This window comes from Lytechinus variegatus, chromosome 10 (assembly GCF_018143015.1).
Source record: "Lytechinus variegatus isolate NC3 chromosome 10, Lvar_3.0, whole genome shotgun sequence".
Classification (NCBI taxonomy): domain Eukaryota; kingdom Metazoa; phylum Echinodermata; class Echinoidea; order Temnopleuroida; family Toxopneustidae; genus Lytechinus; species Lytechinus variegatus.
In genome coordinates, this window is record NC_054749.1 from 13,273,917 (window position 1) to 13,418,095 (window position 144,179).

The 144,179-nt window shown below is 36.4% G+C and overlaps 3 protein-coding genes across 6 annotated transcripts in view; 2 read left to right on the forward strand and 1 right to left on the reverse strand.

Annotated features, from left to right (window-relative positions):
- LOC121422538 (Golgi apparatus membrane protein TVP23 homolog B-like) overlaps window positions 1–315 on the reverse strand; it is a 10,747-nt gene extending 10,432 nt beyond the window's left edge. For both annotated transcript variants that reach the window (XM_041617677.1, XM_041617676.1), the window contains exon 1: window positions 201–315. In XM_041617677.1, coding sequence (XP_041473611.1) covers window positions 201–203 — 3 coding nt within the window. In that variant the 5' untranslated portion in view covers window positions 204–315. The remainder of the gene's footprint in view (window positions 1–200) is intronic.
- Window positions 316–7,474: 7,159 nt separating this feature from the next.
- LOC121422419 (RNA polymerase I-specific transcription initiation factor RRN3-like) lies at window positions 7,475–37,979 on the forward strand. 3 transcript variants are annotated; one of them, XM_041617451.1, is made up of 18 exons: window positions 7,475–7,665; window positions 7,776–7,777; window positions 11,497–11,586; window positions 13,053–13,109; window positions 13,920–14,009; window positions 15,452–15,602; window positions 16,268–16,367; window positions 17,626–17,695; window positions 18,616–18,714; window positions 20,144–20,215; window positions 21,114–21,252; window positions 22,166–22,296; window positions 23,847–23,977; window positions 24,950–25,073; window positions 27,519–27,682; window positions 28,358–28,513; window positions 30,049–30,124; window positions 36,747–37,979. In XM_041617451.1, the coding sequence occupies exons 1-18, from the start codon at window positions 7,590–7,592 to the stop codon at window positions 36,879–36,881; spliced, it is 1,863 nt and encodes a 620-aa protein (XP_041473385.1). In that variant the 5' UTR covers window positions 7,475–7,589; the 3' UTR covers window positions 36,882–37,979. The 3 variants fall into 3 exon arrangements, with proteins under 3 accessions (XP_041473385.1, XP_041473386.1, XP_041473387.1); XM_041617452.1 differs by lacking the exon at window positions 7,776–7,777 and having other exon boundaries at window positions 7,475–7,661; XM_041617453.1 differs by lacking the exons at window positions 7,475–7,665; window positions 7,776–7,777; window positions 11,497–11,586 and adding an exon at window positions 12,608–12,629.
- Window positions 37,980–58,586: 20,607 nt separating this feature from the next.
- On the forward strand, window positions 58,587–120,767 carry LOC121423357 (WD repeat-containing protein 90-like). Its single transcript, XM_041618712.1, has 39 exons — window positions 58,587–58,735; window positions 68,007–68,104; window positions 69,016–69,159; window positions 70,028–70,199; window positions 71,979–72,273; window positions 74,404–74,533; window positions 75,504–75,563; window positions 77,170–77,328; window positions 79,130–79,213; window positions 81,304–81,483; window positions 83,136–83,281; window positions 84,092–84,149; window positions 84,596–84,714; window positions 87,728–87,889; window positions 88,736–88,857; window positions 90,044–90,160; window positions 90,489–90,724; window positions 91,606–91,745; window positions 92,390–92,651; window positions 93,183–93,350; window positions 94,377–94,505; window positions 95,142–95,272; window positions 96,817–96,848; window positions 97,801–97,926; window positions 99,371–99,447; window positions 103,041–103,262; window positions 105,225–105,402; window positions 106,567–106,770; window positions 107,434–107,675; window positions 108,373–108,517; window positions 109,202–109,322; window positions 111,463–111,640; window positions 112,754–112,873; window positions 113,735–113,927; window positions 115,147–115,277; window positions 116,287–116,463; window positions 117,192–117,314; window positions 118,461–118,545; window positions 119,411–120,767. The coding sequence occupies exons 1-39, from the start codon at window positions 58,726–58,728 to the stop codon at window positions 119,563–119,565; spliced, it is 5,631 nt and encodes a 1,876-aa protein (XP_041474646.1). The 5' UTR covers window positions 58,587–58,725; the 3' UTR covers window positions 119,566–120,767.
- Window positions 120,768–144,179: the final 23,412 nt, after the last annotated feature.

Genomic DNA, 144,179 nt, shown 5'->3' on the forward strand with positions numbered 1-144,179 from the left:
TTGAGTTTTGCCTTTTGGGCGTATAAAAACGTGAAATACGGTAGGGCCTAGGCTACGGTACATCACCAATATCAACATATGGGACTACACAAATTTACCCACACAGCAGTTTACAATAAATTAGGAATTATCTTGTAACATGCTAATTTTATTAACATATGGGTCCATATATCACATTGTTATTGGACTTCATAACTCACCATTTCGAAATATATGTTGCAAGCCTCGATGTAAGTAAGTTAGAACTTAAAAGTCTAAACATCAATCACCTCCGAGATTCCCGACACGTCGGCATAAACTACGCGTTATATTATTAGTCACCGATATACCACCGGCGCGCACCGGTGCGCAGTATACTACGAGGCTAGTGCAGTGCTGATGAGCGAAAAAAACACACGATTTATTATTAAAAATTTGGCATCCACTTGTACTTTTGTTGGCATATGTGCAGTATTAAAGCTTCCTTCAGTAATAATCTTGATTTTTAGGAGTAAGTTAAAGTCCCCGTACCGCTAATCAGGGGGGGGGGCACAGCGCTGGCCCGTGCCCCCTTAATTTTCTAACAGCCATAAATTGTAATGTGAACATATCGTACCGTTTATACCAAAAGGGTACCCCCCCCCCCCCCCCCCAATTTTTAATGTGAAGCCTTTTTTTTGGCTTGTCAAATTTCATCAGGGAAATGTGCCATGCATGGATCCGCCCCGGTCACCAATGTTTGTGAGTACCCACACCCCTAGCTCCCCCCTCCCCGGCCGCGGCCGGAGTAAAGTTGATAATGTTGGAAGTATGCCAACAGGAAGATAAAATCAAGGCCTGGAATAAGTGATCTAGTAGACTCTGAGGGAAAAGTCATAAGTTCAGACTTAGAGAAGGCAAAACTTCTTAATGACTTCTTTTCAAGCGTTTTTGTTAATGAAAATTTGTACTGTATGCCGGATGTAAATTGGCTTTACTCTGGTCCACCACTATCAGATGTAATTATTACTAGAGAAAAGATAGAAAAGAAAGTTCTCAAACTGAATGGAAGCAAATCTCCAGGTCCAGACGAAATGCATCCAAGACTGTTGAAGGAAACTGCACGTTCTATTTCTGTTCCACTACAAATTATCTTTGAGAAGTCATTTGATGATTGGAAAGTCGGAAACATAACTCCGCTTCACAAAAAGGGAAGCAAGAAGAACATTGAAAACTATAGACCAATAAGTTTAACTTCAGTGGTTGGAAAACTGATGGAAAGTCTAATTCGGGATATAGTGATGCAACATCTGATGGATCATTGTTTACTTTCAAACTGTCAACATGGATTTACTCCCAATCGGTCCTGTATGACACAACTTTTATGTGCAATGGAAGAAATAACAGGCAAACTTGATGCTGGAATTCCTATTGATGTCATTTATTTAGACTTTTGTAAAGCATTTGACTCTGTTCCTCATGAGAGACTTCTCAAGAAATTAATGTCATATGGTATAGTTGGAAAATTACATGCTTGGATAAGAGCCTTTGTAACAGGAAGGGAACAGAGAGTGACTATTAATGGTGAGAGTTCTGATTGGAGTCAAGTAAGCAGCGGAATTCCGCAAGGGAGCGTGTTAGGACCCATTCTCTTTGTCATCTTTATAAATGATCTACCTAATATTTTGGACAATTCTGTGTATATTTTTGCCGACGATACCAAAATCATCGGCGATGTTAGCTCTGATGTTAAACAAAAGACTCTTCAAGCAGATCTTACTCATGCTGTCGAATGGAGTGAAACCTGGCAACTTAAATTTAATACTAAGAAATGCAAGGTTCTACATATTGGGAAGAACAATTCAAAAAGTGTTTATACTATGAATGGAGACGAATTAGAACCATGTAAGCAGGAAAAAGATCTTGGTGTTATCATGGATGAAGAGCTCAATTTTCACCAACATGTCTCAGCAGCTGTTTTGAAAGCTAACCAAATACTTGGAATAATACACAGGACTTTTTCTCAAATAACCCCTGAAATATTACCAATTTTGTTTGTATCTCTGGTTCGACCTCATCTGGAATATGGGAACAATTTATGGCACGTGAGATTCAAAATGGATGCCCGGGGGGGGGGGCACTCGACCAGAAAAGTGGTAGGGGTGTGCCGCGGGAGAGACAAAAAACGGGGGCCTTGGAGCGGGCTTATTGTAAAAAGGAGGGTCCTCGGAACGGGCTTCGGAACTACAATTTTGTGAAAACGGGGGTCCCTGGAACGGATCGTCAGCGTGTGAGTACGTGCATATATATGCACCCCTATGGAACGGGCAAGCGTGCATGATGCAGATAGCGCGGCCTCCGCCGGGTGCGCTCTCGCAGAGACGATGGTTGGACAGCGCTCTGCGGCCGCTTTTCACCAAACTTGCAGAAGATCAATGCGACCGGAACGGCGTAACGAAAAATATGCGAAGCCTTGGAGCGGATTTCTTTCTTCTTTTTTTCTCGTTAAGAACAAAATGCTATGCCTTGGAGCGGCTTTCTTTGTTTTTTTTTCTCAATAATACAAAAATGCTATGCCTTGGAACGGAAATTTGGGTGTGAAAATGGGGGTCCCCTCCGCGGCACATACCCACTATGCATTATATACTGAGTGCCCCCCCCCCCCCCCGGGAATGGATGCAGACAAAGTAGAGAAGGTGCAAAGGAGAGCTACTCGCATGATTCCTGGTCTCCAGAGCTTACCGTATGAACTACGTCTAGAGAGACTAAACCTTCACTCACTGTTTTACAGAAGACGAAGAGGAGATATGATTACTGTGTATAAACTGTTAAATGGAAAGTTTGGGATCTCGAGTGACACATTTTTCACACCAGCAATCCATTCAGCAACTAGAGGTCACAAGTTCAAGCTCTTCACAGGACGATCTCGGTTGGAACTAAGGAGCAAATTTTTTAGTCAAAGAGTAATTTCTGACTGGAACAAACTGCCTACAGAAGTAGTGGAGGCAAAATCAGTGGAAATGTTTAAACATCTGTTGGATAAATTTTGGTGGGGGGAAAGATTTAAAACCTCCATTTCTCAACGCACGTAAAGTTTCACAAGTTTAAACTGTTTAGACCGTCAATTACTAGAAGTAAAGATCGGAAAATCTACAGGAGAAGTCCTTCATTTCCGTACCTGATGTGATGTGATGTGATGATATTTATTTATTTATGTATTCATATTCCACAATCACCAAAGTACATTTTGTAATAAATCATTTTTACAATGAAAAAAATGCATAACACATGCAGGATTGCAACGTATATACGTAGCAATGAAATGAAAAAAGTGGAGGGGCCTATTAAAAAGCAAAGCTTGTTAAATGTAGACCCCTATCAAAATTTTAGACAACGGGGTAATATGATCTAAAATTATATAGATATAAACACTGTAACACAAATGTATACAAACTATATATACAAAATTAAATATTGAATTTAAAATAATCAATACTACCGTGGACTAAAAAAGTATGAAGTTCACAAAATATTTGATTGAATCAATAACTCAGACGAAATTTTTTGATGAGTAATTTAAATCGGTTCAGATTGGCTAATAGGCCTAAACATTTTCTTTTAACTCATTGAATTTCTCTTAATTGCTCCCCGCCCCCACCCCCTTAAGAAAGTGGGGAGAAAGCAAAACCCACCGCGGAAACTCTTAAAAATTGGGATTAATCAGTGTGCCCCCATGCATGCATGGCCATGGGAAGTGGTGGTGCTGCGTGTATTATTTTCCATAGGCAGCACCCCCTGGAAATCTAGTAGCTAGGTATATGACGGATAACAGTTCAAAATGAAAGAAAATTATTTAACGCTTTGAAGAACCCCCCCCCCCTTACAGAGCTTGAAATAGTGTTTAAATTCACCCCTTTTCAGATCGGAATATCAAATATTTTCTGCTCGCGCCTCGCATTATTGATTTCCATTTTAAAAAATGTATTTAGAATGCCCAGATTCTAGATCTAAATCTAAACACGCGCACAAATGTTTATTCACATACGCAACCTTTTTTTATTATTTAAAGGGGTACTCCGGGCTGAAAATATTTATATCAAAATAAATTTTATCAAAATCTGATTACAAATAGTTATTTAATTTCGAATTTTGGCAAAGTTGTGAAAACAGTGGTGATGTGCACGTCGTCCTGAATATTTAATTGGTGGGTTGAAAATGTCACATCCCCACTATCCTTTTTCTTATGTTATTAGACCTATAAGGAATCACAATTATTATATTTCTTTCATACAAGGGTGAATAATGTGTCTCCCTTGTACGATAAAATAAGTTGCAGCAAATAAAATGCACTAAATTAGTTGTCAATTTGATTGGTTCTTGAAGGGAAAATATTGAATATACCTAATTTATAAAAATACAAAAGAACAAGTTGGGATATGACATAATCAATTTGCTCATTGAATATTCATGAAGAAATGCCTAAAACTGTTTCACCGGATAATGCAAATCTTTAAATCAATAACTGTGATATTCCTTTTCCGATTTTGATTAAATCTTCATTATTTTTCGTCTGATTTTTCTCTTTCTGTTCAAACCATATATTACATTTAGACACTGGAGTATATACGGCTTTAAACGTGCTTAAATTAGTATTGTTAAAAATATGTTTTTGTGTTTCGCGCTCACATTATTAATGTAGGAAGATATCCAATTACCATTTTCTTGATTTACAAAACAAGCAATGTCCGTTTTTCAGTCTGAAATCTCAATTGTTTTTGTTTTCGCTCGCGTTTCGATCTCGCTCGCATCAATAAATTGTAGTTATATATCCATCCAGTTCATAGAAAAGTACATGCTTAAAATGTCCCGTTTTTAGGTCTGAAATCTCAATTTTGTTTGCGCTCACATCATAGGCGGATCCAGGGGGCCCGAGCCCCCCTTCCCCTATTGACATAGCAAAAAAAGGGGAAAAGGGAAAGAAAAAGAAGAGAAAAGGAGGGAAAGGAGAGGAGAAAGAAGAAGAGGAGATAGGAAGACGAGTCATAAGAAGACTTGTATAATAAAAAGAATCTTTCTTGTCAATATATGAAATGTTCGCTCGCGCTTCGCGCACACATTGCCTGTTAGGTGCTTTTCATATCTTGTTCAATGTGCATGCAGTTTAAATTTCATATAACATATTTCACCTCGGAAACTGAAATTTCATTATTTTATGTGATTTACAAATTGATTCTTACATAGTGCTCTGTAAAAATGTCAGTTTTATGGTCTGAATGTTAACATTTTCTGCTCTCGCTGCACGCTCGCATTTTGATTGACGATTTATGTATGTCTCCAAAGTTCCCTTTTCATTATTTAGTTTTGTTTTTCTTTTAATCTTTATTGATCAAAATTTAAATTACATTACATAGTTTATAAAAAAAATTGGCTCACAATTTATGCTCGCATTAATGGTTAAAAATATATTAACTGATGCATCCTATTTATAATACAAAAAAATGGCCAGTTCAAGCAATAATTATCATCAGATTTCGCGCCCTCATAATTAAGCATTATAAAATAAGATATTAATTTAGTTATAAAATTGTCCTTTTTGTTTCATCTCGCGCTTAGCAAGAGGAATAGGAAATATAGAGCTGAAGGTGACTCTTTTATCAGATCGAAATATCTATAGTTTAAGCTCGCGCTCGCTTTGATTTTCATGATAAAATATTATTTAGAATGGCTGGATTCTAGGTCTAAATATGAAACACACGCGCATGTTTATTCAGATTCTCAAGGTTGTTCTCTATTTAAATCATTATCCAGTTTCAGATTAAAAAAAATATCAAAAATTGTCTGCTCGCACTTTGTGCTCGCATTATCACTTTGTGCTCGCATTATTCATGTAGGAAGATCCCCAGCCTATTACTGATTCTTTTCAGGATTTACAAATCATGAATAGAGTGTCCCTTTTTAGGTCTAAATCTAGATTTTTTCCGCTCGCACTTCCATCAATTGTTTAGTTATTTAGCTATCCGGTTCACGATTACAAAAAATGATTAAAATTGTCCATTCCTTATGTAGAAATGTCAGAAATTTTCAGGTCGCGCTTCGCGCTCGCATTATTTGATTGTTGAAATATGTAACGTCTTCATGGCTAAGTGCAAGCAGTCCTTAAAGGGGAAGTTCACCCTAAAGAAAACTTTGTTGTAAAAATAGCAGAAAAAATAGTAAAAAATATTGGTGAAGGTTTGAGGAAAATCCGTTAAAGAGTAAGAAAGTTATTAGAGTTCAAAGTTTTGGATTCGTGACGTCATAAACGAGCAGCTGCCCCATGTGTTACGTAATATAAAATGCATGAATTTCAAATTTTGTATGGTTCCTGATGACTTAATTTTGTTTTCTATTCATGATCGGGTGTGAAATGATTTGTCTATTGATATACAAAAGGTACAATGAAAACCATTTTCAATTTTCTGAGAAAATGACATTTCATTGATTTTTTACCATTCGCTCCGTAGGAATGCTGCTCGCATATGACGTCACAAATCAAATAATTGAAATTCTAATAACTTTTTAATTACTTGATGAATTTTTCTCAAACCTTCGGCAATATTTTTTATTATTTTTTCTGCTATTTTTACAATATTTTTTTGTCAGGGTGAACTTCCCCTTTAACAGGTATATATATATATAAAAGGATATATGATATTGAATATTTATGTTGATTTCCGGGGGGGGGGCACTTACATTGACGAGTGGATACCATGCGTGACCCAAAAAACACGTAGAAAGGATGTCCTTTTCACGATAGGGCACGTTACGTACGGGTATCAAAAACACAAAAATTATGAAAAAAGGGTATCTATTTCGCTAGGAAAATTACGTGTTTAGGGTAGAATTTGCGGGGATGATAAAACAAAATTATTTTTTTGTAAAGGATGTCTTTTTGCCACAACACTTCGTGTTTAGAGTCCGTTTTGCGCGAGGTGAGAGAAGGTGGGATCGTACTAAACCAAATAAGGTAAAGCCGACGACCGAAGGACCCATAACAATAAAAAAAAATCCTGTACTTGTTTACGGGTTCATTTCGGGGAATATTTGCCAAGAGTATCGTTTTGTTTCCAATACTTGTTAAGGGTAGGGTTTCACGCGCCAATACTTGTTAAGGGGTGCATTTTCAGAATATGGAAATTACTTGTTTAGGGTGCTTTTCGAGACCCCATGGTCGCGCATGGTATCCACTCGTGAATGGAAGTGCCCCCCCCCCCCCCCGGTATAACGCTAAGGAGTGACTATTATTTAGGACTACCCCCCCCCCCCCCCGCTGAATGTAGTCTGTTGGGATCTCAGCGCGAAGCCTGAAAGGGCGAGCAAAGCGAGCCATTTTAGAAATCTGCAGCCACAGTCGACCTAGTCTGCTATGGAGACTCGTTGAATCAGCTGTGGTACACACACTGCACCGCACAAGCATGTAGGTCTATATTTGTAGACTACGCGTATACGCCGAATGTAACTAGTGCTGCTATTAATTTTAATTTTGCGCAACATGAATTCCGTGACGATGTTTCAACACGTGTGGAAAGCGAAATAAATGAGGACTTGTGTGATGATGACATTACCGTCGACATTGATTCAGTCAGCTTTGAATGAGAGTATTCTTTGGATTTCAAGTTGATTGGAAAGTCTCAATAACGCAGGTCGCAGTTGAAGTAGTTTATGTGAGTATCGAACCTTTTAACCTGGCATATCATCAGTGAATTAGATCGAAAGTCATGAAAGTACAGTCCCATCTGTGCACTTTTGTGTTGTCATGGTTGTCATCATGGTTGTAGTTGTATTGTACTTATTATTAATAATGACATTAAAAAATAATAAATTAATGTAACCTGGGTATCGATATACTGAGGGGGCATGCGCTAATTTGGCTGAGCCCATTTATTTTGCGTGAAAATCTGTTTTCTTTGCCCATGCCATGCAGGGTGTCCAGAATCCAGATTTCACAAAATGAAATGTGCGAGACGATCAACAAACATGACAAAGTAAAAAAAACCAAAGATCAACGAAGAAGGCCACAAAAATGTTACTAGACTTGTGAAAAATATAAAGAATTGGAAGGGAGGGTAAAAGAATGAAGGAGAGAAAGAAAAGACAAAAGAAAATAGATGAATTGAGAAGAAAGAAACAAAACAAAAGAAGGGGAAAATGAAGGAAAAATAAAAAAATTAGAATAAAAGGATGAAAGAAAGATTAAAAGAGAGAAAAAAGGTTTCCGTCATTCTTTGAATTAAATCTACGAAGAAAAAGAAAGGAATTGAAAATGAATAAATGTGTGAAAGACAAAATAAAGGAAAGAAAAAAAAGTAATAAAAAGGAGGAGGACAGAAGAATGAATGAAGGAAACATTTTCATTCATTCTTTGAAAGAAAGAGAAAGAAGAAAAACAGGAAGGAGGGAAGAATAGGGGAAAAGAATTAGAAAAATTAAATAAAAAATGAAAGGAGGAAAGAATGAAGGGAGGGGAAAATGAAAAAAAAAATAATGGAAGGAGAGAAAGAAAAGAAAAAGGAAAGGAAGGGAGAAGGAACAGAAAAGTTTCAGGAAAGAAAGAATGAAGGAAAGAGAAAGAAGGAAAGAAAGAAAAATGAACACGGAGAGAAAGGATGAGGAAAGAAAAATAGGAAATAAATATAGAACAAAAAAGGGCAAGTGGAAGGATAGAAGGATGAAAAAAGAAAGGAAAAGGAAAAAAGTTCAAACTTCAAGCAAACAAAAACAATCCAATCATCTTGTTCATCTAACAAAATCATAATATTTGGTGTTTTTCAAATATATCATTAAAATTTTAAAAAACTAAAATGTTTTAGAAATGAATAAAATTTCAAAGTGAAACATTGTCAACATAAAAATGAGATGAAACATCGCAAACATATACAAAACAAGAGTCAAATCGAAAGCTGAAATAACTAGATCTAGTTATGAAAACTCAATAACTTGTTCCTCCGATTACATCTCCAAATCAGTAATCTGAGAATCCATTATATAGTTATACAAATTTCCCGCCGATTTTGTGATTATTTTGGTGGAAAAACTGTTTTTCATGTAATTGTTTGCACCATTGAGAATCTGCTTCAATCCTACTTGCCTAGCTAGTAGCCTGCCTCACACAGGCAGGAGGCCAGTTCCTTTGCAATGTTAGCAAGAAAATCACTGCAGAACTTACAAAAGTTTACAGTTATCGATTTTATTGTCTCTGCTTCGTCATCTGTTGGTTATTTAATGAAACTTTATCACTTTTAAATGTATTAACTACATTTTGTTCAATATTCTAATATACGGGACAAAGAAGTGTCCCGGGAAGGGTTTGTCGGGACGCTGGGACAAATTAGCAAAATACGGGCCGATCCCGGGAAATACGGGACGTCTGGTCACCCTGATGCCATGCCATTGGTACATGATAATTGATACATCAGCCAGTTTTGTTTGTTTGCAATTTTGAAAGCGAGCGCGAGTGAACGAACGCTGCCTTTTGTTTTAGTAGGGATGCCAACCCCAAAATTGAAATGTTATAAATCTAGTTTTAAATAGTTTAACTAGAATAAGCTTTGAAGCACAAGTAAAATGACACCAAGATCATGAAAATTGGACCAGGGTTTGCCGAGATACGGCCAATTCAAATTTTGAAAAAAAGGCAGATTTCCTACCAAAAAGTGGCCAAAATGGCAAAAATGTGTTTTTGGCCATTTGTTAAGCTACGTATTCTAAAACTGGATGGAGTATAGAGGTTGCTTTTTCTTGGGGCACCTAACATGTTAACCACCAACAAGTACCTGGAAAGTTTGGTCTGAACTACTCTTCGTTTTCATATTAACGGAGTTCAAAATATGGGGAAAACACAAATTTTTACCTATGCCACCAGAGGAAATTGGCAAAAAATGACTAGCTAATTAATATGCGAAAATGGCTTAATTTGAAAGTGGGTGGGCAATTAATCACGAAATTTCACAGAGATGTAGTGTTTGTAATTTTGATTCATATACTGGTATGTTGTTCTTGTGGTATACAATAATATGCAAATGAAGTAGTAATTAAATATTCATTTGTATATAACAAATGGGAAAATTGCCTAATTAATATGCAAAAATGATATAACTTGAACAGGGATAGGCAAATAGCCTTGGAAGTTGGAAGGTTGAGTACTTTTCCTCAAATAAAATAAAATCGATAAATTAACTCAAGAAAAGACAGCTCAACACTCGTAATTGTATACTGATTCATTCATTTTTATTTTTATTTATTTCATTCTTGTTTATTTTTTATTCATTGTATATATGTATTGTTATTTCTTTATTTTATCTTATTTTTATTCATAAACGTATTTATGAAAGGGGGCCTTCACCCTACAAGCTCTGCTTTTTAGTTGGTCTCCTTCTCTTTCGGTTTCATAGTATTATTGTATTATAGAAATGATTTATATATTATATTTTGTAAATATGTATATTGAACTATCATTGTAAATGTAAAAAGATTGAAAGAGAAAATAAATGAATTGAATTGAAATTGAATTGAATTGAAATTGTATACAAAATAAAACGTTCAGCATACTTTGCAAAATACCACTGAACACAGCCACAAACTCAATACAATACATGCACCATATGCATTCACCAGCTCCCTATCACACAACAAAATCATCCAAAGACATGGGCAAAATCTCGTACAAAAGTGAAATTTTCTCATCTAAATGACCGCAACTCGCACTAAAAATGTCACAATCGCATTTCCTTAACATAATTAAGAAATAATGGGTCTAAAAAAGTGGATTTTTTTGGCGATTTGCAATGTTAATGGATTTTTGGAACATGTTGTCACATAAAATTGACACTTCCGTGAGCCATTTTTTTGCGGAAGTCATTCACTATAACACACAGGCTCATCTAGGAGAGAATGTGCCGACTCGGTTACTGAGAAAGTGAAATCGGCATACCTGGGTCTATTTCATAAAGAGTTGGGGTGGACTTGTCCTTTAATTTGGGGTGTTTTTGGTACCCCAAGCTCCATGAGGCATGACCTCGTAGTTTGTTACTAGTACTGAGAGGTGCCAATCAGCAAATTGGGATTGTCCCAGTATCAGTTTTCAAAGATTTCTCCACACAGGAAATCTAGGATAGTTCATTCACCTATCAAGAGCCGACATCAAGTTTGATAACCACAACAAGATTATTGGAAGATGGCAAGTCTTGAAAAATAGACAGTGAACTGGCAGGAATTAAAGACCTTTTTTTTTGCTTATCAAATTTTTTTGTGGTACGAAATTCTTTATTTGTGGTTTAAGACCTTTTTTTTTAGCTTTTCAAATGTTTGGCGAACGAATTTGCCCCCCCCCCCTTTGGAAAATCCTAGGTACGCCACTGGGTCTAACACACTACTGTCAATGAATGGGGATGTAATAAAATGTCAGAAATTGTTAAATAAATCCTTAGAAACAATGGTTATTCCTGATCCTGTCTACTTCAATAGATCTAAGTTCTTAACTTCTGAACTTTTTATTTTCAGATAATGACGTCTAAGAAAACTCCTCGGAAAAGCAAGCGGGACAGTTGGACATCCATGACTGCGGAGCATGTCTTTGCAGAATATGAAAAGGTGCAGTGAAAAGGAATCATGATGAATATTTCTTAAAAGCAGATACAAACCAATAGCGCCATCTTGAGTCCTCAACTACTCATACCTGGCCAGTTTCCTGACCCATAATGCTAGTGTAATCAAGTAATATACACCCACTTGAATGATGACATGTTAATAAACTACGGTACTCAATACATTTATACCGCAATAATTATGTTACCAATTCGCAAACAAATACTTTACCTCTCAAAACATTTTAGTTTCTCTATAGGCCTACAAATATGATTATAGGTCAATTTATTCTCTGTAGTATCTGAAAACGTATATTTTAAGACTACACTGTATATTTATAACATTTATAAAATAGCTCTGTATTTTTAAGCATCGTAATTGGCCAATACGCGTCACATGACATCCAACTTTTTTGGTGCACTGCATGGCAGTGCAAAAGGTGCGCAACGAAAATTGATATTGCACGCTCGAGCAAACCAGTGCGGTAGAAGTCCCGGGAGAAGTCCAACAAAACTGTACCGTAACTTTTTTAAAATTTGTTTCTGTGTTGCTATTTTATAAAACAAGTAATGCACTCGCTCTGTCATGCAGAGAAAGCTTGGTTTCTTCAGATGATGCACACTGGGCACTCCATGCAAGCGGCTCGTGCACAGTGCGGCATCTATCTAAAGAAACCTCGCGTGCTCTGCATTTCCACTAACGCACTCGGCTGCATGCATTATTTATATAACATTCAATGAGAGACCACGCACAGTTCACTCCCCCTTTAATGAGTGTCTCACTTACATTATGTAATATCATCAGCATATTTCATAAAACCATTGACTTTCATACCTTTGTTTTTGTTGTTCAAGAAATTTGCAAGTTGGGAAACCAATGATATCAATCATTAAAGAAAAGATTTTCCAGTCAATTTTTCTTTAGTATATTTCAAATAAATGAATTGATCAAATTAAAGGTATGATGTGATGAGGTTCACGCTTCACTAGATATGATGTCCAACATTTGACGAGCTACCAAGACTACCAAGCATTGGCATATTACAAGAGGTAGATCTATTTGCTTGCATCCCTCATCAAAGAATCACCCATTTAGTTGGACAACCAGTGCCACTAGTCATCACAATTACTTTGGTTTGGATAATGCAACTGTCACCATATCAAAGACTTGGCCATTTCAACGCTGCATTTAGAAATTTTACCCTTACCTTAGAAATACAATTATAAGATACATTAAAAACCATAGATGTGTCTAATAGAAACATGTCAGTCGCAAAAATAAATGTCTTTCTAAAGGTTTCATGATTATGGAATTCACAAAGTTAGTCAACTCTGGGTGATCTATGATGATATTGTGACAATTATTTTTTAGTTTGAAGAGTTTCTCATGAAGTCATTGTTTGCTCCAATGTAGCTTAGCTTGAATATAGTTTGAAGTTAAATCTTGACTTCTGTTTTGCCTTTCTATTTCAGGGGAATACTGTGCCGTACAAAAATGTGTTGGACAAGCTTCCTGACCCAAATACAGGTGTAAGTTTATTTGAGAATACTACTGTTATTTAAGTCAAATTTCTCGGTGTCATCCCACGAAGCTAGGTTTTCTTATATTTATGGTTTTTCATTTGTATTTGTATCTTTAGACACACTTTTTTCCATGGCTGCTTTTGTTGTAAGAATATGGTTCATCATGAACCATTCAAAAATTTGAATTTACCAAATATATATTACTATACCTGCCAGCAAGTAAGATTTTGTCACAGATATTGTTCAGAAGAGGGATGGGGATTCTTCAACAGAAATATGATAACTCTCTTATTTTTCATGGATTCTTTACAAACTTTCACAAATTGATATTTCTCTATGTTTGGTTTTTTTTGGGGGGGGGGGGGGAGTTGTTGTTTTTTGTTTTTGTTTGTTTTTTGCTTTTGATAAAACTTATTTGTTATCAGGGTAAACTTTCAGTAGAGCACAAAGTCTTGCACACTATGGCCCACATTCTGAAGTCGGATTTAACTTAAACTCAGGTTTAAAGTTGTGGTTTGAATATGGTCAGCCAATTGTTACATAATTACAGTAAAGATATCATACTTCAGCTCATTCTGCTGTCAAATCATTCATAATTGTGTAGGAAGTATAAATAAATAATAGTCTTCACCATCGATGAATCCGGAAAGGGTACAGTAAACATAAGAAACATACAACTTAATAAGAATTTTGATACTTTTGGCTTCCCATACTTAAACTACAACTTTAAACCTGAGTTAAAGTTAAACCCAACTTCAGAATACGGGCCTATGGGGACAAATGATATTGAAATTTCATTTAAATGTTCCTTTACAGGTTGATGAGCTAACTCACTTATTGTGCCAGCTACAAGGATGTGTGTCCAAACTAGCAAGTGAACATGAGGCTTTGGTGAGGGCAATACTGGTGAGTTGATATTTCTTCTTTTTTTAGAGTTTTCCTTAAGAATACATGTATGAAAGGTCAAGTCCAACCCAACAAAATGTTTATTTGTATTAAAAAAAATTCATCCAAGCTTAGTGCTGAAAATGTCAAAGTCAGATCTGATTTTGTTGTAGTGTAAATTTGGAGAGCTGTATGTGTAAAGCACATAGAGTACTAGTTATTTTTACAATGTAAAACAAGAAAAAATATGACACCTTAAAATTTTGCTGAACATGATGACCACCTCAACGAGGTAAACTTCAACTGAAATGAAATTATAAAAGTAACTTGTTACCTTTCAAGAATTATGTAGGATTACCTTTCAAGAATTATGTAGGATTACCATAGAACACTGCATCAAATTGATTTTCTAAATATTTAAAAGTCAGGATTAACTACTCTTGGCTCTGTAGCAAGCAAGAATATGATGTTCTCTCTGTAAGATCTCTGAATAAAGAAAAACCTACTCAAAGGAAGATCATCGTGTGTTTTCATCAGGAATTTGACACCATTCAGATATAAATCACCCAGATTAGAGGGAGATTTATGACCAGTCATCTTTACATAATGGAATGGGGAAGTTTCATATGGTAAAGTCATTGTCTCACTTTTTCCTGGCCCGACAGTTGCCCGAAGCTCAGCAGGTGTGGCCGAAGAATTTCTCTCAGCTACACCAAGTTTGCTGACCGCTGAAGATGTCCCTGTTACAGATACTTTCAATCCTTTTCACAAAGTATGGGGTTAGCAATTAATGGGCCTTAACCCATGAAAGTCGATTCCCGTCTGACTGAGGTCAAGTTCACGCAAGAAAAATATTGATTTTAATAAATAGAGAAAAATCAAACAAGCACTGAAAATAACACTGAAAATTTCATCAGAATCAGATGTAAAATAAGAAAGTTATGACATATTAAAGTTTCGCTTATTTTTTACAAAACAGTTATATGCACATCTCAGTGACATGCAATTGAGACTGTCGATGTCCATCACTCACTATTTCTTTTATTTTTTATTGTTTGAATTGTACAATATTTCATTTTTCCAGATTTGACAATAAGGACCAACTGGACTTAACCATATAGTATTAAAACAATGCTAATTCCACATGTTCAGGAGGAATTAATCTTTGTTTCACTTGACAATGAGGAGAAAATTAGAATATTTCATATAATGAAATACAAAAGAAATAGTGAGTGGATGATGTCATCAGTCTCCCCGTTTGCGTAACGACCAGAATGTGCATATAACTGTTTTGTGAAATTAAGCCAAACTTTGAAATATCATAACTTTCTTACTTTACATCTGATTTTGATGAAATTTTCAGTGTTCTGCTTGTTGGATTTTTCTCCTTTTATTCAAATCAACTAATGGTTGGGGTGGACTTGTTCTTTAATAATCTGAACGCATTCTCTTGTTTTATCAAGCGTGTTGATTGGGTGCAGCGTGATGCTGGTGTCAAAGGTCATTACCAAGCCTTGTTGATCAACCTGGTGTCCGCTCAGCCCATCTACCTGACTAGGGTTCTGACCACCCTCGTACGTCACTTCAGTCCCCAGAATCCTGTGCCGCCGTCGGGTAAGATGAACTTATACACTCTTGTCATGAATTCACCCTCAAATAGTCGGAACCGAGTCTGGATCAGAGTCCCATTTCATAGAGACTAGTTATGATAACAAATGCAAATGCACAGTCGATATAAAAAGATTTTTTTAATGAAATATAGAATATATAGCAATTATGAAGCCTCATAATTGAGTAACAGTTGGTTGCAAGAATGGCAATCCCTTATATTCCAGATGGAATCAGTCATGATATTTCATATTCAACATACATGTAATGAAATACAAAAAAAATGAAAAGCAGGTGATGTTATCTGTTCCCTCAATGGGTGATTTCAAGTCCGGTGTTGGCGTTGGTGTTGGTGTTAGTGTTGGAATTTGGATTGCTTCCCCTAGCTCCAAAACTTATTCAGAGTTTGTAAAACTGATCCAGATCACATTATTGACATCTCAACAACTAGTGAGTGACTTTTCAGGACCATCTTCATTCAATGTTTGGTGTTATACTCATGTAAAAATTGACCTAACACCAACACCAAAAGGTCAACACTGAACTTGAAATCACCCTCTGATCCCTCAAATGCCTATTGACCAGAATGTAGTACTTTTATCAATGTAACTGTTAAGTGTAATTATGAACTTAACACCTGTGTCTTAATCTTGTTATATGTGTTCCTTCAGTCCAAGGTGCGGAGGTAGACCCTGATCATCATAAGGTTCAGGAAGAGAAGTTCAGGATGGTACACTCCACCCTCCAAGAAATCCAGAGGGTTGTCCCTTTGTAAGTATGAGTATTACTCATATATGTGCAATAGCCATTGAGTTGCCACTTGATCCATTGCCACTTTGTTAAGAGTCCAGTTTGTGTAATTCCACTTGGTCTAATTTCATCTGGTGTAACCCTACTTGGTCTAGACTAGTCCCACTTAGTCTATCCAAATAGGGGCCTTTCGCAGAAAGAGTCAAAATAAGTCAAAGTCAAAATAACAAGTGCAAGTCCCGAATACAGGTGCTTCATTGGTTTAAAATGAAGTTGCGCAAGATTTTTTGAGTTGCGTTTGATCCAGGTCTAATCCATTTAGTCTAATTCTACTTGGTCTAACTTCACTTTGTATAACCCACTTGGTCCAATCCCACTCCGTCTTATCCTACTTGGTCCTATGCCACTCGGTCTAATCTTGCTTGTTCTAACCCATCTTTGTATAACCCACTTGTTCTAATTCCACTTGGTCTAACCCTGCTTGGCCATGTCTCCTATGTATACATTGATGTTAATTAATGTACCGATTGTGTAACGTCAACTGAAATCGATTTTTCGGAGTCAAAGAAGGAAACATTCTTCATTTTCTTGGTAGTTTCCAACTTAATCAAAATGCTTTCAGGGTGACTGATATGGACTAAAGATAGCCATTTCATGGATGTTACGATGTGAAATACAGATTTTTTCAGAAATTTTGAGGAGTGCTTTTTTTCTATCCTCATGGTCAAACTTTTGTCAGAATAGGAAAACCTTTTAGCGGTCATTTGAATGGTGGTTTAAATGTTTCGACACTGCCCTACTTGTAGATATTGAAAATCTTCAATTAAGGAAGTTCTCATGATTCAGATCGAGCTTAGTGCAATCACATTCCAAAAGATTATGCACAGTGTTGTTTACTTAGAATTTGCTTTTTTTCATGGTTTTTCACTGTATTTGTATTTTTTTTTTTGGGGGGGGGGGTCTGAAGAATTGAGTTTTCATGAAATTCTGTCCATGCCATTTTTTTTCTGTGATTGAGGGCTTGTATTCAACAATGGCACCACATTCATGTACTGAAATCAAATGGGAATGTTTTAAAGTTCGTTTTTAGAATATTTCTATCTTTCTAACCTATCCATTTGGAATTGTTACATGTATCATTCTGGATAAACAGTAAGTGTCTGCTAAAGGAAACCTTTTTGATGCAATTAAATCTCCCTGCTTGCTACAGAATCAAATTTCTCTTTATATGTGATTTCTTTTTTAAATATCTGTTTCTTCTCTCTTTTTTTTTAAACAGACTTCCAAAGTATCTTCTTTCTGTGTTGGGTGACAATATGCCGCATGCTAGGCAAACTTGCTACATTCAAGTAAGTCTGTGCTCATCGGATATGTACGAGTTAGATCTGTGGTAATTTTACTGTGTGCCATGTTGATGTCAAATATTATGAGTGTGTTTAATGTAAGGTTAAATGAGAAATGTTATTTAGGTATTGCGTTTTACTGAGATCTACGTATATCTAAAGTTTATTTCTTATGCACAGAAAACACCTCATTATTGCCACTCTCCATTGTTCTGTTTGTTCATTTTACACTTTGAAATTTTTAATTCAAACTTTCCATTATCAAACTGGGTTACCTGGATAATGCCCTCTCTTAAAGTAAGACTTTTTCGAGCAGATTTTTTTAAAGATATGAAGTAGGATTCAGAAATCTTTAACTGCCGGTACATAGGTTTTCAGGTGAGATACTATGAGAAAATCCATGAACTCAGAGATTGTGATTTGAAGTCACACTGTGCCTTTATATCATCAAATAATGATCTCATATCACATCTACCAGAGGGTCTTCTTCATGTTGCAAACAAACATTTAACAATTTTAAGATTGAAAGCTTTCCCTCAACCTTTTTTGTGCAGAATAAAATCATAACAAATGAAAGGTTGCAAATGCAGGAATATGTTCAGGAAAATATGCTTAAAATGCCTATTATTATATTCAAGATTCAAGATAATTTATTGTCATGAATAAAAATACACATTTTGTTTTGGGGCATAAAGTTACAAACATGAATACAATAAACAATGGCATAAATAATACATTTGACAAACAATCATAACTGTTAAAATATGTATTGTATATCTAGCAGTCTTTCCCTCTTTTATTGTTTTTATTGATTTTAATGAGTTTGCCCATATACAGAATGATTAAACTATAAGAAAACCCCCTACCCTGCCCCTTCCATGTTTTTCTCTATCAATACTTTTCCTTTCTTCTACCTACCCTTATAGGAGTGGTATATTAGAAACCTTCTTGAAATCAGTCGGTACCTACCAGAGCTGTGTCAGGGTATCATGGAGATCATCATACACAGATTGCTGGAACTAGATGTAAGTAGGATGGGGGGTCGGGTGTCCGGACACTATATTTTTGAAGCCTTCTTTTTTGTCTTTGGATTACACTAAAAATATGAATTCAATAGTTGCAATAATCTTTTATTTTGTTCTTTAAAATAGTTCCTAACATTTTGTACTGAATATTGATGAAACTTCGCTTGTAAATTTTTCCAAATGACTTTCTAAAATTGATCGTCCGGACACACAACCTGTCTGGACGCACAACAACTGGGTGTACAGAACTAAAGTGCCACTTGGGAACATCCACTTGGTCTTCCTTCATTTTGGCCGCTCCCTACATGGTCTAATCTAGTCCAGATTGGACCTTGTTGTTGTTTGGAAGTGCCCTTTCCCAAAAGCTAACATAGAGGGCACATGTCTCCCAATCTCTAATCAGCGCCAATCTACTCATCTTGGGGAGTCAAGATGAGTAGATTGGCGCTGATTAGAGATTGGGAGACATGTGCCCTCTATGTTAGCTTTTGGGAAAGGGCACTTCCAAACAACAAGGTCCAATCTGGACTAGGTCTAATCCCACATCGTCTTATCCTACAAAGTGTATCCAGATTAGTACAGCCACCATAGATTATTATCATCCTTTTTACAAAAAAAATGGATTTTTAATAAAATATTTCACAATTATCATCTATATAAAATGTTTTAGCAATACACTAAAAAAGCGTATTTCGGTCTGCATCAATTGCCTGTGCAGTATCAGAGCATACATGTATCCCTAAAATGACCAAAATCCGACAAATATCCCATAGGCTCCTATACAAGATTTGCCGTTGAGTATGAGACCATATTCTAGTGCGCATGCACGAATGCGTGAAATATACAACGCGTACAACAATGAAAGCAATGCGATGCGCAGCATAGATCACAATTACACCCAATGACATCATATGAATTACATGTAAGTCGCATGTCCATGACCAAAATTGATCTTTAAGTGATGATGCCATAATGTGATAAGTGATATGACTTGTTAAATCAAATTTCTCCCTCTTTTTACGGGGGGGGGTGTATAGATGATAGTAATTATATTGGATGGCTTTATTTCATGAAATACCAGAAATATTCCACTCGTTTAGGGCCAATATTCCAATATTTTCCTGAACTCTTGGAATATTTTTGGTATTCCATTTTGAGCCATCCAATATAATACAATTGTTTTAGGGAATGCATTGCTATAAAACAAATTTCTTATGGGAATTGATATTATGCAGGTTTTATTATCACCAGGTTCATAAAGGGAGCATCTCAATTTGTTGCTTATCATATTTATCATTAGCTTACTCTGGACTAAATATATAATCAGACAAGTCTCTATGTTCATATGAAAGCAAATTAGTATTTTTCTTTGAATAAACAAAAATTCGGTTTTATTTTTTGTAGATTTTTTGTATGATTTGTTTTGTAGGTGAGTCTGCCAAAAGATGAGGTCTGGGAAACTGAAGAAATGGAAGGAACGGATACCCCTCAGTTTGCTATGGTAAGAACTTTAATTTCATTATTTTCTATGCGAATGAATTCCTGTATAGTGATTGGTTCAGATAGTGTGACCAAACTTATTCAAGCTATGATGTGAATGATGTTGATAGTAGAATGCTTATGAATAAATTGGACAGGCAGACATTTCTTTCAGCCAACCAGTGTGATATGTTGGAACAACTACTAATGGAATCCCACTGAGCAATGGCTGAAACAGTTTGGTCCAGAATGGGGTCAGGGACCAACTAGGACATAATTTGAGAACAGCATCAAGGGGCTCTGGTCCTTTGAACCCCTGCCAGGGCATTGCCCATTAACCCTCAAACGTTTTCAGAGTCTTTAGGGAGGCCTGGTGGCATCCCTGCGGTAGTGTTGATAGTGGTTGTAATGCTGGTGGTCATGGTGATGGTAATGATGGTGGTGGTTGTGGTGTGGGGGATGGTGGTATTGCTGGTGATGGTGATGATGGTGGTGGTAGTGTTGCCATGGTCATGGTGATGGTAATGATGATGGTTGTGGTGTGGGGGATGGTGGTATTGGTGGTGATGGTGGTAGTGTTGCTATCGTCATGGTGATGGCGGTTGTGGTGTTGGTGTTGATGGTGCTGGTGATGAGGATTTTGATGGTGTTCAAGGTGGTGGTTGTGGTGATGTTGGTGGTGATAGTAGTGATGATGAATGAGATGATGATGATGGTTGTGATGGGTATATTGATGATGATGATGATGATGGTGATGATGATGGTGATGATGATGGTGATGAGGATGATGGTGATGATGACGATGATGAGGATGTTGATGATGATGATTGTTATTGCGGTAGTTTTGGCGGTAGGATGACTACTGTCTGTTTTTAACTACCAATTATTCACAACATACGTTTTTTTTTCTGTTTCATTAGGATGGACTAGATGATGAAAAAGTAGAATCAAGCAAGGATGACGAGGAGGAGAAACAGATATTGTCTGAGAAAGCAATCAAAATTGATACTTTGATGGGTGTCCTCATGGTCTATCTGAAGGAATCATGCTTCAAGAATGGTCAGTACTCTGATTTGTTTGTTTAAACTTGCATTCATTTTTATATGTAATATATACAAACTCATTTATACTCGAATTCGTTTACACATGCAATCATTGGTATTTGACAGTAGCCCAAATATCGTCAATGTGCCAAAAGCGGACAATACAGCAAACAGTTTCCAAATTTGAATACCACAGGGTGCTATGTCAGGAATGCTGAGGTAACAGCTTCATTTGAAAGTGTTAGCACAAGTGACGGACAGGTAACCCAAATAAAAAGTTGATTGGAATAAAAAGAGAGCAATCCAACAAACACTGAAAATTTCATCAAAATCAGGTGTAGAATAAGAAAGTTATGACATTTTAAAGTCGCTTGATTTCACTAAATATTTGTATGCACATCCTGTTCAGGATGAAAATGGGGAGACTGATGACGTCATCCACTCACTATTTCTTTTGTATTTTATTACATGTATATGAAATTTGAAATATTCTAATTTTCTCCAATTGTCAAGTGAATCAATGATTATCTCCTCTCTGAACATGTGGAATCAGCATTGTTTGATACTATATGGGGCAGTCAAGATGGTCCTTATTGTCAAAGCTGTAGAAAATGAAATATTGTATAATTCAAAGAATAAAAACAAAAGAAATAGTGAGTGATGGACATCGACTTCTCATTTGCATGTCACTTGAGTTGTGCATATAAATATTTTGTGATAAATAAGCGAAAATTTAAAATGCCATCACTTTCTTCTTTTACATCTGATTTTGATGAAATTTTCAGCGTTATGCTGGTTTGATTTTTCTCTATTCAAATCAACATTTCTCTGGGGTGGACTTTACCTTTAATGCTCATCCAAATGAAAATGGGTTAGTCATCCGAGAAAGTTGAACAAGAGCTATAACTGAATTTGTTTTTGTGGTTCAGGTGAATTTCTGTTTGAAGATACCAAAGTGTTACATCGCTACCTGCTTCAGGTCTTTGAGAGGGTGATCCTGCCCACCCATGCATCCAGTCATGTGCAGTTTCTTTTCTTCTACTTCTGCAGTTTCAGGCAGGTAGGTGGACATTCTAGAGTGGGTACAGGTAGGGGAAGGCGGGGTAAGTTGTGACAGTTTTTGCTTTTTGCATGTTAGAATTGATATGATTAATAATCTTGTCGAAATAAGTACCTTGCCTTGAAATTTAATTCTTCTGAAATATTTTCCACCTATATATAACTTTCTATCCCGACACTGAAAGTCATCGTGACCTTTGAAAAAAACGATGTCAAATGGCTCAACTTGCCCCATATATGGGGTAAGTTTGAGCCACCTTCTGGGGTAAGTTGAGCCACAAAAACTATGTACAAAATGTATGGGGGGAGAACCAGCATGTCAATTTTTTGTTTAAAGTCTTTTCACTTGCTAATTCTCTATAAATGCTAACATCCTGTAAAAGCAAAAGAGCAGTCATGTAAATTTGCTCCTTTCAGCCTGCATTTCAATCATTTTTTATGGTTTGTTTGTTTTTTAAGATACATTACCATAGGAATTACCATGGCTCAACTTGCCCCATGCTGTTTGGCTCAACTTACCCCAGTCCAAACTTAGTGCGATAATTTTGTATCCACACATTTATTATGCATCCATCATATAAAAGACTATGACAAGAATGAAGATCCATACCTGGACTAATAATGTTGTTATGTCTTTATTATATTTAAAGACGTGTGTGTTTACAAAGCACTTATCTATTTCACACTCTTTTTTACTTTTTTGGCTGAAATTCATATTTTTCCCTCTAAAAAACTACTTTTTGTTTCAAAGTTGGAAACAATGTGGTGGGGTTAGGGGTTATGCTATGGGTCATCAATACATGACACCACCACAATGTCTAACTCATTCATTATTGGCCTGGGGCTGGTGGCTCAACTTGCCCCTATGCTCAACTTACCCCGCCTTCCCCTATATGCAAGTGTAATTAAGTTGGTACCAACATGTACATCTGGGGCCATCCTACATACTAACATCACCATCCAAAAGACATGACCAGAGCACTGATTGACTTGGTAAATTGCATTGCATTTATTTTTGGCTAAGCAACATGCTTATCAATTTGTATTTAGATCACTTCTAAGTTTTTCACTTTAGCAAGCCAAATGCTTACCAGTGACCATTGTGAAGTCATTGATTATTAAGCAAATAATGCACAATGTATGTATCCACCTGTGCGTATGCTGTATCACTGTGTGTATATTAACTGCATGCAAGCGAGACTTTAATCACATTAGCTCCCAAATATAATTACTATTTTCTTTCTTTTTTTTTACTCATAGATATATGAATGTTGTAATATGGCTTTTATTGGATCAGTAAAATTTCACCTCTTTCCAAATAGTATTGTTATTGTTTTCTTCTTTTCTATGCTGTATGCCTAGTATTTGAGTTTGGAAACTCTTGTTGGAATGCTCCCCAGGGAGTGGAGAAAGTTTATGCATTGTGTGTAGGCATACCAGGATCCAATGACCGGGGAAATAATGTATTTGTAAAATACTTAGAGATGCCATTCTGATGTAATATTAAAGTGCTCTATCGAAGTGGGATATTATTGTTATTTGATCTCACAGGGTTTGGTAGACAGCTTCATTGATGCTTTGTGGAGAAAGTTCATTAACCCCAACACCCCAGCGGTGGTGAGGCAGACTACAGCATCATACATGGCTTCCTTCGTCGCAAGGGCTAACTACCTTCCCCAAAGGTAAAGATCTTTATTAAACAACTCTTTGACTTGAAACTGGGTTAATTGGTGTAAAATTGTGTAAATGGATAAAGCACGTTGTTTAAAAATTCAGGCATTGTTGGATAAACAAATGCCTGGGGAGATTTTCATGAAGCATGTGCCAAGAATGTGTAAACATGGTGTCATTTAAGTTGTATTGCCTCACTCATGGCTTCCATACAAGGAGAGCCCATAATGATAATAATAATGATAATAATCATAATCATAATAATAATAATAATAGTGGTATAGTTACCCAGGGTAGCCACTTCAATTTCGAAAACTGTTCTCCCAGTGGGCCCTGCTATTATTATTATTACCTAACTAAGCTAGGCTATCTATTTGGTGCACACGGCTTTTTGAGGAATTCCTTCCTGCCACTACCCATTAACCTCACCTGGGTTGAGTGCAGCACACCGTGGATGAATTTCATGCTGAAGGAAATTACGCCATGGCTGGGATATGAACCCACGATCCTCTGTATCAAAGTCCGAAGACTAAGCCACTGGGCCATGATAGAGGCTCTATTGCCTTTCACGAGTCCGATGCTGTTTCACAAAACATAAGTGATATGTCTGATGCTGAAGCGCTCAAACGATGGCTGCGACGGATTCACCACCTATACACTCCCATCTTGCTTAATAAGTTGTTTTCTTTTCATTGACCAATGTTCGATGGCAGTTTTTCAAACAAAAAACCTTCAAAAAGTAAAATGACTATTGCAAGACAGGAGTGTGTAGACAGTGAATGCTTTGTGGTCACTGTTCATTGTTTTCCACAGACAAATCATCTTTTGGAGTAAAGCCAAATTCAAAGCTATGAAATTATCAAGTTAATTGATTTTTTACAAGCATTTTGGTAACAAGTTCTTAGCAACTCCCTCAACGTTTGCTATCTTCTTCAATATTATCTTTACATGATGGCTGGGTGTATTCTCTTTTGTCTATACAGCACTGTGACTGCCTGTCTTGACCTCATGGTTAGCTGGATACACTGTTACATCGACAACCAAGAGGGCGCTTCACGATTCAGCCAAGAAATCAAGGTTCACGGTCCGTTCTACTCGCTCTGCCAGGTAACGCATCTCTCTGATCGAATGGTCTGGGTCCCGTAGCACAAAGCTTAGCCATGATTGTAGAACATTTTTCTACGATTAATTGCATTGACTACAATGTATACACGATAGCTCAGTCGGTAGAGCGGGGGATTTGGGTTCCGATGACCCAGGTTCGATTCCCACTTGGTGTGCTAGTGCCCTTTGGTAAGGCGATTTGCCTGATATAAGACAGAAACTTCCAAGTATTGATGAGCAAGGCAAGTTTGAAATTTTATTTTCAAACTTGGGTTGCACAGTAAATCTCAAGATTGGTTCAATGATGTGATGACCATGCTTATTCGACCATCAACTCATTAGCATTTCTTATTTTTTTATTCTTTGTTTCTAAGTTTCTGTCACTGGTTTCTTGAATGAGAGTGGATTCAGATTCATATGTGAGCTTCTGCTAAAATTGTTTCTGATATCCCTCAATACTTATTGTTTGTAATCTACTATGTGTGAACACTTTGCTAAGATTTTGATCCCAAATTAAAGAAGAGATTGCACTCTTTCCATAAATGTCAAATTCATAGTATAAACATATTTATACTCAGTTTCTTTTTGTATTTTTGTGGGACACACTGTATGTATTCTGCATAGTCCATAGTTTTGTACCACCTTCTGGTTTAAATCTTTTTATGTGACTTGGGCAAAAGATTTCTTAGAAATCTTATAATGATTATCATAGAACGTATGGTATATCCATTGTGCTGGTATTTGGTGAGAAGTTGCATAAACCCCACAACTCTTACTTTGTGTACGGCACAGATAGCAATAAGCAAATACGTGAATTTTTATTTCTTTTATTTATAAAGAAATAGTCTCATTATTTGCAGACATTGGGTATTGAAAAATAAAGTTATTTTCCTGTATAGCTTTTCGCAATACCAGTATATCTTTGTGTGGTAATTCAAGAACTGTTTGAATAACTGACTTCAAACTTGGTTTATGTATGTAAGCATTATTGGAAAGTCAATGATCTTTACTTTTGATGAATTGTTTGCTCATGTTATAATTCAGTCTCTTGATTTAGCATTGTTAGATTAATTTGACGGTTTTCATAATATCAGAATATAGAATGCAATACTGTTGTTCAGATCTTGAAATGACAGAGGCATAAATTTTGACTGCCTGTAGTTGAGAATCTGTCTACTTATTGTTGTTCTACATGTTCTTGTTATATACCCACATATATATTTCTATAAATCTAATATGTAATGAATATAATATATAAATTGAGAGCCAAAATATTTGTCCTTGGCCAATCCAAATCTGGCCTTGAAACCATCCTGGGGTCCGTTTCATAAAGGACTTGCAATTGTTGTAACTTTGCCAATATGGCAACTAACATGGAAACCTTGATTCTGATTGGCTGCTAAGCCCTGTTACCATGGTACATGTTGTTGCCATTAATTCAAAGTTACAACAGTTGAAAATCATTTATGAAATGGACCCCAGGTGGATGTTTCATAAAGCTGTTCGTAAGATATGAATGACTTTACGCACGACTGGTGATCCTTTCTCATGCCAAGTGATATTAACTCTTGATTTTGATTGGCTGCTGAACCCTGTTACCATGGTCGTTGCCATTATGGCAAAGTTACAACAGTTGCAAATCCTTTATGAAACGGGCCCCTGGCCTTGGATACAACATAAGTAATCCAGGTACACTTCCAGACTTGAAAATCATCTTAGACCAGGCATCTATGGATTGGGTGATTTCAAGTTCATTGTTGATCTTTTGGTGTTGGTGTTAGGTCAATTTTTACACGATTATATGGACAAACATAAAATGAAGATGGTCCCCAAAAGTCACTTATTAGTTGTTGAGATGTCAATAATTAGATCTGTATCAGTTTTACAAACTATGAATAAGTTTTGGAGCTAGGGGAAGCAATCCAAACTTCAACACCAAGGCCAGCACCGAACTTGAAATCACCCATTGTTTGGTATTATCTTCCGTATTAAACAATAATTGAAAAAGAAGTATGTAGCAGATTGATATTATATCTTTTGTTCTCATAACATATGTCATAATCATATTTTGACAACTTAATGCTGTGGGATTAAGATGTTTGCCTTGGGTGAAAGAGTTGATAATGGGCTCTTCAAGAACTTGAGGTATTTAGTTAACTTAGGATTAATGTAGTGAATGTTACGAGAATAAAAAGCAGCCCAAGTATCTATATTTCTTGATTGTTATTTCCTTTAATATATCGTTCAAAGATTTTTTTTATTTTTATTTCTTTTTTATTTATATATATATATATTTTTTTTTTTGGGGGGGGTTAATAAGATCGTAACCTATTTCATTTTGTATTCAACTTTCCTGTTGTTTTAGATCATCATTATTGAATTTTTCCAAATTCATAACAATCTAACCCCAGTAATTAAATCCCATCATGTTCTTTTTTTTCATTACAGGCTGTTCTATATATCTTTGTTTACCGTCACAAGCAACTGTTGGAGAATAACAAAGGTCTGCACTATGTCATGAGCCTCAACTTAGAACGGGTTGTCACCTGTCGTCTCAACCCTCTCAAGGTTTGCCTGCCCTCTGTTGTCAACATTTTTGCAACTCTTGCACGGTGAGTTTTCACTCCAGGGAGTGTTTTACAAAGATTTAAGTGTAATTGAAAGTTGCACTTAAAGGAGAATGAAACCTTTTGAACAACAATATAGCTTGTGTGAAAACAGAAAAATCAAAGAAACTGATCAACGAAAGTTTGAGAAAAATCGGACAAATATTGAGAAGGTTATGAGCATTTGAATATCGTGATCACTAATGCTATGGAGATCCTCATATTGATAATGCGACAAAGATGTGTGATGTCACTTGTGAACAACTCTCCCCATTACTCTAGTATATAGTTCACTTAAATTGCCTTTTTTATCACATCTATCAGTAGATCATGTGTTCCTTCTATAGCAGGGCAGGTAATACAGATTTTTAAAGAATACATTATTTACATTATTTATTTAAAATTTCTTGAAAATTGCATCGAGCAATCTTCAGAGTTGATTTGGCACATATAAAGTCCAATTTATTGTTGCTGCTTTTATTATTATTATTGTTATCATCATCACCATCATCCATCATCTTTTAAACATCACTGCCATCATCACCGTCATCATCATTAACATCTTCACCACCATCATCATCATCATCACCATCAATCATCATCACCATCAATCATCAACATCATCATCTTCTTTATCATCACTGCATAGTAACATTTTCTTTATACTTTATTTTCTTTCAGTAAATTCCAAGTTGCCTTTTGCTACACCGTAATGGAGCATAATGCCCGCTCTAAGCTGCCTATCTTCAAGCTAAACACGTTTGGTTCCGGGGCCATGGCTGCACCTGGAAACCCTCTCGATTCCTTCTTTCCTTTTGATCCATACGTTCTCCCAGAGTAAGTAAAGCTTGACCTTTCCTCCTTAAGTCATGATGATGATAATATATTTGGGTATTTGTACATTACATTGCACATATCCACCTTGTCGGGTGCTCAAGGAGCTCCTCTGTTACCCTGGCTAAGCTAGTCTACCCAGGCCTCGCGGACGGGTGCAATTTACTCAGCGAAAACGTCCAATTTTTTTTAAATTTCCAACCGTCATCCATGCATGTGGCGACAAGAGTTCATTTTTTCATGAAAAATTCCCTTGCTTATATTTTTGCCTTATGTAAACAAAATTTCCTTAAATTTTCAGGACTTATCCAAAATGGTAATATCATTCTATCCTGAAAAATTATATCAAATAATTAAAATTTCTTGCTTTTCGTTGTCTCCAAAAGTGTCCTCGAAATTTTTCCAGACATATCAATCCTCTGCACTGAATATTCATGAGATTCGCTGTGCGTATTCATGAGAAATGTACAGATTTTTATGCCAAGTTTTTGCTTTGCCAGAGACTTATTTCTTGAGAAATCATTGTATGAAAATGGGGTTCTGGCACAAAATAACAAGGTTTTGATACCAGTGAACCCTAGTCCCGCGCGCATCACGAGGCTGGCCCTATAACACACTAAGTTATAATTGATTGTATCGTAATCATACACAATGAGCTATGGCACTCAAGCCCTGCAATCAATCACTAGCCGTTCTGTTACGGAATGTCTGGGTCCAAGTGTTTACATGCGTTCAAATCACACTTACCGAGCTGAAGTACAAGGTAAGCATACAAATTTCCCTTTTTCTTTATTCTGTCTGTCTTTTATTCTATCGACATACGATGATCGTGATCAGTGATGAAATGAAGCTTACAAAAGCTACATTTCACTGGTACTTGCTCATACCTATGCTGCAAAACCAAATTCTCGTCAATTTGTCCGAAACATGAATAGGGATTTTGCACGCACAAAAAAGTGAGTGAGTACTGAAGTTGGGTGATAACGTCATCGTTTTCAGGGGGCTGACTCAGCGTGAAAACAATTTTTTTCGGTTAAAATATTCCAGACATATCCGTACCCCATGTTTCCAAGAACTGATTTTTCACAGTTACCTCAATGATTTCTGACATATCTCAGTTTCGTTCATGCCAAAGACCTGAAAATGTGAAATGGTCCTCTCACTGGATAATAAATGTTGGTCGTTCTTGCTCTTGCACTGAAATGCTAGAATTGTAACTGTGCTTTGGTTCAGAATAGTTCATTTTTCTTTTTTCAAGGGGACCTCCTCCCTTATACTCTCTTCCATTTTCAGGGGCCTTGCTTGCATTTGCTGTGAGAATAAAGATAAAGATGTAAATAATGCTCCAGTGTTAGAATAATTTATGTTTGGCTTCGCACAAAACTGTCCTAATGATAGATATTGTTGAAGGAGTGCATGCCACAAGATATCATCAAATATTCAATTGTATGATCTCTCTCTCTTTCTCTTCATCACATGCAGTAATGTTCCATTTAAGTCAATTTATGCCTCATTTCTCTTTAATTTTTCTTCATCAGATCTGGTGTTGAAATTGAAAAACTGTACAGGCATTGGGAAGGATGCAAACCTGACTTTTCAGGCATTGATCAAACTGTGAGTATAATTCAAATTCTTTTTTTTTACACATAAGGAAAAACACAGTGATGTTTGTTTGCTGTTACCCGGTTTACCTAAGAAAAATCTGCCTAATTATTTTTTTAATGCAAATTTTGAAGAAAAAAAATCTGCTGCAAACCTTAACTTTCATCATTTTTTAATAATCTTTGTATTGCACAAAAAAATATAGTTCAAGTTCTCTAGAATGATACCTGGATTTATCACACTGAAATTAATGTTTGACCAAATTGATTCAGTGTTCCCCACCCCCCCCCCCCTCCTTTTTCCGAACAAACACACGCTCATTGTCACTTGAAATAGCTCATTTTAAAGAGGTATAAAACTACATGTTCAAAAAAAAAATTGCAGCTGTTGTATGGAATGATGTGGCCCTAATGTAATGGATGGTGCATGTTTATATTTTCATTTGTGTAAATGACTGTTAATGGTTCGAGATAAAATCTTATTCTCAGGACCTTGATGTAAAACAGTGTTTTTATACTTATCTTGTATTTTTCCTGAATAAATATATTTCAATAAAACAATAAATAAAATAAGTAAATTCCATTCTTGGAGGGTAGAAAAGGAATATCTTTATCCCTAAAATGGGAACACACCCTGGCAATAATTTTTTTTTTAATCAGACAAGTAAGAGAAAATATTGGAGAAGGTTTGATGAAAATTCCTCTCAGGATAAGAGTTATGAATATTCAAAGTTTTTATTGTATGATGTCATATGCAAGCAGCTCTCCCAGATATGATATAATTCAATAAAGTCCTTCTTTTATATGGTTTATGATGATTTTTTTTGGGGGGGAGAAGGCCATCAAGAAGAGTGAAGATCCGGCTTGTTTAAACCTGGGTCCCGTCATACAAAGAGTTGTGATTGATCAATTGTAACTCTATGAAAATCCATCGGTGTCATAATTTTTTCTACAAAAAATTTGCAAAATGTCCTTTGCAAACAAAGGAGATAACACCAAATTGTCTAGAAATAAATGAATTCATGGATATACATTCATATTTAGATTTTTTTAAACAAACGTGCATTTTATATGTTGACTTTGCTGGCTTTCCATAGTTGTGATTGATCGGATCAATCGCAACTCTTTGTAAGACGGGGCCCAGATCTGCTGAGTCAGGTCAGGTAGTACACTTCAGAGTTTCATTTTGAGACTTGGGTTTCCTATTGGAACTGCCAGCATTTATGTGTATGTCGTATAACTTTACTAGGCTAATGGATCTTCCTCCAATTCACATCAATATTGTATTACATTTGAACTCTTTAAGTATTTGAATAAGTAGTTATTAAGAACAAAAGAGGAATGTTCATGGTTTTTATTGTATGATGTCATATGCGATCAGCTCTCCAAGATATTATGATATAATTCAATAAACTCCTTTTTTTATATGGTTTATGATGATTTTTTTTTTTTTTTTTGAGAAGGCCATCAAGAAGAGTGAAGATCCGGCTTGTTAGAACCTGATCGGCTTAGCCAGGTCAGGTAGTACACTTCAAAGTTTCATTTTGAGACTTGGGTTTCCTATTGGAACTGCCAGCATTTATGTGTATGTTGTATAACTTTACTACATGTAGGTTAATGAATCTTCTACCAATTCACATCAATATTGTATTATATTTTAATTTTTAAAGTATTTGAATAGTCATTAAGAAACAAAAGAGGAAAATGTAAGCATACGCTATCCATAACATCAAGGCCACATCTTTTCATACAGCAGCTGCAATTTTGATTGAACATTTAGATTTACAGCTGTTCATTATTAACTATTCTGGTGATTGAATGTATGTGTGTATTCGTGGGAGGGGAAGGGGGGGCCTGGGCACTGTCATTTCAAGGTGTAAACCATGCTTGCCAATGGATTTTTGAAAAGGACCAGAATCTTGCTTCGATCGCAGAATACCATAAACAAGTAGTTTTTCATATATTCCCCACCCTAAATAATGTAGGAAATATTCATAATGTATGTAGATGATACCTTGCTATGTGTATGAAAAGTGTACCTTTTTTTATTAATATTTTGTTTGTTCAATTTTGATACCGTTTTTACTATACATCACTTTATTGTTAAAAAAAACACCCTTTGTTGACAATCATGGTGTCCACCATGTATTGACAGTAAACTTTCCCCCTCCTCAGGGGAAACAATTATACGGGGCTAGGGGCGATTTTGCCCCAAAATGCTCAAAAGAGCCGTAAATATTAATTAAAAAGAGCCCCAAAAATTGCAATTAAATGCCATGTTTAAGCTTGTCTAATGTTGCAGATTTAGGGAGTAGGTTGTAAAAATAAGACACCAAAAATACATATTTAAAAAAAAATGCTTGTCTGCTTCCTCCCACACCCTCTTCCACTTAAAACTTGGTAAAAAAAAAATACCCTGCTAAATACATGTAGTTTTAAGATGTGGGAGATTAGTGGTGATCGATGGTGATTTTTTTTACCTGATTGCTAAGAAAGCATGAATGCTTGTAAGCAAGCAACCAGAGGACCGACAGCTTAAGGTCCTCTCCGAGGGACCTGGTACTGAGGATTAATGCCTTACCAAAGGGCACTAGCGCACCAAGTGGGAATCGAACCCGGGTCACCGGAATTTAAATCCCCCGCTCTACCGACTGAGCTATCGCGCCTCCTTTCGATAAGTAGTGATAAGTACTATGGATACTTAAATGGTACATTTAAAAATCAACAGTTACCAACTTCAAGAATGTGTTGTAGGTGTAGGGGAGTGTGTTGGGTGTTTGTATGAAAATGTATTATGGATGGGCCTGCAAGGGTATGTGGGGAAGGGTGGATATATATGTGTACAAAATATTGGATCTTTCATTAAATGGAGATTTAGGGAGTAGGTTGTGAAAATTAGACCCAAAAAAATACAAATAAAAAAAAATTGGCTACATGCTTCCACACCCTCTTCCACTAAAAATAAAAAAGACCAAGATGAATAGTTTTAAGATTAGTAGTGATAAGTAATACGGATACTTAAATGGTACATATAAAAAATCAACAGTTACTAACGTCAAGAATGTGTTGTAGGTGTAGGGGAGTGTGTTGGGTGTTTGTATGAAAATGTATTATGGATGGGCCTGCAAGGGTATGTGGGGAAGGGTGGATATGTGTACAAAATATTGGATCTTTCATTAAATGGAGATTTAGGGAGTAGGTTGTGAAAATTAGACCCCAAAAATACAAATAAAAAAAAATTAGCTGCATCCTTCCACACCCTCTTCCATTAAAAATAAAAAGACCAAGATGAATAGTTTTAAGATTAGTAGTGATAAGTAATACGGATACTTAAATGGTACATATAAAAATCAACAGTTACTAACGTCAAGAATGTGTTGATGGTGTAGGGGAGTGAATTTGTGTGATTGTGCAGTCGCAGGGTGCAAGGATACATGTGGGAAAGGGTGAATAGGTTTGGATATGTGTACAAAACATTGGATCTTTCATTGAATGGAGGTGCCATGGTATAAGGTGCCCGACTGTACTTGAAAGTCTGGGGTTCATTCCCAGACCTGGTGCATATGCCCGTGAGCAAGGCCTAAAAAACCCTATGTAGCCCATGGGGGTGGGATTTTTACCCCCCCCCCCACACACACATCCCACCTTAACATTTTTCATGAACATTTGTCTGTAGGAATTGTTTTTACTAAATAATTTTTAAGAAGTTAAAAAAGCAAAGAAACACTGTACATATGAAAAACAATAAATAAAATTAGAAAACATTGTAATGTAACACTTCCATTTATTTAATGTACATTCATTGTAAGCCCTAAGAGTACCCAGACCATAATTGACCCATATTTAATGATTTACATTATTTAATTATCATACAATTTATTAATTAAGAATTGATTTTGTCACTATTTTATGTGTTTTTAGAGCTTTTTATCACATTTTTAGAATAGATTTGCTCTTTTATCCAACATTAAAATAAATTGAAGTGGATTATTGACACCAATACATGACATGTTTTCAAAATACAATCTGGTAACATGCACTTGGGTTTCGACCCAATTAATGCCCCATCAAGAAGAGTGAAGACTCTGAACCTAAGATCCAGTTTATTAAAACCTGATCTGCTTGTCAGGGAAGGTAGAATACTTAAAATTTCCTTTGTAGACTTGTGTTTCTTAAATGGAACTGCCAGCACCTTTACATCTATGGTATTACCTTACAAGGTTAATGGATATTCTACCAATTGACTTTATGATTACATGTTGTGATGTTACTCACATGTGTGAATCTTTTATTTGTTATACTATTGCTATTATTTTTGTTCATGTCTTTTATTTTTATTAATATATTATTGTTTTAGCTAATGTCTTTTATTTCTTGTTTTAGTTATGTAACACAAGTAGGCAAGGTCGAATATTCATGACTTATAGACTGCTTGTGATTACAATAGACATAAAAGTTGATGTTCATCTTTTTGATTGTTTGTGAAACAGTTACCCACTGAATAATCATATAACATATTTAAAAACATTATTTAAGATTGTTGCTCATTAGTCACCGAAATTAGGTAACTACATCATGTATGACTGCACTTCACTGAATACCTTTATTCTAAAAAAATAATTGGTGCAAAATAGCAGGTGGTCACATCTTTCGTTTTTATGACAGAAAAGGAGTGTTTCATAAAACAAAGAGTCTGTAATTTCCACTGCCCTAATTTGTTCTGAGCCAATCAGATGCAAGGATTTCAGTAGCTTATAACAATAGTCAGTGAAAATCACTCTGACCATTTGGATCATGAAATGTTCCCCTGATTGTTGCATCTGTCTGCAAGCAATAGATCAGACCATACAAGTAAATGATATCAAATCATATTCAAAGGGGAATCCAACCAAATTAACTACTTTATAGAGGAAAAAGAAAAACCAGACAAGTTGATAGGTGAAAGTTTGAACAATATCGCACAAACAATAAGAAAGTTATGAATTTTTAAAAGTTGTAAATATTGGTAATCACCATACCCATGGAGACTTCAAATTGGCCGCATATGTGATGCCATAGTGATGTAAGGCAAGGACGACACTTCCATGTGCACCGATACATAAAATGGCTAAAATTTCTTCTCTTTTTTTTCAAAAACTTCAAATTATATTTTTCTTTCATGAGGACATAAAACAATATACTTTAAAGGTTATATTTAGTTTATTGCCCCAGAAGAATGGGTACTTAAGAGAAAATCACAAATCCCTGATAATTAAGTACATGGCCTTTGGGAAAGTAATCCTTGCCCCTTGTCATAATTTACTTGCCTAGTTGCCAATATGAAATCTGCATAGTCTCAATTTTAAAGCAGCTATAACTTTCTTATTGCTTGTCCAATTTCTTTCAAACTTTCACCATTCTGTTATATTTATTTTTGTCCTTACCAACACAACCTTCAACGACCAAGGCTGCTTTCCCCTTTTAATCTTGATTCAGTGGATACATTCAAGATAAAAAAATATCCAATAAATTATTGACCAGTATTTTCTTTTCTGAATTATTATTTATATGTGAAGTCTACATCAATCATGAATTTGTATTTAAGTGTCAGTGAACAGTGTCGGTGACATCCGTCATCACGCTATCAATTCTTCAGGCATGCAGTGCATCAATTTCTTGTGAATTCATTTACCAGTTTTGTAATTTTCGCATTAATTTTTTGTGCTGGTATTTGGTGAGCTGTTGCAAATCTCACAACTCTCACTTTGTGTACGGCACAAATAGCAACCTGCAAATATCTACTCAATCTTTCTTTTCCTCGTAGAGAAATGATTGTGATACTGCATACACTTGGGTATATTCTCAATCTGGAATAAATGTTAAGATTTTTTTCCCCTCTTGTATGTGTTGATAATTGTTTTTACGAATTGCGATTGCCAACATATTTTTCTCTCATAATATTGATTTTTGTAGGTGCCTTCCGATTGAATTCTTAACTGAAGCTTAAGTTTTTGAAATATCATAACTTCAAAAGTATATGGATGTTGTTCACGAAACTTGGCCATAAGGGTAATCAAGTAATACTGAGGTCACATGACCAGATCAAAGGTCATTTAGGGTCAATGAATTTTGACCATGTTGGGGGTATTTGTTGAATTGCCATTATAACTTACAAAGTTTGTGGATATAGTTTCATGAAATGTGGACATAGGGGTAATCAAGTATCACTGGATGTCTTGCACAAGTCTTAGGTCACATATCCAGGTCAAATGTCATTTAGGGTCAATCAGCACTGCTGCTGTATTGAATCGCATAATGCAGGCGAGACTACCAGAGGCGTTCCACGTGTTTTCTTTCTTAAAGACATCACAAGTTATCATTTAAATTCAGGATAATGTGCATACCGGTGTTATATACCATTGTAATTTTTTGTACTTTATAAAGATTTTATAAGGTTTTTTTGAGTCAAGTGATATTCTGTGAATCATTTTCCCTTCTTCTTTCTCTCCCTTCTCTATCTCTCTCCTGTCTGACCTTGTCTCCATCTAACTCTCCTCTCCTTTTCTCCCCCTCCCCCTATTTCCGCCTCTCTCTCTCCTTATCCCTGCCCCCTCTTTTTTTCTTTCTCATCTTTTTCTTTCTTCTGCTCCATACAGGCAGATGATTCTGAAGATGAGGATGAGTTCATGCAGTATGAATCGATTAACAAAGATATACCCCTTGGTCTTACTCCTACCAGCATAGCCTGCATCTCACCAGGGTTTAGAACACCCTCATCATTAGGAAGATGAATCCTAGGGTTAGGAAGATGAAGCCAAAGATTTACTCCTACCAGTAGAGCGTGCATCTCAACAGTGTTTAGAACGCCCTCTTCCTGCGGAAGATGATTTCAGCAGACTAGAAAGACATACCTCTTGGTCTCACTCCTACCGGTAGAGTGTAACCAGGGTTTAGAATGCCCTCTTCATATACCCTTTGGTTGCACTCCTACTGGTATCGCCTGCATCTCAATCAAGGTTCGCAATGCCCTCTTTTATATACCCTTTGGTTGCACTCCTACTGGTATCGCCTGCATCTCAATCAAGGTTCGGAATGCCCAAGAACCAGCATTAAGATAAATGGATGTTTAAAAATTTGAACACAAAAAAATTGGTTTAAATATCTGTTCTGAACCTACAAGATTTTTATTCTATATTATGTAATTTTCAGGGAATTCAGGGATTTTTTAATACTTTTTTCTAGTTAGGGAAAAATTAGGGAAATTGATAGAAAATACCTCGAATCAGGGGAAAATGCCTCAAATGAAGGTAAAGTCAGGGAATTTTGTCCATCCTCAAAGTTGAAAGCAGGGTAGTTAATCAGACTTTGTTATACTTTGTTGCATATCAAAACAACATCAATTTAACGAATGGTTATGGTGGTACTAATTAGTTTTACATTATTCTTTTTATACTGAAAATCACTGTTACAGCTAAGAAAACATGCAAAACTGGGAATGGGTTTAAATAATTATCAAGGAATTTTTAAACTTCATCAGGGAATTTAGTTTTCTTGAAAAGCTGGGGACCCTGTTTTTGAACCATATTTTATTAAAGGGGAGTAGGAAGGAATAGTTTGCATGCAGATCATTAAGGGCCCGTATTTTCAAAAGAGGTTTCAATTGTACCATAGTACAAACCCAGGGATTGAGGTACATAATTACAGATACATCGCGTAGACTAAGAAATGTCCAGTTATAAAAGCCAGCTTTTGGCAAAGGGCACAGTATTAAAGCATGATAATACATGAGATCTGCATAAACTGTGGTTTTGTTCCAGATGGTTAGGATATAATCAGATCATCCTCCTGTAGCAACAATACATATGACCCTGTTCACAATTCAATAATCAATAATGGTCAATTCCAGCCAAATGTTGCATTTTTCCATTTTCAAAAATTTCTTTTTGGAGCAATTTTGTTTATACTGTTTATAAGTATACAGTTTAAGGTTTACAAAAACACACTTATATTTACTATACCCTCATTCATTCATAAAATACGCAATGTACACTCTGTTGCATTGTGGTACTAAGATTTCATAGAAAATGTACAACTTTCACCCATCCTTGGCTCCTGGCAAGCAAAGGGTGCTGATGAAAAATCCCACTGTCCATGTGACCTCCAAGCAATAATTTACCATTAGCTGTATTGTTTTACACGCTGCAGTGAAACTATGAGGCACAAAATACATTTCAAGGTGTGTATGTTTGATGTCCCATAAGTCACAGTTTTGAGCATTAAGTTTCCCTCATATGCTGCCATAGACTCCTGGAGACAAGTATTGGACTTTTTTATCTACCATAGTACATGCTTGCATCAACAAATCAAGCTGCATCTGTATTGGACTTGAAATAGCAATACTGGGGGGACATACATTTCAGTCCCATAAGTCACATGTCCCATAAGTCACATATACAGTTCGTAAACCATGCCACCTTAAAGCTGTCCATGACAGCAAAGAGAGAGACAAGAATGCTTAAAAGCTGGAGAACAGTATGCTGACTGTCAGAAAAAACAGTCTGAATATCAAAGGCAGTGCATTGAACAACAAAAAATAAGTTTGCATTGTGTGCCCAGTCCAGAAAGAAGGAGAAAACTGAATATGATCGCTAAAATGCAAAGCTGAGTGCAGGTAAATTGGGTTTGTTTCACCCTAGCTTTTAGTCATTTTTTTAGGTCCAGATCATTCTCTTGGTTTTCTTGTCCCCTTAGAGTATGCATCAACTGTTTTACATATGATGTGAACTTGGTATATACACGTAGTTCCATGGAAACTATTAAAACCTATGTCAATGTCCCATCAGTCACAAATTTTGTAGTTGAGCGACCCTCTGGATCCTGTCAAAATAAGAGCACCAGTCCTCAGATGCATTTAAGGCTACCATGAGCAGAGCTATTAAAGCCCCTGTAAATGCCAAAAAATTGTTCAGAAGCTTGCAATCAAGTTTTCTCAGAATCATTCCTGCCGCCTGCCAATAGAAAGGAACATGCGCATTTAAAGAGGACCAAAGGGTGGTGTCATAATGTCATGAACATCGAATCGCCGGTTCTAAACCTAGTCGCAGCTGCATGATCGTCTTACACATTTGTATTTGCAAAAATAATGATTTGTGTTGTCCTTGGTTGTTACCATCATTCTGATAGTCGTAAAAGGGCACTGGTTCATAAAGCTTTTCGTAACTTAAGAGCGACTTTAAGAACGACCGATGATCCTTGTGGTAAATGTCATCATAAATTGGCAATGTTTTAGCATATAAGAAAGGATCACTAGTCATTCTGAAAAGTTGCTCCTAACTTACAACAGCTTTATGAAATGGCCCCAGGTTATTTTGTTTAGAACCAGGCCGCCATTACACCATGACAACTAACATCACTTTGGTACTCTATAAATGATGATGTCCTTACAGGCATTCAGAATTTCTATGAAAGAGATGACATATCAACCCAAGCAGCTGGCAAAAAAAGAAGTTGTGATAGGATGCATCCCCATGGTATATTATTTAACCAACATTTTTTGTATTGCCTGAAGTGTATAGTTAATGAATCTTGATGGTCCCTTTGTCAAATCGTGTCCCATGGGGTTCCAAATTGGCAATTTTGGCAGCCATCTTGGATTTTTCATGAAAATCAATTATTTCATATTTTTTGCACAGACAATGGTAAATCTTCCATGTAAATGAATACACTTTTTACTATACAAGTATACATGTACATGCAGTTTAGATAGTAGAATGCGATTGCAACTGTTTTCTAGACAGTCCAGTTAATGAATTTTTTAAAAAGAATTTATGCCAAAATTTTAATATTTTTTGTCAAAAATTTGCCTGTGCACTGATATCCATCTGTTTTATCATAAACATCAACAGCTAATGAAAAATATGAGCATTTGACACAAAAGAGAGTATATTAACAAGAATATTGATTTAGTTCATGGCAGCATTAATGTCTTAATTTCTCACATGTAATACACTGTAGTGTAAAGGTCATTTTCTTACCATACTGTATGAGACAGATAGAGAAAAGCCACATTTATTTGTCCCATCTGTAACAAATATGTCCTATCATTATGTCCCATCAGTCACAATTGAAAGTGTGTACATTCTTTCTAATTGTTCATTTTTCATCTGTTTGCTAAATATTTATGATTGTAATTGTTTATTGATTATTTTCTACTTATTTGATTACAGTTCTTAAAACTTGATGACAAGTTAGGAAGCTTTTTTTTGGTTAATGTTCCCTTTATATAAATGAAGTGCGTGAAAAGATGTTTCTGCCCTTTGTTGAATTTATTTCTGACACAATGGCATGAATTATTAAAGGTGTCATCTTATTAGGGAATATTTATTCATGCTGAAATTAAGTTTGACTTAAAAAGTCATCGAGAGGAAATGTAAATTCCATGAAATGAGATAGGGTCCCATCAGTCACATTCACTTGTCCCATAAGTCACACACGATTGCACACAACTACTGAAACAAATGAAATGAATCAAGTCCAATTCAAGTACTGTTAGTGAGCCCTATCACTAGTTAATCTCCAAGCCCAAATCTAAAAACATTGTCATAAAACTGAGATAGATATGGCACTTTGAACAAAAGAGCCCAATTTGTGTGGTCCATCGATGTCCCATAAGTCACAATGACATTTCTGAATATCTAGCACCCTATGCAACCAAGCTGAAAGCATACATTTTTGTATATAGTAAGTTTAAGTATTCTTCTTACAGTTTAATAAAGTAAATCCATGTTTGTGCAGCTACTATTTCAGATATGCACCTCAGTTATGTGGAAAAAAGTATCAAATGTCCCATAAGTCACAATGGAATTGACCTAATGTAGTTTGTTGAATCCTTGTTGAGCCTTTTGAATTTTTTTGCTGTTTCCTCTCATTTTGAACAACCATATGTTTACTACGTGCAATATTTTTTCATGATGAGTGTGAAATCAAGACAAAATAATTGTTTTTAATGATTCTTGTGTATTGTTCTCACCATTTTGTGTATACATGTATTTGTTTATGAGTAAAATGTGTATATTTTATTCAAAATGAGAATATTGTTAAACAGACCAAAAAAATATTACTATACAGATGTATGAAATGCTGTATGTCAGTCATGAAGAAGTGCGTGTAGATTTTCTTAAAATTGATTAAAAACCCTTTTAATTGTTGCATGATAAGGTATTTCAAAACAAGAGAGAATCCAGCCCTTGGATCTTGGAAAAACTGATGTATATTGAGCCTTCACAGACCAAAAGAAATTGCTTATTTTTTCCCCCAATTTCTGCCGATCTTGATACAAGCAATAGTCTTTGGGTTTGTTGCAAGAAAATATTTGCAATCAGTTGCAAATATTTTCTTGCTAATTTGCAATTGATAGATCAATTTAAACTATAGCATTAAGCTCCTTGTTACAAGACACAGAGAAGCAATACTTCAAGGCCTAGTATAGACTTGCAATTAATCATAAGCTTCTTGTATTGCATCATATGAAATGATCAATACATTGTTGACTTTATTATATATTTGTCTGTTTTTAGTTTTATATCTGTTCAATTATGGACATATCCAAATTCTTAGTCACAATCTGAATTGTCACATTTTTATACCATTCAAGTTAGATTGGAATTCCTGTGAATTTGTTTTAATTGTAATCTTATATTTTTTTAGTCATTTATCAGCAGAATTAATTAGCTCTATCACGGGTCATTTAACCTGATTATAAACAAGGCAGAGATAGTCTGTAAATGTTTCATTTGATGTCGATTATGATGTAGAATAATGCATTAATCTATGATGCACATCGCAAATACTTCATACCTTCAGAACTCTGTGAAGATAAAGAAATACTTTATATTTCTCTGGAAGAGTATACTATTCTTCACTTTTATTTTAATATTCAACTGTTATTGGATAAGAAATATAACATGGGTGACAAATATTTGATTCAGACATTTGCCGCATTGTCATAATCATATTTATCCTACAATAATTTTACTAAGGTTTATCAGCAATTTATAGATATTGTGATGTCATAAGATGTGTACATTGCCATATTGTGGAGATAATAAAATGGAATGGAGGTAATAAAACTGGACAAAAATAGACAAAGATTTTCCTGTTTCTTCAATCTGATTTTGTAAGACTTTAGTCACATAGCCACTCAAATCATTCATAATATGAGGTTATATTATTGTTCATCATTACTGACAGATAATTACTTGACTTCATAGGCGGGGGGGACGTGTCCCCCCCTAAATTTGAGGAGGGGGGGACGGTCCCCCCTAAATTTTTGGGTTGAGAACCTTTTTTTTTTTTTTGCTAAAAAATTTTTGGTTGTCCCCTCCTAAAATTTTTGGCTTCCGCCGCCAATGCTTGACTTGTAAACTGTCATAACTTCTGAAGGTTTCCATGGTGAAAAATAAGAATGTATTGTTGTAAGAAAGCAACATATTCCCACAAAATAATGCGTAGTGAATGGTGAAACCACTACGCTCTTGTAAATGTTAGCGGTCTGGTCACTCAGAGGAGCTATGTACAGTTGAGGCCAAATGTTTACATACACCCATGGAATTCAGTGAAATCTGTTTGCTTGCCAAACATCATAAAATTTACTATATCTTTAGAAATATAAATACTACCATGACAAATTTGGTATCAAATGAAAGAGCCTATTCAGCTCTTTCACATGATTGGGGTGCCGTTGGGATGAAAGTAGATTTCAAGTGGAATTTTCTTTGCCAAATGTATTCTATTGTTATATTTTCAAACATCATTTCATGGAAATATATAAATGTCTAATCTATTATTTATATTACAATTTCTATCATATGTCACCACTGAACAATAAAGTCTAACCTGAAATGTTTGTGTTAAGAAGTAAGTAGCACAAATATGAAATGTTTATGTCAAGCTTTTATTCTAAATTTGTCGAAAACATGAAGATTTTTTTGGGGAAAATGACACTTAGATATTTTTCTAGCTCCTGATGACAAAACAGTGTGATGAAGGGGCATGACGTAATCATTTGTTTGCTATCAAATTTGTCATGTTAGCACAAATATAAGATACAGTAAATTTTATGTTTTAAACGTGTCAACTTTTCTTTGAATTTCCTGGGTGTAAGTAAACTTCTAGCCTTAAGTGTATATCATCATTTTTATTTGACCAATTTTTTTCAGATCCAACAATATCTGGCTTGGTAAAACTCTGGTATATTTATGTAGTTTTCTACCATTCTCCTAACCATTGCAGGCAAGGTACATTATCTCTCAATTCAGTTATGTACCAACTTTCAATTCTTTGCCTTTTCTTTAGAATATATCCTGTTCAGTAGAGGATAAATTTGCATTGTTTTGCTAGTTAACAGTGTGTCCAAAGAAAAAGGATGCAGGAATTTCATTTTTTTTTTATTTGGGCGGAATACAATATTTTAATTAAACCACCATGGCTTCCAAAAGCTGCCAAATCACCTTGAATACATCCCTCCTCATAATGTGCGTCCAAGTTTAATTTCATCTTCGAGATAGGCTGCAGAGCCCTTCGAAGATTACAGCAGATGATGATGATGACCATAACAATTGACTGAATCTGAAATAGTCACATCATGACAACTGTACAGCCCGTCAGAGAATAAAGCTTCTCTTCTACTATACAGCGTGTCCAAGAAAAAGGATGCAGGATGCAGGAATTTCTTTCTTTTTTTTTTATTTGGGAAGAATACAATATTTTACTAAAACCACCGTATCATTTTTCTCCCATTTCGATACATGAACAATAAGGGTTAGTTTGGTACAAAAAATAGATCGGTACTGCCACCAAATTGTGTTCTAAAGCGATCGCCCATTTGAATTTCATTTGTGTTATTTTATGCCCTTTTTGCTAAATATCTAAACGAAATTGAAGACAGGTTTACAAATTTGTACTAAAGACATTTGGTGTTAAGGATTGAAAATATTTTCCCTTTATGGGACACACTTTAGGATGCTTCAAAATGTGAGAAAAAAAATTATAACGTGGAACTATACAGTGCGTCCCAGAAAAAAAAAGAAACCAGGATTCCCATGTCTTTGTAATTCAAAGTGAAATGAATTACGATAAATCATTTACATAATAATATAATTCAATTATTCTTTATTTTGATTACTAATATGAGATGAAAACTCCACGAATTAATGAGCAAGAAGAGTTTGATATGCCTTATTATTTATTGTTTGTAATCTGCCATGCGTGAACGATTTGCTAATCTGAATTGGTTTCAAATTAGAGATGAGATTCCAATCTTGCCACAAGTAGCAAATTTATAGTAAAAACATATCTAATAATTGTGAAATCTATCTCTGAAAACGGGTTTCCTTTTTTGTGGAACGCACTGTAGGATTGGAATTATCGTTGATCCCATTTTCTTTTTTTTTCTGGAACACCCTGTACAATGCCCCACTTCAGGATGTGCATTTTGTTTAATATGTGTGCAGGTGGGTGGGTGTGGTTCACAAACTGATCACTCCCAACCAGAGGCCGTGCCGGGTGGGGGGGGGGGGGTAGGGAAACTACCCCTCCCCGTGGCATTAAAAGGATTTCTTGTACTTTATTTGTGATATGGGTTTCATTTATTTTTTATGTAAAGTAGGGAAAGAGATGACGAAAAGTGAATGATAAAACCAAATACGAGGGTTGATCATGAAACTTAATAGTAACCCTGATCTATTTCGCGTAGAAATCATGCTACATTCAGCTATACTATAGCCCCTCCCCCACCACCCCCATACCTTCAACAAAACACCTCAGCGCTGTAAATGAAAGACGGCATAAAAAGGTATTAAAGCCATGCAAGGTAGTTTTACTCCCAATACTCTGCTCTTAATTCTTAACATGGACCTACTAGTAGGTCCATGCTCTTATTTTCATTGTTCCATACCATGGCCAATCCTCATAATACTCTCGTAGTTCTTTAATAGCCCCGTTACATGCACGTCTCTAGCGATCTTAGAACGAAACGAATTTACTGGAATTTTCAAGTACATTTCTCGACCCGTTTACAGACTAAATTACAGCAATGAAAAATTATTATGTCTGTCAAACATTTTGAGCCTAAGTCGAATGTAATTTTTGTTCTGTCTTACTTTTCTTCCTTTTTCTTTTCTTTTGAACGTTATTCTCAAAACATGCGCTATATACCTTCTGATGAGCTTTGACTTGCATGAGAAACCATGGGAGACCGTACAAAATGAACAGCCTGTTTCTAATCTAGCCCTCTCCGACACAAAGGGGTATATATACCTCAAGGTTTCATGAGCCAATTACATCAGGAAGGCTATACAGAATATTCGTTCGACCCAACCCATTGGTTCAATTTGATGTTGCTGATTGACAAAAGTGTATGAATATAATTGAAAATATAACACCGATTCTAGAAATAGTAACTACTGAACTTCCTTTGCCCAAATTGGAAAGTTATATCAATGACTTTGGAACTATTTTTTGACTGGCGAAAGCATTAGGGATATTTTACTGTTTGGGTTGATAAATTTGATCCAATCATAATTATCTTCAAAAATTAATGGCGATTTATTTTTAAAATGAGCTGGCTACGATACCCTTCTCTGGTCAAATATGGAATGTCAGATATATATCCTATCCAACGGTATTCGACCCTCTCTTCACATTTATTTTTAATGATTTTTTTTCAAAACTTCAATTTTAACACACAGGTCTATGGGGAATGTTTTGCGCGCGTGACGCCCCAGGCTGAACATAATACGATTTGAACAAGGTTACATTTTTAAAGTTTTGCATTATTTCGGTTAGACATTTACATTTATGCACGTCTTCACTGATGATGAATATGCAATGAACAAGGTGATGATGCCATGCCGTATTCCCACCATTTCCTTTGTATTTTACTACATGAAATTGTCCCTAGCGTACCTACGGGGGGCAAACGTTGGGCGGGCGGTCTGTATATACGCAATTCGAGCCATTGCCGGGCCTCGAATGCATCGAACTCCTTCCTCAGTTTCCTCCCAGTGCTCATATTGAGTGCATGGGGATGCACGTACAAGACAAATATACGATGGGGACTATAAAAGGAAATCGATCAAAGATAAATCTTGCGAAGCTGACCACTTTCTCAACGTGTTTGCTAAAACCATGGACAATCGAATGTGTAAGAAATTTATCACCTTTTCCACAAAATAATGAGGACGTATATAGTCATTACGGCTAGGGGTAATTCAATTCAATTCCAACTTTATTGCAACCGAATACAAGGTTGGATTATGTATAAATACAAGTGGTTGACAATTATGAATTTCATATCTTACAAAGATAACAAATTGAATAAACATCATATTAAAAAGTATCTTAAAAACATCTAAAGTAAGAAATTATCATTATTATACATTTGAAAAGAGAAACACGTACACGGACATTCATAAAAATTGCATGCCCATAATAATGCCATGATCAGTCAAAACAAAAACAAGAATTTGAAACAAAACTTGAATTATCATTGGAAATTATATAAGCACCAGGGCAAAAACGATTTTTTTTTTTACACTTATTGGTTTCTACGCTTTGGCAAGTCAAGAGCATTGTTTTTCTAAGTGCGTATCTGGTTTCACGTTTTGCTGGTAAGAGATAGTTAAAGGACAAGTCCACCCCAACAAAAACTTGATTTGAATAAAAAGAGAAAAATTCAACAAGCATAACACTGAAAATTTCATCAAAATCGGATGTGAAATTAGAAAGTTATGACATTTTGAATTTTCGTCTTATTTTTACATAACAGTTATATGTACATCTCGGTCGGTATGCAAATGAGGGAACTGATGACATCACTCACTCACTATTTCTTTTGTATTTTATTATATGAAATATGAAATATTTTGATTTTCTCGTCATTGTCATGTGAAATGAAGTTTCATTCCTCCCTGAACACGTGGAATTCCATTAATTTAACATTTTGTGCTTCAAGCAAGGAGGTCCTAATCATCAAATTCGTAAAAATTGAAATATTGTATAATTCAAACTATAAAAAACAAAAGAAATAGTGAGTGAGTGAATGAATGACATCATCGACTCTCTCATTTGGATATGTAACTGGCTCGTTCATATAACTATTTTGTTAAAAATAAGCGAAACTTTCAAATGTCATAACTTTCTTATTTTACATCGGATTTTGATGAAATTTTCAGCATTGTGCTGGTCTGATCTTTTTCTATTGATTCAAATCAACATTTTTCTGAGGTGGACTTGACCTTTAAGTTTGTGATTGCTGTAACACGCATGACCAAGTAATTTCCAAACACCAACTTGACGAGTTTTTCTCTTCGTGCAAAATAACCCCCTAAGTTAACAATTTTTTCGCGAGCTTTATTTACACATTTTGCCCCCAAAACAAGTTGTCGCCAAAGTATGACCTCGGGGGAAAAACCCGGGGGGCACTTACATTGACGAGTGAATACCATGCGCGACCAAAAAACACGTAAAAGGGATGTCTTTTCACGATAGGGCACGTTACGTACGTAACGTGATAAGGGTGTCAAAAACACAAAAATTATGAAAAAGGGTATCTATTTCGCTAGAAAAATTACGTGTTTAGGGTCGAATTTGCGGGGATGATAAAATTAAATTAAATTTTTATAAAGGATGTCCTTTTTGCCCCAACACTTCGTGTTTAGAGTCCGATTTGCGCGAGGTGTAGAAGGTGGGGTCGTAATAAACCAAATAAGGTAAAGCCGACGACGTAAAAATAAAACATTCCTGTACTTGTTTAGGGGTTCATTTTCAGTTAATATTTGCCAAGAGTATCGTTTTGTTTCCAATACTTGTTAAGGGTAGGGTTTAACACGCCAATTCATTTTCATTTTCAGAATATGGAAATTACGTGTTTAGGGTGCTTTTTGAGACCCCATGGTCGCGCATGGTATCCACTCGTGAATGGAAGTGCCCCCCCCCGGGGGGGGTAAAAAGCTTGGGAAAAAACATATACCCTTAAACGTTTGGCTAGCTCGTCTTTAAACGAAAAGCTTTGGGGGGAAATAACAACCCCGGCTAAATACGATAAACATTATGTTTTCTTATCCAACTTTTCAATTTGCTCCGCGACAATTTGCTTCGATGAAAAATCTGCACCTCCACATCTAAATAATCTCCAATCCTTATGATTACAGTATTCTGAACCCAAACTCTATTACAATCCTAACTCCAACCATAGAGCTATAATAGCTCCATGTTCCAACCCTATGTCCGCTGGGATATCGTGTCACCCATGCAGGGGCGGCGGAGCAAAGTTGAAAGTGGGGGGGGCAATGTCCCCCCCCCCCGGATCGCCGCCCCTGGTGTCACCCATGATTAAAAACTAGGATCTTTGACATTTTGGAAATGTTTTCATCAATCATCTAGCAAATGCATCATTAGCCGTGTGTCTTCAATCAAAGATAGAAGACACGAGATAACATTGGAAAGCGTTATTTAAACATGCGAGACTGGTTTCTTGTGATGATCAGTTTGGGTAAACATGCTTTTTTAACCGATTCTGCCGTCAGCGCTTTTCCCTTTTTGACAAAGAGCTATTCAAAGGGGTCCATTGACAAAGAAATCGGGATCCATGGTCAACCAAAGAATCAATACGATTTAACATCAGCCCACTGATCTGACTAAACAAGAAATATGTATAGTTGAGTGCATCAGCCTTGCGATCTATATACTGCACGCGAAAAACTTGAAAGGGAGAATGATGCAGTCTTTTTAGATAGTGATTTAAGTATGCACTAAATTAATTGACCACACTCTTTCACTAATTGTATGTTGGAATTATGAATTGTTTACTGGAAATATTCCTTGAACCAAAGCGAAAACTTGATCTCAGACTCAGGCATTGTGAACATCAATCCAGCGGAACAATTCTGTAAATAAATTGTAGATACATGTATTAATCTTAATTATGTATATCCACAGAGAAAATAATATTCTCTTATCTCTATTCAGTGTTCAATGACGTTAGAGTCACAGGCAAGTTGAAATGTACGTAGATTTGATGCAAAGTAATTTATCATCTCTCTCTTAATCGCAATCTTCCATTTTAATTTACTCGAAATTGTCGAAAATTCTCCACATAATTATTTCTTGTAATCAATAAACCTTGACCTATATGGTTGCCGATTCCCATCAGTCGTCAATACCTATTTCTTGTCATTCAAAGAACATTATTGTATATCATTTATCATGCCGACAAAATGAGTATACCAAACCGATTGTTGTTTGGTCTTATGCGGAGTCAATATCACGTGATCCGAAGAGAATACTAAATCCAAATCTGAGAGAATAACCAATTCAGATTACAGCTCCATAGAAATCTTCCATTTTTCCCGGCCTCCGAGCATGCAGTCGGCCGACACAATTGCCATCCAAAAATCACATACCGTTGACCTACATGATTCCAGATTCCATCAGTTTCCGCTATTATATATCGCCTGTTCAAGTTCCAACTACCTGAGACCTTTTCATGGGTGCTCACAGTGCATTGATTATGACACTAACCTATATATACTGCCTCCTTAATTCGAGTTAAGCACTAAGTCAAAATTGCACCAAACGGCCATTTGAGATAATACTACATATAGGTTGCTTTTTGTTATTGCTATTCTGCTTAATGACAGAGCAAGTGGATAATGTGGTATTCATGCCAAAAATGTTTTCCGATAATAATTCTGCTCAAAGGATTCCAAATCCCTTGGCGTAGTCGCGGTCGATCCTTGCATTGAGCCCTGCCAACGTAATATGCTGAAAATCTGCATTAATTAATTATTCGCCCTCATACTCTTGAAAGGCAAGCTCCTATCAATTTGTAAATGTTTCATATCGGTTATCTCTTGTTCACTACTTTCACTGTCATAGAAGATGGGACCTCCCCTAGTCTCCCAATCAATCGAGGTTGCAACATGACTCCAATCTTGGTCATGATTCTCTCTACCGCCGTAACTTGGCCTTGGTCATGTTGATGATGGTCCTGGTCATTAATTAAACATCTCATTTCATCCGTCGTCACCACATCCCACTTTGAGTCCATGACGGAATTATCTTCCGCACAAGACGAAATTTCACTCTCATCCATTATGATTTTGCTGTCTTTATCCGAAGCTCCGTAGTCTTTGCCCGGTAATTTCGTCTCTTTCGTGTCCTGCAGACGATGGTGTTGCATTGCGTTGCTATCGTCCATAGCTGCAGACGAGCGATGTTCTGAAGTCATCGAGAAATCGCTTTCGCACCGATAGTCAGTGTATTTGCTCGCCATCATCGCATTCCTTATCATAGGATTGGCGGCGCCACGGCGAATACGCCTCGTTAATGTCAAACCCGATGACAAATTGTACGACCGACGTGCAATGCACACATCCAGGCATACACAGATGGTCATACCATGAATGGGGAATATTTAGTAGAAATTGCTTCGGATCAACCGAAACAATATACATGTAACTAGTACTATACTCGGTGAAGTGTAATAATAATAATGTCACAATGACAACAACACTGATCCAGTCTCGATCTTCATCTATTATTGTGCAGTTAGGCGTATGATCCCTCGGAGTATGATGATTAGCTAGAGTTATCGTCGCGCGCACATTCTGTAATTTAAGAAGAATCCAACGCGAAGTCACATAAGATTTTTTTATCGTGGCGTAGTTTTGTACCCCGTCAACCTCCCGACCCCATTCGCAATATGCATTGGCGAATCCAGGGGGCCCCCCCCCCCATCTACTAGCGGAGCAAAAAAAAAAGAAAAAGGGGAAAGAAAAAAGGTAAAAGAGAGGAGAAAAAGAAAAGGAAAATAAGGAGGAGAGAGACAAGTGATAAAATAAGATGAGAAGACTCGGAAAATTTATTTTAAAAATCTTTCATGTCATTATTTTCGCTCGCGCTTCGCACTCGCATTGCCTGATCAATGAAACATATCTTGCTCAATAGACTGATATAGAGCTAAAAATATTAAGTTTAAAGTCAATATACAGAACATATTTCAATTCGGACATATGATATCGAACTTTCATTATTTTGTTTGATTTACAAATTAATTGGGAAAAAGGCTTTGTAAAATGTTTGTTTTATGGTCTGAATATCAACATTTTCAGCTCTCGCTGCGTGCTCACATTATTTGATTGTCAAGTACCTATCCTCTTTGTGTATTCCATGAAGATCTTGACTTATGTAATAATTATATAACGAACTTCTTAAAATCCCCTTTTCATGACAACTTATCAATGAAAATTTTCGGCTCGTGATTTGCGCTCGCATCAATTCTTAAAAATATATTTACCCATATGCAAATTACAAAAATGATTAAAATGTCCAGTTTTCAGGCCTTGATATCAACAAATTTCTCTCTTTCTCTGCAACATTTTTATGAATTCCTGAATAATCAGTGTCCCTTTTTCAGAATGGAATATCCACAAGTTACATCTCGCGCTAAGAAATAGGAATAGGTAGATAGTCATCATTTTCATAAATTATGATGACGAATGTTCTTAGAATGTCCCGGTCCTATATTTATAGGTAATAATTAAAAAACATATCGGCTCGTGCTACGCTTACATATTGAGCTGTTAACATGGTTAAGTGCGATCCACATCCACTTCACAATTTTCCTACACAGTGCTTGAACGACCCTCTTTTCAGATCGGAATATCAAATATTGTCAGGTCGCATTATTGATTTTTATAATAGAAAATGTTATTTAGAATGTCCAGATTCTATAGGTCTAAATCTAGTACACGCACACGCATGTTTATTGAGGTACGCAGCTTGTTCTTCAATCAAAACGTATTTGAATTAACTCGTTCCAGATCATAATGTAGCAAAAATTCTGCTCGCGCTTCGCGCTGGCATTATGTAGGCCTATGTAAGAAGGTACCCAATTGCCCACTTTTCATGATTTACAAAGCATGAATAGAGTGCCCCATTTTTAGGTCTAAATCTCATCGCCCTCCCCGCTCGTATCAATCGGTTAGTTATACAGTGCGTATCAAAAAAAGTTTACACTTAGAAAAAATCCTGTAAAATTATATATTTGTAATTTCCTGAAGATTTTTCCTTAATTTAACCTTGGTACAGATCCATTTAAGCAACTGACGATATAATTGACAAAAAATATTTCCGCTTGAGTGAGCACTACTTACTTTTGAAAAGTTGGTGAAAAATGATTTGCGCAGAACTTTGAAATAGTTATGCGAATAAAAGTAGACCTTAATCATGAAGAACATGTAGAATTTAGCTAGTAAATTGATTTGAAGATATCTTTTACCTTTTTAACTTGTTTCCTTGCCGAAAACACTTCGAAGAGTGCGTTGCGCCCCACCCCACTCCCTCACACACCGAGGCCATCGTGACGATATTTGCTTTACACTGAGCTGTGATTTACATGAAATGGCTTATAGGCTTGATTTTCCTTTTGTTAATCATTTTCAAGCTTGGGAAAAGTGTGGAGAAACAAGTATTAAATGAAAAATGAAATGTAAACCCACTTTAAATGATAAAAACTTAGTGAAAAAATGCTGGAGATGTCTGATATAAACTTTTGTTCAGATTCAGTAATGTCCTCAGATCCAGCTGGCACAAACGGGTAAAGGTTGTGCTTACTAAGTGTTGAAATTTCAATTTGGGTGGCAAAATTGTTACAAATGCTTGAATGTATCCGTTTTATTTTTTAATTGACTAAAAGTGCAAGGAAAATGTATGAGAAATGTTTGACAGGGTAAGTTTAATTTCGCCCTTTCCCCTTGACACAGCGTGAAAACAAGCATTTCTGCGCAAACAGATTTCTGCGAGCTTTACAAAAATGGACAGTGCTCACTCAAGTGTAACATTCTGTCAAAACTTTTACTTTCATTGGATAGATGAGACCCAAACCCAAGAGAATATGTGAAAAAATTACCCACATGTTGTATATTTTTTAATTCCCAGGTCTTTTTCAAAGAGTAAACTTTTTTTCATACGCACTGTATAGGGTGCTTAGAATTCCTTTTTTTAGGTCAGAACGTCAACAAAATTTCAGCTCGCGCTTCGCGCTTACATTTTTGATTGTTGAAATATGTATTGTCTTCATGGCTAATCAATGATTGCAAACAGTCCCAATCAGGTCCCTTTTCGATCAGGCTAAAATATATAATAAAACTTTCTGCTCGCGCTTCGCGTTCGCAGTCATATTAGTTACGCATGCATCTTGTTTAAGATCACAAACAGTCCAGAATGTCGTATTTTCAGGACAAAATGCATGAGATTATTATATGTTAATTATGTTTTAAACAGAATAAAGGCTATAAAGTGACTGTTAGGACTACCTCTTCAAAGAAACAAACAAAAATCAATTTTTAGCGGCTGATCGGGGAAAGTATGGGCGAAAAAAAATCGCCTACCCCCCTCCCCCCATCGGCGAATGCTGGATCCGCCTCTGAATATGTCCGTGATACCAGCAACCCGGACCTGTATTTTCACCCTTTTTCTCATAAACAGAATACATATACTGGTATATTATATATGTGTTTGTACATTAGAGATGCCAAATTCCTATACTCTGTTATAGTCTACGTAATGACACAATCAGCATGATAGGCGGTGCCAGGGGGGTGGGGGCAAAGGACCCATATGACTAGCCTATACGTAGTAAATATATTAAAAAGGGGAAAATAAATATGAAGAGAGGAGAATGAATATATTGATCGCAACGGATCGCATAGTGTGTACCAGGCCGATCATCCACCACTTTACGACTGCATGGTCCACGATCTATGCAGCTTAAAAGTGCCACCCAGATGTTGAGATAATTATCTTGGGAAGTCGACATCTTGCAAGCGAAAAGACCAGATGACGAGATCCCGGATCTTATCATGTCCACATCTTTCAGAAGACATGATCAGATGACATGATCATGGATCGAAGATCTTGTCATCTGATCATCTCTTCTAAAAGATGTCAACATGGGGAGATCCAGGATCTCGTCATCTGATCTTTTCTATCAAGATGTCGACTTGCCAAGATAATTATCTCAACATCTCGGTGGCACTTTTAAGCTTCCATAACGATCCCATTTTGGAACAAATCGTATTTTGCTCATTTTGCTGGAAACGTGAATGAAAAGTATCCTTTTATTTGTGGTTCAAATTATCTGAAAGAATATTAAGCAAGCCTTCATTTTTTAGTAAAGACCAAATTAGTTTCATATCGTAGTCAATAACGATTGCTGTATGATGTCTTACGACTAGATATCAAATTCACTTTTATTCTATAAGGATTATAGCATAGACACATATTTTGACATAGGCATTCGTACGATGATTTGGAACATTACACAGAAAGATATTCCATGTTTCAGTATTAAAGGGGCTTTTACAATTATTGCTCGTGCGATCGTTTGCGATCACTTGGTCACAATATTATGTTGCACAGAATCGCAACGGTTGTAAGCAGTCGCACCACTAATTGTGAAATGAGCTTTATATTAGCAGGAGTCACAACTTTATGATAGCATCTAAATCTACTACCTTTATTTCAAAACCCGAGATGGTTGTTTGCGACTGCGTGTCTGAACGGATACTCGCGCATACAATTGCTCCTAATAACGCTATTTGGTCTCTTAATTGCCACACAGTGACTGCAGTTGGCCCACTTGCGTAAAGTTATGGGGGGAGGCTTGGGGGCTATGGCCGCCAAAAAGTTTCTCACCTCTTCCCCCTCAAAAAAGGAAATAAAGAGAAAGAAAACATTGAAAAGACAAAGGTCAAATTTGCCTTATATTATAAGTTAAATATCATGTCGAAATCTTTCACAAAATTAGATTTTCATTTTTAAAAGTGGTCAAAATTTTCGCTCTCTCGCGACTTTTTAGAATTTTTATCACATCCGCTCAACGTAAATGACACTTGTAAAAGAGAGTAAAACCTTTACAAAGTGGCTTGTCGATTCTAAGATTTGGGAAATGGTGAATTGAATTTATTAGAACGTCACTGGCATTCGCCAATATTTTGTTCAAAACAAAAGGTACAATTAATACAAAAGAAAATATACAATCCGAGGAATGAGCAAAACTTTCAAACTCGCATCCTGAACTTATCTAACATTTTCTATTATCCATTGATTTTATTTTATTTCATTCTACATGCATATATATATATATATATATATGTATATATATATATATATATATATATATATGTATATATATATGATTTTCAGCATTACATAACATTTATATTAGTATAATCATTCATATTATATATATACATGAGTAGAGCATCATAAGCTCTATGAGCTTGAAAAAGATGTTCCAAGAAAAATACATAGATACATAAATTAAACATTGGCTAAAAGAATACATTCAATGATGCGAAGATCAAGGGGTCAGAGAAGAGCGAGAGAGAAAGAGTAAGAGGTGAGAAACAGAGTCGGAGAGAGAGAATTGAATAGAAAAAAGAGACACATGAAGAAGGTACTACAAGACATCATGTTTTGAGAAGACTCGTTGGTAAGGTATTTGTTTGTGTAATAATAATCACAAACAGTAGCAAAAAATACATATGTGTAGTGGTATATTATGAAACCATGCAGCGGTAATACAACATGACAATATTATCAGCCTTGTGTTTCATATTTTGAAATTTTTAACTTGCCTCTTAAAGGAATTTTCGTTGGGCACAAACGAATATAAATAGAAAGAGAGTTCCAAATGTCAGGGCCAGTATGTCGAACAGATCTATTGGCAATGGGTTTTCTAAATGAATATTTGTAGGGTTCTGGTTGGGCAATTATGAATAGATGTTTTGAAACGGAACATTTTTAAAAAGGTTGTTTAGAAGTTCGCGGATTTGGAATCTGTACATAAAAAGAGCAATTTGAAGGTAATAATAAATGTCGTGTATGGTTAGGGTTCTCAGCTTATGGAACAATGGATTTGAATGAGCTCGATAGACTGAGTTTGTACAAATACGAACAGCTTTTTCAGAAGAAATAAAGAGTTGATTTTTTTTTTGACAAGCCCATACAACATTACAATATGAAATGTAAGGCAGTATGATAGAATTATATATAGTGTATAATGTTTGATGAGGAATAAATGATCTGACCTTATATAATACACCGACTCCACGTGATACAGAAGAAACAATATTAGCTATGTATGTATTCCAGTTTAATTTATCATCGAGAGTATTACTTTATAACTTTCTTGTTTCTTTCTTATAGATTTTCATATTATCAATAATAATATCAAAGGACGTACCTTATATCAATATTCGACATTTATTTTTAAAGTATATAAAATATAATTCTTATTTTTTTACATTTAATGATAACTTGTTACTTTAGTAGATCTCATAGTTAGAATATTGGACTCATGATCGCAAGGTTGTGAGTTCGAATCCCAACTCTGCCATTGGCGTTTACCAGCAAAATGCTGTCCTGTCGAGTTCCTACGGGAGTTACCATAACAGAAACAGAATAAGCTGAAGAAGGTCATGGTGGGAAAAAATACATTCTTGTCATCTGCAAATAAATTGAATTGAAGTAATGAAGACGAATTACACATACACATAAGAAACAAAAAGGACCAAGAATTGAACCTTGGGGAATTCCACATTTGATAGGTAAAATATATGACTTGACGTTATTATAAGATATGTATTGCTCTCAGTATAAAAAATAATTAATTAACCACGAGAGGGGGTTCCAGGTAAGCCATAATATTTCAATTTTTCCAGTAATATAGAATGATTGTGTCAAAAGCCTACTTATATCCATAAATACACCAGGTACATGTTCACTCCCAGAAAGAGAAGCCGAGATTTTATCACAAAGTTCAATAAGTGCTATATCTGATTAATTTTTTTTCTGAAACCATATTGAGAAGAGGCTAGTAAATTATTTGACATTGAAATAACTATGCAATCTATTATAAACAACTCTTTCAATGATCTTGGAAAAGCTTGTAAGAATAGATAGGGGTCTATAATTGCTCATTAAAGAAGAATCATCTTTTTTTTGTATATAGGAATAACCTTTGCAAGTTTCATTTTGCTTGGAAAAAACTCCTGTGCTTAATGACAAATTTGCAATATGTGTAAGTGGTGATGCGATATTCAAAATGATTTCTTCAAAAGATTATAAGTGACTTATCGAATCATTGGATTTAAATGAATTTACTATCCCGCACAATTATTATAGAGTGGAATTCACGTTCTCGGTTTTACTTATTACTAAAAATGCACTCGGTCAAGTCGCATTTAAGAAACAGCTGAGCAAAAAGTCATGATAATTAAAACAAGTATGTAGCGGCAGTAATTGCATGAATGGCCTGCACGTCTATTGCCTCTTTGAGGGGATCAAGTGCAGTATATACAAAACAAGACTAAACAAGAGGGGGACAAGCTAGGCTAGGTCAAGTGCAATATAAATGAAGTTTGGAAATCTATAGCGAAATTAATTAAGGCGCCATATCCTTAATTACTCCCCTCGCTCTAATTTGTTCTCTTGTTTTGCAAGTGGAATAGATGGGGAGGGGTATGATAACATTTTTTTGTCTTAAAATTTTCCTTCCACTTTCTGGGTCTTACACTTAACTGGCTGAAAATCACAGATTTGTGACTCTCGCCAAATACCCATAGTTATATGCATATGGTAGTGCTAATTACAACTTTGAAACACTTGCTCACACGTCTTTAGTGCATTTCTGCTAATTTGTGAGCACTATCACACCCCTCCCCCTTCTCGACTCACATCACTGGGCGTTAAAGTAAATAAAGATAATAATATAATAGGCTTACTACTAACCAATTAAGCCTTTATTTTTGTCATGGGTGTTTTCCCTTGCATCGTTTCTTTTGTTGTTGTTATGTTGCTGTTTCATATTACCTTCTTCATCTTTCAGAATTTTAAAGAGAATAATGATTTCAAGGTCACCAGTAGGCCCTATAGGTTGTAGAATATAGATATATAAACAGGTGGAACCCTCTTCACTTTAATCCCCTCCCCTTTTATTTTCTTCCCTCAATTCAATTCAAATATAGCCCTTGATATTATAGTCTCTTACATTTTTTTTCAAGCGGGTTTCTAATAGTTAAATTAACGCTTTATGCCACCCCCCTATAATAAAGACGAAAGTGTCTAATCTTTTGTTGCCTCTTTTTAATCATGACGGCCTTCTCTTGCTTTTCCATTTTTGCAGGGGGGTATCCCCTAGCTCGACTGCATCTCTATAGCTATATGTCCTGTTCTCCCTTCTTTGGCAAATGGAACTTCTGATATTGTAATATGCTACTTGTAACCTATTAAACTTTATAATCGTCATCATCAAATCATTATCAAATAATTAATGCGAACAATTTAATTAGTAATTTTTTGACAATTCCCTCATCTTCTCTAGACAGCTGACCACTCATTTTCACAGAGGGCGCACTCCCAAAACAGCGGTTCATTCAAATCGAAGTTTAGAAACTCAAATCAAGTCAATCGATCAAGATAAAAGGTTGAAACATGAATGATTATTGATCATTGTTGACTTTTGCCAATTATTTCAAGCTGAGGAATAACAGAAGTTGGTCCCATGCTAAAATGCCGAAAGGTAAGTAGATCTGAATACGATTTTTTTGCTATTGATGAGAAATTAACAGCTGTAAGAAACTTCCCAGTTGGCGTGGTTGGTACTGACATTAACTTGAATATGTGGGAACGCATTAACGTCAGGGAGCTGAGGCGATTTCCCACGGAGGCCGGAGCGGAGGCGGAGCGAGCGCGCGCGAGGTGACAGAGGCAGTGTATGTGATTTCAAAAATTCAAGTTCAGTGTTGGTGTTAGGTCATTTTTTACACGATTTTAACGCCAAACTTAAAATGAAGATGGTCCTGGAAAGTCGCTCACTACTAGTTATTCAATCATTTAAAAATATGTTGAGAATGAGATGTCGATATGTCTTGTCTCTGAAAGTTGAATGATGCATGGCCATGGGTAGACAGCTGGCAGCCGTCTGTTTCGAGGAGTTTTTAAACATTTTTTTAAATTTTCTCCTCGTACACAGATGGCTCGCTATCGTGCTGCCACCATTAGGGGACTTGCAATGCAAAATCACCCCGTCTGGGCTTTTAAATTTCAATTTTTGTCTTTAAGTGATAAAAATTTTGAAAATTAACGTGACCAAAATGCAAATTTATATTCCCTCTTGGCATTAATACACCTATCAATTGTAAGACGCACCCCTTGACCCCCGGGAATGGTGCGTCATGGGTGGGTCATTTACCAACAAATTAGTGACTCAGGGTACCGTCATGGAGGCAATTGGTCAGTCAGAGCACGGAGAATAGGTGCGTCATAGTCAGTCATTTTACCGGCGTGCGTCATAATAGGGTGTCTGGAGAAAAAAATTATTTTTCTTATTTCAAGAAAATATCACATTTTCTTTGTGAATTTGAAAAGAAATGACCTTCAGACTTACAGAAATGTAACATTTTTGAAAAAAATCCAATTATTGGCTGCAAAAAAGAAGAATGAAATTAGGTAATTTTTCAGCATTTCTCTGCCATAGACTGTGTAGTTAAGAAATGGACACACACAAATCCAAATTTTTAGCTTCCAAGGGCTGTTATAAATTTATTATTAATGCCAAAAACTTGTCCATAAAGAGTCAAATAGGATTTTTTATGCTCTTTCTGATGGTATGATTTTTATAAAGATTTGGAAACCAGATCACAATGAAAAATTGCGACAAAGTGAAAAAATTGTGCAAAACAGAAATTTCATTTTCCCATAGAAAACGCATGGGGAAATGGCAATCTCAACACACACAAAAATAAGGGTTTGCAATTTATCTCTAAATCCTTATTTAGAATGATCATATAAACTTGTCCTTACTGTCAAAAGAAGCCCCTGAATTTTCTCTTTCCATACATGCCAAACACAAGTTAATTATCAATTCAGATCACATTTTTCTAATAGCCTGAACTTCCCGAAAAATATGTGCCACATTTTCCCCTAAATCAGCCTGTTTTATGCTGACACTTTTCAGTGTGGCTTCAGACACCTTAGGGGTGCGTCATAAAGCCTCAGCATGGTACGAACGGCTCTGTCCACGCACTTTACTCACGTCGTAGGGCGTTTGTATTTAAACCCTGCATGCTCATCGGGATGCTCATCCTTGGATTAAAATCTTGTCTTGAATTTTCTGTCACCTTGCATAAGAAGTTATTTCACTTTTCTTTAGATCCATTTTTATATATCCAGCCCGCAAGCCCGCACGATGGCTTAGGATGAAAAACAAGTTTTTCTTGCAGCGCGCGTCTCGTACGTCGTTCCTCTCAGATCAAAAACTGATTATCTTGGGGGGGGGGGGTGTTCTTTGCAAAGGACGTCTTTCGTGTTGCGGATTTATGATGCGCCGTAGGACATTGGTTTTTTTTTTAATGCCTGCCAACATATTTTATTCATTTGTTGGTGAACAAAAACCGTTGCTTAATAATACCGTATTTGCCGGCGTAAAGGCCCCACCCCCATTTTGCGAATCATCTTTGAAAAAAAAATGCATGACAGAATACCCGGCGAAGTCGGAAAAAATCTTGGTTGGAAAATTGTTCAACAATCGCCGCGGAATGGGAAATAATAAACACGCATGCTGTAATTCTTCTTACTGTTTCATCTTTTTCGGAAGGCGACGCAAGGAAAATAATCCACCATCGACGTGAAGAAACGGCCGATCGAGGTAATCAAGCGCTGCGGATGAAAACAAGAGCTGCGGAGGTAAACAAGCGCTGCGGAGGTAAACAAGCGACAGTAAACAAGCTCGGCGAATATATTTTATTTCTTTCAATTAACGTCTTCTTTTCATACAAATAAAGTTGAAGGTCAAGTCCACCTCAGAAAATGTTGATTTGAATCAATTGAGAAAAATCAGACAAGCACAATGCTGAAGATTTCATCAAAATTGGATGTAAAATAAGAAAGTTATGACATTTCAAAGTTTCGCTTATTTTTAACAAAACAGTTATAATATATGAATGAGCCAGTTACATCCAAATGAGAGAGTTGATGATGTCACTCACTCATTATTTCTTTTGTTTTGTATTGTTTGAATTATACAATATTTCAATTTTTACGAATTTGACGATTAGGACTTCCTTGCCTGAAACACAAAATGTTAAAATAATGGAATTCCACGTGTTCGGGGAGGAATGAAACTTCATTTCACATGACAATGACGAGAAAATAAAAATATTTCATATTTCAAACAATAAAAAACAAAAGAAATAGTGAGTGAATAACATCATGGACTCTCTCATTTGGATGTAGCTGGCTGTTCATATATCTTTTTTGTGAAATGAAGCGAAACTTTGAAATGTCATATTAACTTTCTTATTTTACATCCGATTTTGATGAAATTTTCAGTGTTATGCTTGTTGAATTTTTCTCTTTTTATTCAAATTTTTGGGGGGTGGACTTGTCCTTTAAATAAATACGCAAGCACGGGCAGTGTTTCAATGTTTTTTTTTTTATTGAAGTCGGTGATGTCACATGAGATAAATAATCTACAAGATGTACTGACATGCCATTGATTGAGTTTGCCGTGCCCGTTTGGGCATTTAGCATTACCTGCCAACAATCCGCTAGCATTGAGTGGGTTCAGAAGAGGGCTCTGCGTATCATTGCCTGGCCAAATGTCTTGACATACATTGAACTTCTACAAAGTATGAATGTGTCATCTCTTAAAGACAGACGGAGTGAGCTTCTTGAAGGATTTGCACGCTCGTTGCTAAAATCGAAACGACATCACCACTTCTTGCCTGAAACCCGTAGGGTTAGAACTGGTCTTTCCATAAGAAATGCACATCATCTTGAGATTCCTCAGACTAGAACAAAAAGATACCAACAGTCGCCAATCCCCCACTTTGTGCAATTGTTGAACTCTGTAATATAATGTAATTTTATATGCAGCTTTATTTTTTTAGCAACTGTAACACTTTTTGTACTCCACTTTGTTTATCTTTAATCTTATTGATTTTATTTTATGTTTGTCACCTTTTTATTCCAATGTTCTTTTTTTTTACTTACTTGAGTTCCACTTACATGTAATACGACTATTCGATATGTAATTCTGCCCAACTTCAATGATTTTTTGGTTCATTTATTTATTTATTTTTTACTATAAAGCATATACTGTACCAGTCACATTTCTTTGACTACCTATTTGCCTGTTTCGGCGGGAGAACATTGGATTCATTGCACTGAATTTGCTGTTCTCTGGTTTAGGCAGGTAAACATGGTAAACGGGTGGTCAAGGGATTGTGACTGGTGGTGTACTATCTACAGCATATCACATGGTTAATTCCAGAAGTTCATACCAATTTATTGTAACATCGTATTTATTTCGCTTTTGTTTTATGACTGTCATACAAGGCTCAAACTAATTGGAAATTGCAATTATTCACAACATTGATTTGGTTTATATTTTTATAGGACTTATATATTATTTAATTTGTCTTGCTATTTACAATTTTTTATATCATGTACATATTTTTCTTGTTTTAAATATGATATTTTAAAAGTGTAACTTAATTTATATATGCTTTTAATACTTGCAACTTTGCTGATGTGATTTTGACGATGATAGTTTTACAATGTTATAATTTCAATCAATAATCTTTTTTTGAGATTGTCCAAATTATTTTCTCTGGCTTTATTTGTTGATTATTTGTCAAGCACTAGAATTGTGATGTAATCTTTTAATAATATACATGTACATCTTTACTTTGTAAATATGATAATATGAGTCTTCGGACTTTTGTCATGTACCATTTTCACAATAAAACCAGAATTGAATTGAATTGAATAAATAACGAGTGAGAGAGAGGTAAAGACCAAGTGAAATAAAGACATTGGCGGCGGAAGCCCAAAGAATTAGAGGGGGTCTACCTTAGTGATGGACAAATGTAAGTAAAATAATTTCACAAGCAAAAAAAAAAGGTCATCAACCTAAATTTTAGGGGGGGGGAGGACAAGAGACATTTTAGGGGTCCACCAGAATTTAGGGAGGGGGATGCAGGAAACAAAATTGACAAGCAAAAAAAAAGTTATGAACTAAAAATTTAGGGGGATCGTCCCCCATCTCAATTTTTTTGGGGACCTGCCCCCCGCCTATGAATAAAAAAGATGAACCCGGGGGGCCACTTACATTGACGAGTGGATACCATGCGCGACCAAAAAAAAACGTAAAAAGGATGTCTTTTTCACGATAGGGCACGTTACGTACATAACGTGATAAGGGTGTCAAAAACACAAAAATAAGGAAAAAGGGTATCTATTTCGCTAGGAAAAATACGTGTTTAGGGTCGAATTTGCGGGGATGATAAAACAAAATTAAAATGCTTTGTAAAGGATATCCTTTTTGCCCCAACACTTCGTGTTTAGATAGAGTCTGATTTGCGCGAGGTGTAGGAGGTGGGGTCGTACATTAGGTAAAGCCGACGACCAAAGAACCCGTAACAATAAAACATTCCTGTACTTAATTGTTTAAGGGTTCATTTCAGGGAATATTTGCCAAGAGTATCGTTTGTTTCCAATACTTGTTAAGGGTAGGGTTTCACCATGGAGCTAACAGAGAAGGGGTGCATTTTCAGAATATGGAAATTACGGTGTTTAGGGTGCTTTCGAAACCCCATGGTCGCGCATGGTATCAACTCATGAATGGAAGTGCCCCCCCCCCCCCCCGGAGATGAACACTGATTCTTTCTTGGAAGTTTACGTGGCCTTGAAAAAGACCGTTATTAATTCACGCACAAAGCAATTGTAATTGACATACCTTGTCATGTTCCCTCGGTCTCTTTCAGCGGGAAAATATTGAAGGCGGCATGATTCTTTTTTATACTTACGCTATTTTTCCACCTGCAATAGAATATTAAATTGCATGCAAACTTCGTGTATCACCGTGTCATCTTTATCGTCGCAAAAAAATCGTGTATACTATCATCATTTACTATTGTCAACATAAACGTGCTCTATCATCATCATCTTCGTCGCCATCATAATAATCCATAATGCCTAACCAGTAAAAATCTAAATCACTCATCTCAATGTTGTAACTTTAATTATCATTTTATGGCAATTCGTTGACACAATATCATTGTCACCATTTGCATTATCATCACATAATTCATCCAAAATATTTGTATTCACAACCAACCAGCCAATCATCACCACTACCGCCATTTCCCGCAGCAGACCACAGCACACATCGCAAGGTAGGTTTTTATTATTATTTATTGGCCGATGAGACTTGGAGATGCAAAACAAAAGAAAAGATCAAAAGGTAAATATTTTCATTTTATTTTCCATTACGATCGATGACGATGTAAAAATAAATTTAAAAATGTAGAACGAGGTGCTGCTAATCTTCCTGGCTCCTGCAAGGAAGATAAAAATGATAACATGTTAAATCAATGTTCCACATAATTTCATAAATAGTAATGACATTCATTTCAATTAGATGGGTTGTTGTCATAAGTCTACCAATACATATTGCAAACGTACTATTACACATGCTATTGCCGGGGAATGCCGGCCCCAGACCCCCAGACAGAGTCAGATCGCTTGAGTTGCACGGTCTCTGAGCTCTGCTACGTTATATGGAAACAAATTTAGACCTAAATAGAATTTAATTTGAAAAGTAAGTTATCACGTACCGGTACTGAAATGTTTTCTTAGTTAAGTCATGCTTTTTACTATTTCATCCTATAAACGCGCTGTTTTAACTACCATTACAATGGAAGCGTCACTGTAGTCCCAAACGTACGCATACGTGCTGTTTTGACCACGTATTCAGTGTTGCCATCAATCTCCATCCCCAAATTTTCAATATTTGGGGATTTTGAGAAGCCTTTGGGGATGAAAAAAAATTATTTGGGATTAAAAGAAATTTGGGGATTTTTCATGCAATTTAGGGTATTTTTGAAGGTTTTGATGAAAAGCACCGATTCGTTATTTTTCAGTAATATGATGCTAAAATACATGAGATATATCACTCTTATGCTAAAATATGTAGATCATCCGCAATTCAACCGATGAATTCATTTTACATTGAACTTCATTGGTTGAAAATATGCGGTAAATGGTGGGGTTGCCAATCTACTTTGAATCGAAACCTAAAAAAAAGAAAAAAAATCTGCTGTGTGTTGTATGAACACATCAACTAATTTGGGGCAACAACCATGATAAATATCCTCACTTTTTCATAAATTATTGTGATTTAAATAATTTGGGGATTTAGGTTCCAATTTGGGGATTTTTCGAGTGCCATTTGGGGATTTTATTCAGCTCGGACCTAGTACTGGCAACATCACGGTATTCAGCGTTCGCGGGACACGGCTTTTGACTATCGTCACGTATAGGCCGCACCCCGACTTTGCTTCTTTTTCTCATCAAAAAATAGTGCTGCCTATACTATAGACGCCGGCAAATACGGTAGTTCATGATTAAAATGCGATACCAAAGACAGTCCTTTCAAAGACCCTCTCGTGCATTCGCCCCCTGAATGGGTATTATTCCATAGTACTTTGCAAGGTTCCTTCGCGAGAGATGTACGTACAGTACAGCGGCACGTTCGTGCCGCGCCCGCGGAGATTTACTTGACGGAGTGCGTCATAGAGACAGTCGATGGTCAGTCAAAATCCAGCACTGGTGCGTCATATTTTTTCGTCCAGGCACAGTCATCGTAAGAAAAGGTCCGTCACAGTCGAGACACACAGGTGCGTCATGGTACATGAAAATCCGACTCACATCTGACAAGTGACGCACCATCCCCGGGGGTCAAGGGGTGCGTCTTACAATTGATAGGTGTATAATTGCCAAAAAAACGGCGAAAAATGAGGAACAAAAACAGTGACTTACCTCGGCTGTCGTGCAAATTCACTTCCCCATTTTATCCGATCTTAAGTACATACACATATGGCCATTGAGCCCCCTGTACAGATCGTGCTTGAACTTCGGTCTCTGAATTTGGTGAGTGAAGATGAAGCCAACAAAGTTCAGCTGAACAACCAACAAAACAGAGACCAAAGCTTTTGGTCTAGGCCATGGGGTGCAAGTCACAACACAAAGACCAAAATTTGCGGACATTTCAAAATATTTATTAGGCTTAAATTTGTTTAAGATATGAAAAACCAATTTAAACAAAATATCCACCACACAATGATGGCAAGATCATAAACTATAAAATCACTGATGAAAATGTGATTGTGAAGAAGGTCAAGGGTTTATATCGCATTCTCAAAATTCTCTTCCACTCAACGAATACATGCTGTGTTGGAAATCCATTTTGAAAAAGTGTGACCTAACTTCACAGATGCAGAAGTTTTGTGGAGATTGAAACAAAAACTCAAGTTCAAAAGTAACCTAGGCTAGACTGAGCTGAGCTCCGGGCTGGCGTGCAAAGTAGGCCGGAGCTCTCTGGTAACCATACTCCATAGGCTGCCTGCCACCACAGATAACATGGGTACTTTGAGGTTGGGGTACCAAAAACATCCCAAATTAAAGGGAAAAAAAATCATTTCCCAACCTCAATTCTATGGATGAAGGTCTAACCGACAGCATGGAATCCTGACATCGAGGCAGTAGCCAGACCCTCAAAAAAGGGGGGAAAAGGATGCGTTCGTTCACTTGCTCTCAAAATTGCAAACAAAACTGGCCCCCCTTTCTCCCCCCCCAAAAAAAGGAGGGAAAAGGCAGCGTAAATTCACTCGCATTCAAAATTGCAAAACAAATCTGGTGAACATAAACTAAAATTATTAACTTAGGTATTTGATGACCAGGGTGGCCAGATTTGGACAAACAACATACAGGACACTTTAACCAGATCAGTAGCATAATGAGCCAAACATTATTAGAGGGCTAAGCATGGCGTAAGAGCCAAAATCTATAAAAAAAACAAAGCAAGCGAGCAAGCAAAAATGATTGTTTTAGATTAAAAAGAAATCATATTTTGTGAAAGATTTTGAGGTAACATTCAGAAAACTGTCAAGCAATGTCATATTTCACCCTTTTCCCTTTTTCCTACCATGCATATATGAGAAATATGTACCGGTAATGCTTGAATATTCCCACTTTATGTGTTCCTAATCGTGAAATATGAGACAAACAAGCATCCCAGACAGGGTTGTACAGGACACGAGACACATTGCTGAAATTTGGGAAGTCCCCTGAAATCCGGTCAATTTGGTCACCCTGGTAATGATGTCATGAATGAAAAATTTTGTTTCTTGTTCATGCGTTCATTACGTACCTGATTTCACCATTCCTGGATTTACAGTGGTGCTCATAAGTTCATGAACCCCACCAGAAAATTAACTTATTTTTATAAAGTGGTCAACTTCTGCCATGTTTTTTGTGAAGACATATGATAAAATATTACATTAAATAAAGTTTGTTCTTCTTTGGGCTCGGTGAACAGTTGTCTACATTCAACGCTCAGCAGGAAGGAGTGCATTTTGTGAAGGGGTTCACTAACTTTTGAGCACATCAGGGGTCTGTTGCAGAAAGAGTTGTAATCAATGAATCGCAACTGTAAAAATCAATTGCAACTTGATTTTCAACCAATCAACAGCGCGCATTTGGGAGTTTGCAATTGATTTTTTACTTGCGTTTAAACGCAACTCTTTCTGCAACGGGCCCCTGTACAACTAGAGACAAATCACTAAATTGATCAAGAGTTGAGACTGATTGGCGCCAAGTCCAAGACATTCTTGGCCACACCAAATGCCCAGGTTTGGAGTGCATTGGAACACAAAACCCAATTCTATGCTATGACTCAACACTGCATATTTATATATTTGGTGTTCAATTAATTTCTTTTTAATCAGCCTCCCTTTGGCAACACCCGTATGTGAATGTCTTCAAGCATCTCAATATAGGAGAATGGAGAAAATCTACCAAGGAGGGGGAGGTCATGTCCGTCATGGTAAGAAATAAGATTATCTACACCGCTTTGTTTGATCCTAATGCCCGTATTCGGAATTCAGGTTTAAAGGAAACCAAAACCCAAGAAGAGAAGCAATCTTATTGGAAAGAGTAAAATGAGAGGAACAATTTCAAAAAAAAGTTTCATCAAAATCGGTTATGAAATAAGCAAGTTATGGACGATTAAAAAGTCTTGTACTTACTATGTGGATCGTCAATTGGCAAATGTGCTTCAAAATGGCTGATTTTTGTGGACAACTCTCCATTTGTTTTGTACACATATTTTCAGATTTTCCCCTTTATTTTACATATTTCACATTATTTCCTCCTGACCTTGACATATATGGAGTGGATTATATTTTCCCATGACATATGTTGTGCTCAGAAGGAGGCAAGATGCAATATGAAAGATAATAAGGAAAATCTGAAAATTTGTGTACAAAAAAAATGGAGAGTTGTCCACAAAATCAGCCATTTTGAAGCACGTTTGCCAATTTGAGGATGCCCATAGAAAGTAAAACAAGAGTTTTCAAACTCCGATAACTTGCTTATTTCATAACCGATTTTGATGAATCTTTTTTAAATTGTTTTGGTTTCCTTTAACTTTAGACCATGGTCTAACTGCTAAAATTATGGAAAGCCTAAGTCAGTGCTGCACACTTTGGGCAAAATATAAATCCCTTGGGGAAAAATATAACTCCGTCAGGGAAATGAAATGTTACTGTATATTGAAATACTAGGTAGGCAATATCTGTATAATAGCACATTCAAATAGCTCTAATGTTTTTACATTATGTAAGTGCTGTGCATTATTACCAAGGCTGATATAAATAAACACCTTACTACATGTATTGGATGTTATTGATGCTTTATTTTGCTTTATTATTACCCGGTATTGTTTTTTTTAATCAGGACAAGAGCTTGAAGTGTACAGTGTATAGAATTACAGGTTCCATCCCAGCAGGCAACTACATCCAGCTGCCAAGGACATCATCACAGTCGCTGGGCTTAACAGGAAGGTTCTTGTATCTCCTCTTCAAACCTATCGCTGGCAAGGTTAGTCTTCCTGTTTTGCCACTTGGTCTACAGTCACTTTGGCCATTTTCTGTTCATGTATTTTCTTTTTATTTCATATTTCTCAAATGAAAATTAGTTTGACAGTTCATCGGCTTCATCTAATCATATATGTGCTTCTTCTTGGGTTACTACACTCTCCCTGTCCAGTGAAGGGTATGTTTCCCTATTTATGCTGTTATATAAGAATGTGTCCAGTCAAACAGTGACATTTCCTTAACGATATCAAATTTAAGGCTCAGATATCATAAAGGTTGATGGGATAAATGTTTATGTTTATAATATATTTATAACATCCCTTCCCTCTCTTGTCTCATATCTGTCCCATTTGATATCATCAATTTTGTAATATATTTCCATGCAGCTATTTCCCCCTACTTTGTAACTTTATTGTTGAAAATTTTAAATGTAATGTATTCTTTATCAATCAATCAATTGAGCGATCATTCAATCAATTATTCAATCAATCATTCAATCAATCAGTCAGTTAATCAATCAATCAGTCATGTAATCAGTCAATCAATCAATCAGTCAGTCAGTCAATCAATCAATCAGTCAATCAATCAGTCAGTCAGTTAATCAATCAGTCAGTCAGTCATTCAATCAATCAGTCAATCAATCAATTAGTCAATCAGTCAATCAATCAGTCAATTTGTCATTCAATCAATCCATTAATCAATCAATCAGTCAGTGAGTCAATCAGTCAATTTGTCAATCAAACAATTTATCAGTCATTCAATTAATCCAATCAATATCACACTCCCAATCTGTCTCATGACCACCCTAATTCAATTCTTCCTGTCATTTTATCCTTGTCCTGTCCGTCACACCCTTCCATAATCCTCTACAGTACTTCGTAACCCATATTGATGTAGCCACCCATGATGGGTTGGTGGTGCGCCTCTCCTTCTCCAACCTCTTCAAGGAGTTTAAATCAACGTCCACCTGGCTCCAGTTCCCCTTCATCTGCCCTGCTGGCAAGGGCTCCGTCGAGAGGATCACCTCCAAGTCGGTCCGCAAAGGTATGATTTCAACCCATAGGCCCGTATTCTGAATATGGTATTAATTTTAAAAAGCTGGTCTAAAGATGTGGTATAACTCCTTTTTGTGCTGGGCCATGAACCAAGAAACAATGCATTGTTTGTTGGAGCGTGAAATACGAAGTTCGAGTGGAACTGAGTGTGCATGACACAAATCTAACACAGTACAAGTTCAATTTATCAACTCATTCGTCACTCGGACCATTCAAAGGCATAATTGTAACCCATAGGCCTGCATCCCGAACACGAGTTTAATTTGAACTCCGGTCTAAAGTTTTGGATTAACTATGGATATCCAGTTGTGACAAATACATGTATCTCTTAGACAATACAGGTTCAATTTATCTCCACTTCATCTCCACTTTCAATTTTCTTTTGTTATTACATAAAATCATATTTTTTTTAATTATTTCATATTTGTGTGAAAAATATGTCTCCCTAATAATGAAATAAGTTGCAGCAATAAATATCTAATGCACTAAATCAGATGTCAATCCAATTTTATAGTTCTTGGAGGAAATTTTTTGAATGAACCTATTTTCATGTAATAAAATACAAAAGAACAAGTGGAGATGTGACATCATCAGCCCACCTCATGAATGTTCATGACTGTTTTCACAAAATATTGCTAACCTTTAAAATTAAATAGCTTAGTTATTTGTTACCCGATTTTAAAGAAATTTTCGGCATTTTGCTCAGTGAATTCTACTTTATTAAACTATAAATACTTTCAGCCCAGACCATCCCTTTAATGCTAACTCTGGTCTTGTCTGATGTTGTGGTTTAACTATGGATAGCCACTCGTGACACAAATCTCTAAAAATACAGGTTCAATGATCTATCCGCTCCTCTGTCACTCAGATCATTCACAACCATCTGTGAATTTTGATTGAATTAGTTTTATTTGCGTTTATAGCATGAAGAAATAACATAGTTAACATAAGAAACCTGTGGCTTGGAGAAAGGGGGTAGGTTGATTTTTAATTCCTGTGGGGCTTTCGTAAGGGTGTTAACTAATTGTGGAATCTATACTATCGTGTGCCAGAGTTACCCCCTTCTGCTTGACAGAGTAAGATGAACTTACGTATGTATAAATTCTAATGCTCTTCCATGCAAACAGGCAGCCATTGGTTCTCGTTTGTTTTCATTGATCCCTTAAGAAACCCGTCTTACAAAGAGGTACGATCGGTCCAATCAATCGTAACTCTATGGAAATCCATCAGTGTCATAATTTCTTCTACAGGAAATTTGTAAAATGTCCTTTGTAAACAAAATTGTCAAGAAATCAATATACATTCATATCAAGAAAATTCTTTGAGCAAACATGCGTTTTATATGTTGACGTTGCTGGCCGTCCATAGTTGTGATTGATCGGATCAATCGCAAGTCTTTGTAAGACGGGGCCCTGGTCTAACATTCCATACATTGATAAGTTTGTTGGTTTCATATCTTTAAAGAAGTAACTGCTCAAAAGATTTTACCGAAGCTAGGTTTAGAGTTATTGCTTGGGTCAGGGGTTTATCATTAGCATGAGGTTTAATTTATAAAGTGTCATATTTTACATTTCCATGCATAATAACTAGTAACAACCTTGAAGAAAGAAATTAGGTTTGAAGTTCAATACTTGTAAGCTTATAACCTGTGTGTTTTTATCTCGCTACAAAAGTCTATGTAGAATCCATTAAATTCAACTTGTGATGACGCTTCTTGCAGTGTCTCTCTTATTTTCAATGTCATTTTATACATCTCTTGCTTCGGTAGACCTCCATGGCCCAGCCCCGTCGAGCTCCAAGTGGACGCTCCTAGTGCTTGACCTTCAGTACATTCTCTCCATGTACCTCAACTGCAAGTACAAGTATGTCAAGAGTGTACGTCTCTGCGCCAACATGTACGTCAAGAATGTATTCACCAGCGACATGCAGTATGAGCCGGACATATCCCTGCAGGATGCACGCGACATGGGTCTTCTGGTGCAGGGCATTGCTCCGTTGCCGCGGGAGATGAGCTTCAGGGTGGCCAAGGGGGAGAGGTGGACCGACCACTATGATTACATCAGGTAAGGAAAAACAACCCAAACAGTTGTTTACTGACATTGGTGACACAACGATTGCTCCGGGCTTAATTTCGTCTAAGATGTAGGGTTAGGTTTGGGGTTGCAATAGGGTTGGGTTTAGGGTACTTGTAGGGTATAGTGTTTAAAGAGAAATGCCAGTAGTTGCAGTAAACACTGATCTCATGAGAAAGTCTGTAAAACCAGGCTTGATTGCCAGTAAATCATCGAGGATCAAGATCTGGTGCAGTTACATAAACTGAACTTTGTGAAATTTTGAAATTTACGCTGAAAAATTTTCACACTGAAGATCACCAACACAGATAGGCACACATGGGACAGTGCATTATTATTGCTGGAATAGAGACCCGACGGAAGTGACCAAATCTGTGCTTATTTTGCTTATTTCTCAGCAATTACACAATTTCTTCCAGAATCCTTCAGCACATATTTTTTATTCATACAAACAGACACTTGGGTGGTCATTATATTTGATTCTGTAAAAAGTCATTTTGAGATCGTTACCAGAACTGGAATTTATCTTTAACCCAGGGCTGAAATTTGCCATTCCATTAGTGTGTGGGATTTAGAGCGGGGCTATTGTCGCCGGAGCAAATGTCAGGGAACCGCTGATACCTGGGTTTCCTTTTTAATACAAAGAATTGTGATCCCCTCAACTATGGAAAGATGACAACAAAATCGAGCTAGATCAACACAAACAATGTAATTGAAGTGTAACTTGGTAACATTCATATCTTATTTTTTATTTTATTTATCTATTTATTTATTTGCCACTCATGGGATTGTACACCCTATCAGCAAATGCTGTTTTTCGTAGGGGTCCATAATGCTGGCACACACAGCCCCCACATAGGAAGTGATGTTGGCTGGAATTAATCATTTGACTTTAAAAATTTGGAGATGATATCAAAAGTATTAACCAGTATTGTTCATTTTTATAAAGCTGGATGGAGTTCACAAAGAGTTAAGTGTGACTTACAGCCAACGCTGTAATCTTATTGTGATCTTATTAATACGCAGTAGCGCATGTCCTCTCAGCATGATTTGATCAGTGTGGTGATTCTTTTATTTGATAAGCATCTGGATATTTGAAGGTCAAGTTCACCCCAGAAAAATGTTGATTTGAATATATAGAGAAAAATAAAACTAGCATAATGCTGAAAATTTCATCGAAATCGGATGTAAAATATGAAAGTTATGACATTTTAAATTTTCGTTTATTTTTCACAAAAAAGTGATATGCACAACTCAATGACAGGCAAATGAGACAGTCAATGATGTCCCTCACTCACTATTTCTTTTGTTTTTTATTGTTTGAATTATATAAAATATTCAATATTTTACTCATATGACAATAAAGACCATTTTGACTAAAACATATAGTATCAAAAGATGCTAAATCCACATGTTGAGGAATTAATCGTTGGTTCACTTGACAATGAGGAGACAATTCAAATATTTCATGTAATAAAATACAGAAAAAATAGTGGATGATGTCATCAGTCTCCTCATTTGCATACCGACCAAAACGTGCACATAACTGTTTCGTGAAATCAAGCGAAACTTTAAAATGTCATAACTTTCTTCTTTGACATCTGATTTTGATTTTCAGTGTTATGCTCATTGGATGTTTCGCTGTTTATTCAAATCAACTTTTTATTGGGATGGACTTGTCCTTTTAGCTTGACTCTAAAGTCGTACTTAACTCTTTGTGAAAGTGGTGAAACAACCCTGGGTCCCGTCTTGCAAAGAGTTACAATCGATCCAATCAATTGTAACTCTATGGAAATCCATCAGTGTCATAATTTCATGGACAGGAAATTTGTAAAATGTCCTTTGTAAACAAAGGAGAACACACCAAATTGTCAAGAAATCAATGAATTTATGGATATACATTCATATCTAGAAAAAAAAATTGAACATGCATTTTATATGTTGACGTTGCTGGCCGTCCATAGTTGCGATTGATCGGATCAATCTCAACTCTTTGTAAGACGGGCCCCTGGTCACCCACATTGTTCAATGAAGCATAACTGTAAGTCTGTAGCAAACCTTGAACATAAATGTGAATATTAATCCTCTCTCTCTCCATGTTACACCTCCACCGGAATTCAGGTTTCCCTCTGCTGGTTCCAAGGTTCCCTTCGACTCGGTACAGCTCAACAACTCGGGTCATGTGACAAGGTCAACCATACAGGTCCCCGGTCATGTGAGCCCCCAGAGAGTATCGCCAAAACAAGTCTCTGTGAGTTTCGCTTCGATTCAGTGAATTCCATTCATTTATGTTCCATAACATACCCTGAAGTAATGGTGCGTATTGTGCTAGATTGTTGCCAGTCTGAACCAGGTAGATCAGGGGCCTGTTGCAGAAAGAGTTGCGTTTAAACGCAAGTCAAAAAATCAATCGCAAGTCCCAAATGCGCGCTGTTGATTGGTTGAAAATCAAGTTACGCATGATATTTAGAGTTGCGATTGATTGCAACTCTTTCTGCAACGGACCCCTGATACATGTACTTCTGATAATGTAAATGTTAACACTACTTATAATTTTTGTTTTTAAGATTAATGCCAGTTGTAACAATTTCAAAATGAGTTTGTTCAGAATATAAAAAAAATGATCACTCAACTTTCTGTTTGTATTAAAGAATACATGTATGTGCCAATGGATTCTGGAGGAAATTATGTAATTGCTGAGCAGAATAAGCATGACATTTCACAAAATTTTCGGGTCTTTTTCCTGGCAATATAATACACTGTCCAGCCTGTACTTATCTATGTTGACGATCTTTAGTGTGATAAGTTTTCAGCTTACTTAAAGTTCAGTTTATGTACTTCTAGTATGATGTATGATATGATGACCATCAACCCTGGTTTTACAGACATTTTCATGAAATGGGCGCGTCGTGGTCTAGTGGTTCTGACTCTCGCCTTTCAATCAGAGGGTCGTGGGTTCTAATCCTATCCATGGCATGTTTTCCTTCAGCAAGAAATATATCCACACTGTGCTGCACTCGACCCAGGTGAGGTGAATGGGTACCCGGCAGGATGAATTCCTTGCATGTTCTGAGTGCCAGTGATGGTAGCTCGAGCTAAAGCAGGGGTAATAATAGCAGCACTTGTATCCTCAGGCAAAGTGCTTTATAAATCCAGCTATTATTATTATTATGAAATCAGTGTTTACTGCAACTACTTACTTTCATTTATCTTAAATTCAGGTCAGTCGAGATGCAGATTCACAGTCTTCATTCTCACATTCTGCCAGTGCTGTCAAACAGGTGGGCATTTATTTGTCACTTCTCTAAGTCAAGGGAGAGTTGAGTCTATGCGTTATTTGTTATCAATTCTGCTATGAATTATAGATATCCAGTGTTTTCGGAAAAAAATGAAGATCAGAAACTTGCTCGTATGATTGAATGTGCAATTATGACTTAGCGATCATGAGTTTGAATCGTTGGTCCCGTAGAACAAAGGTCAGCGATTAGTCACTTGATTTATATGATTAATTATATAATGTAGTCAATGAAATCAATCATGAAAAAAAAATGTTCTTACATGTATGATGATTGCTAAGCTTTTTGTTACACAGGCCCTGGACATAACTGCCTTCAAGACCTCAGGCCAATATCTTTATTCATTGTGACATTGTGATAGATTAGTGATGTTCAAGATTATGAGCCATGGATCATGTATATCTGCAATTACCATGCACAAATTCTATTATGGATGCAACTCAATCCTCGAGGAAAGTGGATTTTTTCATATCAAATACTTCTACAATTTCTCAGTAAATGTGATCTCAATTTATAGTAATGAAGTGTGTTGCAAATTTAAGTTATGTATATTTTTAGATCGAGGGAAACCTTGACAAAAATTTGCATTCTACAGTGCGTCCCAGAAAAAGTAAATCAGGATTCCCCCTTATTTTGTCTTCAAAGGCAAATTAATTATGATATTTTATTTACATCATCATACAATTCAATGTTTCCTTTAGATTTTGATACCTAATATGTCATGAACACTTCACGCATTAATGACGATTAAAGACGATTTTGAAATTTTAATGTCAAAATCAGGTTGCGCAGAAAAGTTGGATAAGATTGGAAACTACAACAGTGCTTGTTTGACGATTGACTCATGAGCATTTCTTTTGTACTCTTTGTTAAGTTTCTCTCACCGATCCCTGAAATGAGAGTGGATTAAGACACGAGTTTCTGTGCAAATTGTTTCTGATAGGCTTCAATACCTGTAACCTGCCATGCGTGAGTGATTTGTTAAAGGGGAAGTTCACCCTGACAAAAAGTTTATTGTAAAAATAGCAGAAAAAATAATAAAAAATATTGCCGAAGGTTTGAGAAAAATTCATCAAATAATTAAAAAGTTATTAGAATTTCAATTATTTGATTTGTGACGTCATATGCGAGCAGCATTCCTACATAGCGAATGGTAAAAAATCAATGAAATGTCATTTTCTCAGAAAATTGAAAATGGTTTTCACTGTACCTTTTGTATATCAATTGACAAATCACTTCACACCCGATCATGAATAGAAAACAAAATTAAGTCATCAGGAACCATACAAAATTTGAAAATCATGCATTTTATATTACATAACACATGGGGCAGCTGCTCGTTTATGACGTCACAAATCCATAACTTTGAACTCTAATAACTTTCTTACTCTCAAACGGATTTTCCTCAAACCTTCACCAATAGTTTTTACTATTTTTTCTGCTATTTTTACAACAAAGTTTTCTTCAGGGTGAACTTCCCCTTTAAGCTGTTGGTCTCAAATAAAAGATGGGATTCATTGAAATCAGGTTTCTGTTTTTGTGGAATGTGCTGTGATTGTTTATTTCTTCCTTTTGTTTTCTCCCTCATCAGAAGAAGAAAAGATCCACCAAAGCAGTGAGCATGTCCCTGCCCGAGGTTGGCGTGAGTGGCGAACTATCAGTTCTCCAAGGCAGTCAAGGGGAGGTTCATGTGTTTGCTCAGCCTGAAGATGATATCACAGTCCACAGGCACGATGACAAGACTGGAATGGTAGGAACACTCAAATGACACAATTTTTTTTATGTTTCCACTGGTCGTATTTTTTATCCAATCATTTAAAGGTAAATTCCAGTTGTGGTAACGATATCAAAATGAGTTCGTACAGAATCCAATGAAATAACCACCAAAGTGTCTGTTTGTATAAATAAAAAATATGTGCCAAAGGATTCTGGAAGAAATTGTGTAATTGCTGAGAAATTAGCTAATAAGCACAGGATTTGGATCAAGCGTCGGGCCGACATTCAGATCAATAATAATAATACACAGTCCCAAGTGCGCTTATCTGTGTTGGTGATCTTCAGTGTGAACATTTTTCAGCGTAGATTTCAAGATTTCACAAAGTTCAGTCTATGTAACTGTACCTGATCTAGATCCTCAATGATATACTGACAATTAAGCCTGGTTTTACAGACATTCTCATGAAATCAGTGTTTACTGCAACTACTGGTATTTCTCTTTAAGTATCGTGCAGAAATCAAGTTCTCAAGCATGTTTATAACATTTTCTATGACAAGACATTTGTCTACATTTGCCACTATCCACCCCAGTGTAGTACACTGGTACCTGTTGGGAAGGAATTCATTGAAAGTGTGAATGCCCGATCAGGGTAGCCATGGTAACGCCAGGGTAATAGAATGCAGCCTGTAAATACATTGTATCGAGTGTTATATATGTGTTGCATTTTATTATTATGTTATGTGTATGTACAGATTTATTTATATTTATTTACATTGGCCAGTCTTTCACTTGTTGAACTGATTTTTTTTAGGGGGAGGGACTGCATAACCACTGAACAAAAATCATCTAAATAAAGCCTTGAAATATGAAACCAAAGAGTACGAACATACTTAAAATACATTTTTCATAAATTTAGCTGAAATTTTGTGTTCTTAGCATTAAAAAATCAGTGAATATATGTGCCCAAATGGTAACCCTTCAAGCAGGTCTAAATCACGATGATAATTGTACCCCACAATCAGTTTAATAGCTGCAACTTGATATTCAACTAAATCTGTTCTACTGTACTTTTATCAGGGGAGTGTTTCATGAAGCATCTTTCACTGATTTTTCACTTACAAGTTAGCTCTGGGCCAATCAGATGCAAGGATTTCAGTAGTTTATAACATTTGTCAATTAAAGTCACTGATTGTGAAATGCTCCCTTGTTCTCTCTCTCTCTCTCCTGGGGACTGTTTCATGAAGCATATTTTCAGTGATTTTCACTTTCAAGTTAGCTCTGGGCCAATCAGATGCAAGGATTTCAGTAGTTTTTTAACAGTTGTCATTTAAAATCACTGATTGTGAACTAATCCCCTTGTTCTTCCTCTCTTAGGTGGTGTTTCATGAAGCATCTTTTCACTTACAAGTTAGCACTGGGCCAATCAGCTGCAAGGATTTCATTAGTTTTTTTAACAGTTGACATTTGAAATCACTGATTGTGAAATACTCCCTTGTTCTCTCTTTCCTGGGAAGTGTATTATGAAGCATCTATTCACTGATTTTTCACTCACAAGTTAGCTCTGGGCCAATCAGATGCAAGGATTTCAGTAGTTTATAACATTTGTCATTTGAAATCACTGATTGTGAAATACTCCCTTGTTCTCTCTCTCTCTCTCCTAGGGAGTGTTTCATGAAGCATCTTGATATTTTCACTTTCAAGTTAGCTCTGGGCCAATCAGCTGCCAAGATTTCAGTAGCTTATAACAGTTTTTAGTGAACAAAGAAGAAAGCCACTGGCTAATCTGTTTCATGAAATGCTCCCTATATGAGACTTGAATTTCTTGACATTTCAGACTCTCTCAACCAGGATATCAAAGCCTTCTTCAAAGCATTCCTCTAAAGCCTCTTCAAAGCCGCATAGAGATGAGATATACAAAGTAAGGACCTTTTCTTATGTTGCAAGAAAATATCTGCAATCAATCGCAAATTTTCTGTTGCAATTCTACAATTAATAGATCTACAGTCAAACCTGTGTTAGTGGCCACCTGCCTATAGTGACCACTAAAACCGATTCCCATGAAGGAAGATTGTGTGTATAAGAACCTGTCTATAACAGCCACCTTTCAATAAAGGCCACATTTTGTGTTTCCCTTGGGTGGTCACTATAGACAGGTTTTACTGTATTTTAACTATAGCTAATCAGATTACACTCCTTGTTTCATGGAGCAGATTAACAATCAATCACAAATTTGCAATTAATTGCACGGCATATGCTTGATTTAGGGAACAAAAATAGACTTACAATTGATCGCAAGTTTCTTGCAACACCCCATTATTCTTCTCTTCATTGTAATTGAAAATGATTTTGTCATAATTGGGTGATTTCAAGTTCGGTGTCGTTGTTGGTGTTAGTGTTGGAAGCACATTTTGGATTGTGTCTCTGAGCTCCCAAACCTATTCTGAGTTAAAACAATCCAGATCACAATATTGACAGCTCAACACCTAGTGAGTGACTTTTTGAGACCATCTTTGTTCATGTTTGGTCTTATACTCATGTAACACCAACACCAAGAGGTCAATACTGAACTTGGAATCACCCATTGTACATTTCTGAGTAAACGACTAGAAATCTGAAATGGATCATCTGGATTACACGATTACTTGGTTCAAAAGTCAGCAAATATAGAAGTCATGACTCTATGCAGGCTACTAACATAAATGAAAACATAATGCAAGAGACAAGATTGGAATTGTTTGAGTTAAATTACATGTGCAATAGATGTAGAGACATCTATTCATCATTCGTCATGATCCTGGCCCTTTACTTTAATCTCTTCATTGGCTCCCTGTAAAGAAGAGCATTGTCTTTAAATTACTTCTTTTTGTCTTCAAAGCCTTTAATAACCAGATGCCAAAATATATCAAAGCCTTGCTTCCCATAGACCAACTCGCCCTTATCTCCGTTCATCTAAAGACCCATATTGGCTTGCCATATCCAAAACTCGTACAAAAACAGGTGATCGTACATTTAGTGTTACTGCTTCTAAAGAATGGAACAACATCCCCACTTTCATTAAATCATCAAACTCTTTAGATCAATTTAAGAAACTTTTAAAAATAATACCTCTTTTCTGATTAATTTCTTTTGCATGTATTTGCATTGAAATTATTATGTACTTTTGTTATAAATCGTTTGTAAACACTGTGATATAGTTAACTATGGAGAGCATACTAAATGCTATTTATTATTATTATATCTACACACAATTTCTGGTTTCTGCAACAGCATGATAATATGGTCATAAAAAAAGTAAAAATACATTTTTTGTCTGTACTATGCAAAAGAGGTTCACACCAATCATTAAGTATGTATATGTATATCTGATATAAAGGATTACCTGAATAGTTATGCACTTGTTCTGCATGCGATATGATATGGTTTGAAAAACTTTTTAAAAGGTTTTTTACAATCTATTTAGTGCGTGTGCACCTTAATATATTAAGTTCTTGTGAAAGTGTTTTGTTTGTTTTTATCCAAATCTCAACACCTGTGTTTTGGCTCTGACCAAAAATATTGGCCCGAATTCACAAAGGTGGTTTTGAAAACCCATGATTGAATCCATGGTTTATGCAGATTTCCTGTGTAAATTATGCTTAATTTATACACGGTTAGCGGGCGCGCGCATAAAAAATGACCAATGCTGATGCTTTTTGTCACAGTGCACCAAATTGATGCCTGTTACCATGGTTAGATACGCTATTTTATTCATGAGTCCAATGTTTGAAGAGTGGACTCATGAATAGAAACAGTGGACTCATGAATAAAATAGCGTGGATAACCACGGCAACAGGTGACAATTTGGCGTACTGTGACAAAAGCGCGCATCAGCATTGTACTTTTTTTTTACATATTACGCGCTAGATTAAGCATAATTCATGTAGGAAATCTGCATAAACCATGGACTCAACTGTGGGTTTTGAAAACCACCTTTGTGAATTCGGGCCATTATGTCTTGCAATTTAACAGAGCCTTCAGCCCGATCCCATAATCTCATTGAAGAAGATAATCGGCTTCGGAGGAGTGACCACTGATGAGATACTATGGGATCACCATGGAAACCATGTTGTTTACCCCTGTCATGCCGTCATCGTCTCCATGGGGGTCAGCGATGGTCTGCAGAGATTCTTCATTGGACATACAGATGAGGTATGAGAATGTTGACTTCCTCTCAAGTTGGCATAATGCAAAACTATATTTATATAGACATCCTCATGTTTGTAGAGCATTTATGGATACCATAACAAATTAAGTGGCTGTGTAGAAACAAATGTAACTATTATACCCAAAGAGAAAACACAACAAAGTCATGGTACATTACAAAGACTTTAATTTAGAAGAAAGGAAATCAACTCGCTTGTTGCGATGTTTCGCCGATTATCATCACCTTCATCAAGGATACAACAAATCCGGTGAAAGGAAGGTCCTTGTAAAGTCTGACAATGTGCAGATTCTATGTGCAGCATGCAAAAGACGGCTTAGAATTTTTCAAGTGGCCCAAACCCACACATGTGAGAGATGGATGTAAAGGCCTCCTCTCTTGTTGAGTCAGGATGTTTCCACTCTTTCCTAACTGGGATGTTTTTGATAATTGGCAAAATGATGCAACAAGTGAGTTTTATTTCTATTGTTGTCATCATCATCATCATTATCACCATAACCACCCCCTTTGTCATCATTATAAACAATGAGGAGGCCTGATAGCTCAGTCGGTAGAGCGGGGATCTGGATTCCGGTGACCCGGGTTCGATTTCCCACTTGGTGTGCTAGTACCCTTTGGTAAGGCATTCATCCTCATTACCAGGTCCCTCGGAGAGGACTTAAGCCATTGGTCCTCTGGTTGCTTGCTTTCTTGGCAATCAGGGGGGTGTTTCATAAAAGTTGTCAGAACTGACTCAATGGTCAGTGCCGACTATTTCAGTGAAACCCTTGGTTTTGATTGGCTAAGAAGCACTGGCCTATGACTGTTGCTATTCTAACTGTCGGAGAAAGATAACTTGTCAGTGCTGACAACTTTCACGAAACAGGCCCCAGGTAAAAAATCCCCACCTTAATCAAATCCTCTATGGTGGTTACTGCTGCTTCTTTTGCATATGTGATAAAAACAAAATTCTAAACAGGGCTTGTATTCTGAAAATTTCTTTTATCCTACATTTGATTGTTGTAGTGGTTCAGAAGTGAGGTACAGCATTGACTATTAAACATTGTGCACATTAGACTTGTGTGCTGACACACTGCACTTCAACCAATCACATAGAAGCCTTCAAAATTTGTATAATAATAATAATAATGGGGTTTTATTTCAAGACTGTTCGCAGCAAGAGCTGAATTGTACAGAACTTTCACATAAAAACAATATAAAACATAACAGTATCAAAATAGAATTATACATACACAAAGCATGAAAAAATATACAATCATTAATACTTTGGCGGTTAATATGAATCATCAGAATATTTTCAAATAATTGTAAAGACTTTAAGTAATTGCAGAAGTTTCAAAATTTGCGTAAGATATAGTATACAAGAGAGCGAAATGGAAGGATTTACGATAAAGTGAATTGGATTGGATAAATTTTACTGTAGAGGATATTGAGATTTTGATTTAGTGACGTATTCAAAGTATAAGGAGATTGAGAAGTGGAAATTATCCATTGAGTAAATAATTGGAATAATGTTTTATATTAGTATTACTATAACAATAACGACGATAAGAATAAAGATTAAAATATTTTTTAGAATACCGTTACTTATTTATTTTCCATATCCCAATCCTGGTATGACTGGCTCCATTCCCAACAGGTGTCGTGCTTGGCATTGAGCAGCAGCGGAACTCTCCTAGCGTCGGGCCAGACAGGGCAGCAAGCTGTGGTGAGGGTGTGGCACTATCAGTCCGGAGAGGGGCTAGCCATGTTTAAGGCCCACACGCACTCTATCTTCACCCTAAGGTTGGTACACGTATGCTGTAGAAGTGGTCCACAACATTCGTAACAACATTTTCTGTAGGGGTGGGGGGATTTTCTTCATAACACTCAGGGGTTTGAGAGTTCAGATTTTTATCTGATTTCAGATTTTTTTTGTTTTGATTTCAGCTTATTTTTGGCTTTCCTCTGTGCAAAAATATGAGAGGTCTTTCTTTTTCAGACTTTTTCATCACTCTAGCTTTTTTAAGCTTTTTTTGTGACCACTCACACCCCTGAACACTTTTTTATTTAAAAAATGACAAAATTCTGTGACGAAATTGCCTTTTGTTTATCAAGTCACCATTTTCTAGCTCGTAAATAAACAAGAAAACAAAATATTCATATTCCATGAATAAACTTTAGGGGAAGCAGGTTACATGGATGAGGATTCAAAAAGAGGCCTTTATTTCTCTGCTCTTGTATATACTTGATATATGTATTTGTAAGTAGATTAAAAATAAGAAATACTCCATCCCCCAAACTTACAAAAAGACAAAAATGATTGTATAAAATTTCATTATTCATGTGAGTGATTGGAATCTTAACCAAGGTTACATTTTTGAAAGGTCATCATAACTTTGTACATTTATATGGACCTTGTTCATGAAATTTCATCATAAGGGTAATCAAGTATTACTGAACTCTCTGCCTGAGTTTCAGGTCACATGACCAAGGTCAAAGATCATTTTACTTAGAGAGACCATGTTGGGGAAATCATTGTGTAATGCAAGGGAGATTACCAGAGGTGCCCCTCTTGCTTTTCTTTCCACCCCTTGTCTTCCTCTCCATTTATAGCTTTTCAGGTAACGGAACCAGTCTTTGTGGAGTTGGGAAAGATGGACATGGCAAAAATGTAAGTTACAAATTCACAAGGCTATGGGTGGCATTCGCTTGTAACATTTTTTTATAATTGTGAACTTTGCATTCAGTTGTTTAGTAACAATTTAAATCAATGAATAAAGGATTTCCAACTTAAGCTGATTGCCAGTTGTGCGTAACTAAAGGTCTTTGGTTGGAATCCAACCCAAACAGAATACTGAAGCATGCATTATTCTTGTTATTCAATTACTAATACCATTATTATTATCTTTTTTGACATCACCTTTGCCTAGGAAGACAAACTAAGTCTCCGTGATCCAGGGGTCTCTCCCATTGTAACTAATCAGGGGACAGTAAATAACTGAGTTACTGAGATTTTGCCCCCGGGTATACATGTAGGTGATGTTAATACTTAAAAAAGAAGATTTATGTTTGACTTATTAAGTTAATATTTATTCACTTTTCACTCCTTGATTTCAGATGGTTGTTGTGTGGAACACGTCCCGGGCTCATCGTCGAGGTGACGTGCCTGTCATCGCCAAGGCCCATACCGATGTAGATATCGTCCGCATGAGAGTCTCACCGTATGATGAAACAAAGTAGGTTCATTCTAATGTCTTCTTGGCATATCCATAAAGGCCACCGCACACCTTACGACCCGACTGGTCCCCGACTGGCTTGCGACTAAGTGAGGGGAGATGAATCGCAAGGTAGTCATAAGCCTCGACACCGCACACCTTGCGATCCGACTACCATGCTGTCTGCGACTCACGCATGCGCTTTTTACTTTTAGCCATAGCAACTGATAAAATGTGCTTACTACTGCGTAAGCACGTTGTTTATCTTATACGCGTCGTTTAACTCTGCAATCTGATTGGCTGGAAGTTGGATTGAGCTTGCGATTCAGTCAAAAAGATTCAACATGCCAAATCATTTCGATTTTCCTTGCGACTTGTCTCTGACCGCTCTGCAACTCAAAGCTGACAAGAGCTGTGATGTCACATTTCCCCTCACACAGTCGCAAGCCAGTCACCAACCAGTCGGGTCGTACGGTGTACGGTGGCCTTAAGATATAGACATGCAACCTTGATAAGTGAATGGTTCTCCTCTGTTGTCTAGTTCATATGCAAGGCTATCATGGCTTGAGCAGTTCGTAAAAAAAAAACTTAAATTCCATATTTTATTGTTCAAAATAGACACCTGAAATGAAATACTCCGAAAAATTTGTTTTGCCCAATTGATCGTGGCCCGGCAGCCGTTGTGCAGCGACAGATCGACGGGACTCTATCCCTTTAATTATTGAACGCCAAACAGCGACAATAAGAAGAGATACTACAATCACAATTGTTGAATAAGTGCCTACCATTTATTATAGGAACATCATGATTTGACACGGTGCTTCAAAGAGGGCAATTGTTTACATTATTCTCAACACGTGAACCGCCACAAGCTGGCGCTATAACACTCACATACAAGGTCGTAATTACAAATACTGGCGCAGGGTAGCAGCAACTCCCATCTTTTAACATCTTTGGTCTGACGCAGCCGGGGCTTGAACCCCGACCTCCCAGTCGTGAGACGGACGCTCTACCAACTGAGCCAACACACCAGTTCGTAAAGTGAAGTGGATTTTAATTTTTTTTTTCTTATTTTCAAACTTTCCCCAGCTCCCACATCAACAGTTGTTTTATGATATATTAAAGATAAATACCAGGGGCCCATTGCATAAAACTTTTTACTTGAGAAAACTCAGGTTGTTTTTACCCAAGTTTTTGCCCTGTGTTAAAGTCAATGGCAGAAATCAAACTAATCTTGGTTTTCAGTTTTTATCAGAGTTTTCTCAGGTAAAAAGTTTTATGCAACAGGCTTCAGGGGCCCGTTGCATGAAACTTTTTACCTGAGTAAACTCAGGTTGGTTTTTACCAGAGTTTTTGCCCTGTGTTAAAGTCAACGGCAGAAATCAAACTAACCTTAGTTTTCAGTTTTTACCAGAGTTTTCTCAGGTAAAAAGTTTTATGCAACAGGCCCCAGTGTGGAAACGATTTGAAACTGAGTTCAAACAGAATCCATTAAAATGACCAGCCAAGTGTTTGTATGTATGAATACAAAATATGTGCCAAACGACTCTCGGTAAATATGTGCATTGCAGAGAAATGAGCAAAATAAGCACTGAATTCCATAAAATGTTGGGTATTTTTCCAAGTAGTATTAATACACTCCCACATATGCCTTTTTGTGTCAGTGATCATCAGAATTATCATTTCACCTAATATTTACTGATTTCACAAAAATGTTCCAGATCTAGATCTATGATAATATTGTGGCAATTAGCCTTGATTTTAAAGGCTTCCTCATGAAATAATTGTTTGATGCAACTACTTTCTTTTATCTTTAATATACTTCTTAACAGTCCATCCTGTCGGTTATTTTCACTGACAAATCTCAGTGCTCTGAGCCAATCAGCTGCAAGGATTTCAGTAGCTTATAACACCTGTCAGTGAAAGTCACTATTTGTTTCATGTATTGCTCCCTACCTTAATGAATTACTACAAATATCCAAACATTCATCATTTAACTTATATTAATTTTGCTTCTACTTATTAAAGTTTGATCATTTATTATACAGTATGTGTGCTTAAAATATCCAGGTTTAACAATATATTAGACCACTTTAATCAGTTCTTTGCTAGTGACCTTGCAAATACTTGTCATAATGTATTATCATCTATATATAGTGTTGTAGCGATACATTAAAAACACATATTTTGGTCTGCATCAATTGCCTGTGCAGTATGAGAGCGTATCCCTAGAATAACCGAAATCTGAAGATTATCCTGTAGGCTCCTGTACAAAATTTGCTGTTGAGTATGAGACCATATTCAACAGTATAGTGCACACGCGCGAATACATGAAATATACAATATACATCTTACAACAATGAAAGCAATGTGATGCGCAGCATAGAGCACAATGACACTCACTGATGTCATGATGAACTACACGTAAGTCGCATGTCAACGACAAAATTGATCCTAATAAAGCGATGATGCCATAATGTGATAACTGATATGACTTGTTCAATCAAATTTCTCCCTCTTTTTTTTTTGGGGGGGGGTGGGATAAGATGATAATGCTTATATTGAATGACTTTATTCCATTGAATACCAGAAATATTCCACTTGTTACGGCCAATATTCCACCCATTTGCAATTCATTGAATATTTGCCCAAACTCTTGGAATATTTCTGGTATTCCATTTAGAGCCATCCAATATGGGATATACTCTTGACTCGGGCTTAATCTAAACTCTGGTCTAAATGTGGTTTAACTATGGATAGCCAGTTTTGACAGGTATCTCTCAATTTGTCAGCTCATTTGGAACTCAAATCTATCCTAACTTATTTGGAGTAAACACTGAAATAGTTATCTTCATCTTCAAAATATGAGGTATGAGCCAAGTTGAGACAGAAAACATATAGTGAAAATGCAATTTGAAATTTTGGGCTTCCAATTATTTTCACTCAGAGGGCCTATCAAATTTAAACCAGACTTTGGAATGTGAGCCTTTGAGATAATTGTAATTGTCATTTCATGAATCGCTCTCCTCGATAGAATGATATCCTGTGGTAGAGACAATGTAAGGGTTTGGCGAGTAAGGAATGGCAGTCTTCGCTCTGCCCCTGTTAATCTTGGACAGGTGACGGTCGCTGAGTTTACCGATGTCTGCTTTGAAGCGCCCTCTACGCCGGGAATGGAACCAGCAGACAAAGTCGCGTAAGTTCATGAGGGTGGACTTTGTTGAGAGCATTGTTTCATTTTATTTTACCTTATTCCTCATTTCTTTCATTGATATATGTCTGGTTTGGAGAATAAATGTTGTATGATTTTTTCCTGATATTTTATTTTTTTACATTCTAATAAACTCCAGTTGGAGCAATTTTCTTGGCTACATTGCAAAGAAAATCATTATATGGACTATAAATTTTTCAAAATATGATGGAATGAAAAATAATTTTCTTAAATGTATTGCAAGGAATGTCATAAAGACTGCATGAAATTTCCAAATGTGACATTTTGAAAAATATTATAGTAATGATTTTTAAAAATATATTTTAAGGAACATTGTAAGGACTGGGAATTTTCCAAAATGTGACATTTTGAAACATATCATTGTAAACATAGTTAGTATAGATTTCATAATATTGTCAGACTCCAGCATTGATTAAACTCATTGGCCCGTATTCCGAAGTTGGGTTTAACTTAAACTCAGGTTTAAAGTTGTGGTTTAAGTATGGGAAGCCAAAAGTATCAAAATTTTAATTAAGTTGTATGTTTCTTATGTTGACTGTGCTCTTTCCTGATTCATCGATGGTGAAGACAATCATCTATCTATACTTCTTACACAGTTATGAATGATTTAAGAGCCGAAGGAGCTGAAGTATATCTGTCCTGTAAGTGATTATGTAACGATTGGCTGTCCATACTTAAACCACAACTTTAAACCTGAGTTTAAAACCCGACTTCAGAATACGGGCCATTATATGCCATGAAATCCTGTTTGTAATTCTCTGTTTCTGATTCTTGTTTCATATTCCCTATTGCATCATTCTTTTTTTGTAGGTATGCATGTACAAGGTCTGGGCATATATTTGAGGTAGACTATGCAAGGGTTTGCGTAGCTCATATCAGACGATTACTCCCTGTTGGCAAGCATGTCAAAGAAAAAGGAACATTTCGAACAGGTATTTGTCACATCCGTTAAAATTTGGTAAACATCTTAAAGGGGAAGTTCACCCTGACAAAAAGTTTATTGTAAAAATAGCAGAAAAAATAATGAAAAATATTGCCGAAGGTTTGAGAAAAATTCATCAAATAATTAAAAAGTTATTAGAATTTCAATTATTTGATTTGTGACGTCATATGCGAGCAGCATTCCTACATAGCGAATGGTAAAAAATCAATGAAATGTCATTTTCTCAGAAAATTGAAAATGGTTTTCACTGTAACTTTTGTATATCAATAGACAAATCTTTTCACACCCGATCATGAAAAGAAAATAAAATTAAGTCAGGAACCATACAAAATTTGAATTTCATACATTTTATATTACATAACACATGGGGCAGCTGCTCGTTTATGACGTCACAAATCCAGAATTTTAAACTCTAATAACTTTCTTACTCTTTAACGGATTTTCCTCAAACCTTCACCAATAATTTTTACTATTTTTTCTGCTCTTTTTACAACAAAGTTTTCTTTAGGGTGAATTTCCCCTTTAAAGTGAGCTATATAACACTTCATGCTTCAATAGGATGTTATACATGTATAATGGAGCCATAAAATTTCACATCAGACATGCATGTATGTGTTTTGTTAGATATGAACATATGTTACTGATCAGAATTGCCAGATGTTCTTTCGCTTATCCGTTGAAGTGTTATAGAAAGGACTATAGAAAACAAACTTGATAGGGTGGATTTCGGTTATGAATGGACTTTTATATTGAAGGTAAACTGGTTGCATCCGAAAATACATGTAAATTGTTAAGGAATTGAGCAAATTTTGCACAGAATTATAAAAACTATAAATAATATCTGCCAAACGATTTTTCAGGAAGATGTGTAATTTGAGTAATGAGCAAATTAAGATCAGAAAAATTACTGAAAAATGCCCTTATGTTTATATTGTGGTCCTACATTCTGTTTCCTGTGTTAGCTACTCCAGTTAAAGCATGTGGTAATGAAATGAATGAAAATTTATAGCATTAATAATTTCAATTAACATTTTTTTTTGTTTTAAATAAGCATTCTGATGTATGTTTGATTCTATACCAGAACTCAAACATAGTCTGTCTCTATATCTTCTCTCTTTCTCTTTTTATGTCTCTCCCTCTCTTTCTGTCTCTCTGTCTGTCTCTCTGTTGTGTAGGTGCGGGTATAGCTATCAATGCTATGTCAGTGAACAGTGCCTTCTGTGTGACGGGGTCAGAAGATGGTGTCCTGCGGATCTGGCCCTTGGACTTCAAGAGTGTCTTCATGGAAGCAGGTGACGAAAAGTTGTTCTTAAATTCCTAGATGTGTGTTGTAGTATATAGCACATCAGTGCATTGGTCAGATCACGCTCATGGGATACATGCTTATGTGCTTGTGTTTATTCATTTCATTCAAATTATGTCAAATTCTCATTAAAAACATCTAAAATCCATTTCAAATTTGAAGAAGAATAGTGGAGAAAGTGCATACATCATGTACAGGCAAGTCAGGATCTGATGAGCGACATACTGATATAACTGTAAAGCACTTGAGAGACGTTGTTTTGATGTATCAAGCACTATACAGAAGTTAAATATCATCAATATCATGTGCTCCTACAGAACATGAGGGTCCAGTCACAGCCGTCTCTATATCCCCCGATGGCCTTCGCATCCTGGCCGGCACTGCCACCGGTAACTTTGGTGTCCTTGATGTCTCCTCTCGCAAGTACACTACGCTGATGAGATCCCACGTCTCCAGCATCCTGGCAGTTGCTCTAGATCCCCTGAGGAGGCAGATGGCTACCGTCTCTGAGGACCACACCATCAGGATCTGGGATCTTGATACTCTGCAACAGGTTAGTGTAGTATGATTATATGATTGTACTGCTAAATAACAATGAGATCCCATGTCTCCAGCATCCTGGCAGTTGCTCTAGATCCCCTGCGGAGGCAGATGGCTACCGTCTCTGAGGACCACACCATCAGGATCTGGGATCTTGATACTCTGCGACAGGTTGATGTAGTATGGTTATTTGATTGTTCTGCTAAACAAAGATGAGATCCCACGTCTCTAGCATCCTGGCAGTGGCTCTAGATCCCCTGAGGAGGCAGATGGCTACCGTCTGTAATGACCACACCATCAGGATCTGGGATCTTGATACTCTGCAACAGGTTGGTGTAGTATGGTTATTTGATTGTACTGCTAAGTGAAAATAGACAACATCTCTCCAGCATCCTGGCAGTGGCTCTAGATCCCCTACGAAGACAGATGGCTACCGTCTCTGAGGACCACACCATCATAGCTATCAAGATCATAATTGCATGTTCAAATCATGAAGTAAAATTGGAGTTTTTAATCACTGTGATAATTTCTTGAGATCAATGCAAATGCATTATGTCACAATATACCTTATGCATAATTATCACCTGATCTCATAGTACCAATCCCCTTGGAGGAGATATAGATATGTGTAAAGGTATTTGTCATTTGTCTGCCAGTTACCAATGCATGCAAGGCAACGGCATCAGTCTCTAAGATGGCAGCGCAATGACATCAATGCATAATGTCTCCAAGGGACCTCTTAATGAGGAGGAATGCCTTACCAAATGTCACTAGCGCACCAAGTGGTATTCCAAACCAGGTCATCGGATTGCAACACCCTTGCTCTGCCAACTGAGCTATCACGCCTCATTATCGTAGACATGCACATTCAGAATCTTATCTTTACTCTTTCAGCTGTATGACTTCCATGCCCCTAAGGACACCCCCTGTACCATTGCCTACCATCCATCCCTCTACTGCGTTGCCTGTGGGTTCGACAACGGTTTGGTTCGCATCTTCAGTATCTCATCGACCAGTCTCGTTGCAGAGCTGAGGCAAGTTAGCTCCCCCTCCCCCCCCCCCCAAAAAAGAGGGTTTTGTTTGCCATTGCAGGGGAAACATGATGATTACTTTTTGTTGTTTTCTGTGTGTGTGTGTTGTTTGAACCTTTTTTTTTTAAGTCCCTTCACATTGTTCCTTGAAAGCCTTGCTGGTAAGTTGCGGGCAATCAGCCAACTGTCAAAGGGTTATAACACACAAACATTTTTTTTCCTTTTGCCTTGTGTTCAACGTGGCATGTTCTGTAGAATACATTAGATGAGATATATGTTTAAACAAGGTTTCAATAATTTAAGTATCACTGCTGTGTTATACAATGTAAAATCTATAGATGTTGCAGCTCGATTTAGGGCATTATGAACCATATATATTACATGTAGTATTGTTATTATTATTATTATTATAAACTACTGCAAATCCTTGCATGTCATGGCTAAGAGCAAATTCAATATTCTCCATGAAACACCCCCCCCCCTCCTCGATTCCGTTTATGCTCTTTATTTAACTTCAGCTGCGCATTATACCTTGAGAATCTATCAAGTTCCGAGCACTGGATTGTTGATTTATTGTTAATGTGTTCAATTTGGTTCTTTGGATCATGTGTTTAATTGTGTTTTTTAAACCGAATTTAAACTTGTAGTGACCTCAAGGGAAAGGTCACCGGGTTGCTGTACTCTCCGGACGATCGCCACCTCTACTCTGCCTCCTCACTGGGCATGCTGGCCCTGTACGACGTATCGGACGACAGCTACAGCACCATAAGGATTCTGGGTAATATGGTTGCCAAGGGTGATGCGTACTGTCCCAGCGCTCTGTCCCTTAGTCCTGATGGGAGGAGGCTAGCGTTTGTTGGACCGTCAGAATTCACCGTCACTGTCGCTGATGCCAGAACACTTGATGAGGTAAAATATCCTGTCAATGTGGAACAGATTACAGTTTGCATTCTTTTTTGTGGTGTGTGTGTGTGAGTGAAAATGTATCCATGTGACAAATTTAGTTTCTTTGCAAGTTGATACATTTGTCATAACTAAAATCTACTACTGTGTTTACCTGGCTTGGCCCGAGAGTTTAATCAAGTGAAAATTCCATGGATACCCTTGGAAGCTATTGAACCTGCTTTCAAAAACTACTGAAATTGTGCCATCGATTGACTGATATTAGGTTGGAGATATTATTCAGAGCTTTCTCTTGTTTGCAAATTTATGAAACAGGGTCCTCTAGCTTTTTTTTCAAAAGAAATATGATTTTGACTAAAACTGATAATTTTATGCGACAAATGTATTCCAATTATGAAGCAGACTATTTAATTGCCCTTCACTGTCAAGACCATGGCATGATGTATTACATTATAATTTAAATAACAATGGTACTATCTTTTCTTTCTGTCTATCACGTCTTCTTTTGTTGCTCATCCTTTCTTCAACCACGCAAAGGTGCTTAGAATCGATATCTCGTCGATAACAGCCGACAGAGAAACGTCCGGTCTCGACATGGCCCGACGTGTTCACTTCCCTCCGGCCAAGACCAAGCAGCTCCTTGTTGCTACGTCAGAAAATAACCTGCTGAGGCTGGATGCCAACAATGGAAGGCTGATTAATAAGGTGAGTGGGATGAGAAAACAAGAAAAGAAAAACGGGCTGTTATAGATTTGAAGCTCATCAGAACTTGGGCAATTACAAAAATTAATCATAGTAAATTAAGAGGCTTTTATAGGAGGAGATTATAATTTGTTTAACAAATTTTCGGCATTACTCCTATTTGTTTAAGATCAGTATGCTCGATCTGTAATGAAAATCATAAGATCAGTATGCTCGATCTGTATGAAAATCATAAGATCAGTATGCTCGATCTGTATGAAAATCAAGTCAGAAAGAAGAGGATCGGGGGTATTTGAATTCCAGTTCATCGTGGCTTAACCGTAAATCAGAATAGCCTGGTGGTTGAGTCGCTGCCCGGAAAGCAGTAGATGGCAGGTTCGAATCCCACTGGTTCCAATTTTTTCTGACTTATGATTTTCATACAGATCGAGCATACTGATCTTATGATTTTCATTACAGATCGAGCATACTGATCTTAAACAAATAGGAGTAATGCCGAAAATTTGGCAATTACAAAAATTAATCAACCTTTTTGTAGGTCTGACCCCCATATTATCCTTTACGACTTCACTTCATGAGTTGGTCAAGTATTGATAATTTATCATCATGAGAACATGTTCATTGATATGTCAATAGAAAATGTATGAATTTATGATAATGATCATAAGATGCATCATGTTTTATTTTGCTCAATGCAATGTATACCTTAACTATTACCCTAGCAATCGTGTGGCTACCATGATAAGTCACTTGAATGTTCAAGAAATTCTTTCCTGCCAAATACCAACTACCCCCAGATTGAGAGTGGCAAACATATATAAACACCTTGTCAAAGGATGCGATTGCTGCAGTGAGACTTGAACCCAGGACCTTGTTCAAAGTCTGGGGACTTATCCACAGAGCCACAACACCTATTACTGCACATCAAAATTGATATCACTGAATTTGATCCAAATGATGTCATGAAACTGATGGTTTGTGAAGTACTGTGCTTCTCAAATTCATTTTATATTCTGTGTCTTTATGCAGGTTTCCAGTATTCATCGGTCTGGCTTGACTGGTTTAGATGTGTGTGAAGACTGCAGACACATGGCTACAGCGGGTGACAAGGTTATCAAGGTGTGGGACTACCACATGAGGTTGGATCTTAATTTTCAGGTAAATTTTAAAATGATATTTTTGATACTCCCCCTCTTTTTCACTTTCAAAGTCTCGATCTGATGATTTTTTAAAGTGAGAGAGGAAGTCATGCTGTATAAATGTGTTCTTTACTGGGAGTATTTCAAATAGTCAGTGATTTTTACTGGCAGATGTTATAAGCTACTGAAATCCGTGTATCTGATTGGCTCAGAGCAAATTTGCTAGTGAAAATCACCAAGTTACAAGTTGCTTTATGAAACACTCCCAAGGTCTTATTCTTGTGTGAGTCAGTGCCATCAAGGCTTTGTGTCCAACCTGAGGTTTCATAATGAAAGAATTAAAAAACATTCATTTTCCCTATTAATCTTTTCTTTCCTATATTTTCTTATAATTTTCATACATGTATATATATATTTTTTAGCTTAATGTGGAAATTTTGTGATATATGTGGAGAATCTTTACAATGGTTATTAATGATTATCATGCAGATATTGTTGTTATTATTCTAATAAAATGTACATGTATCGAAGCAGTAATGCATCATAGTATGTACTGCACAAAGGACTGTTGTCACTATCATTTTCTTTTTCATTATACTTTCAACTTAATCAGTGTTTGTTTTGTGTGTGTGTGAACTCTACCTTATCCATACAGGTTTTCATTGGTCATTCAGATGTGATTAGACAGGTCCTGTTCACACCGGATGGAATGAACGTTGTCTCTGTGGGGGATGCTATCTTCATCTGGGATTTCTATGGTAGTAATCAAGTGCCATCGACTCTCAGGTATGCTCTGGAGGCCTTTCACAAAAATATAAGTTGAATAAAAGTCCTGCTAAAATAGACATGTTGAGAAAAACTGGCTGAATTTGGTATATGTTGAAGGGAAATTGAATATAAAAGCAAGTTAAGCATATGAAATGCTTTAAAACCAAGCTGATTTCTTGAAATGAGCTGTAGAAAGGACCCCAGTTTTCTTTCCTGGTTTTGGGAAGAATTGGTTGCAATGCTCCGGTGACATCACAAGAGGCAAGCAATTTTGAATACTATTAGTCATTTCATTGAAGAAATCTTGAAAAAGAAATCTGACTCTAGGCCCTTGAGGAACATAATGAGATAATTAAAATATTATTGTAAGAGTTTGTTCCTGAAATGTATAATTTGTGAGTGAGGGCCTGCCTGGCTTGACATCACATCAGCCGGTTGTAATTTGCCGTAGTGTCTTGTGGATTACACGATAAAAACAAGTATAAAAACATTTGCAAATGTACAAAAATAATTGGTATAAATAACATATTGAACTCGTGGTATCATTACATACATTCTGGGAGGTAAATGTATGAAGTCGTAAATATACTGTAATTTTTAGCTTATGCCGTGGCGTCCGTCGTCTGTCGTCAGCTCTGAATACACAGCCTACATGTACATTGATTTGTGACCTGAAGGTCCGACATTAAAGCAGCAAATTTGAAATGAGCTAGTCTTTTATGAAGATCCACTGGTTGATCCAAGTTTCAATCAGGGTCTGTGCCTGCAGACTACTGTGCTTTAATGTCGAGATGTGGTCATTGGCAAAGTTTAATGACACATTCTTCTCAACCAACAATTTAACCTGGGGGCCATTTCATAAAGCTGCGCTTAAGTAAAGAGCAACTTTAAGAACGACTGGTGACACGTGCATAACCATCACCAGTGAACATTTTGGTGTATAATATTTACCACAAGAAAGGATCACCAATCGTTCTTAAAGTTGCTCTTAACTTACGAACAGCTTCATGAAACACCCACCTGGTTAATTTCTGCTTACCGGTAAGTGGCAGTTGGATGTTAGCAGAAAAAACCCTGATACATGGCAGCTGCCTGCTCTGTTCCTTGAACATTAGCCTACTGTGTCTGAATCTTCAAGTGGCTCTTCAGTACTGACATTTTTGTTGTGAGTTTCCTGGTACACTGTAGCATTGGGCGTACATCCTTTCTGTAGAGACGGAGAAATTTGCCATTTCTCTCACGACTGATCTAATTGCAAATATATTTTTTTTCTTCCCTGTCTCTTCCTTTTATAAAAAATGGTGTTCACTGCAGCTTAGTCATTAAAACCTTATTTGGGTATGTTAGGATCACAGAGGAGTCATATTTTAAGTTATATTTGTTTTATGATTATGAATTCTGATAATTTTCTTACAAAGAATCATGTAAATTATTGTTTTTTGTATTGATATACCTCATTTGTCCTTAAAATACAAACATCCATGTTCTTCTTTTACTTCATTGGAGTTTCCCAAATTGTAACATATATATATATATATTAATTTTGGTTGTTTTTGTTACAGTGAAACAGTTACTGGCGCTCTGAAAGCATCAAGTAAGTACATCTAATGTAGATTACGTGTCTCCTCAAGGTCCGATATAATCTCTTGCAGTTGATATTTTGTCATAGGAAGCTACTTGGACATTCTCAATACTATATCTTTTAGTCTTGCATGCATCTAGGGGTGTGTTTATGCTTCCATTGCGAGGACAGAATCAGCAGTTTCAAACGTCGATTCAAAATGCCGATCGTAAACGTGGTTCTGGGGGTGCTGTTTATGCTTAACTTTTCAGAGCAAATCATGATCTCCAGCTGGTCAAATTGGGCGCGCCTTTTTTCAAAAGTTTTTTTCCGATTGTTGTTATTACGTGGAGATAACATGGAGCAATACGACTGTATTTGCCCGCGAATTTTCATCTCACCCGAAGCATGTACCAAATGACATCATTTAAACACGTTTACGATCGTGGTTCTGTTTATACTTCCCCAGAAAGCCTGAATCTGGTCAAACGACGTTTACAAACGCACCTTTTTTGTGAGTTTATGATCAGCGTTTTTGAAACAGCGTTTAAATGAAAGTAAGCATGGATGCAACCGTGTTTTGGACTAATCATGTTTGGAAACGCTGATTCTGGCCTGAAAAGTGGAAGCATAAACACGGCCTAGATCTCACGTTATCACTGCATATAATGGAGAAGAAGATGGAACAAAAGTAATTGAGTGGCAGGGACCTTTTATTTCACATGTTTTCAAAATAATTCATAATGACTTATGACCCTGTGTGCTGAAGCCATCAGTGAAACACATTTCAAGTGATGCTTGATGGGGAGACTACAGTTTATCAAGTGATTGACTTTTGCCAATCTTATCGCAAGGTTCTAAGTTTGGGGAATATAATTATTTATAGCGTAAATTACTTTATTAGGAATAGTAGAATGAATAGGGATTATAAAAAAAGTAATATCCCTATTGGTTCCATTGGTTATTACACATTTTCTTTCCTTAGGGGGCACAACACCTAAGAGACCCAAGACCCTGGATCTGAATGGTAGTCTGTTACCACGGCACCAAGCACCCAAGCCAGCCACGCCCACTCAACTGACAGACATTAGTAGCATCCGAGAAAGAGATGGTGAGAATAAGCAGTTAAATTACGTTTGGAACAATGCCCAGAATCTGAGAAAACATTTTAAAAATTATTACTTGTTAGGAGTAAAGTCCAAATCGGCTTTTAAATCACAGATTTCTCTGATAGCCCTACTATATGGAATTTGATTTTATTCATTCATATACATGTAGGTGTCCTTGAAATTGAATTTCGATAATGATATATTCATACCATTTCAGAAATGTGATTCTTAAAGCAGATACAAACCAATAGCGCCATCTCGAGTCCAACTACTCATACCTGGCCAGTTTCCTGACCCATAATGCTAGTGTAGTCTAGTAATATAGACCCACTTGAATGATAACATGCTAATTAACTACTCAAAACATTTATACCACAATGATTATGTTACTAAGTAGCAAAACAATTACTTTTCCTCTCAAAACATTTTTGTTTCTTTATACAAATGCTATTATAGGTCAATTTATTCCCTGTAGTATTAGTAGATATCTGAAAATGTATATTTTAAGACTATGTATTAAACACAGAGTCAATGAGAGACCACACACAGTTCACCCCCCCCCCCCCCTTTAAGACTTTGCAATCGAATAGCAAACAGATTGTGTAATGTGTGTCAGGCTTAAAGCTGAAGGAAAGTAGTTGCAGTAAACACTGATTTCATGAGGAACTCACTAAAATCAAGGTTAATTGTCTCGATATCATTGTAGATCTAGATCTGGTGAGTGTTTCATAAAGCTGTTCTTAAGATACGAATGACTGTATGCATGACTGGTGATCCTTTCTTGTGCTATGTCATATCCCTATGTAAAATGAGTTATGACCTAAGAACAGGTTCCAGTTGTGCGTAAAGTCGTTCGTAACTTTACCAAGAGCTTTATGAAACACCCACCGGATTTAATTTGAATAAATCTAACTCTGTGAAATCATGAAATGTAAGCTGAAAGATAACCACACTGATTGATTTCCAACACAGAGAAGCACATGTGGGACAGTGTATTAATATTGCTTGGAAAATGACCCAACATCTGGCTAGATTGCCATGTTTGTTTTGTCAATTTATCAGCAATTACACAGTTCTACCAAAATCATTCTGTGCGTAATTTTTATTCAAACACTTTAGGCGTCATTTCATTGGATTCTGTTCGAACTCATTTTCCGATTGTTACCACAACTGGCATTGTAGCAGTCCAAGTAAATTTGTTAAAATCACCTTTCATTTCCATTTATGGAGCATTGGGGTCTGACGGTTGTGACTCTCGCCTTTGAAACAGAAGGTCGTGGGTTCGAATCCCATCCATGGCATGATTTCTTTCAGCACAAAATTGATCCACATCGTACTGTAGAATGCACCATGCGCTTTTAGCAGCTGAAGCTGGGTTGATATACAATGTAGTGTGTTGAATAGGCATCTAGATGATCAGCAACCTTATGAATATTATTATTTCAGGTGGTAGATATGAATCAGGAGAAGAGGTTCTCATCGGACCAGATCTAGAGAGCAGGAGTGACATGTCTTCTGATGAGGTATGTCATAGCCAACAGTTTCTGACGAGTATCACCATTACTGACTCTCAAATTTTGTTTCACGACATCTTTATATGATTGCCATACAGAAATGGCTGCCATCATGCCATAACCTGGACCAAAATTTATTATCCTCTCCTTTCCCAATGGCTCATTTTCTGGCTTGTAGTTTAAACCCATGATGAGGAGTTGATGAAAGTTTGGTTGAGTTTCTTATAGAAATACAGATGGTGCTCAAGAGAGCATTGCCGGTGCTTGTAGATTAATGGAAACTTAAAGGAGAATGAAACCTTTGGAACAAGATAGCTTGTGTGAAAAGAGAAAAATCAAAGAAACAGATCAACAAAAGTTTTAGAAAAATCAGACAAATTGTGAGAAAGTTATGAGCATTTGAATATTGTGATCACTAATGCTATGAAGATCCTCAAATTGGCAATGCGACAAAGATGTGTGATGTCACTTGCGAACAACTCTCCCCATTACTTTAGTATATTTTTCACTTAAATTGCCTCTTTTATCACATCTATCAGTCAGTGTTGTAGTCAAGGCTCAAACCTCCAAGGCCGAGGCCAAGGCTTTAATACCCAAGGCCAAGGCTTCAATAACCAAGGCTGAGGCCAAGGCATGGAAACCCAAGGCCAAGGCCAAGGCCTGAAAACCTCAAGGCTAAGGCCAAGGCCAAGGCATTTTCAAACTTTCAATATATGTAACAATGGAACAACAATTCTTAGGCGGCAGACATGACGCACAAGACAAAGTGTATAAAAGGTGTGAGCGAGTGAAAATTTTGACCCTTGTACATAAATGAAAATAATTTCATGATAGATTTAGACATATGTTACTAAAATATGATATAGTTACCTTTGTTCATTTAATTATTTTTCTAGGTGATTTACATTGCATTGATTATATTATTATTACCAAGGTGATCTGATCCTGGCATGACCAATCTCAACATATGTCTTTCTCTACTCCCTGAGACAGGAGAGGCAGAACATATTTTTGTTTGGGGGAGGGGTCAAAGCTAAAAAAAATAGCATTTAGTGCAAACAGATATTTTCAAATGAGATTAACAACTGCATGAAGAAGTTGTGTGTTTTGTAGAATTTCAGTTCAGCAAAGCCTTTTTAGGTGATTTCTAATTGATAGGACAGATATTTTGACTTAGGCTTTACTTTTCTGCAAGAAAGCATAGCGAGCAAGCGGTTTTGAAAAAAACAAATCAATTCTGAAGTTGTAAAACTCGATTTTTGGTCAATTATTGCGATAATCACTGTTAAAAGGGCAGCCTTGCGAGATGTTGCCAGCACAAATCACAAGCTCAAACTTCTTGACATTTCGTGTAATAAGAAATGAAAATGAAATATTCTGAGCTGTTATTGTAATCATGAAAAAGATGTGCATCTTACTAAAGAATTGAGCGTGAGCTTAAATCTTTATTGACCAGAAAGGAAGCTGTTCTTGACTACATTCAGTGACTCATAAATAGGATACTTATTTCACCAATCAAATTATGCGAGCGCTAAGCGCGAGCTCCAAAATTTACAAATTTGATAATTCCAACCCGCTGCAAACTGGACATTCTTAGCGTTTTTTTTGTGTGTGAACAGGAACAGAAAGAGAACCTTACTTTAAATAATTTATGCGTCCGAGCGCGATCCAAAAATTTGGTGATTTTGTAACCTAAAATGTATCATGTTTTACTATAAAAAAATGTATTTCTTTTTTAAAAAGGGCATATTTAATTTGGGAAAAAAAGGTATTTTTGATTTTGGAAAATAAGCATTTTTTTCCTACAGAGAATTTTTCGGGGGGGGGGGGGCAAGAGAGCACAAAGCACAAGTTGAAATGTTCAAATGCTGACCTGAAAACGAGTCATTTTTAGGAATCTTGTCAGTTTTGTTTATTTCCGTGAAACTAGTGAAATGAAATTCACTGTCAAACCATATGATTAAAATAAGTAGCTTTTCTTTATTATTTTGTTTTGTCAATCTACATATTAACTGATTTTGTAGTATTTTCTGCCAAACCAGTCCCCCCTTCTCCTCTCTATCTCTCTTCCCATTCCTCTTTCTTGCCTGTTTAATAAATAACAGGACCCCCCCCCCCCCGAAAAAAAGAGCGAGACAAGAAGTTCCACCACCAAGAATAAACACATAAAAGGAAATTGATTTCATTTTCTGAACATATTGTCACAATATATCACAAAATTAGCTTTTCTAATAGTATAAGGGTGAAAAATTGTGCTCGCTTCAATCGCTTTCAACTTTTTGAGGCAGAAATTTTGCTCTAGATGCCATGCTTAGCCCCTCAAAATTTTGGCTCATCATGCCATTGACATATCCTATTTGGAAATGACAAAATTAAAGATTGTGTTCAAGTTTACAAAATCTTTTCAGATAATCATTAAGACTTAAAACATTCTTGTTGGTCAAAGAAAATAATACAAGGAAAATCCTAATGGAATAGAAATCAACCTTGTTATCATTTTTTAGAGTTAGCTATTTTTAAAGTCTGAAAATTGTCGAAATTGCAGTCGGATCTGTTACAATTATTCCTGTCATAAAATCACTATAAACTTTATCATAATCAATATTATTGATATTGTCATTATCATCATTAGTCATGATATTACCAATAAATAATGTTATTTTCATCACTTCTCTTTGTTATATAATTAGGTGATGATAATTCTTGATAATGGTGATAATCACAATTGATGGCCCTGCTAGTATATTACTACTACAGCTGCTACTACTGCTGACTGGTAGTATTGACTATTTGTGTTATTAGATATACAGAACAATTTAAACATTTATACTTACTTTTAAAAAAGCAAATAAAAGTACAAAATACAAAATGCCTTGAAAAAGCCTTGAAAATGCCTTGAAATTTCAAGGCTCAAAATCCTCAAGGCCAAGGCCCTCTTAAGGCCAAGGCTTGAATGTTCAAGGCCAAGGCTTTGAAAAAGTAGGCCTTAAGGCCAAGGCCGAGCATCAAGGCACTACAACACTGCTATCAGTAGATCAGGTGTTCTTTTTATAGGACAGCATGTAATACAGATTTTCAAAGAATACATCATGGATAAAGAGTTTGTATCACCATAAAAAGCAAAAAGAGACATTTTGAGGGTATTATATAGTCCCTCAAAGGAAAAGTTGTTCACATGTGACATCACACATCCTTGTCGCATTGCCAATATGATGATCTCCATGGCATTAGTGATCGCAATATTCAAATGCTCACATCTTTCTCATTATTTGTCTGATTTTTTCTCAAACTTTCGTTGATCTGTTTCTTTGATTTTTCTATTTTCACACAAGCTATCTTGTTTCAAAGGTTCCATTCTCCTTTAATGTTTAATATATTTCTATGTGCAGTCAGGATGATTAATATAATAAAAGTGATAATGATATCATTATCAAAAATTACATGAATATGCTTTACTAGTATAACATGTTTCTTGTACCATTTAATGTCTCTAATGCTCCTCCAATGGGACTTAGAGGTTACTACCTTTGCTTTAGACCACCAAGCATTTTATACCACACTAGTATTTCAGGGAATTAATTCCTTCTCATATCTTCTTGTAGGAAGTCACGCTGATACCAGAGACCCTAGGGTCCAGTCAGAGGACCAGGACCCATCGAAGACCGAGTCCTGGACCGTCTCATGCGGAGGGTCCAGAAGGTGTATTCTCCATGGAAACCATGAAATCGGAGATGACCGCCATCAGCAAGGAGACGTCATCCCATGACAGGCCAAGATGCTACAGTCATTTCGTGGCCAAGCCAAACAAGTCCCACCTTGCCCAGGTAAGATCTCTTGATGCCTGATTTTGATGCAGACTAGGGGCCCGAAACACAAAGCTTAGCAATGATCGTAGTGTATTTTTCTATGATTGATTGCATCGGGTACAATGTACAATCAATCCGTAGAAATCAAGCATACGATTAATCGCTAACCTTTGTGTTACGGGACCCAGTTTCATAAAAGTCACAGCACACCTTATTGATCTACATGTTCATGTACATTGATCGAACTAAAATCCATTGTATGACACCTCGATAGATCCTTGTTGTTTGATATCAATCATTTGGCCCATTTTACAATGGCATCATAATTAATCATAATTTTGGATCCACATGATTCTGTCCATTGCATGCTCAATGAGATCACCTCCATTTTACTTAATTGACTTATTGTAACAGTTTGTTGTATGGGCTCCCCTCATCTCAAATTGGGCGTCTTCAGCGAGTACAGAATGCATGTGCACGGCTGATTTGTAGCCAACCTAGATTTTCAAGGATTACCCCTGTCTTAAAAGATCTGCACTGGCTTCCAGTTCGCCAACGAATATCTTTCAAGATTTTGCTAATTGTATACAAGGCACTAAGTGGTCAAGCCCCCAGTTACATTTCTGAGCTTTTACAAAGAAAAGTTCACAGACACTCTCACAACCTGCGTAGTTCTAATGATAATTTGCTCCTTCACATCCCTGCTCGTAATACAAAGATAACTTTGGGAGATCGCGCTTTTGCCTGTGCAGCCCCAAAGTTATGGAATGGTTTGCCGTATGTTGTGAGATCATGTCCATCAATAGAAACGTTCAATCTTAAATTGAAAACCTATCTGTTCAAATAACTCCCATACATTTCTTTTACCCCCTTTTTCTAGTTTTGTTTGTTTTTCAAGCATTTCACCAGCTCTAAATTGCAGCGCAGTAGAATATATGCATATAGTTTCTGCGCTATATAAATTAGTATATTATTATTATAAAAACACTTGTATTTGCAGCTTGTATTGCTGTTACAGGTATGGTTTGCAACAATCAACACATCAAGATACTCAGCTGCCTGCACTTCATGTTCTTTTGCATTCAAATTCATAAATGTAAATTGACAAGGATCTTTTTTTAGGTGTCAAACTCAACAATTAGTAAATGTTTGTTAATTTGATCTTTGGACAGAATATTTCATTCGGTGAAAGATGACATATTCTATCCATTGCACTTATAAACATTCATTATTTGTATATTATTTGATGTGCAAAGTTCTAAATCATTGTCTTAATACTGAATTGAAATACATTACTGCGCTATCCTCCTTATCAGAGTATCAGACTATTCCATAAGAGAGAATTCAAAGTAAAACTGAATTAAATGTTTGTTCATAATTGAAAAATAAGGCTTGCGGTTATCAAAAATGTAGTATTCGTCTAGTCAAGTTTAACCTCGAATAAGAAATTATGTTCTTTATGTAAATGGGCAAAATGTGTGTGTTTTTTTAATGGGTTTTTGACCAATTGTTGGGGGTGCAGGGGCCTCAAAAGAAATTCAATTATGGTCAATTGCCTTTATTATGGTTTAATAGTAAGAAGGAAGATTCATTACCATAATCATAAGTTTTAATGAAAACTGACTCCTTGGATGAATTTAACTTGATTGTCATAATAACTTTCTTGTATCTAAATTCAACCACTGCACGGTTACCTATTAATGTATGCATTAAACGTATCGATTAAAAGGATGTGTAGGCGTATGTATTAATTTATGATGATTAAAAATTTAGTTGTCGATGGGTTAACGACAATATATATATCTATAGGGCCTGTAGAGGCATACTGTACAGGATTACAATGTCTATTCTATTTCTGAGAAATTATAATTAGGTTTCTTGGGCCGGAATCTTTCCGACTTAAGAAATAATTTAGTTTGATTTTGTTGATTCTGAGTTCATCACGAAATTAATACACTATTGCTAAATTTTTTCTTTCAGCGTCGTTACATCGCCCCTAGCAACCAAGCCGGCCTGAAACTGAAGAGGGTCCTTGGGTACAATGGGAATGGTCGAGGGAATGTCATCTGGCACCCTGACTCTGGTCTCTTCGCCTACACATACGGGTCTATCATCGTACTAGAAGACCTGGATAATAGCTCACAGACCCATCTCCTTGGTAACTATTTGTATTTGGTCTACTTTTTCCTGATTATGTGGCATTTTTGCGAAACTTACCATCTTTACTGTGATTTGTCTACCATTTAGCTTTTGGACGTCCAACCCTTATTTTTCTCCCGTTCCTTTATGCTTCACTTAATGAACTTTTCAAGCCGTGATAGCTTGAGAGCATTGCAGCTTTTCATGTGAGCTAGAAAAGAGAGAAATCATTTTTAAAAAGTGCCACACGTTGGATGTTCATATTTGTGAAATATGTTGTTGATAATTTGCAATTGTTTTGTGCATGGTGTATCCTGTGAAGCAGAACAAGGACAATCTACCTTGAGCAAATCAAGAATATTGGAAATAGGATGTTGCCCCTTATGTCATGGGGAGTGTTTCATAAAACAATTAGTGGTTTTCACTGACTAATTTACTCAGGTGCAAGGATTTTGGTAGCTCTTAACAATAGTTGGTGAGAATCATTGACTATTTGTTTCATGAAATGTTCTCCAGGGCCCTATTTCATGGAATTGATTTTAGCGACAAATATTCATGTTCCCTTACAACATTTATTTGATTGTGTCATTTATTGTAAATTTTCTTTGAGATGAAAATATTTTTACTAAATTAAAGTTTTATTTTCAATTGTAGTGCCTTTGGTTGATGTTTCATACTTCACATAATGTATAGTGAAATAGAGTAAAACATTTGATGAGATAATAATGAAACACCTGTTTATTACAAAAGTTCCATTGAAATGATACAATAGTAATAATATAGAAGGATGCAGATTGCAGATACAAAGAGAAAGTTGAAATATGAAGGGAAAACTGTTTTAGAGCAGAGTATTTCAATCGTAGCTTCCCGTTGCATTACGAATAGGCCTATAGTCCTATTACCTGATCATCTAAATAGTAAAATTTGTAGAAATGAGGATGATTTAACGATGGACTGACTCCGCAATGTGTAAACAATTAAGTGAGTAATTGGTGTCGAATTAAAGACGATTTTTTATTTGTAAGTTTAATATTTATTTTACGATCGAAACACGCATGTATCCAATTATTGCAATATCTTACTCTAAAGACTGGTTTTCTTTCTTCTGAGATGCACTGTATAAGAAATGCTTACTACCGTTACATAAGACTACCCCTATTGACACATATTCTATTTTTTACAGGTCATATGGAAGAGATAGCTGTGTTAGCTTTACAGAATGATGCTCAGATCCTCGCATCGGCCTCAGGAGCCAACGGCTTGACGTCAAGTCAGATCTGTCTCTGGGACCTACAGGGCGCCCTCTGTCGGAAGACGCTGTCATATCATGAGCATGGCATTGTGGGATTGGCGTATTCGCGTGATGACAGGTTTCTGGTATCTGTTGGTGAGTTCCTGTTGGGATTCAGTCATGGCATCTTGAGCGAAATAGCGAAACTATGTTTCTAAATGCGTTACAGATATGTTCAGGGATGTAGTAGGGGCCGTATTTTGCCGGTCTTGGCCGAGTCACATAGTCAAATGCTGTGGAAGAAGGTTTTCTTCAGCGACCTTTTGTCTCTAAAGCACCAGCCTGGATTAAATCCCAGGATATACCCCAGTCATCAGATCCTGGCTTGCCCATACACAATAATATTTCTTTCTCCACTCCCTGGGGAGCATTGCAGGAAGAGATTCCAAACCAAATAGCTTGGTACACTGTATTCTTTTCATTGGCAGCTATGTTAAAAGCAGTATGCAGTGCATGTGCTTTATAGTCATTTGGGGTTTAAATCCCATTGCAGCACTTGTGTCCTTTAGCAAGGTGTTAATCTACATTTGCCACTCTCCACCCAGGTGTTGTAAATGAAAACCTAGTCAGAAGAAATTTCTTGAATGCTCAAGTGCCCAATCAGGGTAGCTGTGCTAAGTCCAAGATAATAGTTTGAAGGACTTATAAACATTTTATTAAGTGTTTTATTCATGTACAGTAGATGTTGCATATCATTATTATTTATTAAAATATATTTCTAATTATTATTATTGTTATTAAACCTTGATCCGACTGCAGGTGACTACCGTGACTGCAGTATTGTAGTGTGGAGCACCCAGGATTACAGCATACTAGCAGCCTCTAAGACAGCTCTACCAGTCCACTCCCTTCTCTGGGATCCATACACATCCAATGAGTTCACTTCGGTGGGTGAGAAAGGAACGATACTCTTTTGGCTGCTGGATGAGAGTCAGGGGCGTGTCAATCTTAATGTCCACGAGGCCCAGGTCCCACAGGAGCTCATGGACCATAGGAACGTGGTAAGGACAGTCTGGAAAAGTTAATTTGGTTTTTAAATGTGGAGCTGTATCAAGACTGGTACACATCTTTATTGGGGGGGGGTCGTGGTCTAGTGGTTAAGACTCGTCTTTCAATCTAAAGGACGTGGGTTCGATTCCAAGCCATTGCATGTTTTCCTTCAGCAAGAAATTCACCCACATTGTGCTGCACTCAACCCAGGTGAGGTAAATGGGTACCGGCAGGAAGTAATTCCCCAAAAAGCTGTGCGCACCACCCTCGGTAGACTCGCTTAGCCGAGGTAATATAGTAGCACCTTGAGCACTTAGCAAGGTGGATAGGTGCGCTATACAAATCCTATATTGTTTATTTTATTACTATTTATTTTTCGCTGCTAATCCTCATATCTAAAGGTACTACAATACATGGTAGTCCCTTCGAAGATGACCTACAGCATTTTGTCTTATGGTCACTTACTGTTCAAGCATACATTCTTTCTTAGCCATGATATGAAATAATCACCATTCGTTTCAGTGCATCCGCCATCCCCAAACCAACCACCTCTTCTATTCCAGATTCCAGTTGCTTCTTTCAATGCGTCTTTGGCTGTCCCTTCTCAAACATTTAAAAAAAACCTTTTTGTCTGATCAATTTATGAGCAATTAATCTCCAATAGAAAGCATCATCACTCTTCTCACTTTCTATGTATATCTGTCTTAGATTCTTGATGATGTGGCCTTCACAAGTGCAGCGTACGGTGGAGATAATATCCTCTATGTGGGAAGCACTACTGGTGTCCTCTCAGCTTGGGACACCAAGCACAATTCATGCTTCATGCATTGGGATGCAGACACTGCTGAAATAGGTAAATATTTCACAAACAATTATCATTTTTAAGAGTAATATGTCGGGGAGGGGGTGCAATTCTATTCCAGTTCAGATTGAATTTAAAGGTAAGGTCAAGTTCTGGAATTGATATCTAATTTTGATAGGGAATGGTTGAAAGCAATTCTAAGGTGTTTATCATACACCAGAATGCATATTTAGAACAACAAAGTTTGATTGTAATAAATCAGGCTTGCTTAAAATTATATTCATTTCATAGCTAACACAGGAAACAACATGTGGGACTACACTTTTAACAAATTGGCATTTTTTTTCATTTATTTATGTACTTAAATTGTTGGCAGATATTGTTTCTTGTGTAGGTTTTGTTCAATTCTGTGAACATTTTGTTTTGACACTCGAAACATTCATAACATGTCAGGAAATAACTGAAATTGTTTTCTTTATCATTGCAACATGAGGATAGAGCAAAGTTGACAAAAAACAAACAGTGTAATCAAAGTTTTGATTCATTTGGCTTCACATTATTTCATCACATAGTTAGACCATGGTCTAAGATAAACCCGACTTCGGAATACGAGCCTATATTTCCGTCTCGGTTCACCATACCATGTGAGAAATGATGAAACAGAACAAACCCTACTCACCATTCTGTGTTATATGAAATGACACAAACCCTAACATTCTTGACCTTCTCTTGTAGGAGTGATCGTCACCAAGTTTGGAAGCGTTCGCCTAATCACCGGAGGGGCGTCTCGTTTGCTTCGTCTCTGGTCGGTTCACGGGATGGGAGAACTCAGACTGACGGCTGGCTACACCAACAGGTCGGTAGATATCAGAGGGTAAACCCGTCTCACAAAGAGTTGCAATTGATCCAATCAATCGTAATTCTATGGAAATCCATTAGTTTCGTTATTTTTTGTACACAAAATTTGCATTTATAAACAAAGGCGAACACATAAAATTGTCAAGAAAACAATGATTTTATGTAATATACATCATCTCTAGGAAATATTTTGAACAAACATGCATTATACAATGTAGATGTGGGTGTTGTTGGCTTTCCATAGTTGAGGTTGATCAGATCAATTGCAAGTCTTTGTAAGACGGGACCTTGACCAACAACAACTATGGAAAACCAGCAACGTCAACATCTAAAATGCATGTTTGTTCAAATATCTTCTAGATATGATGTATACAGGGGTGTGAGAGTTCAGATTTTTATCTGATTTCAGATTTTTTTCGTTTTTATTTTCAGTATAATTTCAGCTTATTCGTGGCTTTCCTCTGTGCAAAAAGTATGGGATCTCTTTCTATTTCAGACTTTTTCAACACTCTTCAGCCTTTTTCAGACCTTTTTATTTGTAACCACTCACATTCCTGTGTATACTCATTACATTCATCTTTCTCTTGACACTTCAATGTGCTTCCTCTTTGTTTACAATGGACATTTTGCAGATTTCCTGTAGGAATAACTAGGACAATGATATGGCTTTCCATGTAGTTGGGGTTGATTGGATCAATGTCTTTGTAAGATGGGATCCTGATTTGCATGTTATAACATTGATTTTGTTGTTTACATCGTGTTGCCAATTTAGAGAGTGCAATGATTAGCTCAAGCTGAACGACCTTTAATAATAATAGATATATTTATAGCGCCATCTATCTATAAATAATCTATTCCGAGGCGCATTGGTTATTATTATTATTATCCCGGCTTTAGCTCGAGCCGCCTTTCAGCGCTCAGTGCATGCAAGGAATTAATCCTGCTGGGTACCCATTCACCTCACCTGGGTTGAGTGCAGCACAATGTGGATAAATTTCTTGCTGAAGGAAATTACGCCATGGCTGGGATTCGAACCCATGACCCTCGGTTTCAAAGTCAGAAGACTAATCCACTGGGCCACTTTATTCAGGATTGGCATCATATACTGTAGTGGGAATGGTATTAATTATTTCTCGGTGCATTTTTTTTTCTTTCTAACCATATTCCATTTGTAATTGTAAGCAATAAGGATAGTGAGAAACTGCATCTCCTTCCTAAAACCTCCCACGACACTTTCCGCGACCATTCCGCTGCCCGCTTGCCAACTTTTTACTTTGAAGTCCTGTGCATCTTTTGAGACCAAATTTATGATGCCTGGGTATGCGATTCGAAAATTACGCAACATTGCATACAGTAAGTGCATGTCAGACCCAAAATTGCTCAAAACATGATTTTGTGTACAAAGTCAAGGTAAATTGAATTTTCTCATCGTATTCATCATGATTTGATTATTTTTACTCTCATCAGCTGAAATTAATTGGATTTAGCAAAATTATGCTCCAAAAAGTTTCTGCCATAAAAATTTTGGGAAAAACTCAAAGAAATACATCCAAAAGTTATAGAACAATAAAGTGCATTTGTTTTCAAATCAGGATTTTCTTAATGATTTTTGCATTATAGCATAATTTACTAATGTTATTAAAAAATCTGAATTAGGAAAATTAACCATACAGCCTTGTAGATATCATCCCACTTTTTACAGCATTCGCGGATCGGCGGCCGAGATCTCAACCCCGAAAAAGCCCGGTCTGGTTAGAGTGAATACATCAGTGGTGTGGGGTCAAGGTCTGGTAATGGTAATGGAGGATGAGAGGGTGCTATAACCTCTGCTCAGAGTTAATCATTTTCATGAAGATTAATTGATTTATTAATTACTCTTGTTCATCTCTCAAACCTCCCCCCTCCCTTTTATCACCATGTACCTCAGTGACATCGATCAGCGTATTTTAATGGATGATGAGACTTTGAAATTACAATAATTGATCTAATTCACCACGCTCCCATCTCTATACCAAGATGGCATCGGTCACAATCTTTTAGTGGAGGATGAGATGGCACTATAACATCTGCTCAGAGGTTGTTTTTTTTTATTACTTGTTTTTCACAAGAACACTCCCCCAATTCTCTCCTAACTTCAGTGGCGTCGGCCAGGGTCTTGTGATGGAGGATGAGATGGCACTAGATGGCGCTATAACCTCGGCTCGGTTTGATCACACCATGGACGTAGGTGTGGTATCGACCTCTGAAGGTACTCTGTGGTACATCAATTGGATTGAGAGGACTTCCATCAGATTGGTCTCGTCGCACACTGCTAAGGTGAGATAGTATACAAATAATACACACAACGAGGGTATATTTAAGAAGTACACGAATAAGGAATATAATAGCGTAGAAATAAATGCCATTAAGAACTGCTTCAAATGCCGTAGGAACAATTTTTAGACCATTTCGTAAGATCTTCTGAAGAAGGCCGTACAAAACCAGCACTTACAGACCGTTCGTAAGTTTGCAGCTTGGTCATACAAAACCCTCTCCTAATAAGGCGCCATACGAACATCGTAAGAACTACACAAGATTTTGTAGGATTTCGAGAGAGGGCTATAGAAGCATTGAATTCTCACGGTGATGGTAAAAAAACCATAAGATGTTCATAGAGGGCTCTTACGAACAGAAATTTGTATGTCGCTCTTACAAATTACTCTTGGCATTTGCAAGACGTAGGTATACACTTTATGTAACTGTTGAGTAAAATCTTCTAATGAATAACTTCTTCTTACGATTGCCGTGAGTTGCAAGTATGACCATCTTGCAAAAAAAGAAATCATAAGATGGCTGTAAGTCTGATTTTCTAACTGATGGGATTCTTACGAAAGACGCTAAAATTCTAGGGCCATTGTATAATCAAACATTATTTTGTTTCTCAAGAACGTCTTGAGATGTTCTAAGGTAGGCCGTTAGAATCTATGCCCCGTATGCAGATCTCTACGTCCAGAATTTGTTTGTACCGTACATGTAGCTTAACATGCCCAAGGCATACCCAGTTTGTTTGGACTGTTTCAAATTTAACAATCATATGTAATTATTCTAATGCCTAAGCAAAATGAAGTGTATAAAATGTTTTATAGAATAGAACAAATAAATCATTAGACCTATTTGCCCATTAGCTTTAAATGACTGGTCACTTCAATCATTTTGTGAAGTTCCTTGTCACCATTCAATAGTGCTCATTCTTCAGAAACACTTGCCAATTTGAGGATCATTGTGTGATCAATCAAGACTGATTGGAAAAATTATTGCGAGTCATGGATCTGACATTTTCCTTTATTTTTCTTTATATTCTTCTTTTTATACAGTTATAAAAAATTTGATCAATTGTTGTGGAAAAAATTGATTTGATTTTATCCATTTATTTGTATATTCATTTAACAGGTGACTGATATTGCCTTTAGTGAGAGTGATCTGTTTGCAACCTGTTGCCATGACGGCAGTCTAAACATCTACTCTCTGGCAGATATGGAACGCAGTATACAGTTTCAGGTCCTGGACCAGGTTAGTCAATCACCAAAATATTTAGTTGATTTTACAAGAAGACTCAGATTCCTTCAAAAATCATTAAAACTGCTGACTCTCATTAACGACCATCAAAGATGATAATAATTATATTGGATTTTTTTTTCATAGGATAGCAGGAATGTTCAACTCATTGGGATCAATATTGCACTCTTCTATGATCTGTGCAGCATTCCTTGTCTCGTGAAATATTTTTGTATCCCAGTCTGAGCAATCCAGTATGATACACTTGTCATATGCAATGAGCTTGGCATTTCACAAAATTCATTGCCTGCAAGAAGGTCCTTGCTGCCATCTGCTCCATTGTCTCTATTTTCAAGTCAATATGAAAAGTTGTAATGATCTCTTATTATAATGGCTTAACCAGATCATGACAAGAAGTAAGAATGGACAAAATGGGGGTCACACATGCAATGAGGTTGATGAGCATATGGAATTGCCTACCACCTTTAACCGCTCAGTTGGAGAACAATAGACTGTTCATGTTGGTTCACGGTATTAGTTTAAATATTTCAAAAACAAAATAACCTTTTTGTATGGGTTTTTTGACCTGCATGCTGGTTTAAGGAAAAATCTTTATTTTATTATTTGAAATAGAAATGTTCCAGAAATTTGTTTTGTCCAATAGATCGTGGGCCAGACAGGGGAGCAGCAACTCCCGTCTTTTAATGTTGTTTGGTCTGACGCGGCTGGGGGTTGAACTCCCAACCTTGCGATTGTAAGAAGGATGCTATATCAAATGAGTCAACACAGTTATGTGAAATATCAGTTTATGTTTTTCCGACTAAACTTTTTTATCCAAAATGTTATTACCATGTTTCATTGTTATTTCCCCACCAGAGTTGCAACTGCATAGCATTCAGCCCTCGGCGGTTTGATCTCCCCAGTCAGGCCCCGTCCTCCTCCGCCTCCATGATAGTAGCTGGTTACCGTGACGGCACCGTCCGTCTCTTTGACCTGGTCAGCTGTGAGATGACCATCAAGATGCAGCCCCATGCCCACTCGGTCACTGCTATAGCATTTTCTGTGGATGGTAAGAAGAAGAATGGGGGATTTCAGGTTTGGTGTTGACCTTGTGGTGTTGGTGTTAGTGTTAGTGTCAACAAAAACAAAATGTAAAGTATATATGATATTTGGATGAATCTCACTAGGGGTTGAGCTATGGACAAAATGTTTTTGATCATTTTTGTAAACTCGGATGAGGGGTTGGTGCTAAGACAGACAATTTAATTGTGCTTGTTGGTGCTTGTTGGTGTAGCTGGTTCTTGTTCGCATGAATTTCACAGTGTAGCTATCATTGATGCGATTTTGTTTTTTGTTTTTTTTAACTCAGATTTTGGAATGAAGGATGGTAATCTGTGTGGTGGTCAAAGCACTAGGTGTCGAGCTTTCATTAATATGATGTCATCATTTCAGTAAACTTAGACGGGGGGTTGATGCTATTCAAGGCAATCAAAATTTTGTTCCCTGCACCAATACCGGCAAAACACCAAACCTTAAAATGCAGCTGGTTTTTTGTTGGTTGATTTTCACAGTTTATCAATCATTGATGCGATTTTGGTTATTTTTTTGAAACTCAGATTTTGGATTAAGGAAGGTAATAGGGGTGGTGGTCAAAGCACCCACACCTAAAATGAAACGGGTCATTCGTCTGAATTCCGCTTATAAATCAGTCTGTTATAAATATGATGATTATTATTTTTCATTACTCAGATTACAGGTTAGGGTTAGAGAATGTAATCTGAATTGTTTTCTTAGCACTTAACATGAATGTAGACATTGGAAGAATTCCTCCAGGGGACTGTTTCATCAACAATTTCATCCGACAAGTTGTCAAATCTGACATCTTTCTCTGATGTTGATTGGCTGAGAGGTACTGTTACTATGGTAACTGTCGGATAAAATGGGACTTGTCGGATAAAACGTCCGACAAGTCCTTTCATGAAACGCCCCCCAGGAGTTGAGGTAGCATTAATGTGATTTGGTTTTTTTTTTCTAAACTCAATTTAGGGGTTGGTGCTAGAACATGCAAACCAGATTGTGCTCCAAGCACCAGCATGTCATTGTCAGCAAAACACCAAACTTTAATGTAGCTGGTCCTTGCAATGAATGTCACTGGATGTTGGACGTGCAATCTGAATTGTCCTTTTAGCGCCAACACTTGAAATGATGTTTTCTGGGAACAACCCTGCATGTTTCTATAACAGAAATGGTGATGTTCTGATTCTGTGGTGTACATCGTTTGTGTACAGGTCATGTGATTCTATCAGGCTCTCACAATGGACTGATAGTGATAAGCAACCCGACAACAGGAATGACCATGAGGGTCATACAGGATCACAAAGGAGCACCTATTACGGATATACAAGTTCATCAAGAACTAGTAAGTCAAACTTTCATAATAATAATAATAATGATAATGCTGCTGCTTATGATGTTGATATTATGCAACATTGATATAGTGCACCATAAATTGTTTCTATGAAAAGCTACACACAGTTATCACTTTAGTACGGCCACCCTGATTGAGCACTCAAGCATTCAAGGAAATGCTTCCTATGGGGTACCCATATACTACACCTGGGTGGAGAGGGGCAAATTTAGATAAATGCCTTGCCAGAGGACAAAAGTGCTTCGTTGGGATAAGTTAATTACAAGTTACTTATCTGCTGAAACTACTGGGTAGCATCAGGATGGCTAATGATGCTAATATCATGGTCCATCAATCCTGTCTTTTGTGCCATCATTGCTCCAGTATTCTATTATATACAAATATAACAGGCTTTGAGTAAGTAATGTGGCAATTATATGCCCAAGATTGGACTTGCATTACTATATTTCCCGGAGGGGCAAAGCCACGAGGGAAAATAGTAATTTTGCCAGTACAACCGAGGATGAATATTTCCCTCTGTACTTTCAAAATAAAGGACTGATACATTTGTTTTATATCCTACATTTAATAAGTTAGAACAATAGATCTTGATAATCTACTTCTTGTACTTGTAGTTCATCCTTTTTTAATCTGAACTAAAATATGGATAACGTACTGCACTGACTGACCCATTTTTCTGAAGCCACATGCTTTATAGCGGAATGCGATTTTGTGCCTGCGCCGTCCCTTCATGGGACTTGCCCGGTAGATTCACCTCGTTGACCGGTGCGCCCGAGAGATTGCATGGTCCTTGTCAATGATCTGTGACATCAATGATGAAATAGTTCACTATTCCATCATTGATGTTACGGAATAGTAAACATTCTTCAGTTGACATTACATTTTCAACAACATCGCAAAATAGTAAGAATATGTTTGGTCACATGATGCTATTAAAACCAATCAGCATACAGGATTTAATTTATGTAGGATATAATAAAATATATTCTCTTATTGGCAGGATACAAGCGATCCAAGTTACCATGCCCTTCATAAGTGGCTGGCCGTCAGCGGTGACCGGAGGGTAAGCGTATGGAGGGCCAGTTGGGCCAAAGATTTCTGTGAGATGGTGGACTGGCTGACCTACCCTGCTCCAGCCTTCACACCCGACGGTGCTCCCATAGAAAAGAGTGATCCGGTAAGAATGGACACAATATTTTGTCTGTAATGGAATGATTTTTGCCTACAAAATTCGAGAGCATTTTTGGTCATCCGAGGAAAGTTCTGTACAGTTCTTTGTCAAATTCTGCTACACAAAAAACCTTTTGTGTCGTAGTCTTTATTAAAATGTGGAGCAAATTTTGATGTGAAACAATTTAACGATTCCCTGTGTAGCATGAACAGAGACCTTTGATGCCGGTGAGGATAATAATAGTAATAATAATAACCAACAGTTATATATTACATAATACAAGCACCGAGTAATTCTACCTCGGCTTTAGCAAAGCTGCCAGTAAGCCGCTCTTTATTATTTGGAGGAATACATTCCTACCTGGTACCTATTTGCCTTTGTGAATGGGTACCAAAGGAAGCAAGTAACAAACCTCTTGTCTATTTCCTGTCTCTTTATGATATTAAAGGGGATATGTGAGTTGGGTTGATATCTAATGAAAATCAACTATACAAAGGACAATTTTTGTCATTTCAATACCGATCGATGGAGCGAAACCCCTTGGCAGAAGTGGATTTTTAAAAAAGAGGCAAAAAAAAATTGCATATCCTACGATCGTGACCATGCAATGAATTCCACAAGGAGAGCTTATGTGACAAGTCCAAGACTTTTTTTATATAATGTATGTTACGTAAGGAAGTATGATTCTTTTCTTCTTTTCATTTCATGATACACTTGTTTGTGATCTGTTGTAGAACCGTTATGACTCGCTGCCACCCAGCCTGGCGAGATTCTCCGCTTCAGACCCCAATGTTATCGTATATGTTGGATACGGAATGCAGAAGCAAGTCCTCTTCTACAACCTGGCACAGAAGAAGGTAGATTATGAATATAAACAGCTTTCTTGAAAGAAATGTATTCTTTATCCCAGTTCGCAACTTCATGCTCAATACTATTTTTATTTCATCTCCCACTTGATTATGATATCAGACATGTGTTTTGCTTACTTTAATGCTTTATCCTTTTCTATTATAAATGGTTAATTGCTCTTCACCTTCTTGGCTTTTATTTAAGAAATCTTGTCCTTGTCATGGACAGTCTTTGTATGGGCATTAATGATAGTTTCTAGAATCAAAACTTACTACTCACCAAAAGTTCAAATATTAACCATATAAATAGGTATGGCAATATAAATTACATTCTCAATAAATTCTGCTTTTGTTGAATGATCTGTATCAGTATTTCTCTTATACTTATTTCCCTTGCTATACTTATTTACCTTATCATATAATGATTGTATTGTAATTATATACTTATTGTTTTTTTACAACACCTATTAGCTTGTTGTGTGCAAGCAAATGAAAGGCTGAATACCAAACATCCATACCGTTGCACACGTACCGTCCAAAATGTACCATTGCACGGCCTTGACGTCATAATTCTATTCAATTCATTGATTAGTAAATAAATGCAGGTGCAATAGACCTAGGTAGGGCTTGCATTGCTGCTGCAGATCTGGACCCTGTCTTACAAAGTGTTACGATTGATCCAATCCATCGTAACTCTATGAAAATCCATCAGTGTCACAATTTTTTTCTACAGGAAGTGTGCAAAATGTGAACACACCGAACTGTCAAGAAATCAATTAATTTATGGATATACATTCATATCTAGAAAAAATTTGAGCAAACATGCATTTTATAGGTTGACATTGCTGGCTTTCCATAGTTGCGATTGATCGGATCAATTGCAACTCTTTGTAAGACGGGGCCCTGATGCGCGTTTGAGGAATGTTGCTCTTTGCTTTCAATAATTATCATTTTGATAGATAATCATAGGGAAAAAATTATTATTTGCTAACTTCTGAGGTATTGTACAACACAAATAGTGAATATTCCTATTCGTGCAATGGTGCAACATTTAGCATGAGGTGGAAGAAAGATGTTATATTCAATGAACGGTATCGTATCATCAATCTCATGCCTATTCGCTATTCGTATATTGTCTTTTGAAATCGCTGATAGGTGTTGCGGTCGGCAGCATTGACCCACTGGAGCACATCATTTGACCTGAATCCGAGGGGGCATCTCATTGCCTTAGCCACACGAGGTAAGAGACAATACTATCATTAATAATGATGATAATAAGTTGTATTTATATACCGCTTGATACAAGGCGTTTCTAAGCGCTTTACAAAATGATCAAGTAACAAATGTTAATAAATTTAACATTTAACAAACAAGAAAGGAAGTGAACTGTGTAAAGTATTATCATAAAAAATTTAAATAAGGTAAATTAGGTAACCCAGTTTACTAATTTGGAGTTACAAAATGGTAATAATAAAAGCAATGATGTTTATTAACCCAACAGCTGGAATACTTAAGTTAATTTTTATGAATTACCATAAATATATTTGAATAATAAAGCAGTACAATTGCGGTACATACACAAAAAAATAAAGGAATATTCGTTTGTTATTTACAACATTATACTTAAAACTTGAGCCTTGAGTGATTCGAATGACGGAGCATCCCTTCACTCTATGGGAAGGTTATTCCAAAGCTTTGGAGCTACAGCACTAAACACTCAGTTTACACCTGTGTTTAGTCCAAGTTTGCATCGCCCAATAATCACCCTGGGTCTTTTCATATCGGTCCTTCTATCGCCCCTTGGCCATTGCCTTGGGGTGAGAGAAAGTCTGGTATGAAAACACCGCGGGAATGATAATTTCCATTGTCATTCTCATGAGCAGTCAATGTGTATTTACTCTGCAAGGTGACCAAAATTGTAGTTTTTATAGACAGGTGGTATCTCTAAATAAGCGGGCTGCTAAAGTTGGTTTGTTTGTACAAGATAGAGCAGCGTGCAATAGGCATAAAACTGAGAAAAATTCAATTTTTTTCCCACTACGGTTAGAAAAGGATATCATGTTGAACTTACCAGTTATCCCTTCCTTTCTTCTTCCTACTCGCAGAACGTCTAGTGAAAGCAATGGACTACCATGAGTGCAGTTTCCAGGACTTTGTGGCCCACGGTGATGCCGTGGACCTAGTGAGATTCTCCAGGGATGGGGAACAACTGTTCTCTGTCTCTGGTACTGAGATACTTCTCTGGGACGTAGCTGTTTGAGGGTCAGTGAAAACCATGAGGATTCTTGTAGCCAGCCCACAGCGATAGCATAGGTCTGGAACAGATCTCCAGGGACTGGAAACTGTTCTCTGTCTCTGGTACTGAGATACTTCTCTGGGATGTAGCTGCTTCAGGGTCAGTGAAGACCCTTATGACTCTTGTAACCTACAACGATACCACGGGTGTGGTCGAGTTCTCCAGGGATAGGAAACAATGATTCTCTGTCTCTGGTAGGAAGATACTTCTCTTGGGTGAAGCTGTTTGAGGGTTAGTAAAAACCGTAAAGACTGTTGTTTGCAACCCACAGTGATACCATGGATGTGGTACAGTTCTCCAGGGATAGGAAACAACTATTCTCTTTCTCTGGTACCAGGATACTCCTCTTGGACGTAGCTGTTGAGGACCAGTGAGAACCCTCAAGACTCTTGTAGCCATCAGTAACACCATGGATGTTTTACAGTTCTCCAGGAATGGGGAATAACTATTCGCTGTCTCTGGTAAGGAGATACTCCTTTTGGATGTAGCTGTGTGAAAGATGGTGAAAGCCCTCAAGATGCCTTAGACCTGGTCTCATTATTTTTCATATTTTATTCTAATGTTTCAGAATTGAAACAAAAAAGAAAATGAGTGGATGTGAGATATTCAAATATTGATATTAATTGCAAACGTGTATAATTATGAAAATCCATCCATAAACAAAACACTGTTTGTTTCTCACCATTTATCTTACAAGTGATTTACAGCCGCTTGGTCAAAGACATCACATTTTTATAGGTATACCCATTTAATATAATTGATATTTGTTCCAATTGTCACCTGTTTTTAGACCATTTACATTGGCTTTTATTCTGTCTAATAATCAAATAGACCAACTACCTCTTTGTCAGATGATTTTCCCCCATTCCATCAAATAGCCTTTGATCCATTATCCATTCATCTTATCAGATAGACTAAGAGGTTAGACTGGCTGGGCTCTGTCTTCCAGCAAGTTATGGCAGATTCAAATGAATTTCTAATTCAAATCAATCTCATATTGTGAGTGATTGAAATTTATGTAAATTTCAATTTCAATTTAAACTCAATGTAAGATGGGCCTGTGGTCTGATATTGTAAGAAATGGTTAAATGGGATTCGTGATGTTTACACATTACACCAGAAGTTCATACATCAAACTAGTTTTAGATGAAATGCAGTTAGACCAAGTGGGATGAAAAATCATGAGGCTGGATGGGCATTGGATAAATGGGATAAGACCACGTTGCAATCAGAGATATGCAGATATTAATTTATGTGCCTGTTGATACTGTAAACTTTGATGATTTTGTGTCCATAATTTACACATATAACTTCAGAGACTATAATGTATGTCGGTAAAAGTGAGTGACCAGTCAGTTGTGATAATGGCCTGATAAATGGAAGTCCAGTGTTGATCCATCCTACTTGACCTCCTTGCCTTTCATAGCAATAATCAAGTTGTAATCTGTAACTCTAAATATCTACATTGTTGCACTGGTTTGATAATTGAAATATTTTGTGCATTATTGTCTAGGTGGGTGTTTCATAAAACTGCGTACGAACGACTTTACACATTACTGGAACGTGTTCTTAGGTCATAGCTCAAAGGGATATCACATAGCACAAGAAAGGATCACCAGTGGTGCGTAAAGTCATAATTCATAACTTTACGAACAGCTTTATGAAACACCCACCAGGCCCTGCTTCTTGACACCATCGTTAGTCTCACTTACCTCATTGGAGATTGTGAGCTACATGTACTTTTCATTGGTTTCTTAAAATGGGTTTTGGATATTAGGGACAACTCTATAGTTGTGGGTATTTTTTTTTTTACTTTCTTGGTTTTTTGTCTCACCTGCGAAGCAAAGTGAGACTATAGGCGCCGCTTTTCCGACGGCGACGGCGGCGGCGGCGGCGGCGGCGTCAACATCAAATCTTAACCTGAGGTTAAGTTTTTGAAATGATGTCATAACTTAGAAAGTATATGGACCTAGTTAATAAAACTTGGCCATAAGGTTAATCAAGTATTACTGAACATCCTATCAGAGTTTCATGTCACATGACCAAGGTCAAAGGTCATTTAGGGTCAATGAACTTAGACCATGTTGGAGGAATCAACATCGAAATCTTAACCTGAGGTTAAGTTTTTGAAATGTCATCATAACTTAGAAAATATATGGACCTAGTTCTTGAAACTTGGACATAAGGTTAATCAAGTATCACTGAACATCCTGCATGAGTTTCACGTCACATGACCAAGGTCAAAGGTCATTTAGGGTCAATGAACTTTGGCCGAATTGGGGATATCTGTTGAATTCCCATCATAACTTTGAAAGTTTATGGATCTGATTCATGAAACTTGGACATAATAGTAATCAAGCATCACTGAAAATTTTGTGCAAGTTTCAGGTCTCATGATTAAGGTCAAAGGTCATTTAGGGTCAATGAACTTTGGCCGAATCGGGGGTATCTGTTGAATTACCATCATAACTTTGAAAGTTTATTGGTCTAGTTCATTAAACTTGGACATTAGAGTAATCAAGTATCACTGAACATCCTGTGCGCGTTTCAGGTCACATGACCAAGGTCAAAGGTCAATGAACTTTGGCCGAATTGGGTGTATCTGTTGAATTACCATCATAACTTTGAAAGTTTATGGATCTGATTCATGAAACTTGTACATAAGAGTAATCAAGTATCACTGAACATCCTGTTCGAGTTTCAGGTCACATGATCAAGGTCAAAGGTCATGTAAGGTCAATGAACTTTGGCCATGTTGGGGTTTTTGTTGAATAACCATCATATCTCTGTAAGTTTATTGGTCTAGTTCATAAAAAAGGGAAATAAGAGTAACCATGTATCACTGAACATCTTGTGCGAGTTAGAGTAGTATTCAAAGTGAGCACTGCTGCTATATTGAACCGCGTGATGCAGGTGAGACGGCCAGAGGCATTCCACTTGTTTTTGTTCCTTGATACATTTTTTTTTTGTATTTGTCAGTATTTATTATATTGCCTCTAAACAATTTGGTGGACTGAAGTCATATACAAAGAAATCTGGGTTTGTACAAGAGCTGCCCCTTCCCCTATCCATGCAACATATTCACATTCTAGGTTTGTAGAATGGCAGAAAGATAAACCTGTGAGTAGATATGTCACTTTCATAAATTGTATTTATAATGTAAATCTTTATTTGTTTTTATATATATTGTATCATATTATGTAAATAATGCACATTTGTGTACAGGAGAATTGCTGTTTTCATGATTCAAAATATATTTTTATCTTGCTTGTGAAATCTGACTCCATGGGAATTCTGTATGGTCGTCTTTTAAGTCGAGCACTGATTGGAAAGAAAGACGATGGTTGTGAAGGTTTTATAGAATGTTGTGTGTTCCAGTGGTTAGAGCATTGGACTCATAATCGCAATGTTGTGAGTTCGAATCCCAACTCTGCCATTGTCTCCACTTTGATAAAAAGGCCCGAGAGTGATATCTGTCGTCTATAACGTCAGCCACTTTGACTGATTAACCTAGACGTAAAATGTATCCCAGGTAATTGGTTATATACCAGCTTGGCGTTTACCAACAAAATGCTGTCCTGCCGCGTTCCTATGGGAGTTGCCATAAACAGAAACAGAATTGACTCTGATGACACCCAAGTGCAGATTGGTTAAGGTTAGGGTTAACTGTCCAACTCCCCTCCCCCTACCTTGGGCCAAAAGTTATCAACTTGCTTGTGACAAGCAGTGCCCCCCCCCCTTTCCCCATAGCAACATTACAAAATACTTCTTCTTTTTTGCCAACAAAATGGAAATAAATTTTTCTGTGTCCCCCCCCCCCCTCCTAAGTTTGAAACCCTTGATCTGCCCTTGAATAGATGATAAGCCAATTGGCACAGCTGAATATATCAAGTTTAAGCAGGCTCCAAACCAAGAACTTATGGCATTGGCCTTATTTTTACATTCGTGGGATCCCTATAGAAACTCAAGCATTGTCTGAAAAAAAAATAAGACAGGAATATCTGAATGTAGTACACACTAATCATCAGCATTGTTATTACCGTCCATTATGTTTCAAGTATGTTCCAGTATAAAAATCTTTAACCTCTTTTAGCAACTTATATTTTTATGGTGGTTTTTTTTTCAGTCCCGATGTAACCCAGCGAATATTATTTCATGGTATTGTGAAGATAATGAACCGAGCCTTCAATGCACTTCAAGTTCAAGGGAGAATCATTTTGAAGCCCGCCCTCTACCGTTTTGATTATGAGATTCAAGCTGTAACAATAAAACCTTCACCATCCGCGATCGGTGAATCGAAGCACGTCTCAAATGAACCGCTATCACGTCATGCGGAAAATCTCGCCTGCAGATTGCCTGTATTACCATCATTATCTTGATTGCAAACCAGCGCGGCGGCTTGTTCCCGACTCCCCTTACTTCTCATGCATTCTCTTTACCAGACCATGGCGGCGGCATGCTCTCTTTTGCTTTTATGAGAGGGCTCGGCTCAATTATACCCTTTCTATCTTATTTTTTTCATTCATTTATAGGCGGAAGTTATTGCCAGCGAACGCTAACCGAGATGAGCGCGTAAACAGCCCGCGAGTCGGGCAGGTAATTTACGCCGAGTGTTTTGGTTTTGGAGAACGTAATGCATTTTGCACGTAATATTTAAGTGGGAGAGCGACCGACTGCTCTATAAACTATTAGGCCCAGTCGCGACACCACCAGTAAAAACGCCCGGTGATGGTGGAAATAAGAATAAGTAGAAGAGAAAAAAAGCCTAATATGTGTAGTTAGTAACATAATACGGAATGCTTTCGAATGCAAGCGTATACCCATAAATGGTTGGGGGTTTTATATCCCGGACGCGGTCTCAACTTAACACGGTATCTTTTTACCGGAATGCGATAGTTTGACGGGCCGTGAGCGTAAGGAAAGACCCGATAATAATTATGTTTCTGTTATTATTGTCCCGGTAAAGAGACTCGTAGTAATGGCGTTGAGAAAGAACAATGGGAGAATAGAGAAGGGAAAGGGGTAGTGAGAGAGGGTGGGGGGCGAAAGAGACGGAAAAAATGAACATAGTAATACAGAGAATAGCGACATAGCCTAATATTATAGTCAAATGATCTGCTCGGAGATTATAAGTAACAAAAGTTACAAAAGTAACAAAACTCCGTGGACAGTAAATTTTAACTTCAGTATCAGGGGCGTCGATCCATTTTTTTCAGATGGGAGGGGGGGGGCAAAATCATTAACGTTCCAAAGGCGCTGAATCGTACAAGACACCCACGCATACACACACACACACACATATATATATATGACTCGTGACTCACAGACACGTATCTCACCAACAAATTAATGCGAGCGCGAAACGCGAGCTGATTTTTTTTTTAATTATTATACTGACAGGAAAAGCGTGCCTGTTTAGAATTGTTTGTAGTAACTCATGAGGAGGATATATATCTCACTACACAGATAGTACGAGAGCCGAGAGTGAGCTAAAATTTCTTTATATTCTGACCTGAAAGCTTGATATGCTAAGCATTTTTGGTACCAATGATTAAGATTGGTATCTAAAAGAAGAATAGATAGACGCGAGCTGAAAATATGATTTTTCGATCTGAAAAAAATGACAGTTTAATGGACGTTTTTGATAAAGAACAAGATATATATCCTAGAAAAGATGATTGCAAATCGAAGCAGGAGTTCTTTTGAGGCTTTAAAGTGAAAACGGGACATTTGCATTCACCTATTTAATCATGAAAAGTATGGGTTTTTGCTACAGAAATGATGCGAGCGCGAGCTGAAAATTTTTATATTCCAATCAGAAAAGCGGGCATTTTGAGCATGATTTTGAATAAAGAACGAGTTGTGTATCTCATTCTCTCTTGCTGAACATTTCAATATATTTTTTTTTTGCCATATCCGGAATTATTGGGGGGGGCAAAATGATGTTCCCCCCAATATTTTTATTGGTGGGGCGATTGCCCCTCCCCCCAGGATCGACGCCTCTGTTCAGTATTTAAAATGTGTGTGTGTATAATATATATAATGACAGAGTTTTTGTGCTGGTCGGGAGTGCAATGGGAGACAGGCTTGGAAAAGAGAGAAAAACAAGCCCCTCCCCTTCAAAAGATATAATAAATACCCAGCTATAAGGCCTAATGCAAAATAATGTATTGCTTATCTAAACAAATTTTATACGTAACCGGGAGCGTAGAAGTATGTATATAGTGTATTTATCTCAAAACGAGCTCTGAAACTATATACTAATGATAATAGCCCAATTTCTATCAAAGTATTTGGCATGTTTTAGCCCACCGCGTGCATAGCCTATATTATGCAAGTACTCAAAACGCCAGGGCTAGATAACACTTGTTGAGATTCGAAAATACAGATGAATTCTATGTCGGGTTTATGCAAACTTTTTCTGTCTTCGAATTTAAAACTCATTTTACTCATCTATGAAAATTTAAGTATTAACATGAAAATGTTTTTTTATGATTATGATCGTAGTAACAATCATATTTCAACGTTTTACACAGTAAAAAAACGCTGTCTACTATCTGAACCTTACAGTAATTGTTTAAACATTTTAAACAACTGTTTAAATCTTAAGCAACAAAGTTAAATTTTCAATATCTGTCAATAAATTAAACATGATTGTTTAAACGGTTAAACAAATACTGTAAGGTTCATATAGTAAACAGCGTTGTATAAAATCTTAAACAGCGTTTTTACTGTGTCGTTTTAATGTTGTCCAATTATTCTTTGGTGTGTTTAATTTCATCTGAGAAGACCCACAACAGCAATTACGGGAGATATTCTCCCAAACACCTGTGGAAAAAAGTTCGACGTACATCTTAGAACGACTTCTTAAACCATGCATCAGGGAGTAGAATGTTATTCATTGTCTGATATCTTCAATCATTATTCCTTCATTGTAAAAAAAGATATTTGGTAATTTTTTTACCACCACGAGGGTAATTATGTGTCCAACCAATTTGGGGCAGTATTTTACCCAGTGCGGGAATCATTATTGTCCAGTAAGATTTTTTTTTTAAAAGTAGCAATTACTTTAGAATGGGAAAACATTTTCATCACACTGGATAAATAAAAATGCATGCCCAAAAGAAATGCCCAATGTTGGTTGGACATGTAATTACACTTATGGAGCGCTTTTACCCAATATTTCGTTTTTTAGAGTGTTGAACATGTTGAAGGTGATTACATCGACTTTGTATATACGCCATCATGAAATATTGTGGGGTTTTGGTTTACCCCAAACTTACACCAAAACGTGCATGTATTAAATGGATACTTCGGGCTGAAAATTATCTTTAAATAATTAGAGTAAAATTCGCCGAGCAAAACACTGAAAATTTCTCCAAAATTTGATCACGAATAACGAAGTAATTGGAATTTAAAATTTAGCAAAATGTGAAGAGAGTATATGCACGCCGTCATGAATAAGCAATAGGAGGGATGATGTGTCCAAACTTTTTACTATCTTACGTTATTACATTAAATCTTAATTATTTCATATTTTCATACTTGTGTATATGTCTCCACTGTTAGAAAATTTATCCTTAAAAGAAGTTCCTGCAGCAGAGTCTCGAGATCATCTGTAATCTTACAGAATTGCGTAATCTACAGGAATTTGGTATTTGGTGTATGGAATCTTACAAATTTCCTTGAATAAAAGACCCTTTTCCCCTTTTTAAACAGACCTGTTATGTTAAATTGCAGAAAAATTCCTGTTTTATGAATTTACAGAATGATTCTGTTATTGCTTTCTGCAAAATCTTCTGTTTATTTTCTGTAAAATCACGGGTTTTTTAACAGTGTATATGTCTCCCGTGTAATAAAATAAGCTGCAGGAATGATTATCTCACACATCAAGTCATTTTTTTTCATTCTTGGAGCACAAACTTTGAATATATATATAATTTCATACAATAATTTACAAAAGAACAAGTGGGGATAAAATGGCACCATCAGTTTGGTCATCGTTGCATACAACTGTTTCATTTAAATAATGCAAAACTTTTGTGATTCCTTGTCCGATTCTGATGAATTGCTCTGTGTTTTGTTTGTCTTTATCTGTTCAAATCATATTATTTTCAGCTCTATAAGTACCCCTTTAAGTTCTCTTTTATTTCTTTTTTTAGACCGAAGAGATGCTTTCATAAAATGTAACTGTTCTCATCAAGAATTTAAAAAAAGAGAAACTGTTCAATATGTGTCTCTTCAAAGGGGATATTTAAGGAGACATAAATTGGACAGTTTCTCTTTTTTTAATTCTATTTATTTATTTTTATTTTAGCTCTCTATAGAAAGCATATTATTCACGAGACCTGTCTTTTTCTTGCTTTCTTGCTTTTCGAGGAGATTTTAAGAACACATTTCAACCATTTATTTTTACCAAACACATTTCGAAAAAGAAAACTGACAATAAGCGGAAAAATACCTTTTCTTTTCCTTGTTTAGCACCTTCAGAAAGAAAAAGAATGTTACAGTGAGGAATCCTTTATATTGTTGAACCAATTACCATTGACCTCCTAGCCAGAGGGATTCGTTTCAATTTATTTTCTTGAAAGACCTTCGAAAGTTAGAAATGCGGAACAAAGAAAATAATGTGTGCCAATCAACGCCGTTTGTAGATGGTATAATTTAATGATTATGTAATGTATTCGAGATGTTCTACACCCCCTACCCCCGAAAAAAAAGTCGAATATACCTCGAAAAAATAATGATAAGTCTATGGAGCAATTAACTAGAAACTGACGTAAATGGTTGCGGCAACTGACACAATAATACAGTTCCAAGGTTTTGTTTGTTTTATATGGCAGTGTGGATAAAAAGACCGCCTATTGTGATTGACTTAAATACTTTTATGATGGAGAAACTTGTCTTTTAAATTCTGATTTCATGGTTTGAAAACTGAAAAAAAAAGAATCCTCGATGTTTGGGATGTTTCGTGGCTGATTAGACTGAAATCGAGTTTAAAAAAATGAATAATATATGAGTGTACGAACACGATAAAGACAGGAATAAGAATGGACCGCCGTGGAACTTCGTGAAAGCTTTCAATTCTTCTATTTCATTTCCATTCAAAACATAATACAAAGTAATATAAAGCAATACAAATCAAGTACAATTTTATAGGGCATTCTTACTTCGTAAAACAGAAAAAACAGTATAATATAGAGCATAAATGGGAATGAGGGGGATCCACTAAAGATTTCGACATGCAAATTAATGGAAAAAAAACAACTTTTCTTGATGGAGGGGTGCAAGTGTTTGTGATTATTTAATAAATGTGTTTGAGTATAAACTTCTCATAATAGCATTAATGAGGGTTTATTTTTAATCGCCCTTTAGTTTCTTAGATATATAACTTCCCTCTTCAAAGACATTATGGAACGCCCCTCTTGAAAAAAAAGCCTTCCGTTTTCTTGGCATCAAATCTTCCCTGAAAACATCCTTTTCCTCAAGAATTATTTTTTTATTTATTTTGAATGACTGATTGTGTTTATTATTGTAAATACTTGAACGCGCTATATGGTACTTCATGTTTCTAGTGCCTCTAAATATTCATAATTATTATCATCAAACAAAACGTCATTATGACTCCGCGCGCAAAAGCGGAAATCCGATATCTGATAAATGAGAACAACCATTTCAACCCATTTCAATTACATCAAAATAATGCCCCTCCATACAATAGCGTATTACATTGAATATTCAATATAATACGCTATATTGTATGGAGGGGCATTATTTTGTTGCATTTTGTCTTTCTTTGACAAATGAAATAAAAGCCGACCCTTTGTGCTCACTTGTCTTCAATATCTAAGCTTACAGGGGGAAGAATGGACGGAACCAGTTAGGAGGTTTTAAGTGATATTGATTCGATCGATCGCGTACTAAAACTAATCAAGTTTCTTTTTATGGCTGCTCACCCGACCGTATATGCGAGCTTGCCGCCTCCAAGGGGCGCGGTGCGGGCGAGATGGTGCAGCCGACACCGCTGAAGCGTCGGAGTCAAACCCTGGTTTTTCATGGGGATCTTTAAAAAATAGATGTTTTCCCCCCAGTTTTACATTCTGAGGGAAAGCATGGGAAGAGTTGAGTTTATGAATATAAGAATGACCCAATGGTCCACGATAGTGCATTTCAATCATTATAAATAAAAATCTGAACAGAAGAAAATTATAGTCTAATGCGGATTTTGGTCATTATTATATTAATTTTTCAGGGTGGAAATTTCAGGATATTGATTACACACCAGGGACCAGTTGCATAAAACTTTTGCCATAAAAAACTCTGGAAAATAAACAAAAACCCTGGCAAACAAAATTATGCTACTGAAAATTACACATTAAAAAACCCCGGCAAAAAAATTAAGAGAGTTTTTTCTATGGTAAAAGTTTTATGCAAACTAGCAAACTAAACTTGAACAGGAGTTGGGCTTGGGTCGTTCCTATATATTAATTATTCTCGGATCTTTTTTGTTTGTTTGGAGGGGAGGGGGTCTGTGCTTATTTGGGATAAACATGTAAAGATATAAAACTTTCATATAAGAAACGTAATCAAAATGTTCGTTTGTGATTTAAAGGTCAAGTCCACTCAGAAAAATGTTGATTTAAATCAAAAGAGAAAAATCAAACAAGCATAACATTAAAAAGATTATCAAAACGGATGTAAAAAAAAGAAAGTGACATTTTAAAGTTTCGCTTATTTTTCACAAAACAGCTATATGCACAACTCAGTGATATGCAAATGAGAGAGTCGATGATGTCCATCGCTCACTCTACTTTTCTTTTCTTTTTTTTCATTATTTAAATTATATGAAATTTCAACTTGACATTAAGGACCAATTTGACTGAACCATAAAATGTTATAACAATGGTAATACTATTTCAGGGAGGAATAAAACTTTGTTTCACAGGACAATGGGGAGAGAATTTGAATACGTCATATTTCATACAATAAAATACAAAAGAAATAGTGGGTCACGTGGGTGATATCATTAGTCCCCCTATTTGCATACCGAGCATGACGTGCATTATTTTAACTGTTATACGGTGTAATTAAGTGAAAATTAAAAATGTCATAACTTTCTTATTTTACATCCGATTTTTAAGAATTCTTCAGTGTCTGGCCTGTTATTGAAATCAACTTTATGTTGGGATTGGGGTGTACATCCGTATTTCCGTACTTCCGTATTTCCATCCCGAAATCTTAGATCAAGCTCAAAAGCATTATTCTTTGTTCCCTCTGTCTTTACAAAGTCATATGGTGAGCGTGCTTTTACTCATGCCTCTGCTGTCCTCTGGAATGCTTTACCTAATTCAATGAGACATCAAATTGATTTATGTAGGTTCAGAAGATCCCTTAAAAAATATATATTCAATGCATGAAATACCAACTTTGAACTAATGGTCCAATATAAATATCTTGATTACTTTATTCTTACACTATTTCTTCTTTAAGCGCATAGGGACATGCTATGCTATGTGTGATGCGCTATTATTGAGCATTATTATTATTATTATTATTACCTGTCCTTTAAATATACATGGTATATCTTCGTCTGTGCTTTCGGATCGACCAATAAGCCTAATGCCCCATCATGGTACAACTTTCTGTAGAAGTTTCCGTTTAATTCGAAAGGAAGTGAACATACGTGACTTAACAGAATTAATACCAAAGGATACTTTTATCGGGCAAAGGAAACGGATTGGCCATAAACAGTTATTAACATTAATATGCATACATATCTTTATTTTTATATTAAAAAAATAACACGATCTTTTGTTAAAATGATTCATGTGTGTACATGTGATGATAATTTTGAAATACATATAATGTTTAAATTGTCACGACAGTCTGCCAAAGACTATCTGTGTCGTTGACCCAAGGATTGAGGAAGCTGTGTTATCTATTTTAAAAAATAATAAAATGTTGATTACATTCTTTTCGAAGGCTGTTTTAGCTTTATAATTCCCCTCAAGTGCGTTAAATCACTATTCCAATTTATAGATTATATGAATTTTTATATGCCCTAGAGAATAATTCCATGTGGAGGATACGAAATGAAAATGTATTTGACATGATAATTTATTTCGACGGGTGCTCGACCAAAACAAAATTGCGAGTTCAATAGTTTCTTGTATAAAACCTGTATCTATATAGAGCGCTGAATGTCCTGAAAAATAGGATTTTCGTAGATTTCTGATATCCCTCTCCTCAAACATCATTTTGGAAGATAAATGCTCAGACTACTTTTTAAAAGAAAAATTAAGACATCTCCGAGAGAGGGCAGTAGATAAAATACCATGCCAAGTTTGGATTTTGACGGTTGAAAAAAAAATATTCGATTGCCACTGCACTTTGATGATAATCAAGTATTATTTATAGTATCAACCCTTTACCAAAGATTGAGGCGTTCTTTAAGGGTCAAGTCCACCCCAGAACAATGTTGATTTGAATCAATAGAGAAAATCAAACAAGCATAACACTTCAAATTTCATCAATATCGGATGTAAAATATAAGAAATGGCATTTTTAATTTTTGGCTTATTTTTCATTTTTTATTCGTACATCCTGATCGGTATGCAAATTAGAGAGATGATGATGCTCATCACTCATTGTATTATCATTTGAATAATGTATAGTTGAATTGTTTACAGATTTGACAATAATGACCAACATGACCACAAAATGTTAAAACATTGGTAATTCCACACAGTTAGGAAGTGATATAGATCTTTGTTTCACATGACAATGAGCATGATGAGGAGAAAATTAAGACATTTCACTTTTCATATCATGAAATACAAAGAAAGAGTGAGTAGGTGACGTCATCAGTCCCCTCATTGGCATACCGATCAGGACGTGCTTATTGTTTTGTGAAATTAAGCGAAAATTTAAAATGTCATAATTTTCTTATTTTACAACTGATTTTAATGAAACTTTCAGTGTTATTCTTGTTAGATCCCCCTTCTATTCAAACCAACCTTTTGCTGGAGTGGACTTGTCCTTTAAGAAGGATTAAACGCAAGCTCTGCGAGCATATTACAGAATATATACTATTCTGGATCAAACTTGATTTATATCTCAAATTCAAAATGAAAATAAGAGAACCAGGAATTATTGTTTATAATATCGGAAACGAATTGTTTGAAAGGACGCACTCCCAAAGCATGTGGACTCCATTTCATTTGCAGAGTATAAGGACTATTTTCCTCTTGTTATTTCCTCCGAATACTATTTTGTTTACATCATTAATCCCACTTTCGAATCTGGTTTGGTTTTATTACTCTTTTCAATTCCTCATTTCTTCAGCAATTTAGGTATTTATTTTGTAAAGTAGGAATGATATAGGAGCACAAGAGAGCATCAAATCGCACTACGAATAGCTTTAGATAAGTTGCCATTGATGAGATTAGATTATTTCGACGACTGAGACAAAATGAAATAATGACAAATAAATTGAAAATAAATTTTATTTGCTTTAAACTCTCATGAACTCTCGTTAATTTATCGTAATTTCATTTTTTTCAAATCCATTTTAAGCAGACTTTTAGTGGAATTGCACACACATTTAAATTAAAGCTGTATAAACCAAGACAGAGATAGAAATTCAGTACTGATTTTTGTTTTATGATGTTTCATTAATCAACAACTAGTTATTTCCGCTAAAAAGTCACTCTCCTCAATTCAGATTTGTTAGTCAATACCATACCCGGCCCCTTCCCTTATTTATCTCCCTTATATATTTATTGTTGTTATATGTATGTGTTAAAATTAAGATGGTAGATCCCCCCGAGGAATTATATGATGAAGATATATATAATTTTAAAACAAATCCTGGGTCGCCACTACCTGAATTTAAATTCTAACTGTACAGGGCATTTGCTTATTTCTCACTTTGTGTAAAGAAAACTGAGTTCGGGCTGATGTCATGCAAGGTTAATACCTATTCTATACTTATGAATGATATGTTGTTGAAGAAAAAATCGGATGTGTTTCATTCTCAGCCCCTACATTACTCATTCCATTAAATTTTTCCCCCATTTTCACCATTATTCTGGAAAGAAATTAAGTTATATTTACATGTATGTTTCATCAACTGTTAATTGTATTGGATAAGATATGCTGTATACGTTCACAAATTTGTAACAGAAATACAATAACCTGTGTGGGTGGGTGAGTGAGGGTGAGTGTGAATGTGTGTGTGTGTGTGGCCGTCACTGTGAATGCAATGGGCCAGCAATAGTTATACACCGAGTGTTATGTTAGTATTCCTAAATCATAAAGTGTATTGGATTTCAACAGCAATATAGTGACGTTATGACCCCCCCCCCCTCCCAAAAAAAAGAGCTTACAAAACCAACGGATCGATTTCAAAGTAACCATTTCAAGTATGAATATTAAAAAGAAATACAGCACGCGAAGGGAGTTATGAATAGTTTTCTTTCCGTATAAATATGTATTATGAACCATGGACATCTAGAGTTTTAAAGCGTGACCTGGTTAGTTATTCCAGAACCGAGCAAAAGGAAAACTTGACGCATTAGTTTATGGTATCTGTGCATCATTCTGTAGGCGTAGGGTGCGGTCAATTTGCGTTGTACAAAATGGCGCCAAGAAAGAGGCGCCACGAATATGTCGTACAGCCATTGAGATAACTTGGGAAGTTCGGAAGCGATAGATTCCTAAGTTTCTTGAGGCATGCAGGTATTTGCATGTGAGCCAATATGTTATTGAGAGTTTTGTTTTATGATTACTTCGTCTCAGATCAAAATATGAACACGCACAACCTCATACACACACCTGCACTCTCATACACACGGCATATGGACAAGCATACACCATTGGTGTAATCCAACTTAACATGTATTAACGCATACGTAGAAATGTAATGAGAGGAGGCATTATAATTAACATTACATACATAATTATGAAAAAGGTAAATAATGTGAGTTTAAGAAAAACAATTCAAACAGATTAAAAGACACACATAAAACAAAACCAGGCATGGTGGCTCAGTGGTCGAGCCGACCACCTCATGACCATGGTCATGGGTTCGATCCCCGGCCGAGTCATACCAAAGACCAATAAAAATGGGACCTTCGGTCTTCTTGCTCGGCGCTCAGCATTTAGATTGGAGAAGGGTAATAATAAATATCTTATACAGGGCCTACTTGTAGAGAAGTTTCCCAACTGAAGTGGCTACCCTTCATGCCCTTGGTGAATAAAACATTATCGCAAATGGCCAGTTTATTGATTAAGGCTATTATGGAGGTAGAGAAAAAAATCGTGGTCTAGTGGTTCTGACTCTCGCCTTTCAAACAGAGGGTCGTGGGTTCGAATCCTAACCATGGCGTGTTTTCCTTCAGCAAGAAATTTATCCGCACTGTGCTGCACTCGATCCAGGTGAGGTGAATGGGTACCCGGCAGGATCAATTCCTTGTATGCACTGAGCGCCGGTGATGGTAGCTCGAGCTAAAGCCGGGGTAATAATAGCAGCGCTTTGTATCCTCAGGCAAAAAGCGCTTTATTGATACAGCTATTATTATTATTATTATATCATCGTTCGTGATCACCATAGGTTTAGTATGTTGTACCGCGATTTTTGTTTGTTCACTTTGTATTTTTTTTAATAAACGGCATACAACTTTTCATTCAGGTTTCTTTTCCAGAATAAGACGACGCGTGACTGTTTGTCTTTGCCTTCAATCGAATCCATGTACCAACCACATCACCGTCAATTCCACCGGGTTAGTTTGTTGACAAGTTTACCCCCTCTCAGCAAATATTGTCTTTGGGCCGTTTTCCTTCCCCCTTTTTGTAATTCCTTGCGTTTCCTTCGAAAGGGATGAAGAGAGTTTCGTGGTGAATCACTACCACCTAGCATTAATTTATCACGCGTATCTGACGGTCAAGTTGAGTGACATACGCAGCTGCAGACGACAGCCTGAGCGCGCCAACTCGTCCAAGACCAACCTCCTCTCCAAGCTTTTCTCAATAATCATTTTTCATAGCACGTTTTCAAGAGCCAAAGAGCAATAGCAAAGGAGAAAGAATACAGGATTGTGGATTTATATAGAAACATCGAAATCCAAATTATTGTGTCTTAGCTTTGCTGAAATTTTAACCATGCGATAAATTAATCTTTCGTTCTTCGTTGAAATATTGAAACGCCTGCGCAAAAGACAAATTTAAGAAATTGTGGAGACTGGAATCCAATTCATCGCAAGACGGCCTGGTTGCATGTGTTGAAAAGAGAGAAGCACGTTTTGGGTTCAGCGTGAAAATTGGAGTTCAATCTCCCTTGTTCACTCCCTCTACCCCGTCCTGTCTCCCCCTGCATATTCGGGCTGTCCTGTTTCAAAATCTGAGACAGAACTCTATGGTAATTGTCAATTATCTCATGACTAATTCTTAATGACATAATCTGAAAAGACAGATCCTTCGAATCTTCATAATTCTTTACCTCCGTGGATGGTTAAATATTGACCACGGGTGAAAGGCGGGGGCGCGTGTTCGGCAACCAATCAGCGGTTTTGTTTACATCGGAAGTGTCGGGCCAAATCAATCTCAGGGGCGTGGCCTAATTAGTGATTGACGTGTGGTGAGATGCATTAATGAATAAAGAATGAAAAAAACATTGCGGAGAAAAGACAGCCTCGTTTGACAAAACTTGGAAGGTGCACTATGCTAATCGTAACCTTATTTCTTTCAACGTCGATGGATGTTTCTTTAATCTAAATATTTCATGGGGGGGGGTCAAAAACGCAATTTTATGTTAGAATATCAAAATTAATGTTACTCAATGCGATGATGAAAATGACGATGATACTCATATATAATAAGTACTGATAATAATAATGATTATAATAATGAGGCTTCTACTACTGCAATGATGCTGATGATGATGATGAAGAATAAGAGGATGATAATGGTGATGATGATGATGATGGCTATTAAAGTCCAATTGAATTTTGATTTCTTATTTGAATTTCATTACCAAATATCACTGTCAGGTACAATTACATGGAATAGTACATCACATATTATACACAAAACATTTGGTAATTGGAGCTAACATAATAGCAAGATGCTAATCGAGGTTAACATTATTATTCGTAATTATTATTCGTAACGTGTAGATAAACTAGCCATTTATTATAATTTTTATTTATTTACTTATTTTGGGGGATATTGGTACACCTACAAACACAGTTGAATACATTATACAGAAATAGCTGTCTGCAACAGAGCATTTTCAACGTTCTTTACGTACAAACAATATCAGCCGCTGGGCGATGCATTATTTTCTCTCTTTGCCGAGTCGTTAATTCAGATTACGTTAATACGAAAATGACCCATGTGTGTTGCTAATGAGCATGCTGAGTATATAGGACCTATGTGTATTCAGTTTACATTTGTAAAGATTCATCCTCAATGAATGACCAAAATCGTTGGCATCACCTAGTAGGCCTATCATTACCATAAAGTGATTAATGTTTGAAATATTCTCAAAATTAATATCAAATAACTTATATAACACGGTTCCGAATTCATTGAATTATCAGTAGTGTGTAAAAGTAAGGATGTGATATGATCCTCTATAGATAAGATTCAGGGACGCCCCCTCCCCCCATCACAACCAATGATTGTTTGTGGAGGGGGGGGTATTGAAATTTACACTGTATGTAGACAAAAGATATCCTTTTTATTCAATTAAAGGTCAATTCCACCTCTGTTGATTTGAATCAATAGAGAAAAATCAGACAAGCACAATGCTGAAAATTTCATCAAAATCGGATGTAAAATAAGAAAGTTATGACATATCAAAGTTTCGCTTATTTTCAACAAAATAGTTATATGAACGAGCCAGTTACATCAAAATGAGAGAGTCGATGATGTCAATCACTCACTATTTCTTTTGTTTTTTATTGTTTGAATTACACAATATTTCAATTTTTACAAATTTGACGATTATGACCTCCTTGCCTGAAGCACAAAATGTTGAAATAATGGAATTCTACGTGTTCAGGGAGGAATGAAACTTCATTTCACATGACAATGACGAGAAAATAAAAATGTTTCATATTTCATATAATAAAATACAAAAGAAATAGTGAGTGAGTGATGTCATCAGTTCCTCATTTGCATACCAACCAGGATGTGCATTTAACTGTTTTGTGAAATTAAGTAAAATTTAAAATATCGTAACTATTTTATTTTACATCCGATTTTGATGAAATTTGCAGTGTTATGCTTGTTGAATTTTTCTCTTTTTATTCAAATCAAGTTTTTGTTGGGGTGGACTTGTCCTTTAACAAAAAAATCACGATCGTTTAGATATAATCGTTGTCGCTGTTTATTTACTTTTTTTCCATTTTTCTTTTTTTTTGCACATTAAAAAAATGGAATTGCCATGAAATTAAAGGCTCTCTCCATTCTGTTTCTGTCACACAAAAGAATGGACCCGACTCCAGACCGATCAAAGCTACTACGATATTTCAAATGACATACTATCGGTCGGTATTCATTGGTATGACTGAACACACAGGTCCACGTGTTCTTTAAACATGACCAAGGAGAATGCATGCATGCAATTCGTTTTCAAGTGAACGACCATAATAATAGTGCATTCATTATTAACTTATTTCCCATCAGTTTTTTGAAGCCACGGATCTTTCGACAAAAGGGTTCGATTTTCCTGTGCTGTGCTGCTGATAGACGACTGAAAAAGGTTGTGTGACCTTAAAAAGTGAATTCCTGTCAACATGCATGGCCAAAATAAAAAGATAAATATCCTAAGCCCGGCCTGACTTTCCGTTCTAACTTTGCATTTTTAATTGCTCTACCCGAACGTTTAAAACGTATGTATAGTTTAAAAAAGTATGCAGGCCTGCTCTTCGTATTCTCAGGACATGAATATTTTTTTAATGATTTGTAATTTTGTATCTGTAATCATTTTTTAACTGATGATAGATATTAAAAGAGAATAAAATGAAAGCGAAATGCAATTAACTGAAATATCGTAGGCCTATACAGTCCCGTATTTCATCTATGTATTTCACTATGAAAGCTCTTTTGAAATGTAATAGGCTCAAGATTCTGATTACGTAATCCATTATGTATATACATTAATAAACTCATGTTTGCGTGGCTTCTTATAGCATAACGATATACATAATAATACTATACTTGATTGAACATTGATGAAGATTTGATGAAGTGGTGGTGCCGTGGCCGAGTGGTCTAAGGCGCCTGACTAAACATGGAAAGTCTGGGGTTCGATCCCTGGCCGTGGCAGCTATATGTCCGTGAGCAAGGCATTTAATCGACAATGCCCTTTTATCCTGTATTCCTATAAATAAAAAGCTATACGCATTATTGCTAACAAAAGTAAAAAAAAATAAATGATAAAAATGGCAGTAAAAAAGGGGGGTAGAAAAAGACAAAGAGAAGAGAGGGCAGCATTCAAATTCATATTTATTTGGGCCTTCATAAATTGTCATTTTTATAAATAAGAATTCATGTAAGATCACATAAAAGAGCACGGCAATGATTGTAAAAATGGAATGACCAAAAAATATTATTCCTGTGTAATCCTAAACTGATAGCACTTGAAGATTCTTTTCTCTCGTCAAAATGACTGTTCAAGTCAAATCTTACTAGAAACTTTTCCGATCTGACCAATCAAAACTAATCAGGGGCCCGTTGCAGAAAGAGTTGCGTTTAAAAAAATCAATCAAAAAATCAATCGCAAGTCCCAAATGCGCGCTGTTGATTGATTGAAAATCAAGTTGCGCATGATTTTTAGAGTTGCGATTGATTGTGCACTCTTTCTGCAACGGGGTTGAGAGCTATATCCCTTTCATCCATAATTCATTATGACAAGGGTTTTTGCGAATGTTTTTTTTTCGGATGTGACCTGCTAATTTTTTAATCGGTTCTGAAAAAAGTAAGTAGGGCCAACATGCAGAACAATGGCGAAAAGTAATCATGTATTTAATCAGTTTTAATTTGATTTCTTAATTGATAAACTGGATTGCTATATAAACGTTTAGGGCATATTTCTTGGCCAGCGATCGTAGAGGGGGGGGGGGGTGGTCGCCTCCTCTGAATGAAATTTCGAATATTGAAAATAATTATATATAGTTCGATTCAATTCAGTACAATTTATTTAACCAAAGCATTATAAAATACACTAACTTGGTACACATAGGGCCTACATAAAATATAGTATTTACATTGGTACAATAATGACGCTTGGCAGGAGGCAATCAGAAAGGAAAAGACCCTCATAAACAGCCGACTTTACAATATATCATGAAATGTTGTATAAGTACCTAATACAATGTAATACAATACAAATACAAAACGATTATAAACTGGAGGTGGGCAAAAGTTAAATGCAACAAATTAAAGAAAATTAATTCAAAGCAATGATGATTGGCAAGAATGAATTCCTTTGATCTTTTCTTAACGACTAAAACTCCTTTAGTGAAGATGGGAGAGGATTCCAAACGACTGGTCCTTGATAAATGTCAGATTTTTTTAGAAAAAAGATGTACGTAAGAGAGAAGGATAGAAGTCATTAGCACTTCGAGTAGTATGTTTATGAATATCACAATTTAAATCAAAATATGTAAGTAATGAATCAGGGAAGATTTTTTTTTATTTGACATACATACACGAAAATTCCTATCTGATCCACATATAAATCACCGAACCGCATTATTTTGAGCGAAGAAAATATGGATGGTGTGTGGGCAAGGATTGAGGCGTGGTCAATAATTCTAACTGCACGATTTTTATCTACGGAGGTAACAGATGAGCTACCCCATACAATGATATTATAATATAAGTATGGAAGTAAATGAATTGAATGATATGTCATCTTTATGATGGTCTTAGGGAAGTTTTTAAGTTTATAAATGACACCGATTTTTTTTAGATAGAGTATTACAAACATGACAAATAAGTAATAGTAAATGATGAGCTGTCAAAATTCTATCAAAGCCGTCAGTTTTCTTAAAATTGAAATTTTATGTCTTTTGAACTTAAAATGGTGGCATAGTATAAAGGTCTATACGACGGCTTGACATGGAGACATGGACAAGAAAGTGTAAAAAAATAACCGTGTCGAAAGTTCTATCATTAGAAACAGCACATTTTCCTAAACGCACTTGTATACATGCAACCGAAATATTTTTTTGAAAGAAGATGCCCCAATTTCGATTCGCTGAACAATCATACTTGATATGAAAATGCTTGAATGTTATTATTGTCATAAGTTGTTTGTTCCGTAACAAAAATGTTAGAGATTAATCGTACGCTTGATTTTCACGATTGATTGTACATTGATTTGATTTATTGATTTCCGTTTCACAATAATTGTACACAATTATGATAAATATAACAATACAAGTTCGAAAATAATGCAAGACATAATAAAATATATACAACATAATCTTAGATTTATCTTACATATAGTCAAGGCAATTATAATATTGTACGATCATTGCTTAGCTTTGTGTTACGGGCCCCAGGTTGAGTAATTACTGCCCCATCAATGGTGTGGTGAGTATTTTGTGGGGGCTCGATATGGCGTATCGCGTAAACTTCATTTTAAAAAATGCGAGTGAGCAAAGCGAGCGAGCCAAAATTTCGACATCTTTATTACAAAAATCCAAGTTTGTGATAGATTTTGACATAATTTTCGGAAAATAAAAATATTTATCCCTTATCCATTTTATTCCTGTTCTAGTTTTTTTCTTGGTCCTGTTTTTTTTTCTTTTTTTTGAGGGGGGGAGTCACTGAGGCCCCCCCCCCCCCCATCTGTATGCCGGTGCTAGTTCTCGAACGTAATGCCGAAGACGAAATATCGAAAATTGGTGGCACAATATGCAAACTTTGGACGACCGGAGTTTAGTATGGTATAGCCTAATGACAAACACGAGATGTTATTTCTATTTTCCTTACAAAATCTTTTTAATAGCGGTCTGTTCCAATTAATTATCCGCCTCCAGTCGGCTTTTTGGCCATCAGGCATGTCTAATAATGGTCGAACACTCGCTCGACCACTGATGAGCCGCCCACTGAAAATGAATAGTAACGTTCGCCCAATGAGCTCAGATTTTTTTTTTTTTTGACAACCGCCGCGATGGGAGGCACGCCAGTGCTTGCCCGTGCCATCAACGAGAGATTAGGTACTTGTCATGTGCACCCTTCGATCTCAATACTTTACGTGGCCCAGTGATGTAAAACATCAATTCTCTTCGTCATAGTTTGAATGTCCATCATCCCGGCCACCATCCGACGTGAACAATGTTTAAATTTCATCTTCATTTTTACGTACTAACCATGATGTAAAGTGTTAGATTTTTATGGATTAGCCTTTCAAAATACTCTTAAAAGAAAGAAGGGTTACCCAATATTTGGTTAAATGGGAACATGCATGTTGGTTGGGTAAAAAGATACCAAATTTGTTGTAAATTTTACTCAATAATACGTTGAAATTTACCCTAAAAATATGCATTTAGCCCAATATGAGATAAAAAAAAAGAGCAAACATTTAGGTTCTCTTTCTATACGTCCTAACTAATATTGGGTAAAAAATTTACTCAGTGTTTTTACAGCGAAAGTTATATTTTACATTTAGTTTACTTACTTATTTCTTTAATTACATGATTTTTTTTAATGTAATTCATGTTTCTTGTTTTCATGATCGTTTCTTTGAGTACTAAAATATATTGCCCTCTCGCCTATATTGTGATTTATGTCGCCCTTTACAATATTAGGGGAATCCAAATGATTATTGCATACATATCAACTGCGTTTTCTCATGTTCTTTTAGGCAGAGATCTACGGGTAAAAAATAATCCCTGTCAAAATAATATTTCTGTAAATGTAAAGAAATATAAATGTTTCTGATCCACTTCAAAAATTAATAAATGAAAAGAAAAGTATGGCCAGCATGTATGCCCGGGAAAAAAAGGACAAAGTCCTTGATAGAGGGCGAATATGAATTTTACTCGAGTAGTCTAATTTTCCAATTTTACGGAGGTAAAGAGTTCTTGGGCCCTCTCCTGGATGGTGAGTATTTTGGGGGGGGTTTATTTAAAATAAACCGATCACTTCTCTAATGGCAAGTGTCCCACAGTGCGTTTACCTATAGTGGACCACAATGTGAAATTCAATGGTTCGTAATTCCGAAGGTTCGTAGTTACGAAGGTTCTTTATTCCGAAGGTTCGTAATTCCGAAACACGTAAATTGCCTATACCTCGATGTTCGTTAATCCGAAAACGAAACAGGGTTCACACTGAACATTTGTGGCGTAATTCCGAAGGTTCGTCAATCCTAAAAGGAAATGAGAGTCGTAATTCCGAAGGTTCGTTAATCCGAAAACGAAATGAGGTTTGTAATTCCGAAGGTTTGTTAGTCCGAAAACGAAATGAACAACGAACCTCATTTCGTTTTCGGATAAACGAACCTTTGGAATAACGAACCTTACTTCGTTTTTCGGATTAACGAATCTTCGGAACAACGAACTTCATTTCGTTTTCGGATTGTCGAACCGTCTGAACAACAAACCTTATTTCGCTTTCGGATTAACGAACCTTCGGAATAACGAAGCTTCGGAATTACGAATGTATACGAAATTGAACAGTGTGAAGCAAATATTCACATAGTCTACTATATGCCAACCCAATGTGAACATCCACATCACAGAGGAAGCCACATTGTGAAATTCCTTTTACACTGGTAAGTTTGACCATTTTGAAAGTGTGGATAATAATCACATAGTCCACTGTGTGAACACAGTGCTATAAAAAACACTGAGTAAAATTTTACCCAACATGATAGAAAGGGAACATGCATGTTTGCTTGGTATATTTTTTCACCCGATATTCCGCTATTTCAACGCATTTTTTTTTACCCAACCAACATGCATGTTCCTATTTTACCCAATATTGGGTAAACTTTTTTTTGAGTGTGTGTTCCTTCCAGTAGGGTTATCTTACAAATTTGGTTATGTTATATAAGAAAGATGTAGAAAAATATTATAGCCTAAAATGTTCAGCTAATTCCCTGCCAAAGAAGTGGTTTTATATAAAATAGTCACATCACTTTTAGATAAAGAGAATATCCTTCAAATTACACCTTAATCAATTTTATCTTTCTGCCGTTGATTTACAAGGATGACACGTGAAGTGAGAACAGTTCCCCTTATGCATGTCATGTAAGAGATTTGTTAATGAAATCATTTTAGGGGGATTGGGAAGCTCGCTCATCAGCTGATCAGCTAACAGTTCTCATATTTTAATGATATACCAAAATAATGCAAGACTGTGTGACTTCTCAATCGATTTATTTTGTTGCTTTTCAGATCCCACAGTTACTTTCAGTCAGCTTTTAGCGTAAATATTTTGGCACAGACTTTGGGTTCTTTTTAATTATGTTGAGTCTATATTGTTCGCAAGCTGTAATGAGTCCTAACTTGCCAACTCGGGGATAATGAACATGAAGATGAACTTGTGTGTGACGAAAA

Excerpts from the sequence above, each read along its gene's own strand:
- LOC121422419 (XM_041617451.1), top strand. The coding sequence starts at position 7,590 with ATGAGAGTATTCTTTGGATTTCAAGTTGATTGGAAAGTCTCAATAACG. Across the intron at positions 11,587-13,052 it reads TCTTTGCAGAATATGAAAAG|GGGAATACTGTGCCGTACAA; the intron begins GTGCAGTGAAAA and ends TTTCTATTTCAG. Across the intron at positions 20,216-21,113 it reads ATACCCCTCAGTTTGCTATG|GATGGACTAGATGATGAAAA; the intron begins GTAAGAACTTTA and ends CTGTTTCATTAG.
- LOC121423357 (XM_041618712.1), top strand. Across the intron at positions 77,329-79,129 it reads ACGATGACAAGACTGGAATG|ACTCTCTCAACCAGGATATC; the intron begins GTAGGAACACTC and ends TTGACATTTCAG. Across the intron at positions 106,771-107,433 it reads CAGGTTTCTGGTATCTGTTG|GTGACTACCGTGACTGCAGT; the intron begins GTGAGTTCCTGT and ends ATCCGACTGCAG.